The 144,179-nt window shown below is 45.8% G+C and overlaps 7 protein-coding genes across 8 annotated transcripts in view; 2 read left to right on the plus strand and 5 right to left on the minus strand.

Annotated features, from left to right (window-relative positions):
* Positions 1–9,071: 9,071 nt before the first annotated feature.
* tmem230b (transmembrane protein 230b) lies at positions 9,072–11,176 on the minus strand. Of its 2 annotated transcripts, none has more exons than XM_084457175.1 (4): positions 11,066–11,176; positions 10,598–10,720; positions 10,101–10,223; positions 9,072–9,930 (listed from the first exon to the last, which is right to left on the minus strand). In XM_084457175.1, the coding sequence occupies exons 2-4, from the start codon at positions 10,691–10,693 to the stop codon at positions 9,790–9,792; spliced, it is 360 nt and encodes a 119-aa protein (XP_084313301.1). In that variant the 5' UTR covers positions 10,694–10,720; positions 11,066–11,176; the 3' UTR covers positions 9,072–9,789. The 2 variants fall into 2 exon arrangements, with proteins under 2 accessions (XP_084313301.1, XP_084313302.1); XM_084457176.1 differs by having other exon boundaries at positions 11,062–11,165.
* Positions 11,177–27,247: 16,071 nt separating this feature from the next.
* On the plus strand, positions 27,248–32,842 carry adra1aa (adrenoceptor alpha 1Aa; the record flags this gene model as incomplete). The annotated part of the gene is given in 3 exon segments (XM_084457380.1): positions 27,248–27,265; positions 27,268–28,147; positions 32,238–32,842. Coding segments are annotated over 3 exon segments (1,503 nt in total).
* A 7,596-nt stretch (positions 32,843–40,438) lies between these two features.
* Positions 40,439–51,545, minus strand: dpysl2a (dihydropyrimidinase like 2a; the record flags this gene model as incomplete). The annotated part of the gene is made up of 13 exons (XM_084457168.1): positions 40,439–40,530; positions 40,617–40,794; positions 41,174–41,353; positions 43,212–43,524; positions 43,821–43,977; positions 44,577–44,697; positions 45,697–45,765; positions 46,123–46,203; positions 46,976–47,037; positions 47,244–47,408; positions 47,891–48,075; positions 48,376–48,464; positions 51,504–51,545. The coding sequence occupies 13 exons, from the start codon at positions 51,543–51,545 to the stop codon at positions 40,439–40,441; spliced, it is 1,734 nt and encodes a 577-aa protein (XP_084313294.1).
* A 2,688-nt stretch (positions 51,546–54,233) lies between these two features.
* bnip3la (BCL2 interacting protein 3 like a) lies at positions 54,234–59,273 on the minus strand (the record flags this gene model as incomplete). The annotated part of the gene is made up of 6 exons (XM_084457173.1): positions 54,234–56,697; positions 57,157–57,306; positions 57,413–57,519; positions 57,614–57,695; positions 57,810–58,080; positions 59,189–59,273. The coding sequence occupies 6 exons, from the start codon at positions 59,271–59,273 to the stop codon at positions 56,649–56,651; spliced, it is 744 nt and encodes a 247-aa protein (XP_084313299.1). The 3' UTR covers positions 54,234–56,648.
* A 2,682-nt stretch (positions 59,274–61,955) lies between these two features.
* On the minus strand, positions 61,956–70,119 carry ppp2r2aa (protein phosphatase 2, regulatory subunit B, alpha a). Its single transcript, XM_084457170.1, has 10 exons — positions 69,901–70,119; positions 68,598–68,675; positions 66,763–66,860; positions 66,477–66,642; positions 66,075–66,187; positions 65,107–65,284; positions 64,827–64,991; positions 64,160–64,329; positions 63,080–63,171; positions 61,956–62,657 (listed from the first exon to the last, which is right to left on the minus strand). Exons 1-10 carry the CDS (start codon positions 69,905–69,907, stop codon positions 62,378–62,380), a joined length of 1,347 nt encoding a protein of 448 aa, XP_084313296.1. The 5' UTR covers positions 69,908–70,119; the 3' UTR covers positions 61,956–62,377.
* Positions 70,120–135,161: 65,042 nt separating this feature from the next.
* Positions 135,162–137,289, minus strand: LOC311324788 (leucine-rich repeat transmembrane neuronal protein 4; the record flags this gene model as incomplete). Its single annotated transcript, XM_084457381.1, has 2 exons — positions 135,162–136,714; positions 137,286–137,289. 2 exons carry the CDS (start codon positions 137,287–137,289, stop codon positions 135,162–135,164), a joined length of 1,557 nt encoding a protein of 518 aa, XP_084313507.1.
* Positions 137,290–137,349: 60 nt separating this feature from the next.
* Positions 137,350–144,179, plus strand: part of LOC311324789 (leucine-rich repeat transmembrane neuronal protein 4-like) — a gene marked incomplete at both ends in the record, with an annotated part of 9,191 nt that continues 2,361 nt past the window's right edge. Inside the window, one exon of the mRNA XM_084457382.1 lies at positions 137,350–137,479. Coding sequence (XP_084313508.1) covers positions 137,350–137,479 — 130 coding nt within the window. The remainder of the gene's footprint in view (positions 137,480–144,179) is intronic.

Here is a 144,179-nt window from a genome sequence, read left to right on the forward strand (position 1 = left end):
GTCTGTGGTTTTGATCACGGTAAACGGAGTACACTCTTCCAACTCCCATCTGGACACTACAGTATTCTTTGCTGCTGCTGCTGGTGTGTGTGTGTGTGTGTGTGTGTGTGTGTGTGTGTGTGTGTGTGTGTGTGTGTGTGTGTGTGTGTGTGTGTGTGTGATCATAAGACAGACTTGTGTCCGTCTCTGTTTCTTATTCATGTGAAGAGATTAGCCTGCCTGCTGTGGTCGGTCAAGCCCAGAGAGAAGGCCGTATCTCAGGCTGACCACGCCAGCATGGACCGGTCAGACATGGAAGACAACCAGACAGATAAGAACAGACGACTCTGCTTACCTCTCTGTCTGTACCTCTCTACCACTCTCTATCACTCTCTCCCACTCTCTCCCACTCTCTACCACTCTCTACCACTCACTACCACTCTCTCCCACTCTCTCCCACTCTCTACCACTCTCTACCACTCACTACCACTCTCTATCACTCTCTACCACTCTCTCCCACTCTCTCCCACTCTCTCCCACTCTCTACCACTCTCTCCCACTCTCTCCCACTCTTTCCCACTCTCTCCCACTCTCTCCCACTCTCTACCACTCACTACCACTCACTACCACTCTCTACCACTCTCTCCCACTCTCTCCCACTCTCTACCACTCACTACCACTCACTACCACTCTCTATCACTCTCTACCACTCTCTCCCACTCTTTCCCACTCTCTCCCACTCTCTCCCATTCTCTCCCACTCTCTACCACTCTCTACCACTCTCTATACCTCTCTACCACTCTCTACCACTCTCTACCACTCTCTACCACTCACTATCACTCTCTACCACTCTCTATCACTCTCTACCACTCTCTACCACTCTCTACCACTCTCTCCCACTCTCTCCCACTCACTACCACTCACTACCACTCTCTCCCACTCTCTACCACTCACTACCACTCTCTACCACTCTCTACCACTCTCTCCCACTCTCTACCACTCTCTACCACTCTCTCCATGACTTTAATTCCTGCATAAATTGTCCTATTGGAACAAAACAGCATGACATTAAATTGAAGAGTCTAGAGCAGTGACAAAAACAGGACCCAGACACCAGTGAACACACATCAATTAAACTAATGACCTTTCCAGTACCTTTCCAGTTTTACCGACTCCTTCCGTCAAGAGTCATTGATATTGTTCAACAATGTCCCACTGTGTACACCTGGCCATCTGCACCATTTACAGTAAGAGCTAGCTTTTCATCGGTGTAGCTGGTTAGAGTGGCATTCGCAACGCTTGAGACCCAGGTTCAAATCCCCCCTGGGCAAGCAGAAATGTATGAGTTACATAATCACAACAATGTCACCTCTGAGTAGCTGAATTACAAAAGCTAAAAGCAACATCAGTTGTTTGAAAGAAAGAAAGACTGAAAACCAAAGATTAAAACCCATAGAGTGATAGTAATGTGTTGAGGGAATAGCAGTATTAGTAAAACTCTTCCCTTTCATGCCGCCATTATATTGCTGTGTCTCATATACAGTATGTAGATATGGCTCCTGTTATCTCTACAGTGAGATTGATGGAACTGATTGCAGACTAGTGCATCATCGTCTGGGGTGGAAATGGTCATCGTAAATCACAGTTATTATCAACCAGCAAGAAGTAATCTGCCAATCCAGCCATTTCTTAACTCTAGTTTCTGGTTTAGAAGTCTGACTGAACAGACTTGCATGTATCGTATTATTGACTACAGGGATAGATAACACATAATGGCCGACTATGTAGGCAACTCTGTAATTATTTATCTACTCTACTGATAGTCCTGTCTCTCCTATGTAGTATTTATCCCATGTTTATTGCTCTGTAAATGTTCTTAGCCAATAGACAAACATTTTCCAGGAGCTCGATCGTCTCGTTGAGAGAGGTCAGGGAAGAATTTTTACAGCTCACTTTTTCAGCCCCTGGGTGAACCTGATTTTTTTTCCTTCCCTCTGGAATATGTAGGGGTGGGACCTATGCCCACCCTCCCATTGCTCTCTGTAAAGCGCAATGTTGAAACGCGCTATACAAATAAAGTTTGATTAGATTTGATGGTCATATGTATCAATAACCAAAGATACACTGTAGTAAACTTGACCATATTAGTTTGCTGTAGTTGATGCTTTGTAACTGGGTCTATGGAAAACACTCTCAATATTTCCCATAATGCATGATGGGGGAGGGGCCGCCTGTGTGACTATCCCTCACAGGGGCGTGTCCAGACATCACTCCCAAGGCGTGTCCAGACAGCACAGGATGCTGGGTAGGGTCAACGTGCAGGTGGAGGAGGAAATAGGCGTCACCACCCTGAAACAGGTAGCCTCAGGTGATTCCTCTTGGCAACAGAACAAGCCAGGAGAACCTTTAAACTACACGTAAACAGAGATCTGGAACCAGGAGAACCTTTAAACTACATGTAAACAGAGATCTGGAGCCTTTCTAGTTCAAAAGACACACCGAGCCTGTGATGAGGGCTGTTCAAACAGAGACCGTATCACAACCTGCTAAACAGCTCTGCTGGCTTCTGAAGTTCATCTCAGTCTGTCTCATAATCACGTTCATTTCATGATGGAAATCTCCCAAACTGAGGCGAGTATGAGAGTAGACTAGTATGAGAGACTAGTATGAGAGACTCGTATGAGAGACTAGTATGAGAGACTAGTATGAGAGACTAGTATGAGAGGAGACTAGTATGAGAGACTAGTATGAGAGACTAGTATGAGAGACTAGTATGAGAGGAGACTAGTATGAGAGGAGACTAGTATGAGAGACTAGTATGAGAGACTAGTATGAGAGTAGACTAGTATGAGAGACTAGTATGAGAGACTCGTATGAGAGGAGACTAGTATGAGAGACTAGTATGAGAGACTAGTATGAGAGTAGACTAGTATGAGAGTAGACTAGTATGAGAGACTAGTATGAGAGACTAGTATGAAAGACTAGTATGATAGACTAGTATGAGAGACTAGTATGAGAGACTAGTATGAGAGACTAGTATGAAAGACTAGTATGAGAGACTAGTATGAGAGACTAGTATGAGAGGAGACTAGTATGAGAGTAGACTAGTATGAGAGACTAGTATGAGAGACTAGTATGAGAGGAGACTAGTATGAGAGGAGACTAGTATGAGAGACTAGTATGAGAGGGGACTAGTATGAGAGGGGACTAGTATGAGAGACTAGTATGAGAGACTAGTATGAGAGTAGACTAGTATGAGAGGAGACTAGTATGACTGGAGACTAGTATGAGAGGAGACTAGTATGAGAGACTAGTATGAGAGGAGACTAGTATGAGAGGAGACTAGTATGAGAGACTAGTATGAGAGACTAGTATGAGAGGAGACTAGTATGAGAGACTAGTATGAGAGACTAGTATGAGAGACTAGTATGAGAGGGGACTAGTATGAGAGACTAGTATGAGAGACTAGTATGAGAGGAGACTAGTATGAGAGACTAGTATGAGAGACTAGTATGAGAGACTAGTATGAAAGACTAGTATGAGAGACTAGTATGAGAGACTAGTATGAGAGGAGACTAGTATGAGAGACTAGTATGAGAGGGGACTAGTATGAGAGACTAGTATGAGAGACTAGTATGAGAGACTAGTATGAGAGACTAGTATGAAAGACTAGTATGAGAGACTAGTATGAGAGACTAGTATGAAAGACTAGTATGAGAGACTAGTATGAGAGACTAGTATGAGAGACTAGTATGAGAGGAGACTAGTATGAGAGGAGACTAGTATGAGAGACTAGTATGAGAGGAGACTAGTATGAGAGGAGACTAGTATGACTGGAGACTAGTATGAGAGGAGACTAGTATGAGAGACTAGTATGAGAGGAGACTAGTATGAGAGACTAGTATGAGAGGGGACTAGTATGAGAGGGGACTAGTATGAGAGACTAGTATGAGAGACTAGTATGAGAGGACACTAGTATGAGAGGAGACTAGTATGACTGGAGACTAGTATGAGAGACTAGTATGAGAGGAGACTAGTATGAGAGGAGACTAGTATGAGAGGAGACTAGTATGAGAGACTAGTATGAGAGGAGACTAGTATGAGAGGAGACTAGTATGAGAGACTAGTATGAGAGACTAGTATGAGAGACTAGTATGAGAGGAGACTAGTATGAGAGACTAGTATGAGAGGAGACTAGTATGAGAGGAGACTAGTATGAGAGTAGACTAGTATGAGAGACTAGTATGAGAGACTAGTATGAGAGGACTAGTATGAGAGCCACTGGTTAACAGAGAAGTAGAACATGAGTAGAGGTGAGTAGAGGTGAGTAGAGGTGAGTAGAGGTGAGTTGAGGTGAGTTGAGGTGAGTAGAGGTGAGTTGAGTCTATGCACTGATCTTCTCAAGCGGGTATCGGGAAAGAGTCCATTCTCACACAAACACACACAAACACACACAAACACACACAAACACACAAACACAGAAATCCACTGTCAGTGATAAACACACTAACAGGGTGAGACGGGTTCAGAGAATCATTTACGTCAATCATCTCATAAACTTATGAGAAGCACCTCGTAAACGCAGAGCCAACGCCTGGACATTCTTCTGCCTCATTGGACGCAAGTACAGGCTTCTGACCTTCTCATCTGCACTGATCTCCAAGCAGAATTAACTGATCCAAACTGATTTGGACCGACTGTGGGTCTGTCCGTCTTCTGGACCGGCCACTCACGAACCCGTAGCCTAATCCTGCACTCCTGCTCCCAGTCTTAATAGAATAATAAATCATATTTTATTTATAGTGCACTTTACTTTCTGAGAAATCTCAAGACTTGCCCAGGCTGACAATGATCCCCTGACCCAGTGTGTGACCAATGCACAGAAGCACCACACATTTCCCCCTACACACCTTCATGAGTCAAATCAAATCAAACTTTATTTGTATAGCGCATTTCATACACAGAGGCAACACAATGCGCTTTACAGAGAGAAATGGGAGGGTGGGCATACGACCCACCCCTACATATTCCAGAGGGAAGCAAAAAAACAGTTTCAGGAGCAAGCTATTAGAAATACACAACGCATCTACATCCGTAAATGCACCTGTAGACTACTGTACATCCAAATGCATCTGTAATCTGTTGAGACTGTGCTGTATCTGCTGTACATTATTCAGATTATTGATCATATTTTAAACACCAGGGCTTGTTTAACCTATCTAAACATTCCTCTAAACATGAGCATGCATGCCAACACTAGGAGAACATGCAGAGGGAGTGGACAGCGCTGAGCAGGACCTGAGAGCCGCAGGTAGCGTGTGACAGTGTTAAAGCAGGAGCGGTAGGGAGGATATATCAAACGCCCCCAGCAGTAAGCCCACCGAAGGTTGACCTGAAAAACGGGGGTGAAGTTCAAAACAATAATGCTCTCCGATAGACCACAGCTTTGCATCTGAAATCCTCACAAACAAACTGAGAGTGCGTACACACTACACACACACACACTACACACTACACACACTCATATCTGGCGTGTAAATCTGGCCACGTAAGAAAGAGTGAGGTGAGGAAACCTGCTCAGGCTCTTTACACTGACTTCTTTGTTTACATCTACCGCATCTCAAGAATGAAGCATACTTTGTGGAGATTATGTACTGATGTGTGTGTGTGTGTGTGTGTGTGTGTGTGTGTGTGTGTGTGTGTGTGTGTGTGTGTGTGTGTATCTACGGTAGCTCAAAAGGCCCATTAGTGCTGGTGGTGACAGAGACAGGCCTGATTAGCAGCAGTGTAACTTTCTTAGTAATCCAGGTTAATCCAGGCGGGGGCACGGTAATGAGCAACTCTCCTTTTTAATACTTATTTCATTGGAGCCTAAACATTTAAATCGAGGTGTAATCAAAACGATAACGCTTGAGAGAACATTTCACATTTCCTCTGTGGGGAAGCAGATCGGTCCACAGTGATGAAACTGTCTGTGATAGACAGAATCCTCCTTTAGTTCTGGAGCGAGGAGGAGGAGGAGGGGGTTTCTGGAGCGAGGAGGAGGAGGGGGTTTCTCAACCTTACAACCTTACTGACCTCAGGTCAGTTGTGACTGCTGGGAAGACCAAGCTGCTCATAGACATTGCTCTGAGGTGAACTGACTGGGTTTCAAGACAGACAGACTCTCACATGTCACATGGAAGCTTGTGTGAGAAGGCAAGTCGCTAACCAAACACTTCAGTTGATCAAGTCTCATCTGTGTCTCGGCAGGTCAACTACCCCCCAGGACTGAGGAGCCCATTGAGAGCAGCTCAAACTCCAGCCTGGAGCAGCCATGGGCTCACAACGCTGCACACATCCAAGCAAGGCTTTCTGTTCTGCCTCTAATCTGATCTGACCCCCATGAGTTTGAAACAGGGTTTTGTATCCAAACAAGAAACAAAAACTTCAACTATGCTTTTTATTCCACCTCAACGTTAACTGAACGGTCATCATTCGAAAACAGGTCCTCTCTGAAAACAGTTTGTGGAACAGAGAGGGGATGAACTGCTCTTTACAAATGGACTTTGGTCACAATAGTGTAAATCCTGAATAGGCAATTCACATCTACACCATCAGCATGAACAACCATGTTAGTCTGTTACTACGGAGAATTTCAGCTGACTGTACTTGACAGGGAGGAGAAAGGGAGGAAATTAAACAATGTAGCATCAGCTTGTTGTACAGAGTCTGTACATAAGAAGTCAATGTCCAAAATATGACTCCTGTCCTCTTTGGTGAGAATTATGTCAAGAATAAAAAATAAGCTAAACCAATATCTTTGTGAAGAAGGTCCTTGACAATATCCTAGCGTCTGTCTAAAGTTGATCTTATGGACGGTTATGTTTAGCATATGTTTTATGCTTATGTTTCATATTGGACCTAATATACTCAATGTAATATGATATCTAAGCCTCTAGCCTTCTAACAGAAAGACAAACCATATCAAAGAAAAGACACAAATCTTCCTCCACTCAAGTCACCATATTATCCCAGGGGAAAGAGATGCTCTTGGTAGATGCTCTTTCTGTTTATCACATGTGAAACATTAACAAACTGCACACAATGATTCAAATGGCAATGAGCAATGTAACATTTGGTGGTCATGGCCCAGACTGCCAGGCTCGGGGTGATTAGATCAATCATAAATCAAAGACAAATGACCAGTTTAGTTCTTGACCAACACTCAACTGTCTTGTAGCTCATAATGGAACTACTATGTCGACGCAGTGAACCTGGGAGCTGTTTTCAATGAGGACCCATCGCCACCCATAGCATAGCACCTCATTTAATGCAAAGCAGGTCTCCATTGTCTGGCTCATTCACAGGGTGGACAAATACATAGGAAGAACCCTGGATTAAAAATGACCCCTCTGCTGTTGTTGACCATTGTTCTCAGATTGCATTAAAGCAATGGATTGAAAAGCATGGACTCCCGTTTTACTATTGACAAATTATCGAAAATACTGTAGCCTAGGCTATTGACACGTTCACTTGATGCTAAATAATTCACACCTTAACCTGTGATTAACTATTTAAAACACATGAGCAAATATATTAATGGAATTAACTACATTTCCTTAACAAATTTGCTCGTAAGTCCACTTGAAATTCTCCTTGCTTATCAAACAATATTAGAATGATGAAATAAATAATACGGAACCTATATTTGATGGGGAGATACTGTAGATCTATCTCTGTGGCAAGTACTAGAAACGTACACTGTGCTATTGCATGTCAAAATCATTCTCTTGATCACATCATGGATGTTCAATAACCTACTTTTGAGTCTGAAACAGGCCAAGTCATTTTACCTTGCTTGAGGCACTTTCCGTTTAGTTGACCAGAGTTGAATCAGTCCATGGGTGGAAGGGTTCAATGCTTTCGTCCCCCCGTATTCACGCTTCCATTATCATGTTTGTTGTTGTTGTTTTAAATTTAAAAAGTTTAAAATGACAGAATGATGCCTCAGGCTACTTTAAAACGCAGGTGATCCACTAAAAGCAGGTGGTTGCATCTCTCTGCGCTCCTGGCGTGGTGCGTGTGGGTCCCTCAGTGTGGGTCCCTTCAGTGTGCGTGTGGGTCCCTCAGTCCTGCACCCTGAAAATAAACACACTCCTCTATTCCGTTAAGATAACTGTAGCCTGATTATATTCTCACATTCAATCTGTAATTTGGCACTGGATTTAAACAGAACGTGTTCGAAGCAGGGTCGGTTTAAAGCCCGTTTAAAGTTTCAGAGCATGCTGTGGGATCTCTATTGTGTCCTGTTCATCGCGCAGCTTTGTCCAAAGTTCCTGAAAGTGATAGAAAAACAGTCCGTAGGAAACTCTATTGCATTAACTAAGAAAGAAACGCATAAACGCATCGTTAGAGAATATTTCCAAATAAGTCAGCCGGGTGGAAAGAGAACACTGATAGGGAAGCGTTTCGATAGTCCTCTCCGAGGATACTCCTCCGTTCCACGCGATCCTGTCCTCCTCCCACCTCCCCTCCTCCCTCCTACCTCGCCTCCTCCCTCCTCCCACCTCCCCTCCTCCCTCCTCCCCTCCTCCCCTTCTCCCTCCTCGCCTCCTCCCTCCTTGGTTCCCGGTCACACAATTCGAGCTCCTCAAACAAAAGCGCCTATTCGTGGGAATGTGTCGTCTACCACCTCACAATCATAATGGAGAGAGCTGGGAGAACATTTCGGGAACAAGAAAAATGTCACTACAGCGTCACAGTAGCAAACAATGTTTATCCTACTTTTATTTATTATCCCCCAAATTACCCATTACAATTTTATTCCTTTAACATTGCGACAAAAGCTAGGCTTTATTTAGCATTATTTGCAGTGACTATAAAAATCAAAATGTAATGGGTGATAGAAGAAAATTATAGCCTACAAATCGTCTAGACTATCTCACATTATACCAACTGTCATTTATTATCATCCCGTCTACTCAATAGATTATCATAACCTACCACACGGGGGCGTGAGTTCAACATAATTGATATCAGCAAAATGATGGCTACACAGACAGCGCAGGCTACACTTGATAGATGAAGTACACTAACACATGCACACTATAACAAATATGATTATTTAATTGATATAGCACACGTCCAGAATACAATGTCAAATACGTCTGAACTCCGCAAAGGAACATTCGTAATTGCAAGTGATTAGAACAGGTTATCTTAGAACTTTAGTGCAGGTTATTACTTGTCCCTCTTAATGGAATCTACTCTGACACACACATGGAGATCAAAGGATTGATCTTACTGATGGGATAGCTTACATCTAAAGAAACTCTTTAAGAAAGTACCCTATAAGTGACATCTCGACATTTATCTGTATATAAGATAATGAACCAAAACAACCCATTCAATTATTTTGATGTGCATAGTTGTGCATATTGGTTGGCTCTCCACAAGCTGTGAAATGTAAGCAACACATGAATACAATCTTTGCAATGCTGCAGGAGCTTGCTTGTTGTAGATCTTCCCATTAAAAAAAACATTCAGCTCAATTTTAAGCTATTCCACCTCCATCTATCCGCTAAGAAGACATTTTGAATATCCTTCAATCATATTTCACGTCACTTACTGGTGAATTGAGGGAAAAAAACATTTGGCTCAGGAAAACAGATTTGGATCATTAATACAGTATTCTAGGCCTACTGGAGGATGGCTTTAATGCAGAGGACCATGCTCTCTCTGTACGCTGTCTTTTCAACACAAGTAGGCTAACGAGTTGGTGACAGCAGAAGCAGACTGGAATCAGCATTAACACGGGAGGGGAAGAGCTCAGTCATCAAAGTCTGGAATGTCTTCGTATGAGTAACCACGGTAACCTCTCCATGCATAGTAGGCTATCCGCAGATGGTAGAACCCAGGAAGGAAAACCAGTATCCCAATTATCAGGACAGGCACAGTTCTGTCCCGGTCCTGGAGAGCAAGAGAGAGACATCAAATCAAGTCAGACATATTGATCATGTGTCTCATTTATACAATCACAGTGTCATTAGACCTGATTCAGAGCCCAGTGATATTCCATAGTGTCAGGACCTGATTGAGGAGGACATGGTTTAGTTTCAGGAGAACTTTTTCATACTCACAGTGACTTCAAAGTATCCTGCCAGAAGAAGGGCCCCAATGATAATCAACAGGGAGCCGATCAGGAAGAGGGCAGTGGCCAATGCAATGGCTTTGTATGGGACTTTGGGTGGGCTCTTCTTGAACTGTAGGGTAAGGCAAAGCAAGGCTAGTTTATTTGTAGAGCACATTTCAGCAACAAGGCCATTCAAAGTGCTTTACATGAGACATTAAAAGCATCCAAGACAAAGTGCAACACATAAAAGGTCATATAAAACGAAATGCAAAAAAAGGACACTTTTCTTTATCACATACTGAAACCTTCTCTCTCCACTCACGTGGGTAATGGACATAACTGTCAACATTATGCCATCTATGCAGAAAATAGCTTTATTCCATCATCTGCTGGATTACACACTTAATATTTAACCTATGACAATTGGCAATAGATCTGAGAGGATATGGCTTAGGCTACACAAGGCCTAGCTACAGTAGCCCACAGTAACACATTTACTCTTACCTGTAGATCAATATAGCCGTCATCATCATTCGCTAGTTTGGAATACCTGACCTTGGTGGTGGGAATCCCGTTAGTCACGAGGTTACGAGCCGGCATAGCGGGAGGGAGTCGGTATCAACACACCTGCAAGGATACAATGTATCTCACACACCTGCAAGGATACAATGTATCTCACACACCTGCAAGGATACAATGTATCTGACACACCTGCAAGGATACAATGTATCTGACACACCTGCAAGGATACAATGTATCTGACACACCTGCAAGGATACAATGTATCTGACACACCTGCAAGGGAGGGAGCCGGTATCTGACACACCTGCAAGGATACAATGTATCTGACACCTGCAAGACTACAATGTGTCTTTGTCAACCACTCGGTCACTGTTTTCATGTGCAAATCATCATAATCCGATTAAAAGGCTGCAGTGCACTGTACTTTTGGAGAAGGTATAGCCTACCTACGTTTTATTGGAAAGTGAAATGTGAACGCCTTCGTTTCTTATAGTCATCAAATAGGATTATTAGTTGTAAACACAGTTTAAACGACGACTTTCTATTTCCGTCTCTTCTTCCTTGTTTTATATGTGTGGTGTTTGCGCACATGCGCAATGCACAAGTGTTTTATATGTGTGGTGTTTGCGCACATGCGCAATGCACAAGTGTTTTATATGTGTGGTGTTTGCGTAAATGCGCAATGCACAAATGGGATGGACACGTGGATAATCGTCTCTGGTCCATGCCATTACTTCACGGTCCACGGTCAATGCTCATCTCAAAAGAATATTCTAAGCAGGAAACGTTCAATGTTGGATTATACTGAGATTTTAGGTATAATGTGTGGCTCAAATTAAACCGCTGCAGTGCACAGTGCAGTCCCCGCCATAAACTGAATATCCACAGGGTGGCGCTGTGACGCTTCACACCCAGTAGGCCAGTGGCAGGTTCATAAAGTCCAATCTTTAGAATGGATCATGCTTTTTTGCTAGTTTTTTGTTTGCAACAAATCCATTGTGAAATATTAGTCAAAGAAAGAGCATACGCAGTCGTAACGCTTGGAAATCTCACTTTTCCAGACCATCTTCTCTGATTTCTCTATCAGGTTTTACAATAGGCCCACTAGTGACTGTTGGTCATGGCTGTTGGTGCATAACACTGGGGTCCAAGGGGTCACGGCTAGAAAGGACCGCTACCGCCGGTGTAGAAGGACAGTAAAGGCTAGTTCCCATAAACGCAGAGGCTGTTTAGGGTTAAGGTTAGGGTTAAGGTTAGGTTTAGGGTTAAGATTAGGCTTAGGGTTGGGGTTAGGTTTAGGGTTGGGGTTAGGTCTATGCATTTATGGGAACTAGCCCTCTACACAGGCCATAGCTGTACCTCATCCAGCCACAACCAGTGCAAGAACAAGACAGGACAGTGCAGAGACAGGACAATGCAGAGACAGGACAATGCAGAGACAGGACAATGCAGAGACAGGACAGTGCAGAGACACGACAATGCAGAGACAGGACAGTGCAAAGACAGGACAATGCAGAGACAGGACAGTGCAGAGACACGACAATGCAGAGACAGGACAGTGCAAAGACAGGACAGTGCAAAGACAGGACAATGCAGAGACAGGACAGTGCAAAGACAGGACAATGCAGAGACAGGACAGTGCAGAGACAGGACAATGCAGAGACAGGACAGTGCAAAGACAGGACAATGCAGAGACAGGACAGTGCAGAGACAGGACAATGCAGAGACAGGACAATGCAGAGACAGGACAATGCAGAGACAGGACAATGCAGCATATATAGTACTTTAGGAGGCGAAAGTTGAATACAAAAAGATGTACAATGTGTATATGTATGTGCAATGTGTTTCTATACAATATGTACGCATTGTGTTTTAGTAAGATGTAGTTAGTGTTTTATGTAAAATCAATGGTCATGTGCCAGTAGTGCTGGGATAGGGGTCGTCAGAGGGGGTCTTGTTAATGAGGTTGAGAGCAGGTCAGAGGGGGTCTTGTTAATGAGGTTGAGAGCAGTCGGGAAGAAGCTGCTCTTGTGGAGAGACCGCTGCCTCCTGCTGGAGGGGAGGGGTTCAGAGAGAGTGTGTGTGCGAGGGGAGGGGTCGGTCACCGTCTGGCCCCTCCAGGGCCGTGGAGGCGGCGTCGGGTCCTGGAGGAATGGCAGGTTGCGTCGGGTCCTGGAGGAATGGCAGGTTGCAGCCAATCACCCTCTCAGAGTGGATGATGTGCTGAGTAGAAATTCTCATCTATATTCCATCATTCGTCTGCAGAAAATGGATGAAGGCACGCTCATCCAACATGTTTAAAACTAGGTGCTAGACAGAAAAACAAACTCATCAGGAAAAATAGAGTCTGCACACCAGAAATATGCTCCCAGGATTATTTAATTGACACTGAGGTGACTAAAAGCCCGAAATGTCACCTCGGTGTCAATTAAATATTCCCGGGAGCATATTTCTAGTGTGTAGACCTTATAATTTCATGTTTGACACTGACTGCAGAAGTCATGTGGTTAAGGGCTTGTGAGAACATTTTCCATCAACACCCCCTCCTCTGTAACCCCTCCGCCATTAAAGGAAGGGGTTGCTCACATTTGACAACTCTTTGCTTCTTTACCTGTATATTCCCTACCTGTATATTTCGTTGTTACCACTGTGTTTTCATCCTATTCCTCTCCTTTCCCCACTCTGGGGGTCACGCAGACATTGGGTCAACCCCAGACTCCGTAACCCCTCTAACCTCCTCTATCCTACTCTCTGAAGTCACAGAGAGCAAGTGGTGACAGGGGGACTTTGGAATTGCCAGTCGGTGGAGCCCAAAGCTTTTAGAGCTCAAAGAGTTTATCTCAGGCTACACATCCTTGCTCTCCTGAAACTTTCTTGCTCTCTCTGAGTCATGGATCACACCAGAGAACAGTCACACTCGCAGTCCTGTCAGATGTGTACTCCTTCTCACACACTCCCAGAGCTGCGAGGCGAGGTGGCGGTACTGGCCTGCTTATTTCCCCAAAATGGAAATACTCTCTCTTCTCTGTTCCACAATTTTCCTCACCTTTTTTCGAATTTCATGCCGTCTGTCACGTATCCAATCAGGCTCACCATTGCTGTTGTGTATCGTCCACCAGGTCCTCTTGATGAATTCCTGGAGGAGCTCGATACACTCGTCTCGCACTTCCCTGATGATGGGTCCGCACTCATCCTTCTCGGCGACTTCAACATCCAGAGTGAGAAATTGGAACCTCTTCTCTCTTTCCTCTCCTCTTTCAATCTTCCCTTCTCCTCTTCTCCTCCTACTCACAAAGCCACCAGCTGGATCTAATCTTCACTAGACACTGTTCCACCCCTAACCTCTCTGTCACCCCCCTCCATCTCTCTGACCACTATGTCATGTCTACTCCCTCTCCCTCCCCTCTTCCCCCATAATTCCTCCTCCTACTTACATGGTTGCTACCCGTAGCCACCTCCGCTCGCTCTCCCCTACTGACCTTTCCTCTTCTGTCACCTCCGCCCTCCCCGCCCCTAAACCCTTCTCTCTCCTACCCTCTGATACTACCACTGATCTTCTCCTCCTGCACCAACTTCCCCTCTCCACCCTCTCCCTCTCTCCCCTCCCTGCTCCCCCCCTCCTCTCCACCTCCCATCTTACTCTACTTTCCTCCCCTCTCCCCTAACAAGATCCTCAACCTTATAACATCTAACCGCCCCACCACGTGCTCCCTAGACCCTGTCCCCTCCTCTCTCCTTCAGTCTGTTGCGCCCGAACTCCTTCCCTTCCTAACCCACCTCATCAACGCATCTCTTGTATCAGGATGTTTTCCCTCTGCTTTCAAGACTGCCAGAGTCACCCCCCTCCTGAAGAAACCATCTCTCGACCCCTCTGACGTCAAAAAGTACAGACCGGTTTCCCTTCTATTCTTTCTTTCCAAAACACTTGAGTGTGCCATCTTTAACCAACTATTTTTGTATTTCCACAGGAACAACCTCTTGGACCCCCACCAGTCCGGGTTCAAGGCTGACCACTCGACAGAGACCGCCCTATTTGCAGTGATAGAGTCACTCCATGCCTCGAGACCAAATGCTCTCTCTTCCATCCAGATCCTCCTCTCCACCCTCGAGGAGAAAGGCGTCGCTGTCTCTGCACACTCCCTGTTTGCATCCTACCTGACAGGCCGCTCCTACCAGGTGACATGGAGAGGGTCGATGTAGGAACCATGTAGTTTGACTACAGGGGTTCCCCAAGGGTCTGTCCTGGGTCCTCTCCTGTTTTCCCTCTACACCACATCTCTGGGCTCTGTCATTCGCTCGCATGGCTTCTCCTATGTTCAACCACCACAAGTTCTCCCACACCATTCTCTACACTGGCTCCCTGTAGCGGCTCACATCCAGTTTAAAACTCTGGTACTAGCCTACAGGGCAATGAAAGGAACAGCTCCCTCCTACCTCCAGGCCATGGTCAAACCCTACACCCCCTCCTGACCACTACGCTCTGCTACCTCGGGGTTGAATCAGGACAGAAGAGTAGCTGCCCATCTTTTGCCGCAGGCTATTGTTAGTTTGCGATCCTTGCACACTGCCTTCAGATTATGCCTTCAGATTTGCCTATACATTATGCTCTTAGTCACTTGTTTTAGAAAGGAGATGCACTTGTGAGTTCTGGCGAGTAGTAGCGCATTGTCTTTTCCTACGTTAAATGCAATGAATGGAAGTCGCTTTGGATAAAAGCATCAGCTAAATGACTGTAATGTAAATGTAAATGTAATTCTATGGCCAAGCAACCATAAACAATGGCGTGGGGTCTTCACATGCAGGTCAGCTGTTGACCTGTAGAACTGCCCTACCCTCTGGTAACCCTCTCATATAATTAATTGGTGGCGTTTTACTTGTCGTCCACAGTGGATAATGCTGTGTTTGTCTAGCCTATAATTCATTAGATTATATGGAGCTGGTGTGTGTTATCTGCCCAGATCAGAACTGCGGTTGATGAGTCTCCCTAGGTCAGTAAAGAGGTCATTACCGGTCTGAGTCAAGACAATAGATCAGCAAAGAGATCGACTGTGTCCGTTTCCTCAGATTCTAGAGGTACTAAAACCTCACTATCAGTGGCTGCGTTCACACTAGACTTTCCTAATGGGTTTTTATTGCTATAATTAGAATTATAATCTGTTCCATTTGTTGGCTCAGACTAGCACATTTCTGGGACATAATATCTAAAGTTTACTGAGCCTATTACAGACTACACAGGGAACTGTGCCAGCGTGAGAAGGATATCCACGGAAACGCCTGGAGGCGGTTCCCACGGAGACATTTCAAGCGAAGCATCCAAAAGTTTGTGTCTCTGTGAAAGTGCTTGGGCATCTGTCTGTGACCAGGCTGGTATGACGGATGACGGCCTCAGACGGCCATGCCCCTCTGCTCACACACAGCAATAAGCTGCACGGTGAGCAGCAGAACAGGGTAGGGGCGCTCGCCAGCGATACAAACAATAATAACGCCATCACTTCCCCTCAGATGAATTGTTAATGCAGTTGGGGTTGATATTGGTCCTCCTCCAAGTTTATAATTCACGTGGCCCTGCTGGTCCATGGAAAATTGGAAATAGAAAACCTTTACATAGAGGTGTGTGTGTGTGTGTATGTATGTATGTATGTATGTATGTATAGATAGATAGATAGATAGATAGAGAGATAGAGAGATAGAGAGATAGAGAGATAGATAGATAGATAGATAGATAGATAGATAGATAGATAGATAGATAGATAGATAGATAGATAGATAGATAGATAGATAGATAGATAGATAGATAGATAGATAGATAGATGGATAGATAGAGAGATAGATGGATAGATGGATAGATAGATAGATGGATAGATGGATAGATATAGAGAGAGACAGAGACAGAAAGATAGAGAGGAAAATAGAGAGAGAGAGAGAGAGAGGAAAATAGAGAGAGAGAGAGAGAGAGGAAAATAGAGAGAGAGAGAGAGAGAGGAAAAAAGAGAGAGAGAGAAAGAGAGAGAGAGACCCTGTAGGCCAGACTGTCTGATAACCCCAGCTGCAGCAGAGGGGAGCAGTGATGTGAGCAGTATTTCAGGGTCACACTGCAGAGGTTCCCTCTTAAGATTCTGAGCCACCCCGGGTCCGAGCCACCCCAGGGCTAAATGTGAGACGTATCAGAGGAGCATCTCTGGAGAGACCTGAGAGTTGCTGTGCTCCGACGCTCCCCATCCAACCCAATGGAGCTTGAGAGGATCTGAGAGAGACGGCCAGAGAACAGGTGTGCCAAGCTTGTAGCGTCATGCCCAAGAATACTTGAGGCTGGAATCGCTGCCAAAGGTGCTTCAACAAAGTACTAAGTTATGGGTGTGAATACCTATCTAATACTGGATTAACAAGCTTCGACAATTGAATAAATTTGCATATTTTTCTAAAAAGCCTGTTTTCGCTTTGTCATTATGGGTATAGATTAATCTATATGTATAGATTTTTGAGATGAAAAATGAACTCAATCTATTTTAGAATAATTCTGTAACATTAGAAAGACACAGACAGACAGACAGACAGACAGACAGACAGACAGACAGACAGACAGACAGATAGATAGATAGATAGATAGATAGATAGATAGATAGATAGATAGATAGATAGATAGATAGATAGATAGATAGATAGATAGATAGATAGATAGATAGATAGATAGATAGATAGATAGATAGATAGATAGATAGACAACATTAGACAGGGTGCAGGACCAGACAGGACAGTGCAAATGAGCAATTATTGATCACCAGGGGGGAATTGTTAAAGATAAAGGGCATTGTTGATGATTGTGCGTGTGTGTGTGTGTGTGTATATTGTGTGTATGCATAAATTTGTGTGTGTATGATTGTGTGCACGTGTGTGTGTGAGTGTATGTGTGTGTGGGTGTGTGTGTATGTGTGTGTATTTATGTACGTGTGTGCATAACGTTCTGTGTGTATGACTGGGTGTATGTGCGTGTGCGTGTGTGTGTGTGCTATGGGCAGACAGCAGCCATCACCTTGGGGCATGACACTGCAGCAGGAGAGCAGCCATGCGCCATAATTACAGTCTATCCCAGAGTTCCATGGGCTCACGTAGCCGCCTGACTTCATTACAGCAAATCAGCTCCATGACTGCGGCTTGGCTTCTGGCCCGGCCGGGGCATCACTTGACCGGCACGCAGTCTTCCTGTGGCTGGGGCTTCACCTCAAACTCACAGGGTCAACCACACGCTATGATCCATGTGGCAGAAGCTAGCACGTAGCTGGAGGTAAGAGAGGCTGCGGGTTCTGCCTCTGTCTCGCCCCCTTCAACCTGGTGCAGATGCATGGAGGCTACGCTACTTTTCCCCCCCCCTGTAATACCTGTGTCTCTGGAGCAAGTGAAATGTGTTTATATGGGTGGAAAATTGTCTGGTGCTGGAACTCTCTCCACCAGTCTGAGCCTCCGTATGAAGATCTATATCAGACCGGCACCTTCCTCAGTGGCTAGATCGCTCATCTCTCAATTATCAAAATCTATTTAGCAGTATTAATTAAAATCAAGTCATAAGTGGGTCTACAAGAGTTCATTCCAGGTCCAAGTCATTGCTTGATTGGATTCTTGTCACCCATTCTGATAGAATCATAAAATCTGGGATATTACCTGACAGGTTCAGTGATCACTCAGTATTATTTTCTGTCTGGAAGATTAAATTACCTAATCTTCCACCAAAACTCATCATGATGATGTAAAAAATATGAACACTGAATTCTTCACTCACAACGTTACGGCTATAAATTGGGACAGGTTTCAGTTAATACCTTTCGTTGAAGATTCATGGATATTTATTTTTGTACACAGAGCTCATTCATTTTGTTGACAAGCATGCCTCCTGGACGACAAGGAAGGTTAAGCATAAACACTTTCTGTGGATTAATAGTGATCTTATACACCATCTGTAAGTCTGTTCAATCAATCAAAGAGATAAGACCTGGGAGAAATATTGCCTTCAAAGGATTCTGTTGACTTGAATGCATATAAACAATTAAGGAACTTATGTAGAACTAAAACATGAAACGCTAAATCGAATTATTATAAAGACTGTTTAGTAAATTATTTGTTAACGCTTTATAATACAGCCTGTGTTTTACTGATGTCTTACCCGTGTCTTACCTGTCTTACCTGTGTCTTACCTGTGTCTTACCCGTGTCTTACCTGTGTCTTACCCGTGTCTTACCCGTGTCTTACATGTGTCTTACCTGTGTCTTACCTGTCTTACCAGTGTCTTAACTGTCTTACCCGTGTCTTACCCGTGTCTTACCTGTCTTACCTGTGTCTTACCTGTGTCTTACCCGTGTCTTACCCGTGTCTTACCTGTCTTACCCGTGTCTTACCCGTGTCTTACCTGTCTTACCCGTGTCTTACCCGTGTCTTACCTGTGTCTTACCCGTGTCTTACCTGTGTCTTACCTGTGTCTTACCTGTGTCTTACCCGTGTCTTATGGGGTACTTACCCGGTACTTACTGGTACTTACCGGTACTTAGGACACACACAAATGTAAACTAGAGAACAGACTGGACTACTATAGTAGTTAGTGAGGAACTAGAGAACAGACTGAGGACTACTATAGTAGTTATAGGAACTAGAGAACAGACTGGACTACTATAGTAGTTAGTGAGGAACTAGAGAACAGACTGGACTACTATAGTAGTTACTGAAGAACCAATGATTAGTTAATAAGTAGTTACCGATTAACTCCTAATCCTAATGATTAAGTTCTGATGAGGTAGTGAAGTACCACCTAGTAACTTTTCCTTATGATGTCTGACTTTACAATAAGGTACACAAAAGAGTAAGTAATGATTAAGTACTGATGAGGTAGTGAAGAACTAACTACTCTGGATGATATCTGACTTTACAATAAGCTACACAAAATATGAATGATTAAGTCATGATGAGGTAATGAAGGAGTAATTTGTAGCTATTCTGGGTCATGCACCACACTAGCGGACCCAAACTTGTTTACTTGTTACTTCATCATTACTTAATCATTAGTTACTCTTTTGTGTACCTTATTGTAAAGTCATACATAAGGAGGGAACACTTTTCACTGCCGGCCCCCCAAAAAGTTGTGTGTGTTGTGTGCCGTGTCGCCGCTCACTCTGTAATGTGTGTGTTGCTGTGCGGCAAAATAAAGACCCCCTCTCACCCCCCCCCAACCCCCCCCCCACCCCCTCGGGTCCTGTAAATAACACTGTGAGCATTCAAGGTCTTCTTTCTTTTCCTTTAAGAAGACTCGGGGTAAGTAGTTGAAGGCAATAGACATATTTTCGTCTGTGCATCAAATGGTTTATATACTATAGCTGTTTTATTCTTTATATCACTGGGAAGTATTTCTCTTTAAGCTGGTAGAAATAGATATGTCCTGTTAAAATGGCTCAGGTGCACTGATCTCTGTTGTAACAGGGAGACCAGTCAATCCAGAGGTGCTCATTTGTGCTCCGCTTCAACACAGACGGTGTTTCATCAGGAAGTTCTGTCAGGTGTGGCTTTGAGATGTCATGATACAGGAAAATAATTGTTCAGATTTGCCATTATGGTGAGTGTCACTCTATATTTTGACATTTGCGTGAGTGTTTAGACAAGGTATTTCTGTCAATTAGCCTGCGGGAAATGTTTCTGACTTGTGGAATTGATTTCAGCAAACTGTCTTCCCTATTGCATGGATGACTAGGCCAGATAATTGCTATTCTGACAGATAGATCTTAACCACAGGCAGAAAGAAACGTGTGTGAGCGTGTGTGGGAGAGAGAGAGAGAGAGAGAGAGAGAGAGAGAGAGAGAGAGAGAGAGAGAGAGAGAGAGAGAGAGAGAAACTTACAGAGGAATCTGTTTTGGTCCCTGTAATACAGAGTCATCTCAATCACTTTAGGGCGTTAGCTTGGCATCAATGCAAGACTGAACTGTTCCATACGTGTTTATCGCCAACATCAGCTCTACTCATCTGAATCCACACAGCCATGTCGCAGACCAGGAACGGTACATTCATATGTACACTATATCATTTGAGTCTTTTTTTTCAGGACCAAAGAGGTTTTCTTATGAGTTGTCATGGGGATTTAAGCAGGATTAAATCGATTTTCCTGAGGCAGGAGAAGCAGGTAGAGTGAGGCAATTTGCTGTGGTGATCAATTAGGAGGAGGATGCCAGGTTTCTGCTATGATATCCATCTAAAGACGTGCTTTGACATTACAAACTGATTAAGACAATGTCTCTCCAATGATAAAACAAGAATCAGTTTTATTGCCAAGTAAGTTTTCACATGGATTTATTTTGGACTGTTGGTGAATAATAACAATAAACAAAGGATAAGACAGGACAGTGCAAAGTGCAAATACAATTCAATACAGTACAATATAGAATGCAATCTACAATAATGTACAAAATAATACAGTGTCAGTGGGAGTCCAGAGCCTTGATGATGAGACCAGCTGCGGTCGGGAAGAATGTGTTTTTGTGTGGAGAGGTTTTGGTCCTAATGGACCGCAGCCTCCTGCCGGAGGGGAGCGGTTCAGAGAGATTGTGACCAGGGTGGGAGGGGTCGGCCAGTCTTTCTTGCCTGCTTCAGGTTGTGGACGGATGGCAGGTTGCAGCCAATCACCCGGTCAGCAGAGCGGACGACACGCTGCAGTCTGATCTTGTCCTTGGCAATGGCAGCAGCGTACCAGATGGTGATGGAGGAGGTGAGGATGGACTCCATGATGGCGGTGTGTACTAAATGTACCATCATTCAGAGGAGACGGTCAAACTGAGCATTCACACACAAGGGCGTATCTAACCCGGAGCAAACGGCTGTCATAACCTTCTGTGACACACAGATAACACACAATAGGTGTCCAGCTCCCCGTACTGTAAATCCTTTACATAGAACCAGCTGGTAAAACAGATTGGTAAATTGCATGGCATTTATCCACAATAGGAGGTGTGTGTGTGTGTGTGTGTGTGTGTGTGTGTGTGTGTGTGTGTGTGTGTGTGCATGCGTGTGTGTGTGGGGGTGTGTAGGTGTGTTTGGGAGGGAGATTAGATTGATTTGCCTGTCAAAAATCGCTGTCCCTTATCTCTTTGAACTAACTAAAGCAAGCAAAACCTTAAAATAGGAAGTTTAAAAACCTAAGTTCTGCATCAATATCGATGACGTAGCCTATACCCCAATGAACACTGGTAGGACGTCGAGACAGAAGGTGAGGTGGCAGCAATGACTCACTTTGCAGTCATCGTTTCACGGGGGTTAATGCTCCAGAAATGCTGCTCTTATAGCAGGATCTCAGGGCTTTCCATCAGGAGGGCGCTGGGCTATAAAATCCATCTCATCCCGGTAGAGTAGACTCTCTCAGTAGTCCACACAGTCAGCCAGCTGGCCAGTCCAGCGCGTCTTTTTCTTCTCATGCGTTATTACCGGTGGTTCGTTTATTAAAATCTGACGGAATCGACGTGAAATTCAGGTGAGTTACCGGAAAAATTAACGGCTTTGTAGTCAAGTTATATATGGTTTTGTTGTGGAAATGAAATGCTGGGGAGCTATTTAACATAGACAACAAATACCGCTACACCATTCCATGTGAAAGCGGTCAGTCTGATATTCTAGGAAACTTATTTCTTTATCTGAAGTCAATAAAGTATTCATGGAGACGCATTGGTTACTAAATAAATCACTTCGTTGTCAATGAAAGACTATATATGCGCTTTAAAAGTGCATTTCCATCAAATAATAACCTTAACCTTGGATATTTTCCATACCAAGATAGTGGATGTCAGTGTGAAAGTAAAGCATACGTCCTTTGATTGAGTCTAAATTGCTGTTATACTATTACTACTGATGCTACTGTAATAAGCATTCAATTAAAGCCCAACTAATATATGCATGCAATTTTTCAGAGACAACCAGCAACGTGTTATAGCCCACCGTACCGTACGGAGGCTGGTGTCTTAATGTTGTCTCATTATATTGAAATATAATACAATTAGTGGCTACAACATGCTAGAAGAGACCAGCTTAAAAATGAGAAATAAGAGTTGTTGGTTGTTTGGGGAATACCACTGATAACTGATCATTAAATTACCATTAGCACTAGTGATGATGATCTAATCTAGGGCAGAATGCAGGTGCTCCAGCGCCGGTTACCGGCAGCCAGCCAGCCTCTCTGCCTGAGGAACACATAACATCCTTATCCTCACTAAACCACATCAGGCACCAATAAGGGGGCTTAGTCTCTGCAGTGAGCTAAACTAAAATCCATTTAGATTTGGATTTGGATTTAGCTATTTATGGACCTAAATTGGAAATTATGCAGCACTCTCTACATTGATGTTTATTTATTATTGAATTATGTTTCACAGGGCAATACACTTAATGTAACTGGGGCTACAAACTAAATGGGCTGTAGAATCCTAATTACATCCAAACTATATTAACTATGATTAACTAACTAAACTAATATTGACTATATCTCGTTAGGGATAACAACTGGGTGGGACTGGTACTGAAATAATTATCTATCCTACTAATTAATGTGATCGTATACTAAAGGTAATGACTCTAAGTCTACTAATTATATTAACGTCCGAGCCTTCATAACCTCCACCCCCTGATTCATTGTGTTAATCAGCTCTCTTTTTGGCTCAGAGTCAGAGTGTGTCTTGCTTGATAGACCTCACTTCTATTTCCCCAGTCTCACAGACGTGTGGAGCTCAACCTGGAAGTGCACTTGGCTGGGGTCAGGCGGTTCTCTAGCTCTTCAGACATGGCCTCGACGCTCCCCTTCAACTCTGGCTCTCCTCCTGTAAAGGTCGTCCCTTGGTTGGATAGGAGCAGAGGCAGGGATCTATATCCAATAGGGGGGGGGGGGGGGGGGGGGGGGGAGGACATTTACATTGAAATTTTGCAAGAGTATTTTTTTGGGGGGACATCTGCCTATGCAGCTGTATGGTCATTTGAATGCCACTACCCCAATCTAAATATTGGGGGACAATTTTAATGATCTCAAATATTGGGTGGGACAATTTTAATGATCTCAAATATTGGGGGGGTGTCCCCACTGACCCCCCCCAGGATCCCCGCCCCTGGATAGGAGGGTGTGGGGTGTTCCTCTCCTGGACTGGAACCTCCTAAAGGACATCAGGAAGGAATCAGTATTCTACACTTCTACTCTATACGCACCCCTCTGGTCGTCATACATTTGTAGACTATCCCCCATCGTCAGGCCCGCATTAAGGCACCCATGGGCCCCGGGGCTAGGCATTTTCCTAGCCCCCCCCCCACCCACCCCCAGTAACAGTACCCTCACCACAACCAGCAACACCACCCCCGCCACTGCTACCAACCATCGTTCCTCGTACCTCTTCCTCTCTTCACCAAGAGCGGTCTGAAGCAGTCTCCTCCTGTAGAGTGAAACGCCTGCGGTCCAACTTTGAGATGGCAGGGTGGTATATCTGCCATTCTCTGCGTGGCGGGCTGGTCTCTCCACTTTTGACAGTCTATGTAGGTCCTCTGGACTCCACGCACCGCCTCTCTCCCTCGGAGAGTCCAACACCTCCTCCGGATCTCCACGAAGACTCTCTCCGCTCCGGCTTGACACACCGCTTTATCATATTTCTGGATGATCATCTCAGTAACACGGTGCCTGGTTCTGAGCACAATGGGGTGCTTAACCTCCTCTACTAGACCTGTAGCCGTGCGTAGCCTGCTACCTGCTCTTACGAGTGTTTGCCATGTCTCTCCTATGATGTTTTTAGCCTCTCTTACTCTGAAAATGTAATTTAATGTAATGTATTGCTTTATAAATGTTCTTAGCCGGTAGACAAACATACTCCTTGCTCGATTGCCTTGTTGAGAGGGGTCAGGGAAGAATTTTTTACAGCTCACTGATTGGTGGAGTGCTGCACAGAACGTTGTCCTTCTGGAAGGTTCTCCCATCTCCACAGAGGAATGCTGGAGCTCTGTCAGAGAGACCATCTGGTTCTTGGGCACCTCCCTGACCAAGGCCCTTCTCCCCCGACTGCTCAGTTTGGCCGGGCAGCAGCTCCAGGAAGAGTCCTGGTGGTCCCAAACTTCTCCACTGTGCTTGTTGGGACCCTCAATACTGCAGAATTTTTTTGGTACCCTTCCCCAAATCCAATGCAATGTTTCCAATACAATCGTGTCTCAGAGATCTATAGAATTTAAAAAAATATATATCATTGCTTGGTTTGTGCTCTGACATACACTGTGAACTGTGGGGCCTTATATACCTGTAGACCAGTGTGTGCCTTTCCAAATCCTGTCCAATCAATTGAATTACCACAGATGGACTCCAATCAAGTTATAGAACCATCTCAAGGATGATCAGTTGGAACAGGATGCACCTCAGCTCAATTCTGAGTGTCATAATGCAGTGAAAACCCCATTTATTGCACTCAAAAGCAGCTCTCCCTAGAACACAATCCCCATGTAACCCACCCTGGGAGAGCACATGGGTCTGCTCCATTCGAGCCTCGCAGGAGCCCTGGCCAGAGGGAGGAGCTGGTCTGGGGGGTGGATCTGGGGGGCAGCTAAAGGCACAGGCCACACCACACAGACAGAGAGCAAAGCACTGTGGGGCACAGAGGGAAAGGTCAACCTGTGGTTAATAATGTGACGGAGGAGAGAAGGGGAGAGTTCTGGGGGATAGAAGATGAAGCTCCTGACCTGTCCTCACCCCTGTACTGCCTCTGCACCCAGAACACAATTCCCCCAGATCTTTTACATTCTGCGTCCATCTTCTCTGAGACTGACTGGGTGAGCGAGCGAACCACAAGAGAGAGCGTCTCGCTGAATAGAACTGAAACCCCAACACTAATCTAGATGGACTGAGAAGGGGACCAGTAGCTCAGATGAATTTTTAATAAGATAAAGATGAAGCCTTTTATCACAACCTGTGTACTTTAAAGCTACGGTTGTTTCCTTCCACTTAGTAATTCAACGTCACAATTGATGACACTATCACCATTTAATCTATATTCACTGGAGAACAACAGGCCGGTGAACTGCTCAGATCAATTTCACATTCGGTCACACAGTGGGCGTTTACATTTGCATAATATATTGTTTTGTCAATGGAGTCAATGGAGTGACAGAGAAAAAAAAATACTTTTGAATCAAACTGTATGCCAAAGTCACAATAAGATAGTTGAGAATAATCAATCATTGCAAGTCTAAATATATTATTAACTTAAGCAAACAGAAAAAGTAAAAAGAGAACAAATTTAAAAAACAGAAAAAGTAAAAACTGAATTTATTACGCATCGATGTGTTTGATGGCGCATAATATGATATGAGATTGATCACTACTGTGCATGCACATTGGGCCCTTGTCTGGAAGCATTTCCTGTATGTAAGGATAGGACCAGCAAGGTGTACAGATTTATGGGAGTGTTAACAGAATCTATTCCCAGGGTTACTCAGGACCTTGTCATGGAGAGACCAAAATCTAATTAACTTGACTTACTATCTAAAATGTGATTTATTGATTAGTTTACTGTTCTGAGAAGAGCGAGACTGAGACTGGGTCAGAGAGGGCTGATAGATGGATATGAACCAAAGGGATTTTCACGTCAATTTGTGTACAACATGTCACGGGAATTGAAATATGACATTCAAATTCCATAGTCCACCCTGTTCCGATTGGATGTTGTGGTGCTGCTCCTTGCCCTATATGACACACTTCACTGGTCACCCCCGCTTATAGATGAAATTCATTTCAGTACCTTCAACCTCAGTGTGGGCCGATCGATAGTGCTGAGAAGAGGCCAATAACCCATTTATCAGACCCCTCCAACACGCTCTCTCTTCACCTATTGATAGACCGGTGGCGAATTATGCAGGTTGACACGTGCTTTGAAATGCAATGTTGTTTCTATGTGATATCCATGTAACATATCATGTTGTATTATACTAATAGTGATTGCATCTCTTTTGAAAGGGCGTGCCACGACACAGACGCAGTGTGACTGCTAATGTATTCAGCTCACACGCGTCCACCAGGAAACTATCCCTGCAATGCAATAGACAGACCTGGAATTGGTCCATTCACTTTTATTACCTCATACCAATGCAAGAAGCCTGTAGTGCAAATGGATCCTCTGTGTTTGATAACCACCTTTAACTGGACTGGGCTGAATATCCTTCAGCGGATCCAATTTTCAACTGTTTAACGCTTTCCCACTTTGTCTAAATGTTAAGAGAAATAGAGGACACCGGGCTCTTCTTCAGGGATCAACTATAATTCCAGGCCAGACAGTGGTGACACTGCAGCATAATGACCTGTGGCTTAACATCATTGGCGCACTCAAGATGGATTACGTTCGTGCTGCTCGATAACATTCCTCTACAAAAAATGTTCATCTCTGCTTCACTTGCTTACATACACACCAGTGTATCTTTTCTGATGTATCATCATTGTTATGGTTCGTTAGACTGAGGCAGCGTCAGTCAGATTACACGCGACAGATGTAATGCCAGCATTATGCTAATGGCAGGGGGACACTCTGATGTCCTTGTCATCGGTCTGCCGGTCTTGCGTTGCTGTACAGGACAGTGCAGAGTACCGGTGCTGTGAAGGAACAGATGGTTCCAGCAGGAGACTAAATATGACATCGGACCCTCCTCTGACCCAAAACTGCTCCAACTGTAGCCGGCCGTACGTCGAGCTCAACGTCATTAACGCCGTAGCGCTGAGCCTGGTGCTGGGCATCTTCATCGTGTTCGGAGTCGTCGGCAACATCCTGGTCATCCTGTCCGTGGTCTGTCACAGACCCTTGCGCACGGTCACTCACTACTTCATCGTGAACCTGGCGGTGGCGGACCTCCTGCTGAGCTCCACCGTGCTGCCGTTCTCCGCCGCCCTCGAGGTTCTGGGTCGCTGGGTGTTCGGGCGGCCCTTCTGCAACGTGTGGGCGGCGGTGGACGTGCTGTGCTGCACGGCCTCCATCATGAGCCTGTGTGCCATCTCCGTGGACCGCTACATCGGGGTCAGCTACCCGCTGCGCTACCCGGCCATGGTGACGGAGCGCAGGGTGCTGCTGGTGCTGGTCGGCCTGTGGGCGCTGTCCATCACCATCTCCGTCGGACCTCTGTTCGGCTGGAAGGAGCCGGCGCCGGAGGACGAGACCGTCTGTAAGATCACAGAGGAGCCAGGCTACGCCATCTTCTCCGCCGTGGGCTCCTTCTACCTCCCCCTGGCCGTCATACTGGTCATGTACTGCCGGGTGTACGTGGTCGCGCGCCGGGAGAGCCAGAACCTGAGGGAGGGGCACAAGACAGACCGGTGCGACTCGGAGTGCGTGACCCTGAGGATTCACCGCGGCAACACGGCAGTGTCGGAGGACGAGGCCCTGCGCCGGCGTAAACACTTCGCCCTGCGTCTGCTCAAGTTCTCCCGGGAAAAGAAGGCGGCCAAGACCTTGGGCATCGTGGTGGGCTGCTTCGTGCTCTGCTGGCTGCCTTTCTTCCTGGTGATGCCCATAGGTGAGTGTTGCCCACGCCCAGAATGTGCTCCAGACACGCCATTAGTGGAACTGTATCTGCCAGCCAACGCCATGGGAAGAGTAAGTGAGCTGCAATCTGGAGATTGTGTTAGAGGGCGTAGAGGGAGGGTGGGCGGTTCCAAAAATAGACGTTTAATAACTTACAGACTGAGGTACCGTCATTAATCAAACCTGTAGGTCTCAAATGATAGTAGAAAAAGAGGTAAAGCGCACCACTCCTGAGTGAGTAACAGTGACCCGGTGCCCGGTTGGTGAACTTCAAATGAAAAAAGGAAAGACCCGCACTCATGGTAGGCTATATTAAATTGCCATTTTAATGGGCAGAAAGAGAACGTTTCGGCGGTCTTTGCTTTTTTCTTTTCTCAAATGATAGTGACCATCGGGGTTGAATCAAGAGAGTGAAGCAGACGTTACTAGTAGAATAATAAGAGGTTACTTTGTATGTCGAGTACGTAAAAGTATTGTTCACTTTAAATGCATTGACATTTTCATTTAACTCAGTAAGTGCTTGTGACATTAGCTTAAGTGCTTGTGACATTAATAATTCATGATGTTAATTAAATTGGCTTTTCTATGGGGCACAGAAAGGTTATAGCCATTTTGTGAGAGTCTCGTGGCTCATTGAGAAGCTGTTCCAGTCCCAGAAACACCTCATTGGCCAGATTCCCCACCGAGTCATAGCAGGGCGTCAGTGTTAAAGGTGGGGTAGGCCATTTTGGACAAACCAGGAAGAGTAAACTAGATTTTGTAAATCCAACCCCCCCAAAAATATCCACCCCTCCCTTCAGGCCTCCCTCCAATGCCACTCCTCCAAACTGGGGGAAAACAAATGTTACTCGCTAGTAGATAAGTTGACAGGCAAGTAGGCCATCCAATCATTTCAACCAGGCATTTTTTTCAGGTCAGAGCACTAAAGTTTATTGACTGCGGTCGGAATGTATAGAAAATTGCAAAAATATAACAAAGTGCTTCTGAAAAATATACCTACCCTACCTTTAATAGAAATACACTTTCTTTCTCAGCTAGCTGTCGTCTGTCTGTGATCAAAGAGCTGCGGCGCTAAGGTTACTCAATGCCAGACAGACCTGTCACATGATCATATTTTAGACCAGGGCTCCCACTGTGCCAAGCAGTCTCCCGGGCCCTTGACAAGTTAAACGCTTCCTCCGTCTTTCTGTCTGTCTCTCTCTCTTTCTTTCTCTCTCTCTCTCTCTCTCTCCCTCTCTCTCTCTTTCTCTCTCTCTCTCTCTCTCCCTCTCCCTCTCTCTCTCTCTTTCCCTCTCTCTCTCTCTCTCTCTCTCTCTTTCCCTCTCTCTCTTTTCCTCTCTCTCTCTCTCTCTCTCTCTCTCTCTCTCTCTTCCTCTTCCTCTCGGCATCTCCACCCCTCACTTATCACAATGAGGTTCTCTCATCAGTGGCAGTGCTCTGTCAGATAAAGTCATCCTATCCCTGTCAGGGCTTATGAGGTTTTATCTTCCTCTAGTCCAGCGCTGCTCCTGTCTGCCGTTGCTTACAGAAATCCCCTCTGTGCTTTACAGGGCTGAAAGAAAGGGAGAAGAGTAGAGTACGCTATATAACCGCTTGTTATAGAATCATTTACTGTAGGTATGGAGTGAATATAGGATAGAAAAACAAATCAAGTGTTATTTGAGATTCTGGGAAAGCCCTCTCTAACCCATCAGTGCTGAGATGTATACGTTCTCACACTCACATATAGATTTATACGTTCTCACACTCACATATAGATTTATACGTTCTCACAGTCACATATAGATTTATACGTTCTCACAGTCACATATAGATTTATACGTTCTCACACTCACATATAGATTTATACGTTCTCATACTCACATATAGATTTATACGTTCTCACACTCACATATAGGTTTATACGTTCTCACAGTCACATATAGATTTATACGTTCTCACAGTCACATATAGATTTATACGTTCTCACACTCACATATAGATTTATACGTTCTCACACTCACATATAGATTTATACGTTCTCACACTCACATATAGATTTATACGTTCTCACATATAGATTTATACGTTCTCACACTCACATATAGATTTATACGTTCTCACACTCACATATAGATTTATACGTTCTCACACTCACATATAGATTTATACGTTCTCACACTCACATATAGATTTATACGTTCTCACAGTCACATATAGATTTATACGTTCTCACAGTCACATATAGATTTATACGTTCTCACACTCACATATAGATTTAGACGTTCTCACACTCACATATAGCTCACAGATATAGCTACCTCAACAGAACGTATTTTGTTTCCTGATCTTGCTTCTTTACCGTGCCTCTCTACTAACTCAAGAGGCCAGCATGTCATAAAGGTCTACAGTTAAAGTGCTAGACCACCAAATGATTTTCCAGTTAAGATTGATTGTGCTGGGTAATGTGTGGCCATTTTGTTTTGCTTGGTTCACACTTTATTTCCTTGTGGAGCAGAAAACAGTGTGGGAATTTGATCAGGTTAAAAGGGCAAGGAGACCTGTATCCCAGTCTTGGCAGCAGGTTTATCTAGATATTGTTTGCTGTTGTTTTCTTTGACATTTCAGAAATGGTGATTCATAGACATAGCAAAGAGCAAATCAACAGTTTGCTCACATGCTATACAGAGTACTGTAGGCCCTACTCTGAGACATGCCTGCGGCAATCACCTCATGCATAGTTAATATCTTATTCATTCTTATTCCTATTCATATATTTCCAAAACATTTCACATGGATTGCATTATATAGGTATGATGTGGTGATGTTGAATCTGATGATGTGTTCACTATGCACCGGCATACGCAGTGCACTTTACAAAATGTGCCTTTCGCAGACATCTCATGTCTGGTGCAGGGAGAGAGAGAAACAAAATGGAAGACATTTCAATGCCTGTGATGAGAGGTGTTCTGCTGACTCTAGACCAGTTGTTCCTGTTCTTCCGTTATCCCCAGTGCCATGACACATATGGTCTGACTCTAGCAGTAGAGAGAAGACCAGGTGCAAACAGTAAAAGCCAACTAGGGACTGATGCACAGATGTACAGTATAAGGGCTATGTATTAAATCCGGCCACACCATGACTATAAAGATGGCACAAAATCAATGCTATGTTGTCCGAGTTCAGAGTTCACTGTGTCTCTGTGACTGACCCAGGAATTTATCGATTTAACATTTGGATTTAGTTCATCTACCCATTGTCAAATCCTCTCTGTTGCATTTGCGGGCTCCAAAATGTGACAACAACAATAGTTGGAATTATTGCGTTTAGCACAGCGGGGGATTAAATGTCTGAGATCCACCGCCTGGTCAGGAATTATTCCCCCTCAAACTATCCCCTCCTCCTCTATCTGTCCATCGCCACATTGCTCTCTCTCTCTTTTTTTCAAACGCCCCCAGTAAACTGCCTCCAACACCATCTCCAATAAAGACTTTTAACAAGTCAGTTCCCTCCAGTCTTCCATAGAAGATCATGGCCATCAATTTAATGGCCGTCTTCACCAGTTTAATTAACGTATCGGACATCGGGTGTGAGAAGTCCCTCACATTACAATGACAGTGCGTTCTGCATGTAATGTGCACATTAAAGCAGATCCTGTGTGGCTTCCTGAATAGCGCTGCTCACGTTCGCTCCCCCGGGCTCTAATCACAAGCAGGAGGATTTATTGAGGCAATTTCAACAAAACGATTAATCTTGGTCTGTTTGGTACATTGGTATGGAAATCACATAAAAGAGATCCAAGTGGCACTCATTGGATGTGATGGAAAAGTGGTGTTTTCTGTGTCTGCCGAGCTGGTATCTTCTTTCATGTGGATCACCACCACTAGCCATGAAGAGCATTGAGAGGGTGGCACGTAGATCTGGGCCACCCTAATAGAGCGGCCGGCTAGGGATCACAAGGTCCCCTATTTAAATGTGAACCGGAGTGCACAGAATCATATTTTTCCCATTTTACAGTTCTAACCTCATGCTGATAGGTTAACTATCTCTCTGTGGTATTTGATAGGTTAATTATCTCTCTGTGGTATTTGTGCCCTGTGTAGGCGCCATGTTCCCCCAGTACAGACCTTCAGAAACTGTTTTCAAGATCGCCTTCTGGCTGGGCTACTTCAACAGCTGCATCAACCCCATCATCTACCCCTGCTCCAACCCGGAGTTCAGGAAGGCCTTCCAGAGTGTGCTGGGGGCGTGCTGTCTGAGACGAAAAGGACAAAGAACCTTCCAGAGTGTTCTGGAAGGACAAGCAAACAGACCCCCGCATCACCTGGGACCAGGTCAGGTCCTGGGTCAGAGCCTGGGTCAGAGCCAGCTCCATGGTCATCCACTCACCGTGGGCCTGGAGAGCAGAGCTGACTCCTCCCATCTCAGCCCCTCCTCCTCCATAGGCGTGTCCCGGACCCCCTCCTCCAAGGACGGCCGGGAGTGGAGGGTGTTCTCGGGGGGGTCTTCAGCGGGGTCCGGGGGGGTGGAGGCGGGCCGGGCCAAGGTGGCAAAGCTCTGCAGTAAGGGTCTGCGGAAGACCTGCTGTTGCATCAGCACTAGCTCCGCCTCCCAGGCGCCCGGCCACCCCCCGCCCTCGCTCCCCGGGGGCCTGCCCATCATCAAGATCCACCAGCTCTCCCTGCGCCACAACGGAGAGGCGGTGTAGCCGGCGTCAGACCGCTCGAACCCGCAGAACTGCAGGAAACTTAACGATCCATCAGTGACGCCCAGGGCTTAGGAGAACCAGAGGATAGATTCACGCTGTTGTGCCCTGTTGAGTAACCGAGAGGAAACGGCTGGCTGGTGATAAATCAGTTCTTCTTCATGCAGATTGTGAATGTTTCAGATGATGTTAATCCCATGATTTTTTTGTGTTTGAACATTTTTACAGTCAGAAGCAGATTATTTGTACCATGTGTAACGTTTACAAGTTTTATATTTCAAAAGAGTGCTATAAGAGTGTATTGATGCTGTATGTTCGTTTCGATATCTGTGTCCTTCTATTGTTATGCTAGTGTAGTGCGGGTCATAGTTTTATTTTATTTTTTGAAGATCAATCGAGAGGGGAGTCAGGAGGTGTGAGACACCTTTCACCAGCGGCCTAAGCACTCTGGAGGTGAAGAACTCGATCAACACGCCCATGGAGGCGCTCAACTGGCCTCACACTAAGCATTGAGCGGGTTGTTAAAATGGTGACTGAGGCTTCTGCCGAGTACTTCTCACAGGAAGAGAGGGATGGAGGGATCTTAGGAGACCAGCAGGAGGCTGATGTCCAGGAATGAGAGAAAGCAGGACTTGTGCAACCTGGCAAAGTTGAAGAGGCTTTGTAATTGTGTCCAGTGATATACATGCAGTTCACCTGTTAATAAATATGTATTTGATTTGGCTTTGTTCATATAAATGTTTTCCCTTATGTCTTTTAATATCTTACAAAGGTGTTCGAAAGGGTAACATTTTCAATTTAGAAACACAAAATGATATAGGTTAGAGTTATCCTATCAAAATACTAACTCATATTTGAATTCTCCATGAAAAAACACATAAGATAGACACCCCTCATGTTAGGATTCCCTTCAGATTCATTCTGCCACCTGAGTATAACCCGCCCTAATGCACAGAAACAAACGCTCTTCCTGTTGTGAGAACTGTGATACGGAGGTTCTGTGAGTTCTCAGTCTCCCAGGGGAGGAAGGAACAACGCCTGTTCCACCACTCTGTCAACAGTGGGAACCCGGGAGGAACGACCCAGATAGCAAGCGGATCTGGGCCATATACAGGCCAGATCTGGCCCTTGTGGCTTAGTTCCAGCCCATATATGGCCCAGAATTATTACACATCCGCTTGCTATCTGGGAAGTCCCTCCATGTCAGATTCCAATAAAGAGTATGAGATATTCTCACTGTGCCAGTAGCAAGGTCACATTTCCCTTGGTGAATTCACTCACAGTGTTCTCTGAATTAAGCAGCAGCAGGAAAACGGGTCAATCATGGCAAGCTTACAGTTAGATGGAAGAAGACTAGACTGATAAGGCCAACAAAACAGTATTGATTTCCTCGAGGTTCCTTGAGTGTAGTCTACTGCCTTTGGTCGCCTCAGAGGCGATAGATGTGATTGCCATCGCTAATCCAATGCCCGCTCTCCGCAAGCCAAACCTGGAAGTCGAGTGAAGAGCTTGTCCAGGAAACGAGGGGCCAGACATGCTCCAGTGAGTCTGTCTGTCCCCCTTGACATTGACTGTCATGTTTGTATCCCTCACACTGTCACAGTGCTGACGTGACCGCACATGGCTGCTTATCCAACCACAGATGGTATTTTGACCTCAATGCCTCTCTCTCTCTCTCGTGCCCCTCTCTTTCTCTCTCAACTGTCATGCAGGTGGAAACTCATCTTTATCCAACATTACTCCAGCTAAAGACAGCCCTTACATCCTGAAATCCCCGTGCTGTTACTGGTCTGCTGCTTGAAGTATGACTGTATTAAGTAGATAACCAATCTCCAATGAATCCCACTAATAGACATTTGGCTCAGTGGGGTTCAGAAAATAAGCCTATTGATATTCTATTAATTGAAGCTCTCTTTCCATGAGCAAAAAAAAAAGCCTTGACTACCATCTAGTCCTGAAACCACTTCTCTCTATGTTCCATCCTGTCTGTCTATGTTCTATCCTGTCTGTCTATGTTCCATCCTGTCTGTCTATGTTCTATCCTGTCTATGTTCTATCCCGTCTGTCTATGTTCCATCCTGTCTGTCTATGTTCCATCCCGTCTGTCTATGTTCCATCCTGTCTGTCTATGTTCTATCCCGTCTGTCTATGTTCTATCCTGTCTATGTTCTATCCTGTCTGTCTATGTTCTATCCTGTCTGTCTATGTTCTATCCTGTCTGTCTATGTTCTATCCCGTCAGTCTATGTTCTATCCCATCTGTCTATGTTCTATCCTGTCTATGTTCTATCCTGTCTGTCTATGTTCTATCCTGTCTGTCTATGTTCTATCCTGTCTGTCTATGTTCCATCCTGTCTATGTTCTATCCTGTCTATGTTCTATCCTGTCTGTCTATGTTCTATCCTGTCTATGTTCTATCCTGTCTATGTTCTATTCCATCTGTCTATGTTCTATCCCGTCTGTCTATGTTCTATCCCATCTAGATGTTCTATCCCGTCTGTCTATGTTCCATCCTGTCTATGTTCTATCCTGTCTGTCTATGTTCTATCCTGTCTGTCTATGTTCTATCCTGTCTGTCTATGTTCTATCCTGTCTGTCTATGTTCTATCCTGTCTGTCTATGTTCTATCCTGTCTGTCTATGTTCTATCCCGTCTGTCTGTTCTATCCCGTCTGTCTATGTTCTATCCCGTCTGTCTATGTTCTATCCCGTCTGTCTATGTTCCATCCTGTCTGTCTATGTTCTATCCTGTCTGTCTATGTTCCATCCTGTCTGTCTGTGTTCTATCCTGTCTGTCTATGTTCTATCCTGTCTGTCTATGTTCCATCCTGTCTGTCTATGTTCCATCCTGTCTGTCTATGTTCCATCCCGTCTGTCTATGTTCCATCCTGTCTGTCTATGTTCTATCCCGTCTGTCTATGTTCTATCCCGTCTGTCTATGTTCTATCCTGTCTGTCTATGTTCTATCCTGTCTGTCTATGTTCCATCCTGTCTGTCTATGTTCTATCCTGTCTGTCTATGTTCTATCACGTCTGTCTATGTTCTATCCTGTCTGTCTATGTTCTATCCTGTCTATGTTCTATCCTGTCTATGTTTTATCCCGTCTAGATGTTCTATCCTGTCTGTCTATGTTCTATCCCGTCTGTCTATGTTCTATCCTGTCTGTCTATGTTCTATCCCGTCTGTCTATGTTCTATCCTGTCTGTCTATGTTCCATCCTGTCTGTCTATGTTCTATCCCATCTAGATGTTCTATCCCGTTTGTCTATGTTCTATCCTGTCTGTCTATGTTCTATCCTGTCTGTCTATGTTCTATCCTGTCTATCTATGTTCCATCCTGTCTATGTTCCATCCCGTCTGTCTATGTTCCATCCTGTCTGTCTATGTTCTATCCTGTCTATGTTCTTTCCTGTCTGTCTATGTTCTATCCCATCTGTCTATGTTCTATCCTGTCTGTCTATGTTCTATCCCGTCTGTCTATGTTCCATCCTGTCTGTCTATGTTCTATCCTGTCTGTCTATGTTCTATCCTGTCTGTCTATGTTCCATCCTGTCTGTCTATGTTCCATCCTGTCTGTTCTATCCTGTCTATGTTCCATCCTGTCTGTCTATGTTCTATCCTGTCTATGTTCCATCCTGTCTGTCTATGTTCCATCCTGTCTGTCTATGTTCTATCCCATCTAGATGTTCTATCCCACCTGTCTATGTTCTATCCCATCTGTCTATGTTCTATCCCGTCTATGTTCTCTCCTGTCTGTCTATGTTCTATCCTGTCTATGTTCTATCCTGTCTATGTTCTATCCCATCTAGATGTTCTATCCTGACTATGTTTTATCCCGTCTAGATGTTCTATCCCGTCTGTCTACTGTATGTTCTATCCTGTCTGTCTATGTTATATCCCATCTGTCTATGTTCTATCCTGTCTATGTTCTATCCCGTCTAGATGTTCTATCCCGTCTAGATGTTCTATCCTGTCTAGATGTTCTATCCCCTCTAGATGTTCTATCCCCTCTAGATGTTCTATCCCGTTCCTCATCCTGAATGATATCATCGGTTCTCCTGTGAATGAGAATACCCTCCTGTAGATAAACTATTGTTCAGTATCAAAAGCAACCAGATCAATCACTAATTGCCAGAGAAGTTGAATAGATTGTGGCCATATAATGATACCCGATGCCTCCCTGCTTGGCACTCAGCATCAAGGGCTGGATTGGGGGGAAGTCCCTGCAGCATACTAGCTTCATGTCCAGGGGGGGGACCTGTTCATACTAGCCTCATGTCCAGGGGGTGGACCTGTTCATACTAGCTTCATGTCCAGGGGGTGGACAAGCTGCCTCACGCTAAGGAAACAGGAGATAGGCTCCTGCCCTACCCAGCAAACACGCAACGTCAGGAAGACGTTCAGATCATGTCTTAATAACGTCCGTCAGTCCAGAACCCCATTTGTACGTCTGCTGGACCCCTCAATATTCAAGCGTCTGGCTTGGACCCCTCTAAGACGTCTGTGGACGTGCAAAACGGGTCCAATATCTGAACGTAAAAAAAAAACATTCATTCTGGCTCCTAATTGGATGTCTTTGGACGTCCGAAAAAGACAAAGCAGACGTATAAAAGACGTCTTTTAGACGTGTCTTTGCTCAGTGGGTATGGGCCACTAGGCCCAAGAAACATTGGTTCTCAAAAGGCTTACTTATATAAGGACAGTTCCCGTTAAGCTGTTGGAAAATGTATTTTATGTCACATTTCATTTTCGAGGTGGTCCTGACAAAAGAAAAAAACAAAACAACACACAACATGAGATACACTGTAACACAATATGCAACAAATACCACATGGTTACAATTAGAACTGCTAGTTGTTGACATACAGTATAACTACTTGCAGAGAGGTACATATGATTCAACATACTCATACTCCCGTGGGTGCCTTGTCAGTTGATCTGTCTTAACTGTTTGTTAGCTGAGTGGGCGGAATGATCGACCCGCTGCACTCTCCGCTCCACTCCTATCAATTAGGGTGTCCTTACATAAATACACCGACACCACAGGGCAGCGTTTCAAGAAAGCACCAAAGTTTCGGGGGACTAATTAGCCAATGTTGTGGCAAAGATTGACTATACCATGACATAACTCTGACGTTGGTCTCATTGGAGAGACAATTGAGAACGCCTGAGGTTGAGAGGCAAACCACTTAACATAAAATGCCTTCTCTAAGTGTGTCTGCCTCTTTACTGCAGAATTACTTGAGAAACATGTAGGGCTGATATAGTGCATGTTTCTATGAATTAATCTTAAAAAGCAGGTGTCAAACTAAGCTTCAGGAAAAAAAAGGAGTAAATATTACAGATATCTTAATCTTTCAACTCAGATAATTCCTAAGCTTCATCGGTCATATCTATTTCATCATGAGATCACAACCACTCTGTTAACACAGAAAATCAGAGTCAGAGATGCATCACTTAGTTTCATTTAATTTAATCGTTTAAAACCACTGAAGTCAACACGTACAGTATAGGATTCCCCAAGATCCTGGAAACCTACAAAACAAACATGACCGACCACTACACAGGAAGGGGCAGCGAGAGCTGCACGCCAATCGGAACCAATACGAGGAAACTCCCCCATCTGCAATTCCCTTCACATAGTTTGGCATTTCGACCCAACAGAGGAGGGAATAATATATCTTATTGTTATAGTCTGCAGAGGACTGGCTGTGCGTGCTGGCTCCCCAGGGCCTTTCCCCCAGTGCTGCATCATCGACACGCCCCAGCGGTGTTGTGGTGCATCTTGGTCTGGGCGCTAGAGAGCTCAGATAAAGTGTCACTCAAGCAGAGACCCCGGTGAACAGTTCAGTAGGTAAAGGAGGATGGAGTGCCTCTTAAAACTGGCTCACATCAACACTTAAACAGGGCTCGGAGCACGTGCTATTCTAAGAACCACACCACCAGCAACAGAATGTGACCATGTCATCGTAAGCAAACAGTAAATAATATTTATTTTACACTATATAGCACTTGTCATTGGGTCTCAAAGCACTAAGCGTGGTCAGTGACAGAGCTTCACAGGTACTTTTCATTGATACATGATCGGTGTGCTATCAATATCTTATACAACAGGCAGGCAAGTGATATTCAACACTGATATCTTATTCTGATATAAGATAACCAGAATACAAACACATGTTGCATTTTCACATAAGCACCCTTTTTCTTTTTTTTTAACCTTAACAGGTATAAAACAAAAACAGTAAGGTCATAAGACCGTGATGCAGATGCAGTGATATCGAACCTCCCCCCCCTGATGTTGTGTCTGGTCTGCAGCTGGCGAACCCTAACCCCCTTCTGCACAAACACAGCATTGACCGAACAGTAGCACCTGGTGCAAACAGGTTGTTAGGGGCAACCTCCTATCCAACATGGCGGCATGTCAGTGTCACCGACAACAAACAGCTTTGTGATTATCCCAAGCCTGTTGTCCTGGCAACCTTTAACTTTGGAGAGCTAGAGAAAGAAAGTGATGGAGAAAAGAAGCCAAAGGCTTCGTGTCCATTATTTTTTGGTGAAGGTCCCCATGCTGTTGAAATGTATTGTGCATCTGTACTATCAAAGGTGCCCCAGCAACGGGGAGTGAGGAATTAATGGTTTAACCAATAAAACCCTTGGTGAATTCCATCAGGTATACTTCTGAGATTATTTTTATATTTCTAAAAAGTACTTAACAAGATAATAGTAACAACAAATGCATTACAACATAAAAAGGGGGGGGAAAGTGCAGCGATTAGACAAAAGGAAGATTAAAGTGAATTTGTCTCGCTGAGAGTTCAGTGGTAAAAGTGACATAAAAATATCATCCGATAAGCGCAATCCTGACAGATCAAATACTGCAAACGAAACAGTCCTGAAGATTTCCTTCTACAACACTATTCTACAGCCACTAAATATCTACACACACAAAAACATACTGAGTTTACTTTAAGTTGAAACATCATAAAGTGATTACTAGCTCATGCCATTCAAAAATTATGAACGCGGAATTGGACAGCGGGACACTGTAAACATTAAACAAGTTCTGTAGTTAAAAATGTCAAATCTCTGGATCCACAGTCTTAACAACGTGATTTTACCGTGGTTCTGTTCCCAGACTATGAAGGCATTCAAGCAGCACATTATGAAATCATATTGGGCTGCGAGCTTCAGCTCATTCAGTACGCCTGCTAAACAAACCAAATGTAAACAAAGACCAAACTCCATTTTCATTAATATTTTAAACAGCAGACACGATTCACTTCACTCTTCCTTTTAAAAAGTGGAAATGGCGTACGGCAGGTAGGCAGGTAGTACAAAACAAAACAGTGCTTTTTCTTTTATCTTTGTATAATGTGACATTAGTGGTAATGAAGGGAAATGGACGGAATGTTCTAGAAAGAACGCCGCCGTGTCGTCGGTGGGGATGGGGGGCGGGGGGTGGGGTTGGGGGGGTGTAGCTGCAGGGAGCGGCTCAGAAGAGGCTCCAGATGGCGCGCCGGTGCAGGAGGTGCATTCTGGGAGGTGGTGTCCCGCTGGCCTGCCTCTCGGGCTCTGCAGGAGGGGGGGAAGGGGGGGGGTTTAGCCCAGGCTGGTGATATTGGCCCTGCCACCGGGGGGCGCCACAATGCGCTGGGTGGTACGGCGTGGAACGTTGTCGTCGACCTGCGCGCCTAGGAGAGGGACAGAGAGAGCCAGAGTCAGAAACCGGAACCTTCCGTCGGCCGCGGCGGTGAGAAGCGTAACGAGCAGAGCTCACCGGACAGACTGAAGCCGGACTGGTGGAGGTTGCGGACGGGCTGCGGCGCCTGCTGCTGCTGCTGCTTGGCTGGGGAGGTCCTCACCGAGGACACGGGGGTCATGACCTTAGGAGTCACGGTCACCTCGCACACCGGGCCGTCGTACAGGCCCCTGGGGACGCCGCGCAGCTCCGTCAGCTGAGAGGACGCGGCCGGACAAATCACACGTCAACATCGGTTAGCCTCCACTAGCGCCTAGCTAACATCCACAGTGTCTCAGGTCTATGGGAAATGCTATGGTACAAACAAATATACTTCATTTCAAACCTTTATTTCTGTATTCTATTCTATTATCTATTCTATTATCTCTCCATTATCCGTCTCGAGCAGCCATGATAGAAGAGAATCCACAGTAGGGATGTTAACAGTTAATCGACTATCGATTAATCGCCGATAAGAATTTACTCAAGTAAGATTTGGTTACTCGATTAACTGCTTGTTAATGTAACAGAAGGTTATCAGTTATCGATTAATGAAACTCGTTGAAATGTGCAGCCCTAATCGACAGAGCGCTCACCCTGCTGCGAGCCTTTATCCTCTTGTAGACGTGGTCGGGGAAGGGCTTGCGGCTCACGTAGCGCCCGCAGCCCTCGGTGGTGTGGAGGAGGCCGTCCTCCAGCACGATCTTCCCCTGGCTGATCACGACCAGGGGGGCGCCGCGCACCTCCATGCCCTCGAAGATGTTCACCTCCACGGCCTGGGGAAGAACACGTCTGGTGAGACCAGCTCACGGGCAGGGCGGTGTAAATAAAAATCTTACTTATGTTTAGTTTAGATTTCAAAGAACACGCTGAGTGGTCGGTCAAGCTGGTTTCAAACGAACACAATAGTTTTATTCTGTTACGATTCTGCAGAGTCGGACTCTAGCACAGGAAGTGAATCCGGGCTGAGTGAGTTCACTTGAGGACGAGGTAGATAGGTTATACCGTGAAAAGGAAGTGACATAGTTTCAGGATGAAGAGGACAGGGAAGTGATGTCACACAGGAATAATTTGTAGTTTTAACAGACTGATCTATGAGAACGAACTACAAAGTTAGAACAGCAGTCAAGTAGGAAAACAAAACACTTTGGTGAGACTTGAATTTCATTCACAGCGGCCACGCCGCGGACCCCCCCCGGGGGAGTCCGGACTCCAGCCTGCTGCCGTGGCGATGGGGGTCCGTTCACCTGCCGGGGCCCCCGTGGCTCGGCAGCTGACATCATCGTGATAATCTGCTGCTGATGCAAGTCTTCGTAATACGCAGCCAAACCCCGGTGAGTCAAGCAAACAGCGCGGCGTGACACCGGCGGCAACGACAGCACTTCTATTTTAAGACAAGATTAAACCCTGAGGAGCTGCCTGAAGTAATGTTCACCGCTCGCTAAAACAACAGACTAATTAGGTCTAAAAGAGTGAACATTGTGTTGAATAAGGGACACCTACAGATAAGGAGGCGCCTGTATGTCAACTCTGATGCACCTGTGTGTCAACCTTGTCACCATCAAGAGATACAGGCCGGCTATTTTAGACCCGGCTCTCCACACCGCAGATAATCAACAGCATTCAGGATAATACCAACAGAGATATCTGTTTTTGCAAAAGAACCCCTCAGATATGTTGTACAGTAAATCGGGAATCATATTTAACATATAGATATTAATTTGTGTGTCACAAAGACTTAGCTGCTCTACTTGCACGACCAAACTAGACATCCCTCGAGCACGTTGACTATAGACTCGTGATACCAGACAATCGGAGATCACCTTCCGAATGTCGGGGGTTTTCTGTGCTGAAATAGTTGCTAGCCGGCAAAAAGATGCCTGCTGCTTTAGATTGGTTCACACCTGATCAAAGCTACGCCCTAAAGACTTTGGTGGATTGGTTCACACCTGATCAAAACTACGCCCTAAAGACTTTGGATTGGTTCACACCTGATCAAAACTACGCCCTAAAGACTTTGGATTGGTTCACACCTGACCAAAACTACGCCCTAAAGACTGGATTGGTTCACACCTGACCAAAACTACGCCCTAAAGACTGGATTGGTTCACACCTGATCAAAACTACGCCCTAAAGACTTTGGATTGGTTCTGCAATGCAGGTTTTAATTTTTTTATTAACTCTCAAATTCTTTCCATACACTTTAAGCAACGAAATCTGAATGAAAGTCCTACAGTTTCCAAGACTGACGCCTTTCTACTCAGCCACAACACCGGTTCTGCTTCTACCTCCGCTACAAAGACTTCTCTGAGAACCATATCCAGATTCCATACTGGATATCGCTGTCATTGTCATTTTAAAGTCATTATGTCATTGATGAATGAAGAATGGGAGCGTTCACTGACCATCTATAGCCAATAATGGGCGCGCAGAGGACAGGATATGAGGATTGTGCAAATATGCACATTTCCAGGGGGACTGTGATTTATGAAGGGGACTGTGATTTATGAAGGGGAAATTGCATGCAGGTCTGAGTGAACACAGTTTGATCAAATCTGATTCATTTTTTTGCGCACGTACACTTTGAGTAGGGATCCTACGCACTGCTTTATAAACGAGACCGCGGGTTCTCACCAGGTTGTGGTTCTTGGCGGAGATGATCCTGCTGACGTCCGGGTCCCACAGCACCAGGTCTGCGTCAGAGCCCACGGCGATGCGGCCCTTGCGGGGGTACAGGTTGAAGACCTTGGCTGCGTTGGTGCTGGTCACCGCCACAAACTGGTTCTCGTCCATCTTTCCCGAAACGACACACTTGTCCCAGACGAGGGAGAGTCTCTCCTCGGTGCCGTTGGTGCCCTCTGGGATGAGGGTGAAGTTGTCTTTGCCCACGGCGCGCTGGGAGGTGTGGAAGGTGCAGTGGGCGCTGCCGGTTACCTGCAGGTCCCCACTACAGAAGAAGAAGAAGAAGAAGTAGAAGAAGAAGAAGAAGAAGAAGGAGAAGAAGAAGAAGAAAAAGTAGAAGAAGAAGAAGAAGGAGAAGAAGAAGAAGAAAAAGTAGAAGAAGAAGAAGAAGAAGGAGGAGAAGGAGAAGAAGTAGAAGAAGAAGAAGAAGGTGTGGTGAGGTGAGCTCTACATGATTACATGAGCCTGCTGCCCTCTGGTGGTGGCGAGGTGTAAGTGCAGAAACAGACCACTCTCCATCACAGTGTGTTTTTTGAACCGGCCAGAGGAGCGCGCCCCTACCAGGACAGCAGGGAGCTGAGGTAGTCCGGCGTGGTGGGGTCCGGGCTCAGGGGGGGGGAGGTGATGTAGGCGGCCGCCTTGGCCCAGTTCTTGCTCCAGTAGTGGGTTCCGTCTGTGCCCAGGCTGGCGGAGATGGGTTCTCCGTACACCACAGCACCTGGCAGACAGAGGAAGAAAGCAGAAAGGATTGTTCCAGTATTGCACCAGTGATAGCATGTTAAAGTCGCACTGAAATGAAAAAAGCATTCTGTCTCATTTTGGTTCACATAATTGGTCATAGTGTTCACCTATTGAACGATGTACGCCAACATTTTTTACAAAATTCTACTTTTGTTGTAATCTTATATCAAAGTATATAATTTCTTACTTCCTGGAAAATGGTAGGTCACGTGCAATGACGACAACAGGTACCTTAGATTTTAGGCTAATAATCTCACCACATCCACCCGTCAATCAACGCTATCCTTCTATCGAATCTGTCTAAAGTTCTTAAAACCCGTCCACTTGTCAATGTTCCAATCAGATTCCTCTAAACATATGTCCCACCCTCATAGCTTGTTTGCGTCGGAAATACGTCAAACTACAGAAGTTAGATGATCTCAAACGTCCGTTTCAGTGCGACTTTAAGACTGTTCCACTTCTCATTCCCCAGAGCTGATTTACATATTGCTACTAATTAACATTTGGTCCATCTTCTATATATCAACTGTGGTTATGATGTCAGAATAGCTGCATTCAATGCTTCCTTATTTTTACCCTTCTTCCTGGCCAGGGCGATGACATCAGCGGCGCTCTTGCTCATCACCTTGGTGACGTAGAGGGGACAGTTGGTCTGGTTGGCCACGGTGACGGAGCGGTTGACGGCCTCGGCCTCTACCTGCACGGGCAGAGACAGGGCGAGAGATCGGTCCAGATGTTCAGTATCATCAGATCGGTCCAGATGTTCAGACACAGCGCTGTGCGTCTGGGAGCCGGGTTACGTTGCGTTCACATGGACCCGGGCAGACAGCAGACGGACAGAACCTTCTGGACCACGCGGGGGAAAAGCCCCATGGAACGGAAGAGCAATGACGAGGTTGCTATGGTTGTTTACAAAGGATACTAAAATATATTAAATACAATTGTTTAGTGTCTATTATTTTTGGTAATTATTCTAGTAATGCATGTAGCTATAAAATTGAGCTTTCTTTCTCTTTACTCTTTACCGTTTTCTCCTTGTGCGAGGGAGTTAAAACGGTAAATGGACTACACTTAGTGCTTTTATCCAAAGCGCTTTACAATGGCCTCTCATTCACCCATTCACACACGAACAGCGGCTAGCTGCCATGCAAGGTGCTAGCCTGCTCATTGGGAGTGATTTGGAGTTCAGTGTCTTTGCCCGAGGACACTTCGACATGTGGACAGGAGGAGCCGGGGATCGAACCGCCGACCCTGCGGTCAATGGACGACCCGCTCTACCTCCTGAGCCATCCGACATCAGGTTCTACATTCCGGTTCTACATTCCGGTTCTACATTCCGGTTCTGCATTCCGGTTCTGCATTCCGTCTCAGAGAGCGGCAAAAACCTACAATATTTTAACTTTGGACGGCGATGCGGTCTACCGTGGCCGTCGCCGGTCTTCCCTGCCGGCCTCACCTAGTTTTACCATCCTGCTCTCGTCCGCTAAAATGGCGTCCGGTTTGCCGTCACCGCCTGGCGGGTTTATGAGAACGCAGCGTTAATGTCCTCTGCTCCTTAATTCACCTCAACACCGTCCAAGCGTTCTGGAAGCACAGGACTCTCAACGCTACCCTCACATCCACGTTTCGCTTCTGTACAACATTGTCAGCCGATCCCCGGTGAAACCAGTACAGGGTCAGAGGTCAAAGGTCATACCTCCTCAGGGCGGCTCAACACATGCCCCTCGGGCCCGGTGATGCCCAGCTCCAGAATCCTGCGCTGCTCCTGCACACACACACACACACACACACAGAAACACACACACACGCGCGCACACACACACACACACACAAACACACACACACACACATTAAGAGAGCAGCCAGACAGGGGGCGTGGGGATGAGTCTGAGGGGTTGGAGGGGGCGTGGGGATGAGTCTGGGGGGATGGAGGGGGCGTGGGGATGAGTCTGGGGGGGTGGAGGGGGCGTGGGGATGAGTGTGAGGGGTTGGAGGGGGCGTGGGGATGAGTCTGGGGGGGTGGAGGGGGCGTGGGGATGAGTGTGAGGGGGTGGAGGGGGCGTGGGGATGAGTCTGAGGGCGTGGGGATGAGTCTGACTGGATCTGATAGGTGCTCCGTTACCTCGGCGATGATGTCCCCATTCTCAGCGTGCACCTGAGCGACGGCCCCCAGGTCTCTGACGGCACTGAACACCTCGTACATCTGCACATCAAATCAAATCAAACTTTATTTGTAAAGCGCATTTCATACACAGAGGCAACACAATGCGCTTATCTGCAGGGATGTGAACACAGTGGGATGTGAACACAGAGGGATATGAACACAGAGAGATATGAACACAGAGGGATATGAACACAGAGGGATGTGAACACAGAGGGATGTGAACACAGAGGGATGTGAACACAGAGGGATGTGAACACAGAGGGATATGAACACAGAGGGATGTGAACACAGAGATATGAACACAGAGGGATCTGAACACAGAGGGATGTGAACACAGAGGGACGTGGACACAGAGGGATCTGAACACAGAGGGATGTGAACACAGAGGGATGTGAACACAGAGGGATGTGAACACAGCCGAGTCAGAACTCCAGACAGGAAGCAGCCTCATAGCCCCCAACTCACACAGCCCGGCTAGACCACCGTGCGCTAGCAGCGCTAACACTAACACTAGCTAACACTCCCACTGCAATAACACAGTCCTAACATAGACCAACCTGCGCTAGCAGCGCTAACACTAACGCTAGCTAACACTCCCACTGCAATAACACAGTCCTAACATAGACCACCCTGCGCTAGCAGCGCTAACACTAACGCTAGCTAACACTCCCACTGCAATAACACAGTCCTAACATAGACCACCCTGCGCTAGCAGCGCTAACACTAGCGCTAGCTAACACTCCCACTGCAATAACACAGTCCTAGCAGGTCTGTAGGAACAGGAGGGAAACTCAATACTGAGCCATCGTACCTGAGAGTCGGAAAGTTGGAAAACATCCTTATAAGCCAAATAGACCAGGAAAGAGTTGACACCTGAAGATAGAAAACTTATGAGCCCAAGGGCGAATAGACAGAGTAGAGACGGCAGAGTAAAGCTCAGAGTAGAAAGAAGAGTAAAGTCACAGGAAGGAAACAAACCATAGAGCAAGAGTCCTATTACAAGCGAGTGTTTTTTTTTTTAACCCACATCAGATGACAAACGGAGGTGTGTGTGTGTGTTTGCATGTCCATCTGCGTACCGTGGTCCTTCACCAGGCTCTCCATCTCGTCCTGGAGGCCCTGGTGCCAGGCGGTGATGTCCACATGCAGAGAGTAGTCACAGCAGGACTTGCTGTCCGCCCACTCCCTCCACTGGGTGAACGCTGCCACCAGACTCCCCCCAGGCTCCGGGACCACGTGGTCCACTAGCAGAGAAGAAGAAGAAGAAGAAGAAGAAGAGGGGGATATTTTTGGAGGGAATTTCTGCTTTATTATACAGGACAGTATGTAGACGAGAAAGGCGGAACAGAGAGAGAGAGAGAGAGAGAGAGAGAGAGAGAGAGAGAGAGAGAGAGAGAGAGAGAGAGAGAGAGAGAGAGAGAGAGAGAGAGAGAGAGAGAGAGAGAGATAGATAGATAGATAGATAGATAGATAGATAGATAGATAGATAGATAGATAGATAGATAGATAGATAGATAGATAGATAGATAGATAGATAGATAGATAGATAGGAGGACATGCTGTAAAGGGAGTGGCCAGGAATCAAAGCCGGGCTGACGCGGTTGTGGACCAGCCCCCCACCCCCCGAAGGAAGTCTGTTCTTTGCCCGCCTACTACACTAGAGAACAGCAGCATCGGGGGTTCTAACGGGTTCTAAGCGGGGGTTCTGCGGTGCTGTGGAACGTACTGATCATGGTGGTTCCCCCAGCCAGGGCGGCGCGGGTTCCCTGGTAGAAGTCGTCCGCTGACACCATGCCCCGGTCGGGCATCTGGAAGCGGGTGTGCACATCTATACCCCCGGGCATCACCATCCTCCCCTGGGCATCGATGATCTTCACCCCGCCGGGAACGATGAGGTTCTCCCCAATCTGCCTGAGAAAGGAGGACAAGTGGAACAATACGAGACATGAAAACTATATTAAACCCAGCTCCTGTGGTCACATCGCTGATGATCACCTCTAAGCAGGAAATGAGATGACAAATGATCACTTTGAAAAAGACGCAAGTCGAAACGTCGGTGAAATTGCACCAAATAAAGTTTATAATTAAAAGATGATCCGTGTGCTCCAAGACTCCCTTTTCATACTTTTAGTCCTCTCTGTGAGCACCGAACATCTAACAAAAGAAGACTTAGCGCTGAAACTCCTGAGCATTTTGGACAAAATGACTTACTTGATAACACCATCCTCCATGTAGATGTCAGCCAGGAAGGACTGGTCATCGTTCACTATCTTCCCTCCTTTAATAAGGAGCCGGTCACTCTGTGAGCAGAGACAGAATCTCACACCACTGGACAACCAGAGACCGCTGCACTGCCGGTGTCCACCTGCATAAAGCTCCATTCTCTACCGTGATGGGCAGACACAGTGCATAAGGCCTCAAACCAGACTGCTCGAGTCAGAGAGACAGTAAACCATTTGTTGAAAAACAATGAGCAGGGGTTGATGGGAGGATAGAAAATGCCCTATTCCGCACATAGCTGCCATTTCCGTGGGAGGGGAGTGTGCAGTGTGACCTACTTCTCAGCAGGCTGTCCTGGGGGTCTTGTGAGAGTGTGGGGGGCTAATGAGGACCCTGGTGGTTGTTCCCAGACCACTACAGGAAGAGGGACGCTAAGACGTGTCCCCGTGTCCCTGTGTCCCCAGGAGAACACTTCTTCTTCTTCTTCATGCGGGTTAGGTGTTGTGTTCTCCTCTCCCCCCCAGGCTCGGGGCCGAGGGGCTGTCCTTTTACCCCCCCGAGCCTGGGTGAGGGGCTATCCTTTTACCCCCCCGAGCCTGGGTGAGGGGCTATCCTTTTACCCCCCCGAGCCTGGGTGAGGGGCTATCCTTTTACCCCCCCGAGCCTGGGTGAGGGGCTATCCTTTTACCCCCCCGAGCCTGGCCGAGGGGCTGTCCTTTTACCACCCCGAGCCTGGGTGAGGGGTCACCCGGGCTATATATCCGGGCACACCTCCAGGAGCCATGTCACCGTTTCGTCATCCAAAACCGCCAGGCCACGCATTCCGTTGGGTGTCCGGTGTGACGGACAGTCCTGGATGACGTGGTCTACGGTTTGTTCCTCAGCGCCACACTCAGGATAACACTTCTCTGAGTGGATGAGTACATAGATCAGCTAGTAATGGATATAGAGTGGATAATACATAGGAGAAGAAACCAGCGTTCTTGTATCAAGATCTAATGGATAATTCTATTGGGTCAAATAACCTCAGGTTGAACTTCCTGCTGTCGGCATGGAGGTTTGTAACACAGGTTTGTCCAGTGTGCAAGAATACTCTGTCATCGTACTGGTTTCCGTGCGCAAGTCTGATTCTAACACGATGGAGTGATCAGATCATCCTTTTAACTTCAGCCTCAGCATTACGCCGGGCTCAGACTACAGGATTTTTGGGCCGATTTATCCCCGATTCACCCCTCCCGACAATCGGAGGAGAAATCTGGTCTGGAACGTTGGTCGGGGCCGATGATCGGCCCAGATGATCTTGTAATGTGAGGGGTTTACAGATCCAATCTTAAACCTCCCGATCGGCTCGCAGACCCATCGGGGCGGCCCCGATAATATCAAACATGTTTGAAATGTAAGATTATTACGTCCCGACTTTACAAGTGAGACGGCGAGACCAGTGGTTCGTTGCTCCCTCGGGCACGATAAGATCCTGTAGTGTGTGATGAGCAGTTATTTTCAAATCTTGCTGTGTGTGCTTGTTTGAGATGCGCAAGAAGAATATCTGTTAAGATTCTCCTTATGTGCGTGATGTAACCCGATTTAGAAATTGGTCAGGATTTTAAACATCCTGTAGTGTGAGCCCGGCATTATACAGACCCACCATCAGTCACGTGCTGAATAAGGTGGAGTCAGCCCCTGCATGTCTGGGATCAATGAGGATTTGGTGGATCCAATTGCCTATGTTCCATCACAAAGAAGGACAATGTATTCCACCTTTGCTCATCAATTTTGTATTATTCATGGTATAAATAGGCCTTAGATTGCTATTCTTGCACTTTGCCTTCAGCACTAGATTATGCTCTTAGTCACTTGTTTTAGAAAGAAGATGCACTTGTGAGTTCTGGCAAGTAGTAGTATTAGTAGTAGTAGTACATTGGCTCTTCCTACGTTAAATGCAATTATTGTTAGTCGCTTTGGATAAAAGCGTCTGCTAAATGACTGTAATGTAATGCCTTTTGTGAATATCTGGTATTGAGTCTAGCTGCTGTACTTCTTGAGGAGGGTTGCTAGTTAGGATTAGGTTAGGCCCATCAATACCTCCTCTCTTTGGGCAAGGGTGGGAAAGAGAGTGTTTCAAGGCAGAGGCCTTCACTCAGAAACGCTTTCTAAAAAGAACTCTAGAACTAAAACGTGTGCACCATTCCAGAGAGGCTGTTGTAGAGGACAGGGAGAATCAGAGGATATAGTTCTGGGTCTGCCCGGCCTCTTCTAGAACAGAACCAGGCCCCGGGCATCTGGACCTGAGCTGTCCGTGGAGTGCCTGAAATGTCAGTCTCTTAGTTTGACTTCTACCAGCTATGAGCGCCTGACAGCTGCCCAAAGGTAATTACTAAGGTAGTAACTAAAAGCCTACACCTTACAAAACTCACCTGTAGGTGGCTATAGGCCTATATCCTACAGAATGTTAATAAAACATGAAATAACGATAGCTTTTATCTACTAGACTACATGCTTCGGTATCCAGGCTATAAAAGCTGCATGATCAAACAGCTTAGGGCGACCAGGGTAGATTTCATCCCATGACCTACTTTCCCGAAAGAGGTTTTCCTTCTATCAACTAGGATGTTTCCCTAGTGAAAAGCTCTCTCACAGCCATGGGTGTCTTCTGATCACGGCCTGCAGGATTCATCTTGGCAGGGTGAATATTCCCCAAACAATTAGGTCTAAATAATTATAAACAAAGACAAAGACAGTGCATCAATCCAAAGACACGGTTAACTAGCTAACTGATAGCCGCCTAGCAGCATTGATCCTCGGACATATAATAGGATTGGAAGGTGTTGACACACTGGCTCTGTAGATCACACTAGCAAACGGTGGCATTTACTATATTGATACGCAAATGTATATTATCTTAAAGCCCATGAGTGCCAGTAAGTTTTGCATTAATAATCAGTTGCTGTGTCTTTTGTTTAGATGTGTCTGCTGCTTGCTGGTATTGCAGGTGGCAACAACTGTGACATTGGTTGGTAAGAATGTATCCTCCTCCTTCAAGACTGCTGTAATCCCGTCTCTAATCAACTAGCCACATCCTATAATACACAATAAATACACAATTAAAAAGCAATACTTACTGTGATTCGGGGGATGTTTTTCTTGCCCTGGTAGCCGGACATGTTTGTGTGTTTGGTTTGGTTGTGACTTCACTGATATTAGCAAATGCTAGCGAGCAATGGAAGGAATGGATGCTCGTTCAGAGATGCGTTGGGAAAGGGGTCGACGCCCAGAGAGAAATGTCTCGCTACCAATTGCTTCGGGGAATGGAAATAATAACCTCCCAGGTTGGCGGCGTCAAATATATATATATACCTCTGGTTTCTAGGAGAAAACACGTTCAAGCGCTGACGTCCAAGCTTTCCAAACCTGATTACTATTCAGTCAGAACCGGTGAGGACCACAACAGCCTCAGCCTCCTCCGTGCATGCGCAAAGCCCCGCCCCGCTCAGACGCACCGTCGATGCTTTTGATCAGAATCAGGATCCGTTTATTGCCATGCAGTTATACAACGTAGCCAACTAGGAATTTGCTTTCGGTCGTGGTGCATAACATTGAGACAACATTGGACAGGGTGCAGGGACGAGACAGGGAAGTGCAAAGACAGGACAGTACAAAATGCTAGTGCATAAAAAGGATAAGCTAGTAGTGCAATCAGTGGGTATGCAGAGCGTAATGTGTGTGTGTGTGTGTGTGTGTGTGTGTGTGTGTGTGTGTGTGTGTGTGTGTGTGTGTGTGTGTGTGCGTGTATAAGCAGCGTGATGTGTGAGTGCGGTGCGTCCTATACATTCATTCAGGTCATGTGCTAGTTAAGTGTCTTATCGACCGTGTCTCTCAACGGTGGAGGAGTCCATGGTGGGGCGGGGGGGTGGGGTGGGGTGGGGGGGGGTGGTGTGGGGGGGTCAGAGGGGGACACAAGCCTTGTTGATGATGCTGATAGCCGTGGGGAAGAAGCTGCCTCCGTGGCGTGCAGACGTGGTCCTGATGGACCGCAGCCTCCTGCCTGAGGGGAGCGGCATGAAGAGATTATGGCCGGGGTGGGAGGAGTCGGCCACAATCTTCCTGGCCCGCTTCAGGGTCCTGGAGCTGTGCAGGACCAGGAGGGAGGGGCAGGTTGGACCAGGAGGGAGGGCAGGTTGGACCAGGAGGGAGGGGCAGGTTGGACCAGGAGGGAGGAGCAGGTTGGACCAGGAGGGAGGGCAGGTTGGACCAGGAGGGAGGGGCAGGTTGCAGCCGATCACCTTCTCGGCAGATCGGAGGACGCGCTGCAGTCTGGCCCTGTCCTTGGCTGTAGCGGTGGAGAACCAGATGGTGATGGAGGAGGTGAGGATCAATGATGGAGATGTGGAAGAGTTCCATCATTTCCTTTGGTAGTTCGAATTTCTCCATCTGCCTCAGGAAGTACATCCTCTGCTGTGCCTTCTTCACAAGGAAGCTGGTGTCTAGTTCCCATTGGAGGTCCCGGGAGATGGTGGCGCCCAGGAAGTGGAGGGAGTCGACAGTGGACACTGGGGTGTCATTCAGTGTGATGGGGGGGGGGGGGGGGGGGGGCTGGTTTCTTTCCAAAGCCTACAACCATCTCCACTGTCTTGAGGATATTGAGCTCCAAGTACAGGTCCCACCTGTAGGCTACTGCAGGTAGACTGGTCTCCCTCAGAGATGAGTCGATGAGGGTGGCGTCGTCAACAAACTTCAGGATCTTGACATACTGGTGGCTGGAGGTGCAGCTGATCGTGTTCAGGGAGAAGAGTAGGGGGGAAAGGACGCAGCCCTGGGGGGAGCCGGTGCTGATGGACCTGGAGTCGGAGATGTTTTTGACCAGCTTCACGTGCTGTTTCCTGTCAGACAGGAAGTCGGTGATCCACCTGCAGGTAGAGTTGGGCACGTGCAGCTGGGAGAGCTCGTACTCCAGTGTGAACGGGAGGATGGTGTTGAAAGGCAGAGCTGAAATCCACAAACAGGATCCTGGCGTAGGTGCCTGTCTGTTCCAGATGCTGTAGATCGTAGTAAAGGGCCATGTTTACTGCGTCGTCCGCAGACTCGTTTGCTCTGTAGGCAAACTGCAAAGGGTCCAGGAGTGGGGCCATGATGGATTTGAGATACAGCAGAACAAGAACAAATTCTTACAACATGCACACACACACACACACACACACACACACACACACACACACACACACACACACACACACACATACATGCACACACACACACACACACAAGCCTAGACAGACTGGCAGACACACGACTCTGGACAGTAGCTTACTGGTAAATTCCAAATTTTAATGTCAGTTTTCCGGTATGAAGAACATACAGTCTAATTGCACAGCTTCAAAGGTTTAACATGATGGTTGAATGTGACACTTGCCAGTTTTCTTAAGGTAAAGTGTCTGGGTGTGGTAATGACTAAATGAGAACTGTCACCCAGCTATGATTGACAGGCCGTGCCCTCACACTTCATGCATTGTCGTTACCATAGCTTCCTCAAAGATACATGCTCATCTTGGGAGGCTACATTTTCACAAGCTGGCCAGCCAATCAACATGGACAGGGGAGTGGTTATCCTCGTGCGACGCACAAGTAGGAGATCATTCAGTCAATTTAAAGATGCATTAGTTAAGATTTCGATTTTTTTTTTAAATAATGCCGCAACAGAGCTTTTAGAAAGGTGCAGAATTGCTTTTATAATCAAAATTAGGCGATTGATTATAAATTGTATCATAAAAAAAAAAGTTTACCTCTGCGATGTCTGAGGTTTGGTTCCCACCTCTAGCAAAGCTCCTGAGCCAATATTGTTACCATGTTGCAAGTTATTTGTTTGTTTTTAATGATTAGTCTTCGAAGAAATCTTGACTATTGCACCTTCAACACACCCACTTCTCCAAAACTAAAGAATGGACAAAGTGTTTCAATGCCCGTTTGTGCAAATAGCAAATAAAAACGTAGAAAGTGTGACCAACCACCATGCTAAGCCTTTACCTTCTTGCTTATAGAATCATTATCATAGCCTAAATTAAATCATATGTTGAGGGCCCTGCCCTCCAAACTAGCTAAGAAGAGCATTCTAGACTATCAGGAAAAAAACATACACAATAGCTATAATAATGCGCGTACTATTCTTCAACCTTGTATAAAGGGATGAACACTGACTGATGAAAGATATGATAGAATCTTACATCATCTGGATGAAATAAACATTGAAATAGCCGTCAAGCTGCGAGCAAGCATGCAAGGTAGCGTTAGAAAAAGAGAACCCTACTTGTTTATTTACTCATCTAACCCGCTACTCCCCCAAACATCACCAGACCCTAAGTCACCAAGCAGCTCAATAGTGTTGGAGAGTTTTAGACTGTATCACTATTTAAGCTTTCAGTCTCTGTCCATGTGAGAATAATTGCCTGAGTCTCCAGGCTTCTACCACTGTCAACACTTTGATTAGCATCTGATTTCAAAAGGGAATGGTCATGGTTGAACATATCAAATAAAATACAAATATTACTAACACTGTAATAAGGTAGAAACTCTAAACTGTGAATAAAGAACAGAAAAAAATAAATCCCCAAAGGAAATGTCAAAACAAAATAGTGTGCCAGGCATAGGGTCATGTCACAGTTTGAAGTATTTCAGATAATCTAAGACCAGTGTCTGTGGGATAGCTTATACAAGTGAGGAGATGGAAGGAAAGATTTTTGGCACGTTTTGTGTAGTTATTGTGTGCTGATGAAAAAGATATGTGTCCAAGTAGCGGAAATACAACCAGGTGTGGGCAGTTCCATACTGTAGTCATTCTACCTGGCATCTGAATCAGTAAGGGATATCCAAAAGCAACACACTATCACTCATGCCCTCCCTATCAATACACAGGATCTGAAAGAGTAAAACAAATTCACTGAAATCTTTTTTTAAGAAGAGATCTTGGAGAAAATAAATATGCTACAAAGAAAGAAGAAAATGCATGCATTGATAGCTTCTTTCGAACTTCCCCAACCTCGTATCAGAGCGGTGCAATAGCACCCTCTGTATCCAACCTGCCCCTCCTTCATTCATACCTCTTGGCGCTCTACCAACCGGTGAGGACGCCCTACTGCGCCCCATCTCCCAAAAACTGCACAATACGACTTGATTCATAGTAACGTCTATCAAAGCCAATTGAAAGGTGTACAGCAAGGTGATATGGGGCCTATTTTTGGTCCAGTGTTGAGGCTGGAGATACCAGCGGCTGAGGCACCCTCCTGTCTCTTCTCTCTCTGCAAGACTGAAGGGGAAGTACTCCCAGTGGGGGAAACAGTCTCAGTCAACGGATATCTCCAGAACAATCTCTCTTGTCAAAGGCATCACTATGAAGATCTCAAAGATGTAGCCGAACGCTCAGGCCATCTGCGGTTTGTGCAGTTTGTGCAGATAAATAAAGTTCTATGGTTCAAACAGGGCCTGTCTGTCGTGGTCTGCAGACGGTCACAACTGTTAGATGATGTCCCACTGTGACATCCCACCCTGCGTCAGAATGTAAAGGAAATCAAATACATAGCGTAATCACCCCAAAACATCTCTCCAAAAACAGGGTAAGGGTGCGTGTCCACCGGTGAGCTGTGTTTTAGAGCCGTCGGTGTTTTCTCATTGTTTACATGGGTAACTTAATGAGCTCTAGAGTACTATAGAGACGAGGTTTAGAGACGCTTTTTAGCGCTATAGCGCCATGGGCTCTATAAGCTTTTTTTCTTAGTTGAAATAGGTTGAACTTTTTAGGCTAAAGCGCCGGCTGTAAAAGCCTGTTCTGACAACAAAGACGGTGTTTTTTTGGGCAAGACTGCTGAGACAGCAAACCTTAGCACTATCTAGCATTAGCTAGCGATCTTAACTTAGCTAGTTAATAATCTAAAGTGTGCAAAAACACTACACTTGGTGCTAACGTGAGCTGTGGATAGCTTAGCCAGTCAACTAGCTTTCCCAGTGCACTTCAAGCAGCTGTGAGCAGCGGAAAGCTTTTCAGCTACATACCACTCGCCGGTGGACACGCAGCCTAAAACATCAACAACAACAAAAAACATCAACAACAACAAAAGAGAGAGAAACAGAGAGATTATCAGTGTCTGAATGAGGAAGAAGAAGGGAGAAGATGGGAGTGCAATGGAGGAAGAAAGGGGATTTTAGCACATGAGGTTGTTTTATCAACTCGTCGACAGGGGAACTTCGACATGACTTCCAGGCACTGCTTTAGTTTGTGTTTAGAACGAGCTGGTGGGTGGTGTAGTGAGTCTCTTCCCAATGTAGACCCTATGGAGTTAGAGAGGAAGATGGATGAAAACAACCAACTACAGCAATAAAATGTACGTATATCTTTAACAACCTCAATAAGTAGATTATCCTGTGCAGAGCTAGGCGTCTATAGCCATGTTTCCATCCACACGTTTTATGCGAATTAAGTTATATCGAATTAAAAATGCCTTATGAAAACAGTAAAATTCGATTAAAAAACATGACAATCAACAAAAATGTTGTACTGTCGATCTCATCGGATTTTCTCCTGTTCGATAAAAGTCTTTTGTGATAAATGCTTTATCCGATTTAAAGCTCTAGATGGAAACGCACGTTCACCGGCTTTATTCGCATTCATATTTTTAGCGATCCTCACACAATTCGATTGACAAGTGGATGGAAACATGGCTTATGTGGTGTAAGATTACTGTAGGGAAGTCACTTGTAATTGTGCATTGTTTGAAAACGGAAACTCACCCAAGGCCTAGGGCCAGGATGTGTGAGAGGAGCAGGGAAGGGATGAAGACTTTGAGGAACTCAGCAGAGAAGACGCCTCCTTTCTTCATGGCTCCGCTCTTCCTCATGCTGAGAGAAACCGAGCGCCGGGGATGCCTGAAGTGGAACTCCCTGGGAAAAAATAATAAAGCAACTTAGAAAACAACGTGAGATGCGTGATCTCGCCACTAGTTTGCTTCCCAGTGTAAAAGCGGTAAAAGCACTTAGGCCCACATACTTGGGAGGAATGTTTTCCGGCCGACTGGACCAGTCAGCCACCCAGTCTGCTTCCTTTTCCATCAAGATGTCCTCCTCCCGGTCTTTCTCTGAGTCGTCTTCCTCAGACTACCGATTGGGGGAACAGGAAGAACACTCAGGTGAGCTGAGGGAGACTCCAGCAGCAAGTGGGAGGGTGAAAGACTGGGTTATTATAACGTACCTGGCTCTCTCTCCTACTAGACATGTCAACATCAAAGGTGATCTGTCCGTCATCCTGATCTGGACTGGGCGGTCTGTGAGGGCTAAGAAAACAAACAGAACAGGTTATGCAACTCATTACAACTAGAGGAGCGTAGGCAGCCGATTAAAGACATTACCCCTCAATGTCCCTTTTCCTCATTCCTATCTAGACCCACCTATCACATGAGGAGTTACTCTGGCTGGACTCGTGCTGAGCATCCAGCAGGATCTTCTCCATGTCTCCGTTGTGTATGGAGGAGGATGAGGGCACGTGTTCCAGCCCCCCCACCAGACTCTCCTCCCCCTCCTCTGGCACCGCCTCTAGAGGCTGTGGGGCCGGACCCTCCCCCTCGTTTCCGTTCTCGGGGGTTGGGGGCGGCGGCAAAGGGTTTGGCTGCAGCGTCCGAGTTCCTGTGTTTCCATTCATCTCCAGCTCCACCCAAGACCCTGGAAAATCAATAGCCACTGATGAGTTGGCACACTGTTGTAGTTAAAAATATTTTGAATCTCAGAAGATCAGCAAAGTTCTTAATCTTAAAAGGTACCCAATGTAGTTTTTGACCACTAGTATGCCCTGAGTTGCATATGATACTCCAAATTGGTCTAAATTTCATGCTACACAGAAGGGAGAGAACACAAGCCCCTAGCTAGTAGGAGAGGGAGAAAAGCTAGGAGCTCGTATGCCTTCACCCCCATAGGCAGGAAAGGTTCAGGTCTAATAAACAAGTCTGAATATCAAATTTGTGGTTGTACTTGTATGGCTGCCCTATAAACTGCTGCTTTCATGCTGGAGAAGAGGGAGGATGAGCTATCTTCTAAATGTGAATTGCATTCTAAAGCAGTCCACCACTTGATCAATTAACTGTTGATTTTTTTGGCTTTTTGTCATATTGTTTATTTTACAGTGTGTATAATCAGCCCAATTCAGGTGAAACGGGCAGTTTAAAAAAACTCTCCATAAGGAGAAATATTTCTACACAGAGATAGACATGGGTTTATACTAAACTCAAAAAGCTAGTTAGTATTATTGCATAATGAGCTCGCTAAAGCCATCTTGCTAGCAAGCTTTGCCCTGACAGCGACAACATCCAATTTGCCTTTGTTATGACAAAGAAAGTCGACGGGGAAAATACTTAATTAAAACATTAGAATGGTCACTGGATTACCAAAACACGTATAGCATTTAATAATTAATTGCCACCATATTAACCCAGTATGGGCGATTTGATTAAAGGACATTTATGAAAAGGCCATTTTTCTCATTTTGGTCAAAGACTTGTTTTGATATGATTAGGCCCGCCCACAGCCATCCCTGATTGGGTAAACTCCAGTCAGTCGAGAATTCAAAGTAAACCCATTGGAGCATTAAAAGTGACGCATTTCAACAACACACGCCCCCTCTCCGCCCAGAAGAAGGGGAAGAAATTCCAAACCCGAGACAAGTTTTACAAGATCTCATAAAAACTACAACCATAAAAAGCAAGCAAGTTCATTAAATATATATGTAAAACTATTGACTTTAAACAAAAGGGGGAAATTCGACGGTGGTACATACCGTTAAGGCCAGGTTCTTCGTTATTGTTTTGCTGAGCTGCAGCGGTGGACATGTTGCCTGCCCAAATTTTAGCATTCATCAACATGACGCCACGCGCATGCGCATACTGCACTGGCTCCATCCAGAAACTACCCTCCCTTGCCTGGAGGTCATAAATCATTTGACATCAGCCATTCCCAAACTGTACCTGCTGTTTAAAACAAGCCTAAAGACTTTTCTTTTTGCCACTGCTTTCTAAGAGGAGCTGTTTATCAGTATACTGCACTGTAACTTTTATTCCTGTATTCTATTTGTCCTGCTTTTTGTTTAAATGTCTATAATGACTTGCTTTTTGTTTTAATGCTTTTAATTTGTCCTGCCTTTTGTTTTAAATGTCTATAATGTCTTGCTTTTTGTTTTAATGCTTTTAATGTCTCATGTAAAGCACCTTGAATTGCCCTGTTGCTGAAATGTGCTATATAAATAAACTTGCCTTGCCTTGCTGTCTTTTAGATGGCACAGCGGTCTGTGACATCAGACTAATTCCCTGTAGCAAAGTAGCCTACACCCATATGTGACCAATGAATTGAATACCAATGTACCAAAGGCAAAACTTGGTAATTGTTTTATTCGCAGTTTGATATGAAACTCCCATTCATCTAAATCGTACTTTATTTTTATTTGACAAATTGCAAACAGACCTATACAGTGAACAGTTTGTATTGATTTTATAGTTGCTGCAACATATTGCCCAAAATCTCCCACAATCTTTATTCAAGAGCCCCTTTGAAACAAATAAACAAAACACAAATCAATGAAAAAAAAAAGTGCAATCTGTTGTGAGTCTTGTGAATACATCTTTAAGTTCCCCTGAGCATTCTCCAGCCTGGCATGTGGGCGAGTTCAGGAAACATACTTGACTATCTTATTTCCTCTACTACGCTAAGAGAAAGGCAATAAGGCTCTTCACAACATTTGGTGGACTTGCACCATATCCTTGCACAAAGGACTTGAGCAAAGGAGTGTTGGGGCCAAATACTAATTTACAGCAGCGGTGCTATTGATCGAGTGGATAATTGCATATCCTGCAGCTCCTGCAACCAAGCGGAGATTTCCTACAGCTATGAGTGATGGTGGAATGGGGCGAGGGGTAAAACCTGACATTTCCAATGAGGCTATAACAGTGTTACCATCTTTAGCAATTTAGCTCCTTTTGACATAGGGTCACAACAGCCAACAAAGAAACAACCAAACTCTAAATTGTCCTCAAAACAAAATATAACAGACAGTATAAGGAGAACACAGTGCAGAGCCCTGAAGAAGTGACGATGACACCAGCAGATAATGACCTGCAGGCAGCCTGCATCAGTCTTTAATGGTGGCATTCCTAGTGAGTGATAATCAATTATTCAACAAAAAAGTGTTGCAAAAAGCCTGAACCTAAATAACTAGGATCCAGTGACTCAGAAAGCGTGTCATCATTCTAGTAGGTTCCCCAACATTCCCAAAAGAATTACAATAATTCCACTGGAACTTATACAGTACAAATGCAGGTAATGCTATGTTTTAAATACTGTCCAATGCCCTGAAGTGACACTAGTGAGTAATGCTATGATGTCTGCCTCTCTTAGCCTAGTGCTCTCGTCTTGTACCCCTGAACCTGCTCTGCACCAAATGAGCAAAAACATCTCACTTCCTAATTTAACTTGAACCAGTAACCCTGCTTGGTCAATCTATCCTTACAGCTAAATACATGAGTATTACTACCATCTCCAACATACAATGGCCAATCTCATTGATCCTTTTTAACAAAACAAATGTTTCACAAACACAACCATGGCACACATACAAGAGCATACTCAGGAGCCACCCCGGCAGAAACATTAGCACAAATTAGCTTTCAGGTAAAATAACAATCACCCAAGTCCATAGTCAACATCCGTTACAGTAACTCAAAAACAATAGCGCATCTTTAAGTGCTCAGACAGACAACGACCTCTGACCCCAAACTAAGAGGCCCCGATACCTGAGGACACTTCTCTTTGGACGTCCAACATGATAGTGGCACAAATATGCATTTCAATCAACTGCCAACCTAAATGTACAAAATGCTCATTCAAGCCACAAGATCTCCCACCAATCGAAGGAATCCCCCAGTGCACGGATCGGTCCAAGACCAACAGCTAACAGACTACAGTGATCAGACTACACCAAGTAGTGTGAGGGGGGGATTTAACATTATCAGTATTCCTGTTGTCTTAATTCATACAAAAATAAACCAACTATAGGTGATTATACTTTTATCTCAAGTGCAGTACAAAACATCATTAAAAAACACACAAACAAAAACTTGATCCAGAGAAAAAAGAAAAATCAACTCATCAACATTAAACCCAAGTCAAGAAGACATGTATGGAACTTGGCAGCAGAGAGGCTCCGCCCACTATTGAAATGACACAGACCAGCACATTAGGCACAATATGGCCGACACAGGCCGCTGAGGCCTTCCCCGTCTGTGCTTGAGCCCTTGTGCTAAGCTTTACACGATGGCACTAAGTGCAAGACTGCAGACTGGTCACTTCCACACAAGATGGCGCTACAGCACCTCCAATTACTCCATCTATATAAAACCGGCTGGCGTTCATTAGACACTGTGCTTACGAGTGTTATCGCTAGTCTGTCGTCCCAGACTGGATAACGCCTGTTATTAGTTACATAGTAGTCTCAAATTACCCCCAAACCCCAACCCAACCCACCAGCTGAGCTGAGCTCGTATATGTATGCTAGTCTACATATCAATGTGTGTAACTGTATTAACGAGGATGAGGGTGAGCAAACACCTAGGCCAGCGGACAGCTCGCTGTGTGGTCAGCACACCTGGCCAATGCGGACGAGCATGTGTAAAGGATAAAGGGATGAGAAGTCAGATGAAATAACTCCCTATTTCAGCTTAATTAAGCATGCTTGCATACAAACAAATCATCGTGTCATAATGGCACCGAACCTTAAACATGAATAACATAGGAGATAAAGTGTTCAAAAAACAGTGTTCCCTTTGGGGTGTAGTGGACAACAGTTGCAGGGAGAAGAGTGGCAGGAAAAATACGATTAAGAAAGACGCCGACACAGAAGATGTTTTTCTGAGGCGGCGTTTGGGGTCAGAGGGGGTTACAGGAAGTGGGGTGTGGGAAACGAGGGGGTCATTGAGTGCTAGTTCAGTTTGTCCTGAAATATATAGAGGTTGTTGGTGGTGGCCACGGCGATGATGTTGTCCTGGGGGTGCCAGGCGGTGTGCAGGATCTTCTTGTTAAAGTCCAGGCTGTCCACACTGATCTCGTCCTTCTTGCGCTTCCCGCCCGTGGACACTTTCCGGGGCTTGAGCACGGAGCGCGGCTTGCTGCTCTCGCGCGACGCCTCCAGGGTCACATCCTGCCGGTAGCCCCGGTCAAACATCCGGAAGAAGTTGTTGTAGGAGCCGGTCATCACAACGCTGAGAAACGAGATGGACAGAGGGATGAGGTAAGAGCAACGGCCCCGGCGTTGTAATCACAGCTTTGTAAGACTGGGAATCACGCTAAATATTACAAGAATTTAGACGTTGTTAAAGGGAGAACCTCCAAGGGATCCCAGTCAGTCTAGCACTAGTACAAGAAAAGAGAGAGAGAGCCCCCCAAGACAGGACAGAGCCCCAAACTCTGTATGCAGGCGATAAGGGGAGCGTCTGATAAGGCCTGCTACTCAGTTCGGTCAGGTGACGGTAGTTTTGGTGCTTGTAACGCGCTTCCCAAAACATCAATGTGGATCATTGGGCAGAAAATCGACTATAATTTGGAGTCACTTGTTTCGTTGTGATTAATGTGCAAACTAGTTTTGTTGTGATTAATGTGCTAACTAACCATCTTATGACCTTACCTGTCATTCCCATTCCAGCAGCACTCAAACTTGTCGAAGATGCAGTCGTTCTCGTAGAGGGAACACAGTTTGCTCCTGAGGTACTCGTGGACCTGTTTGAGTAAAATCCACGAGACATTGAGGAAAAACTTCAGCCTTGCTTACAACATACATCCAATATACCCCTCAGAAAATATACCCCTCAGAAAATATACCCCTCAGAAAATATACCCCTCAGAAAATAGAACAAAATCACCCTCTAATGGATAATCAATGAACCATCCTAGATAGGTGAAAGTCTAGTTAAATATTATTCTGATACATCATTGACACCTCTTCCTGTATTTAAACTTGTCCCATTCCCCTCCTGGAAAGTGCAGTCGTGTCCCGTCTTAAAAAGCAGGAAAATAAGATGGAAAATAAAACAACACCACAATAAAAGATAAAGATAAAGAAATCAAGTAAAATAAAGTGTAAATGACAATTTAATAAAATATTGTACTGGAGATATTAAACAAGAAAAGTGCAGTTCTAAGAGTATATGCTCAGGTAAAAGTGTGTGCTTCTATTCTAAGCACCTGTGCACATTAGGACATTAGGGGGTAGGAGGGCAGAACATCAGGACATTAGGGGTCAGGAGGGCAGAACATCAGGACATTAGGGGTCAGAGGGGCAGAACATCAGGACATTAGGGGTCAGAGGGGCAGAACATCGGGACATTAGGGGTCAGAGGGGCAGAACATCAGGACATTAGGGGTCAGGGGGGCAGAACATCAGGACATTAGGGGTCAGAGGGGCAGAACATCGGGACATTAGGGGTCAGGGGGGCAGAACATCGGGACATTAGGGGGCAGAGAGAGAGAACATCGGGACATTAGGAGGCAGAGAGAGAGAGAACATCGGGACATTAGGGGTCAGGAGGGCAGAACATCAGGACATTAGGGGGCAGAGAGAGAGAGAGAGTATCAGGTCATTAGGGGGCAGAGAGAGAGAGAGAGAGAGAGAGAGCATCAGGACATTAGGGGGCAGAGAGAGAGAGAGAGAGAGAACATCAGGACATTAGGGGGCAGAGAGAGAGAGAACATCAGGTAAAACACACACCTGATACGTCTCCACTGGCCGGGTCTCCATGTTGAGGTCCCAGATCTTAACAGACAGGTAGTCCCGCGTCATCATGTAGCGCCCGCTGTGGCTGAACTTAACGTCCGAGATGGAGGAGATGATTTCGGAGAAGAACGAGCGATTGCTTGGGTCTTCCGGCTCCTCGAACACTGAGAAAGGAAGCAAACACCTCTGGTTCACTCGCTTGTGTTTCTTTACCTGGATCAGCATGTTGCTCATCATCTCAGATGTACCAATACCAGGGTTCTTCCTGGATCAGAATGGGTCTTTGGGGGGGGATGCGCACACATTTTATTATATTCTTCGCTGTCTGACTGAGCTCACTTTTCACAGGAAATTCACGGGAAATCTCTCGAGATGACACAAAATGGATATGAAGCCAAAATGTTTAAGATACTGATAACCTGTCTATTAATTATCTCGATTATTAGTGGTCCAAACCATGGACAATGCAAGAAAGAGGGATGGGCGGCACTTGAAACAAGCTATCAAACACATTTGGAGAGGATTTGAATTGAAAATCTCAATTTTTATCATTTTGGCACTGATGATTTTCCTTTGGCTCTGACTAAAATCTCTTTAGGGGGCGCAAAAAAAAATCCTCTATGCAGGAGAAACCCTGAATACACCGACCCGAGCCACTTACGTTTGGAGTGCTGGTCGCACAGCGCCGACGCCCTCATGTCACACAGGCGGATGGTGCCTTTGCTGCTGCTGTACACAAAGGTGTTGCACTGGTTTGGGTGGAACTCGGCTGCCGTGATCACCTCCGTCAGCTCCTCCATGTTCACTGGCTTTATGTCAACAATGTCTGAGAGGGTCAGGAGGGTCAAGGGCGAAATCAACAATCTGATACCATGAGTGGCGATGAAGGAGACGCCGAGCAACACGCATGTGACCTCATCTGAACTCTGACTGAAGGATACTAAAGCTGCGGTCGGTGATCTCCAGATTCCAGAGGTTAATCCGAAGGTCGTCGGCAGACAGGTACGTCTCGCAGTCGCTGTTGACGGAGATGGAGTTGATGTGGTAGGTGTGAGCGTTGGCGAACACCCGTCTGGGGCTGGCCTCCACCATGAGGTCCATGGGGCGGAACACCGGCACCTTCAGGGAGGGAGGGAGGAAGGGAGGGAGGGAGGGAGGGAGGGAGGGAGGGAGGGAGGGAGGGAGGGAGGGAGGGAAGGAAGGAAGGAAGGAAGGAAGGAAGGAAGGAAGGAAGGAAGGAAGGAAGGAAGGAAGGAAGGAAGGAAGGAAGGAAGGAAGGAAGGAAGGAAGGAAGGGGCAGAGGGAGAGAGCACAGAAACAGCCATCATTTTACTCACTGGAAATATTAATATCGGAATTCCTGGTGAACTATGCAGCTATGTGTTAAAGGGGTGTGTGTGTGTGTGTGCGTGCGTGTGTGTGTGTGTGTGTGTGTGTGAATGGCTATATAAAGACCTACACACCCGGAGTGTGGTGACAGTGGTGGGGTCTCTGTAGCGTACTAACCCGGAGTGGGGTCTCTGTAGCGTACTAACCCGGAGTGTGGTGACAGTGGTGGGGTCTCTGTAGCGTACTAACCCGGAGTGTGGTGACAGTGGTGGGGTCTCTGTAGCGTACTAACCCGCAGTGTGGTCTCTGTAGCGTACTAACCCGGAGTGTGGTGACAGTGGTGGGGTCTCTGTAGCGTACTAACCCAGAGTGTGGTCTCTGTAGCGTACTAACCCGGAGTGTGGTGACAGTGGTGGGGTCTCTGTAGCGTACTAACCCGGAGTGTGGTGACAGTGGTGGGGTCTCTGTAGCGTACTAACCCGCAGTGTGGTCTCTGTAGCGTACTAACCCGGAGTGTGGTGACAGTGGTGGGGTCTCTGTAGCGTACTAACCCGGAGTGTGGTCTCTGTAGCGTACTAACCCGGAGTGTGGTGACAGTGGTGGGGTCTCTGTAGCGCCCATCCTCCTCCTTTAGGTTGTATCCCTCGGGTCTCTTGTCTCGTTCACTTATTTTCCATAGCTTTATAGTTTTGTCTGTAAAGCGACAATTCATAAACGCTCAGCTCATCTGGTAATCAATAATAACAATAATAATAATAATGCATTTTATTTCAAGGCACCTTTCATAACACCCAAGGTCACCGTTCATGGTTAAAAACAAGTAAACACAGACACAACATTTACAAAGTTACAACAATAACAAAAGTTATAAATATAAATATAAAAATTCCAACATTATAATGAGTGTGCGTGTATGAAGAGGTGTGTTTTAAGACGGAGTCCTTATTTTAACATTAGACAGCTGACCCACTGCTCTACTGACCGTTAGTGGACAGCAGGAACTGGGCGGCGTTCTTCTGAGGTAGCCACCTGATCTTGTTGATCTTCTCTTCGATCTCTAGGCTTTTCAGATAGTCAAAGTCGGGCTCATGGCTCTGGAAGGTGCTGTAAACATTGTACTCTCCTCGGCATTGTAGTTGGTTCTTACTCTACTCAATGACAACAACAACAGTTCCTGGGTCACATCCTGACAACAAATAAAGAAATATAGGGAGCATGATGGTGTCCTGTACTTGATTTGGGCTGAGTTGAGCCCCCGGGGGCGTTACCTCGATCTCCTGCTGGAAGATGACGACGCGGCCTCCCTTGTCTCCCGTGGCTAGCAGCTCTCCGGAGTGGTTGAATTCAACAGTGGATATGATGTCAGCTGAAACAAAAGCACTGTGATTAGTAGGGCCGCCCCCGACGGAAGACTTCCCTGCTCCATTAGTAGCGTTTCAATCAAGCAACTAGTCGACCACGTGGGGCTATAGCTGGTCCTTTATTTATTTCTTTTTTAAGTTTAAATTTTATATTTTACAGGAGCTGCTGCCTCCGCGACCCGACCCCGGATAAGCGGATGAAGATGGATGGATGGAGGAGCTACAGCAGCTGCCTGTAACAGTATACACAGTAGACTAATAATTCTGAATGTGTCGGAACAACCAGCAAGACTAAACATTTTGTTTATTTCAACACAGTAGGCCGATAGCAAGCCCATCTCAGTCTTCTCATATTATGAGAAAGGAACACAAGAGAAGTAAGCTCTGTGTCTCACAGTGAAGCCAGCCTTGGCTATTCAAGGTAATTTAGCTTGCAGGCCCAACGAACACTGTTCAATTAAATTTGTTCATGTTAAATTAGGCCATTCATTATTTAGCATTAGGGAATAATCAAATATGTGATAATAGCCCATAAAAACATCTAGGCTATATAGAACAGTCATGTTAGGTGGTTTGCAGCCATTAGCCACCTAGCATGGTCACTCTATAAAGACTGTCTATAAGTAGCCTACTTCCCCTGCAGTAGGAAGTGTGTGTCGAATTGAAATTGTGTTAAATTGTATTCGGTGAAGTGATAACCTGAACTAGTGGACTTTGTAAAGGGCAATGGGAAATAAATACTGTTGGAACTTTTGAACTAAATCAAGGACTGGACATTCGCTCTTTCTAACAAGGCTAAAGTTAGGCTGCTTACATGTTTTAGATCATGTCATGTTTGAGGTTGTTGAACGATAGGCAAATGTTTGCTTGCAGAGTTTGCATGTCATTCTTGGGGGGTCGTTCTCTACACATTCAAAACGATCCCACACGTTGGATAATTTCCTGCCTGACAGTTTAATAATTGCTCAGCTCCCGAATGGATTTTCAGGTTGTTTTTTCCCTGAGACTCAAAAATAAAAGATTTGCACCTGCAACTATTCAGTAACGCTGCTTGTAGAGGGACGTTCGTATCTGCAGCCCAAAATACAACAATCTATTCCTTATTACAGAGACTCACACAAGGCTGAGTGTGTGGACTAGTATTATCCCTGAGACAATAAGAGCTCCGTGGACAAGTGCACTGCTGCTCCACGCACAGCTGTGAGAGAACAACCATTCAGAAACACACAAAGGGAGAGAATGCAGGTCAAGGGTGACGTACAGACTCCTTGCAGCAGCATGAAAACTGTTGAGAAACGCACAGAACTACAATGTTTGAGTCTGTTTTTCTTCAAATGTGAGAATGGGCACATTAACAGGAAAGAATAGATTCACAGAACTTGGCTCTTTGTTATGTTTGTTCTCAGGCAAATAGTGTGGTGTAAACAGAACAACAGATTCTCTGAAATCTCAATATATCTAGATAAATATACCGTTATGGGCCACTAAGCCCGAGAAACATTGGTTCTCAAAGGCTTACTTACTTACTTTTTACTTACTCAGAAAAAAAACTATTCTCATCTTCTCATGAAAAATAAAAACTCACGTTTCCTAGCACCGTGGTCGATTGTGTCATTGTTCTTAGAGGTGATGATGACTGGGATGTACAGTCGGTTTACTTCCTCGATACACTTATTATAAATCGTTTTGGATAAAAGTGCCTGCTGAAAATTAGAGGGATGAATTCACCAGACATGACTTACCTTCAGCAACATCATCATCGATTGCTCCTTTCACTTGAGAGAAGTACCATTGAACATCATTGCCCCCACCACCGGCTCCTGGACCCACAGAAACAATATGGTTAATTAGGGGTATAATTTTAGCAAGTTACTTTGTAATCCTGATTGCTCATCTGTTTCATCTCCATCTCTAGCTTCTGCAAAAGTCTGGCTAAACGTTGCAAACTAGCTTCTTTCGCACATTCAAACAATGTTTGCATTCATACACAATCAAAACAAACTTCAGCTAGAAGCTAGATAACTTTAGCCTCCTGATAGGATGAAGCTAGTTAGCTCTCTCTGGATAGCAGCTAGTGACTACTATACTATACTACTATACTATACTACTATACTATACTACTATACTATACTGGCATCGCACTTCTGTGGCACAACTGCATCAATCCAAAGAGCATGCAAACCCATGCTAAGTGTGTACAACTACATATATGCACACTGACGTTACATTGGATCTTTAATCATTCTTTAGAAGTTATCTAAGCTCCCGGTTCGCAGAACACCGCAAACATGGACCGTTGGAGAAGGCGTTTAGCCCAGGGAATAGTCCCAACCCAGCAGCCCAGGGAATAGTCCCAACCCATGCCCAGGGAATAGTCCCGACCCAGCAGCCCAGGGAATAGTCCCGACCCAGCAGCCCAGGGAATAGTCCCGACCCATGCCCAGGGAATAGTCCCGACCCAGCAGCCCAGGGAATAGTCCCGACCCAGCAGCCCAGGGGATAGTCCCGACCCAGCAGCCCAGGGAATAGTCCTGACCCAGCAGCCCAGGGAATAGTCCCGACCCAGCAGCCCAGGGAATAGTCCCGACCCATGCCCAGGGAATAGTCCCGACCCAGCAGCATCCGACGATGCGGGTAAACACAGCTGCCCACTGAGCAAGGACACGTCTAAAAGACGTCTTTTAGATGTATTTTTCGTCTTTTTCGGACGTCCAAAGACATCCAATTAGGAGCCAGAATTAATGTTTTTTTTAACATTCAGATATTGAACCCGTTTTGCACGTCCACAGACGTCTTAGAGGGGTCCAAGCCAGACGTGTGAATATTGAGGGGTCCAGCAGACGAACACACGGGGTTCAGGACCCACGGACGTTATTGAGACATGATCTGAACGTCTCCCTGACGTTGTGTGTTTGCTGGGTGTAACGACGTTCGCTTCCAAACCACAGCAAACCTCAATTACGCATGTCTACAAACAAGTCTAGAGGGAGTACGCATTTCTATGCAATATCTATGTACAAGGTTCATTCATCTAGTTCACTTTACCTGCCATGGTGAGAGAAGAGTCCCCGCCTGGGCTTGGGCCGGGTTGCTCAGTCTTGTCTATCCTAGCTTGCTGACTGTAACTAACCTTACCTGATACTTCCCTGGTGATTAAACGCAGTGCACAAGTATCGTGTAGCTGTAGGATGAGTGTGGCTCTTTCGTGCACTATTCCTTAAACTTCTACTGGTACTTCTCTGGGCTAAGCTTCTTCCCGATCACTTTGTGATTCTTCCGAGTGAGCTGTCAACACCGACTAGCTAGGAAAACCCTGTACTTTCAAAATGGCGCAGCCCCCCGGTCGGGGGTGCGTCGCTTTGACGTGTTTGCGTCAGTGCGAAAAATACACGTACGTACGCGTCCCCCTGAGAAAGAAGAGACCTCTTCAGATTAAAGATTAAAGATCCCATTCGCCATGCAGGTTACATGGTTTATACTGTACATATAGGCCCTACTAGAAATGTGACTAGGGTAATGATGACAAAGGCTACTGTACGCTGATAAAGACGACATAGGACAGAGTGCAGGACAGGACAGGACAAATATACAAAAAACAGTGCAAATACAAAAACAGTGCAAATACAAAATACACTATAAACAATAAAAAGAAAGGCACAATGCAAATTACTCAATATAAAGAATACAGTGTGGTGGGTGTACAGTGTATGCAGTGTGGTGTGATAGATGAGCAATGTCGGCAATGTGTGTGCACTTGAGATAGGGTTAGAGTCAAAGTATGTGCACTTGAGATAGGTTTAGAGTCAAAGTGTGTGCACTTGAGATAGGGTTATGGTCAAAGTGTGTGCACTTGAGATAGGGTTAGAGTCAATGTGTGTGTGTGTGTGTGTGTGTGTGTGTGTGTGTGTGTGTGTGTGTGTGTGTGTGTGTGTGTGTGTGTGTATGTATGTGTGTGTGTGTGTGTGTGTGTGTGTGTGTGTGGTGAAGGGTCATCGTGGGGGGACATGAGCCTTGTTAATGAGTCTGATGGCCATGGGAAAGAAGCTGTTTTTGTGGCGCATGGACCTGGTACAGATGGACTGCCAGAGGGAAGTGGTTCAAAGAGACCGTGACCGGGATTGGAGGGTTCGACCACCATCTTTCTGGATAGTTTTAGGGTCCTGGAGGTGTTCAGGTGCTGTAGGGATAGTTCTAGGGCCCTGGAGGTGTGCAGGTTCTGTAGGGATAGTTTTAGGGCCCTGGAGGTGTGCAGGTGCTGTAGGGATAGTTTTAGGGCCCTGGAGGTGTGCAGGTGCTGTAGGGATAGTTTTAGGGACCTGGAGGTGTTCAGGTGCTGTAGGGATAGTTTTAGGGCCCTGGAGGTGTGCAGGTCCAGTAGGGATAGTTTTAGGGCCCTGGAGGTGTGCAGGTGCTGTAGGGATAGTTTTAGGGCCCTGGAGGTGTGCAGGTGCTGTAGGGATAGTTTTAGGGCCCTGGAGGTGTGCAGGTCCTGTAGGGATAGTTTTAGGGCCCTGGAGGTGTTCAGGTCCTGTAGGGATAGTTTTAGGGCCCTGGAGGCGTGCAGGTCCTGTAGGGATAGTTTTAGGGTCCTGGAGGTGTGCAGGTCCTGTAGGGATAGTTTTAGGGCCCCAGAGGTGTTCAGGTGCTGTAGGGATAGTTTTAGGGCCCTGGAGGTGTGCAGGTGCTGTAGGGATAGTTTTAGGGCCCTGGAGGTGTTCAGGTGCTGTAGGGATAGTTTTAGGGTCCTGGAGGTGTGCAGGTGCTGTAGGGATAGTTTTAGGGCCCTGGAGGTGTGCAGGTGCTGTAGGGATAGTTTTAGGGCCCTGGAGGTGTGCAGGTGCTGTAGAGATAGTTTTAGGGCCCTGGAGGTGTTCAGGTGCTGTAGGGATAGTTTTAGGGCCCTGGAGGTGTGCAGGTGCTGTAGGGATAGTTTTAGGGTCCTGGAGGTGTTCAGGTCCTGTAGGGATAGTTCTAGGGCCCTGGAGGTGTGCAGGTGCTGTAGGGATAGTTTTAGGGCCCTGGAGGTGTGCAGGTGCTGTAGGGATAGTTTTAGGGTCCTGGAGGTGTTCAGGTCCTGTAGGGATAGTTCTAGGGCCCTGGAGGTGTGCAGGTGCTGTAGGGATAGTTTTAGGGCCCTGGAGGTGTTCAGGTCCAGTAGGGAGGCACCTTCTCAGTGGAGCAGATGATGCTCTGCAGTAGTAGCCTATCTGATATTTCACCGCTGCTGCTCATTGATGTTGGTATGTGTAAATACCCATTTTCTTCTCATTAACTCATTAATAGCCTACTTGGCTTTGTCCATCATGGTAATCGGAATGACATTATAATTATAATGGCGTTATTGAGTAGCCTCCATCACTTTTGCAAAGCACAATTTCATGTGTTATCTTTAGCCACAAGATGGCAACAGTGTATCGACGTAGAGTGTCCACAAAATTATTATTCTGTGTGACACTGCAGATTTCATAAATCAGGCAGAACTGAAGTGTTTAGGCTCTGTTGGGTTGAAAAGAGGAAGAATAGTGTGTATGGACCCATTGGCTTCTTACACATGTTCCCAGTCCTGTGCCTAAATAGACATAAAACGTGCTCTTCTGCCAATGTTGGGTGCCTTTTGTGCCCTTATAAATTGTTCATGGTGTCACTTTTGTAAATGTGGTGGCTTTGATTGTCACGCTGCAGTGACCATGTGCCTATTAAGACTGTGTGCAGTTCTTCTGCATAATACCCATGATTGATTGTAATACCTGAATTTATCTGTGTTAGCGAGGCTATGCAATCCCTTGATCTCATCATCCCTACAAGCCATTAAAGAGCTGTAAATAGAAGTGCAGATAGGCAGGATGGGATTGAAATGACAGATTAATGTCCAATTGAATTTGATTGAACCTCTGATAACCAATTGAGTAGCATTGATAGATGACTCTGAAGACTTTATGTGACAAATGGAAAGGATTGACGCAGTAGGCATATTCACGGCTGCCCATCAAGGCCCATCTCCTCTGTGTAATGCTGCAACTTGCCCAGCCTTGATATTCTTCTGTGTCACAGCCATTCCAGTGAGCCATGCACAATATCAGGGCCCTGGTCCACTTAAATCTTAAATGGAACAGGGCCATAATTAATGTTATTAAGGAGAAACACTATAGTTGAATAGGATTTTTTTTTTTCCCTTTAAAGATATCCTCATGAATTTTTACCAGTTTTATCTTCACATCAAGAGAAATATTTTTTGTATTACACTTTCTCTAAAAAAATAAGTTAAGGTATGCAAATTAGACAATAACTCATTAAATATGCGTACATTTGCATATATTTCGGTACCTACTATCTAAACAATGGATACAGTCAGGCTTAAAGTTTGCTTTTGTTTTGACAATAACTAAAAACTTAAATATTTATAGCTGGGTTTGTGAATACAAGCTTATTTTCAAGAGATATTGAAAAAATACTGCATACATCCATCCACCCACTTTTTTGGGGCGTATTTTTATACAGGAAATGCAACCTAAAATGAAAAGACAACAAATTATTCACAATTCCAGCTGGAAATATTTGCAGAATACATCTGAGAATCAGTATGTAAAGTTTAGTGAATTCATATGCTTATATGCTCCAGACTTCCATTAGTCATGTAAGGCTGTCTTTTGCATAATTGTGTTTTTCAGCGTATTTAAGTTAAGTGTAGCAACAAGGTATTTAGTGCAGTTAAAAAGAGGAGACCTGAAAAAGTTGTTTTGGCTGAGATTTCCAGTAGAAAAAAAGGTTCTATTCCCAAGGCCATTCGACAGTTTCGCCTCCTGCTCAGACAGGTTCCCTCCACATAGAACCCCAATATGAAAAACGTACAGAAGAACAGATGCTCTTCCGTCCGGTCCCTGACCAGGACCTGGACTGAGCACTTAGACTTGGTCCCTGGGCGTCACCAATGAGGCTGCCCACTGCTCCCGGCTGCCCCTGGAGGAGGACGTATTAGATTCTGATGCTTTTTGTTCCTACTTCTTCTCCCTGTGGTCCATGTGAACCCACATCCCATGATGCTTTGAGGGAGCTGGCATTTCATCTGATGCCTCAACCACTATGATTGAGCAGGTGTAGGAGAGGCCCAAGGTACAAATGAGGAAGAATGAATTTAGTGAGCCAATATGCCTTGTGTGAGATGCTGTAGCTCTGTGCTGGCTGACCCTGCCTCGACTTACTGCTTCACCTCGCTTGGTATCTCTAAATGGATTAGAATGTCAGCTGGACAGCAGAACATCTTAGGTTTTTAATATCCAGCCCGAGGTACCCCAGTGCCTGCCAAAGGTATCACAGGGATAGCTTTATTTCATTTCTTATTTTTTGCACCTTTCTTATTTGGGTGTTTTTTTTTCTCATCAAATACAAAATGAAACCTTCTTTAACACCTTGTGGGATTTTCACCTTTACTTCGTTACTATACTGCATGTTTTATATAAAATTGCAATTTTGCTCCAGCAACATTGTAACATTGTAAGGTATAGTAGGTTTGTAACTTTTGTCTTAATGCGGACTAATTCTGACCATGGGCCGGGGCAGGGTTTGTCCATGGCGCTGAAGTTTCCGATTTTGGTCTTTATACAGTAGGTTGTAAACTAGTTAAACTAAAACAAACATAAGCCACTGTTATGACCAACAGGCCAGGTCCTTTCTTTTTGTATTGGCCTGTTTGTCGGTTGGTCATAGAGGTCCACATTTAGAGAGACACTAGAGAGACGTACTGTATGACTGACTCAATATGCCCTCATCTTCCTCACATTAAACGCCTCAAGGACACCTTTAGCCCACTCCTACCCACAGTTCCTGGCTGCCGCGCTCTCCGTGTCTCACCATACTCAGAATAATTGATTGTACAAATTGCAAGCCATGTATCATTTTAAAGAGTGACAAGAACGAAGCAGCAGAAAAGGCTGCTTTTTTTTTTTTATGGTAATGAAATCTGTCTATGACTGATTAGCGTCCCCAGTCTCGTGGTTAGAAGTGGGAAGCTGCAAATGGAAATAAAAGAGAAACACATCAGGGATTTCAACCATTGCATCCATGGTAACCAGCCGGATGTTCAGTGTTCTATCAAGGACTATTTTTAGACCTTTAACAGCTGTAGGTTGAATAAAGTACATTACACAACTGTCTTCTATCTTAAAGGGGTCCACATTTGCAGCTTCTTCATTGTTTTTGCATGTACATTTGAGTCTCTGATGGGCCTACATTATTAACACACAAAGTATGAAGTGAAACAACCCAGTCATTTTGTTGTGGTCAGCCGAAATGAAAACATTGGGGAAAAAAAGTTAGTCCCTGCAAGCCATTCAAATCTCCCATGTCACTTAACGTCACAGTAGGGGACATATTATAATAATCCCACCCCCATCTGAATACCTCCAATCACCAGTGTTTGTTTACCTGGCTATAGAGACATTATTTGCAGGTCCCACTAGCTAGCATAATGTCTTCGCACGGAAAAATGTATTTTCTTGGATGTACAGTACTAAACAGCACCGATTGTCTCCCAAACTCAAAGGACAGCAGAGCTGAGTGGATAAATTTTATTTTTGATGGCAACGTTCCCGCTGAAATTGACAAAACACTGCCAGTGTTTGCCTGCCAATTTTTGCCAGATTGCTTTTTTAACCTGGGTCAAGGTACAAGGATTTTCAGATAAACTCTTTCTGAATGATCAAGCAATACCAAATGTCTGTGTAAACTATGCAGAAACTGTAAGTAATTATGCTGTGTGTTTGTTTGCTAATGCTAGCCAGCTAACACAAACTCCTCTTTTGATTGTTCGTCTCATCATATGTTAGAGTAACGTTAGTGGAATGAAATTGGTAGACTTAGTTCATCGAGCGGTCATTAAAAATGATCAAATTTTAAGAAGTGGACATCATTGGATTCCCCTCGGCCTACAGAATATCTTTTATTGTTTGTAGTCTAATGGTGTCATATAGCCTGGTGGTGTCTAGCTAGTGAATGTAGCTAGAGGTAACAGCATGCAACCATGGAGATAATAACATAGCACTAAGACTGTCATGTTTAGTCAGAGAGAGAGGACAATAAAATTTGTCACAGTGGCATCGAGTGTGGATGGTCCAGGCTAGCCAGCTATATTTGAGGTAGCATAGCGATGTCAACAGCCCTCGTTCTCTAGCCTGCTGACTTGCTCTTAGCTGAGCTCATTTGCATATGAAAAAGCGCTCAATCCACTCAATCAGATCTCGTGGTCAACAGAGGGGTATAGACGCATGCTAGAACGCTTATTCTAAGTGGTATTTTCAGCAAAAATACTCAAAGACATGTTTTGTTATATTAAATTGTTGAAAATTAGCATAATAGGACTCCTTTAAGCATGTTTAATGTATACCACCAATGGCATACTGTAGAATCATCAAATGAACCCCATTAAATGAACTTGATCTATAGCTCATTTCAGTGTCAGGGACCTGTCAGTTGTCTTATGTAGCCTCTTTCTCTGTCAAATTACATGTATTTCTCTATCGAGGTTAGAGTTACAATACTGTATGCAGCTATGCCATTGACACAATAGATTGTTGTCGCATTCCGCTCGCTCATGCCAGATAACAGTCCTTTGCTGGTCCATTCACTTTGCCGTCAAAATAAATCGGTGTCAGCCTAGTTAGGCGAGGCGCTCATATTTACAAGTGTCAGATAAACATGAAACTTCACTTATCCAAGCAAAAGTGTCTATTTTAACAAATGCTGGGTTGAGGCTTCAAAGCACCGCCACCACCACAGAAGAAGACTACCTCGGAAAAATAATTTCAGTCAGACAGAATGACAGAAGAATAAATTATTTATTGGTAGCACCGAGGCTTCAAAACACAGCATTTGTTAAAATAGGTAAGTGAAGTTTCATGTTTATCTGACACTTGTAAATATGAGCGCCTCTCCTAACTAGGCCAGACTGTTGTCTGGCATGAGCAAGCGGAATGTGACAACAGGACTGAGAAGGGCTAGTTGAAATGTAGAGTACTGTACACTGTACACTCGAACACTCGAACCAACACCTGACAACCCTTGAGCAATTGAACACCTTGTCTATACAATAGACAACTGACTCTGTACTACTGTATACATGTGCATTACATGCCTCTCTTCTTTACAAAGATGGTCACAACCACAACATGTCCTGAGAGCACATGCAAAATAACAACTTATGGCTACTTTTAATGTGCATGTCTGTATGTTTAATAAATCATTTAGGAAAAGTTTCAATCAAGACTTGGGTATTACCTATTCTGTTGAGTACTATGTTTACAATTGTTAATTCATGATATTATTACAATTGACCTTTCAAGTCTGCCTACACTTAGGTTACTTAGCTAATAACCATTTTAATTACAATTTACTTCTAAGGGCAAATACTTTACTTTCATATCTTCATATCAATATAATATCAAGATCCTAGTAGATTTCCAAATAACCCACTGTGTCCTGGGTCTACTTATTCACCACCTAAAGGGAAGTGCAAAACAGCAAGTCATGACCTTTATCCAGAAACAAAAGTTGAACCCATTGCAGCAAAATAGCTAACATTACAGGAATCATCAGTGTAACTGCTTTAGCCACTGACCACTACCATTAATGTTATGGAAGCTGCTGCTAGTTGTTGTGAGCCCAGTAGCTTACTGGCTATCCAGCTCTCATTGTGCTGGATTAGCATCGGAAGCATTGGAACTGATGTGTCCAGGTGACAAGACCCATCTTTATTCCCGCACAGAAACAAGCCAGCCAACACCCAAAAGCCAGGCTTGACCTGGCCTGGTTTTTCCCTTCTTTTTTTCAGTGCAGCATTTCCTACTGTGCCAGCGTCCATAACTGTCATTATGTGGAACAGGGCCATTTGAAATGATCTCTCCATTCTGCTGATGGACTAATTGGGATCGCATGCTGTAATAATGTCGTTAAAAGGTAATACCCAGAGAGTCATCACTGGGCATTCTGTACAGTTTTGCTGTGTTGGCCGAATTACAGTAGCTTAACAAAGCTTCAAATATAGAGCTACAGTAGGCTATTCTCACCAGCAAATTTACAATTAAAATCAGAGTGAGATTCAAACCAATAAGATCCACAAGACTGATTCAATCTTGATAACGGCTCCTTATGGGTGGAGCTGATACTACAGAATCAGACAGCTGAGAATCATTTTGTAAGAACTAAAGATACACATGAATCCTTGGCTCAAACAGAGAAACATACCTTCTGCTGCTCAGAGTGAATCATAAAGCATCATGGGTGTTTTATTTCCCTCCGGTCACTAATACTGTAGGAATGTCAGCAGAGACTTCTACTCAATCAAAAGAAATGATCGCATTATTTCTTCAGGCCCAGGATAATGAAATGAATGCTAATATTATCATTCATTTCTACAGGCGTTCAACTTAAAATTCAACTGACTCATCAAGGCTCGTTCAGAAAATGAAACAGGGATGTTTAAAAAAAGAAGCATGGTGAGTCATTGCAGGCTCCAGACTTCACAGTCTCAACAATCAGTGGAAATATCTCAACGTTTATCTCAAGAGGATGAACATAATTGCTTGGACAATAATGCAATAATGAGTAGTAATGAGTAGATATCTTTGGAAATCGGATGTCTAGGCTTTATCAGTTGAAATCACCCCAAAAGCAGCAAGAAACACCAATGCCTCCGAGCACAATGTCTATCCAGGCTACAGAAGCGTCCCTCCTTGCCAAGCCTTTGATGAACACCAATTTAAAAGGACTCTGATTTCACTTTTCACAAGCATGCTGGATCAAACACCATAAATATCAAACCTGGCATACAAGCGATCAAAGAGCCAATCTAAAGCACACCGGCTCCCCTGCACCCTTGAAAAGAATAAAATTGACCTCCACCAGTTTGAAATGGAGGCTTGGTGCTCTACTTGACATGTAAGAACGTGGACCTGAAGCCAAGCTATCAACATGCTCTCAACACGGGCGCCCCCCAAGGAACAGTCCTGTGTCCTTTCCTGTTCACCCTCTACACCTCCGACTTCAGCCACAACCCTGGAGCGTGCCACCTCCAGAAGTTCTCTGACGACTCCTCTACCGTGGGCTGCATCAGGGCAGACGATGAGGAGGAGTACAGGGATGTGGTCAGGAGATTCGTTGAATGGTCTGAGGAGAACCAGCTCCAACTCAACATCAGCAAAACCAAGGAACTGGTGGTGAACTTCAGAAAGAACAGGAGTCCTCCAACCCCCATCACCACCCAGGTGGACTCATCCAAGTTCCTGGGAGTGCACCTGAACAACAGACTGGACTGGACTGACAACACCGAGGCCTCTACAGGAGAGGACAGAGCAGACTGTTCTTCCTCAGGAGGCTCGGGTCCTTTGATGTGTTTAGCAGGCTGCTGAGGATGTTCTACCAGTTTGTGGGAGCAGAACACTGTTCTTTGCCGTTGCCTGCTGGGGAGGCAACACCAGGTCTGGGGAGTCAAACAAGCTGAACAGGCTGGTGAGGAGGGCCGGCTCTGTTGTGGAGCGACAGCTGGACAGTCTGGAGGCTGTGGTGGAGAGGAGGATGAGGGACAAACTGAAGTCCATCCTGGACGACCCCTCCCACCCCCTCCATGACGAGCTGTAGCAGATGGGGAGCACCTTCAGCCACAGGCTCCTCCCACCCACAGGCTCCTCCCACCCAGGTGCAATACGGAGCGGTTCAGACGTTCCTTTGTGCCAGCAGCCATCAGACTCTATAACAGTGCCTGAGCTTTCGGTGTTATAGAATTGTGCACGTATGTATGTATACATGTGTATTACTAGATATACCCAGACAGCCTGGATGAACTGTATGTATATACACGTATGTATACTCCTTGACTCATATACTTGTATAGTTATTTATATGTATACAGACTGATTGTATGTATATCTTATGATATTATATACTCACAGTTACTTTACATATAGATGTATATATATATAGCCCCTGATATATCTATAACCATTTTGCATGTTCACTGACAACGAACAGTGGAGGTGAAATTCATCTTATCATATGAGAGCCCAGGAATTTCTGACAAATTAGCTGTAGGATGTTTTATCTCACGACCATTAATATTTGTTTATTTCCTAGGAAGGAAAACGATTACTGTCAATGATGACCTTATAAAAGGCCAAAACATAAAGACCCAGCAAGACCAAATTCCACATGAGTCGAATTTATTAAGAGTCTCTTATCTTTCCTGATATGTTATTTTCTATTTGAGGGATCCAGGTGCAATTACAGGAGGGGGGGGGGGGGTGGAATGAATCAGTTTCTTAATGCGTTTATGTAAACTTGGCTTCCCTCCAGTTTGAGCAGATGATTTCATTTGTCTGAGCAGACTGCCTGATTTAATAGGATTACAACCTGACTGGTGGGAAATAAGCGTTGTGTGTGTATCTCTACCTCTCTGATGGTCTGAGCAGATCTGCTAGCCCGTAAGAGAGACCAGACATGTGTGTATCTCTACCTCTCTGATGGCCTGAGCAGATCTGCTAGCCCGTAAGAGAGACCAGCCATGTGTGTATCTCTACCTCTCTGATGGTCTGATCTGCTAGCCCGTAAGAGAGACCAGCCATGTGTGTATCTCTACCTCTCTGATGGTCTGAGCAGATCTGCTAGCCCGTAAGAGAGACCAGCCATGTGTGTATCTCTACCTCTCTGATGGTCTGATCTGCTAGCCCGTAAGAGAGAGCAGACGTGTGTATCTCTACCTCTCTGATGGTCTGATCTGCTAGCCCGTAAGAGAGACCAGCCATGTGTGTATCTCTTCCTCTCCGATGGCCTGAGCAGATCTGCTAGCCCGTAAGAGAGACCAGCCATGTGTGTATCTCTACCTCTCTGATGGTCTGAGCAGATCTGCTAGCCCATAAGAGAGACCAGCCATGTGTGTATCTCTACCTCTCTGATGGTCTGAGCAGATCTGCTAGCCCGTAAGAGAGACCAGCCATGTGTGTATCTCTACCTCTCTGATGGTCTGAGCAGATCTGCTAGCCCGTAAGAGAGACCAGCCATGTGTGTATCTCTACCTCTCTGATGGCCTGAGCAGATCTGCTAGCCCGTAAGAGAGAGCAGACATGGTCTCCCTATTCTGGACCATCAATCTGGCTGCATATATCACCTAGTAAACAAACATAAAGATGCCCAATAAACCTTCAAATCATAAACACAATCCTCAAAGACGATATCTGGGGCTACAAACTATGGTGGCTGTAGAATCCTATTTATACTAAACTAATATTAACTATACTAGAATCCTATTTATACTAAACTAATATTAACTATACTAGAATCCTATTTATACTAAACTAATATTAACTATACTTAACCTCATTCAAATCTAAGGTGCTGGCCACCATCACTTGGCGTCCCTACTATGGCTTTATACTGTAACTAAAGTAAACAATAACTAGAGGAGGCGCAGGGGAACAATAATAACAAACAACTTTAATACAACAAAATAATAAACACAATAAACATCAATAAACACGCCTAAGCTAAATCCAAACTACTGTAAAATATCCTATGTCTAAAACCTGAATCCTATTACTAATTCCTATTCTAAACCTAAGCTAAGACCAGTTATACAGTGGAGTTCTCTATTGGGGGAAGGGAGTCCAATCGCGGGGTGATGACAGGGTGATGACAGGTTGATGACAGGTTGATTGATGCGTCGGCTTTCTGCAGTCTGAGCAGAAGAATGGCGGTTTGATGTCCTCTTCTTGGGGAAAGACGTGGAGTCAGCTGCTCTGTTGAATGATGAAACACGCAACAACATAATAATAACAATATTAATAATAACAATCATATGCTCGTCAAAGCATGACGTCAAAACATCACAGTAGATGAATGTCTCTCAGCTCAAACACATGATGCACACGTGTGCTGGAAATAAGCAGGACCGCTGCAAACCTCTCTATGTGCTCTTACTGTAAGCAACTAACGACTAACTGTATGAACTTTTAGTTAATCAAACAACTGTTAGCTACTTAGTTTCTTGTTGGTAGGCTAATACTGTGTACATGAATCAGTTGACTGCTTCATCTGAAGTCTGTGGAGAAAGTGTCATGGAATTTTACACATAGTCTCAAGACTATTCAGATTCATATCTTTTCTTTCAATACCTATTCATCCAGTCCCCTGCCTTTTGCTATTGTAAACACCTCAACCTTTTGTTTCTCTCTCTCTTTTGTAATTGTAAACACCTCCTCTACCTCGCTCTTCCTCCTCTCTTTGTTTAAGTCAGAAGGGCCACACCTTCTGTCCTTTCCGTCCTGGCTCAGACCTTTTGTTTTTCTTTGTCCATATTCAAAGTGAGTTTTCATCCCCCGACCACTGTGTGATATCCGTCACCTTACGATGACGTATAGACAACTCAGCCAATCAAATCCACATCCTTGCTTTGAGCAGATATAAGGAGGATCCGGCGAGCTCATGTTTACTTCTTCTGTTGGAACCACTCTGTGTTTTACTTTGAGGTCCGTTTGCAATCGTATTGTTTTCTTAATAAATCCGACTGAACCTATTTTTGAGCGAACCTGGGCTTTGGCAAATACTTCATTTTTATCAACTACAAAAGACTTGTAGGCAAATCTCACATAAATGATTTAATTCATTTTGTGGCATCCAAATATGAAAACCACAAGCCAATATGATAAGGGCAGGGGAATATCAAAACTAAGTTAGGGTGATTAAATGACTATCTAAAACTAAGTTAGGGTGATAAAACAACTATGTAAACAAAGTTATGGTGATAAAACGACTCAGCTGGTACTGAAATTATCCTGTTAATCTCATTAACCTAACAGTATACTAAATTTAATCACTCTAAGACTACTATTTATATTTCTTCTGAGTCTTCATAACACTTTATCACCAAGGAAATCCAAACTAGAAAAGCACACTCCACACACACTCACACTACACAAAGAACTGTCGGCTTCATGCAAAACACATACATCATGGGTGAGGGACAATATGTTCACTCAGCACCTGTTATTCTCATGAACAACAGTGAGAAACGCAACTGGAAACAGCACTGCCTTTCTGCAACTCCCCAAAATCTCATTAAAAAACTCAAAAATCAGTGAGACCATTAGTAGAAGGAAGGAAAAAAAACATCTGTTCTCAGCAAAATCATTGTTTATTTATCTTCTGTTTCACTCTTGACTTGATTTGTTGTATATTCTGTATGTATATTGTGTATGTATATTCTGTATCTATTGTACATTTGTATTTAGTCTTGATTTGTAGTCCTTTGTAGTCCTTTATATACTTCTACTGTAACAGATTGCACACTTTTCCCGCCAGGATAAATAAAGTACCCATCTACAGTAGACCTCCCTACAGTAGAATGAGCCTCAGACAGCCTTCTAAGTGTCCCGGGAGTAGAACACTAGCCCAGAGTTAGTATGGATAATAACATGTTTAGGAACGGTAGATCCTTACAACCGTCCACCCATCTCACCTCTGAATGACCACTCCCATGACACAGATTGTGTTTGTGCGCACAACCACCTTATTCCATCTCTTGTCTCATCTATCCATCTCCTGAAGGTGCATTGCAGCGATGCAAACCGCCAGATGGATATATGATATTCAGATCTTGGCCGAGATTTTAGCTATATTCATCTTGATTATGAGAGTTTTCCCTATTTGGATTAGACTGAAACACATTTGTCCATTATAGACATTTACCAAACTACCTCATATGTAGCAGGGAACACTGTCTTTTGAACACTGCCTTTGTGGCCGCTGACTCCGCCCCCCTATCGTCCCCTGGCTCCGCCCACCTAGTCTGCCCCTGGCTCCGCCCAACTAGTCTGCCTCTGACTCCGCCCCCCTAGTCTGCCGCTGACTCCGCCCCCCCTAGTCTGCCGCTGACTCCACCCCCCTAGTCTGTCCCTGGCTCCGCCAAACTAGTCTGCCTCTGACTCCGCCCCCCTAGTCTGCCCCTGACTCCGCCCCCCTAGTCTGCCCCTGACTCCGCCCAACTAGTCTGCCACTGGCTCCGCCCAACTAGTCTGCCCCTGGCTCCACCCCCCTATCTGTAGTGTTCTCTATTTTATCCATGCTCCCATCATTTACTGTAACTTTTTAGAGTTCTCCTTTTTAACCCTTTGCTGGAAGTAGTCACATCAAAAGGAATATATTTGTACTGTAATAAATAATTTACTCTTTACAATTGACTCAGTTTTATTACAGTCCCTTTAGAACATCTTCTTTCCACAGCTCCTTCCAGCTTCTTACATTCAATAAATCACGTTTGCTTTATTTGGAAACACGTCTGTCTTCCCTGGTGGTTCAACCCGTGTGCGTTAGCTTAGCCCTGACGGCCTCACCTCCTGTCGGCCCTGTGGCTAGCAGCCTTGTTGGCACATAGCCACGTTGTGAATGAACAAATACAGACTGGCAAATACTTTTGTTAGGATTAAATGCTGCTGTCATATATGCACTACAGAGCTCCGAGCAGCACAAGAGTAAGTACAGGTTGTACTGAAGCAGACAGGAATTAGCATTTTATTCCGGAGGCTTCCTCAATTGAATATCTTAAGGTGAGAGACTTGAGCTGACCAAGACTGTAGGAGCAAAGAGAATATTTTACAATGATTTGAAAGTGAATTTGAAAGTTTGAAACAAAAATGGGGGAGCAGAAGAACATTTTCACACAAATGAAGTGGTAATTATCTGTTCACTTTCCCTGAACAGATCACTAACACACTGCTAACTAACGTCTGTGCTGTTTGCTTACTGGCAGCTGTTTCCCTTGTTCAAACCGCGCCTGAAAGACAGACACATAAAACGGTAAACTCATCTCTGCAGTGTGACCTGGGGGACATACAAAGATGGACGGCCTGTACTGTGACATTAGGCCGGGCCACCCACACACCAGCCCGCCGCACGACTCCGCTCTGATCTGGAGCGCTGCTAAGAGCTCGCTAACTCCCCGAGCGCTGCTCCATCTAGTATGATGTCAAACATAATGCTGACAGTTAATGTGCTCATTTAGTGCATGGTTGGCAGTGATGGCTTTTCAATTAATACAGCCCAAATGGCAAATATGCTCAATTAGCTTTAATGTGTTCTACCCTCTGATGCATGCGGTGCAAGTAGATGAGGAAGGAAGTCATTTTTCGAACGCGTTGGGTCTAACTCGTCTAACTTATCAAGCCACAATGAGCAGCAGTGTAAGCAGTAGCGTTGTTTACCTCTTGTGTCCGTCTGACGTGGGAATACTTACCTTCCACAGTCGGTGTCAACATTATCCACCGACGCCACGGTGCCGAGTGTTGGGGAGAGATACAGCTAGCTCTGGGACCGGGGTTGTGTTCCAGCACAAAAGACGGAGCTGCCAACAAAGCAGAGCTGGTGAAGAATGGATCAGCAGCCGGCACAAAAAGAGCTTCTACACAAAGTCGTGTACACTGTACAGACGAGGAGGGGGTGGATATTGGAGAGAATATCAAACGTGGACGCCCCCCCCCTCCCCAACAGCCTGGTGAGAATCCAGGCCCCCCGAGTGTAAAATACTGCCTGCTCTATATTGACTTTTTCTCTCACTGTCACTCCACCAGTGCCTTCATAGCTCTTCAAACAATGAATGGTGATTGGAATGTGATTTGTTCTGCTGTGAGATCAATTAAGTGCCATCTAGGCTAATAATTTATGTAATAACATTTCATGTAACAAATTGGTATAACAATTTCACAAGTAATCATAGATTTAATTACTTCGCTCTAAATAGGTTGAGCGTGTAAAGAGCCATATTAGTGATGTCATGCTGGCGTGCCCTTGGTGGCAGAGGAGCTGTGAACAAGTGATAGTGGATGTGACGCAGCAGTAATCCCAGACTGAGACCAATCCAAGTCTACTGCTCTCGGAGTCGGATTAAAGCTAACAGGATTGGCTGGGAAACATTATATTAATTCAAGGCCCTATAAAACAGGACAGCACAAGTACTCCGGCTGCGGGGTGAAGCACATCTCAATTTGACTTCCTCCTCTCTAAAGTGCCCAGTCTAAATAGAGTTGTTCAGCGAAGGCAGATAATTCAATAAAGGGTGAAGACTCTCCTCCCTGGAGTCTGAGCGCCAGGTGGCTGGCAGGTAGTAAAAGTGAGCTCAGGCACCTGATGGGCGTTTGTGTCAGTCCGGGTGATTTATCTACCTGTTCTGTTCACTTGAGCAAAAGCCAACAGCAGGTGTGAGATTATGGCGTGCACTTACTTTAGAGGTGAGCAGATGCTAGCGCTGTAATAGACCGACCCAATACAACACGCTGCTCTTTTGACTCGAGTGAAGTCACCGGATCATCATCATCATCATCATCAAGACTAAGCACACAGCCAATCAGATGCAACCAGTGACCTGTGGCCATATAGCCTACGTAACGAGTATGAAAATACCAACTGTATATCACGACTTTTCGTTTCAGCAAAAACGAAATGTATTTAATCTATTGAACTCTACACAGAGTGAATTTCATAACAATTTTGTTCTGGACTGAATGAAACTAATTTTGCTGTGGACTAGACAAAACTAATTTCTCTCTGGACTGGACGAAACTTGAAACGCCGACTGCCCCACCGGGGAACCGCCCGGGGAAACGACTGCCTCCCGAAAAACAACTGCCCTGCCGGGCCTGGTCCCCGGACGTGTCTGCAAAATTATTTTAGGTGAAATTTGTTCCGGCCTCTTCCTGCTGTGCAACCTTTCTGGGCAGAACCAGACAGGGTCCACAGGTGCCAAGACATTATTTCGGACGTGGATGGATTTTAGACCCTATATTCGATTTATTCCCCCGGAGTAACAGGACTCCATCCTGCAGTGCAGATGGGAAGCTCAGACTCAGTGCAGATGGGAAGCTCAGATTTATCTCCACTCCACAGCAGCAAGACATTCACCCTGATCTGAGACCTGCCATGTTTGATAACAGCTTGGCTCGGTGTTCTGCTCATTAGTTCAACACCATTGGGTTGAGAGTCTCACCTGGGAAGGACAGCCAATGAGTTGTATCCACATAATTATGGCTACCCACAAACAGCAATTTATACTTGTCAGCCACGTGCCCGCTTCATTTGTGTCACTTGTGGCCCATGTGGGTGATGAAAGAGGTCGGACTCAGACTTGAACTACGGTCTGAAAGAAGGGTCAGGTCCACCCTGCAGTGTCTCTGTTCGAATGGGTCATCATACAGTAACATGCCATTTGGGACAATGGGATGTCATGCATCACGATAGAGATGGGTAATCAATTAAGTAGATTAAAATTCAATTTTGCATGGAATTATTTTAATTTGAGCTGAATGGTGAAACATGAAAATGATTAGAATTAATTCACTGCATGTGATAATACAATCCCTACATTACTAAACCCACACAATCATATCCTTTTCTAACATGAGTTAAGGGTTGAAAGATTTGCTTTCCTACTCAGTTTGAGCCTGACTTTTCCACCTCTACAGCTAGAAGGGTTCAGACTTGATATATTTCAAACTTGATCTATCTGTGTTCCCGCTTTCCAACTGCCTCCATCACCTTGGCAGAAACACAACTAGAAAGCTATTGATTTTCCCCCAGAAATCACTTGGAAGTGGATAGACCCTTTGCTCTTACTGTACCAAAAATCTTTTCTTTTCAATGGAATGGTTTGCTATATTCTCCAGTGCACAAAGCCATTTAATTTAAGAGAACATTACAGAAGAAAATGGGACATGGAAGGACTGATACCCTATGAAAGCTTAAAGATACAGTACGGCCACAATTACAATACGTTGAGGCATAGTACAAGTTCAACCAATAAAGATTGGTAAAAATTGGATTGCATTATCTATAGGTATTTAATGAATAATTAGTTTAATTAGTGTAGAAGGCGTGGTCAAATTATATATTATGAAAAAAAAACCTCCATAAAAAGTAGAGTGATCATGTTCTGAATACACCTGCAAGAAGGATAATAGGGTCAGTCAGCAGGGCAGACTCCATGGCAACTTGATATGATCATCTTAAAAGCCCGGCTGTATTTAAGAAATGATTAAGAAACAGCAATCACAAAGAACCGAACGCAATGTGACAATCCCATCAGCTGTATACAGTACTGTTCTGTAGGTTACACCTGTGTTAGTCTCATAGCCAGACCTATCTCCACACTTCGTTTACGCTGTGCCAGCACCGGAGACAGGTCTGGCTGGACATATTACCATTCTGCAATAGGGGGGGAAAAAACGCAGTATTTCTTTAAACCAATCACAGTCGTCTTGGGCGGAGCCCTGACGGTGCTCTTGAGAATCTGGATCGAATCTGATCGGTGCCGAGAGAATCTCTCTGCCCGAATCAGATTAATTTGCGTTGCCAGTCTCGCCACTGATTGGGCAGTGTTACAACGAATGACAAGGTTTATTGCCAAAACCTAGGCTTGATTTACTCTAGGCTGATGGGACAACACAGGTGTTACAGCTGACTGCATTGTCGCATTGCATTGTCTTTATCCTGACTCTGTTCATTGTGATCGCTGTTTCCCTGATGAAGGTTATTTGACTGAAAGCTTGGCAGACAATTACATTCTGAAATTTGCATGTGACCTGTGTACAGAAACATATTGCCGTTTGGCTCTCTAGCACCATAGCATTTTCTGTGGTCGTGACGGCAGTGATAGCAAAAAAACACGTCTGTAAACACTGAGACATTAGTGGTGCTAGATTGTTCAAGGTGTTGACATGAGTATTGGTGACAGGAGTTATGGGAAAATTTGGTTTTGACCTCATTTCCTATTTGGTGGCTTCACTGCCGATTTCGATTGGCTGTGACGGGCGAATGTTTTTGAAGATGAAAAATCCATCTTATAATTTGTGTGATGCTTGGTCTGAAGATCGTCTGTGTCAATTTCGGTGAAGATTCGATAAAAACTGTGGCCTGTGAAGATTTTTTTTTACTTTCATAAAAACCAAGATTGTTGTCTTTACATACTTGCATTATAGCCTTGCCGTTGCTGTTCACAGTTTTATCAACAGTTTTATGAACATGGTGGACAATCCAACATGGTGGTAATGGCATCATGGTTGAACTCGGCTTGAACCAAGGAATCCAAATGTGCCTTGTTTTTGAGAATCAGCTCCAAAATGTTATGGGTTCTAAGGTGGCCCATGATGCACCCCTTCACCAAGTTTCATAAAAATCGGTTTGGTAGTTTTTGTGTAATCATAGTCCAAAAAATGAACAGAGGTGAAAGGCCAGTCTGTCTGTGTTTGGGCGGCCTGTGGACCCGACCTGTGATTCAGATCCAGTCCAAAATTTAAGAGGTTGTATGTTGGTTCATGCTACACCCCTCAACTGAGTTTCTTGAAAATCTGTCAAGTAGTTTTTGCGTAAGCCTGGTTCAAAAAATGAATTGAGGTGAATGGCCGACCGTGTTCGGGCGGCCCGTGGACCCGACCCGTGCTTTGGATCTGCTCCAAAATTGAATGGGTTTTAAGTTGGACCATGCTACGCCCTTCCACCGAATTTTGTGAAAATCGGTCCAGTAGTTTGCATAATCCTGACAACAAACGCATGCCACCGAAAACATGACCTCTGACCCTGTGCTGTCACTGGGGTGGAGGTGGATATGTACAGTAAGGTATCCATACAAATACTAATCTGCTGATGTTGCACTGAAGAGACACTGCTTCCAGATGACACAGGGAACACAAAGAGACCTCAGACCACACATAGCTATACTCGTTGCCTGAAGGTCACCTTTAATGTCACTACTTTATGGAACGCTATTAAGCAAGTATTACACATTTTTAATCTTACTTAATCGCCCCAGAGTCTCAGCCAACCTTCCACTTTCCTGGAGTTAAAACTTAATGAATTGTGATTCACATTTATGATACTCATCTCCTCGTCCATCGTCACTAAAGTGGCATGGAGTGACCTAGAGCAGAGCTTCTCCCAGGCGCTGCAGCAGGTCAGAACAGCGCAAAGCATCATCAACAGGAGGTTTGGAAGATTTTATATTGAGAATAATCCCCTGATTCTTTGCCGTCTCACTTGGCTTAACACAAGGTTGGTGGAAGGAAGACTGGTGAGGTAAATGGTCTGCACTTATATAGCACTTTTGACCTTAGCGGCACTCAAAGCGCTTTACAATGGCCTCTCATTCACGGTAGCTGCCATGCAAGGTGCTAACCTGCTCATTGGGAGCAATTTGGGGTTAGGTGTCTTGCTCAAGGACACTTCGACATGTGGACAGTTCGAGCTGGGATTCGAACCGCTGACCCTTCAATCATTGAACGACCCGCTCTACCAACTGAGCTACAGCCGCCCCAGGTACAGTAGAGGCCTACTGTTGGGCTGAGGGGTGTCAGTGGAACATTAGGGACACATCAGGACATGAGGACAGGAAGTAGAACAAGGGAATGACGCTGCATGTTGACACTAGACTCGTGCTGGTTGTTCCCCAAAAATATTGTTTTAATAGCCGAGTCATTCACACGTAAACCTTTCTCAGGACTGTAGGCTTGAACTGAGAAAATGTTATGACTTGCTGTTACGACTTACCAAACAGAATGAACGTATTGCCGTCATTGATGAGGGATTGCCATCTCACAAGCTGCAGGTTCTTGCAAACAATTTCTCTCGTATCTATTTCTCTCTATCGTATCATGAATGTCATTATGGACACACACAATAGGGTGACCAGCTGTCCCCAGATTCCCAGGAGAGTGTCGGGTTTGGTGTCCCCTCCCTGGCTGGTACCAGCCCAGGATAGGCTGACGTCTCAGAGCAAAAAACTGTAAATGGACTGCCCTTATATAGGGCGCTTTACAATGGCCTCTCATTCACCCATTCACACACCAATGGCGGCAGCTATCATGCAAGGTGCCAGCCTGCTCATTGGGAGAAATTTGGGGTTCAGTGTCTTGCCTGAGGACACTTCGACATGTGGACAGGAGGAGGCGGGATTCGAACTGCCGACCCTACAATCATCGGACGACCTGCTCAACCTCCAGAGCTCCAGCTGCCCCTGATCAACCTCCATAGCTACAGCTGCCCCTGATCAACCTCCATAGCTCCAGCTGCCCCTGATCAACCTCCATAGCTCCAGCTGCCCCTGATCAACCTCCATAGCTACAGCTGCCCCTGAAGTAAAACTGCTCAGCAAAGCTATTTTACTCAACACAGAGTCAGAGCACACAAGTCTATTTTCGGCCACAACCTGGCATATATTCTAATTATGCGGGTTGTTGTTGTGTGCGTTGGGCTTCGGGAACAAACACCAACGCAATTACAATAAACAAATGAAAACAAATTCCTTCATGTCCCCGGTATTCATTGAAAAAATTCTGGCAACCTTAACTCACAGATGTAAATGGGAAAGCACACATATCCACACACACACGCACACACGCACACACACACACACATTCAGAAATGCCACTGCCCCTTTAACAGCTGACTGGTGTATAAAGGCCGTTAATCACTGTTTGTTCCCCTTCATTCATTCCAGATCATATTTCCTTCCTGCTCGCTAAATGGAAGTGGGATTGCAATTAGGTAAATGGAGTCCAGAAAGCCGGAACGAGAAAAAAAATAATTTTGTTAAATCAATAAAACAAGTCATTGTTTCTGTCACACTTAATTCGGCTCAATGCAATTCAATGTCTGCCCCACCTTCACTTTACAACTCCATCTCCTCCTCCCTTTCTTTCTCCAGCCCTACCAACAGATGTTCAGAACGAGACCAAGCAGACCGCTCTTCTGCGCAGTATCCCAGCTAAGAGTCATGGGCTGCGTTCCGAATCGCATACTACCCTACTATATAGTATGCCAAAACAGGATGTAGTATGTCCCAATACATAGTATGCCACATGCAGTATGGCAAAAATACCAGGATGTCCTACTACATCCGGTCGTATTTTGCAGTATGCAAGCCAGCAGGCTTTTCTGGCTATTCTGACCCACAATCCTGTGCGCAGCGGAAATGTGCGTCACATGTGCAAGTCGTGACAGCTGTAGACGAATGTCGTGTTATGGACAGCGACGGATGTGGGCAAATTTCAAGGCGCAATGTTATGACAAGGTAGTATTTCCCAATTGGATGCCTACTGCTTGCAAAGTACGTACTTTCTAAGGGCAGCTGTAGTAGGTACTGGTAGTAAGAAGTAGAAGTATGCGATTCGGAACGCAGCCATGCATGTATTGCCTAGGTCAACCGCAATGCAATCTGGGAAGTGAATGGTCGAACTGGCACACAAGTAGCGTTTGAAGATACTATTGTGGAAAAAGGTCATTTTCATGGTGGTGAGAACCCACAAGAGCTTACATTTAGATAGGCAGGCATGAACGGTTTTAGGCTTACAAAATAGATCTAACTTTATTACAGTATTACTCTATGTTCATGGTCAGCCGTCACAATAAACAACAATAAACTCTCATCCTCCTTGAATTTTTCTGGAGGTGTTGTGCACATGGAAACTGGGGAGATGCGATCCTGCACTTGAGTAAGCAGAGCCATTCAAATTCCTGCTGAGTATAATTGTGATGGATGTGTATGGGTCTAGGTGGCATTGAGGGGGGTTGTGATTGTGTTTGTGTGTGTGCTTGCATGTGTGTGTGTGTGTGTGTGCATATGTGTGTACTGTATGTGTGAGTGCGCGTGTGTGCATGTGTTTGTGCATACAGTTGTTTGTGTGTGTGTGTGTGCATGTGTGTGTACATGTGTGCATACAGTATGTGTTTGTGTGTGTGTGTGTGTGTGTGTGTGTGTGTGTGTGTGTGTGTGTGTGTGTGTGTGTGGATAGTTATCCACAGAGACACCCAGCTGGTAAGCTATTACTCAGAGCTGACAGACATGTAGATTGTCTAAGAGCTCTTTGGAACTGACAGGTGAGCTGATGCCCGCACAGACGGAACACAAAGACATCCTCTTCTGGTAAGACTCTACATTCCGCACAAAACACAAGTGTCCACTCCAGAGTTAGCATGGCTGGGCTGAGAGGGACTTCTCAGCCCCCCAGCCATGTCTCCTCTCTGGGAGGACTGTCCCTCTCTGCTCCCTGGTTGCCTGTCACCACACAGTGACATCCTATCAAAAACAGGCATCCGAACAAAAGCGGCAAATCTTAGGTCAACATGTCTGAGTTGATGTTATGTTTTGTTCCAGGTGGGGGATCATGGGAGATTCCTTCATTACAAAGCAGAAAACAAGAAACCATTTTTATGGGAGGCTGTTGTGTTTACAGAGGATGCGTTTTTGCATAATTATGAATCAAATTAAGTATCTGCTAAAATATTTTCCATGTTTGCTTCTCACTTACCGTTCATATGGAAAAGGAACGAACAGGACACCCCAGTCTTGTAAGACAGTCTATAAAGAGGAACAGGACACCCCAGTCTTGTAAGACAGTCTATAAAGACGAACAGGACACCCCAGTCTTGTAAGACAGTCTATAAAGACGAACAGGACACCCCAGTCTTGTAAGACAGTCTATAAAGACGAACAGGACACCCCAGTCTTGTAAGACAGTCTATAAAGACGAACAGGACACCCCAGTCTTGTAAGACAGTCTATAAAGACGAACAGGACACCCCAGTCTTGTAAGACAGTCTATAAAGACAGATATGAGCAAACCTGTCATCATATTCCTTCCCCTTCCCCCGACTCAACCCCCGTTAGGCGTGTCAGGGCATGACTGGGAGGCCCAGATGCTGGATCGCACCAATTCCTCTGTGAAAACAACTCTGGCCTCCATCTCTCGTGCCCTGCAGGACGGAACACTAGGGAGGAACACCATCACATACTACCCTACTATATAGTACGCCAAAACAGGATGTAGTATGTCCCAATACATAGTATGCCACATGCAGAACTGTTCTAGTGTAATAGACAGATCTGTTCTAGTGTAATAGGCAGATCTGTTCTAGTGTAATAGGCAGATCTGTTCTAGTGTAATAGGCAGAACTGTTCTAGTGTAATAGGCAGAACTGTTCTAGTGTAATAGGCAGAACTGTTCTAGTGTAATAGGCAGAACTGTTCTAGTGTAATAGGCAGAACTGTTCTAGTGTAATAGGCAGAACTGTTCTAGTGTAATAGGCAGAACTGTTCTAGTGTAATAGGCAGAACTGTTCTAGTGTAATAGGCAGAACTGTTCTAGTGCAATGGGCAGAACTGTTCTAGTGTAATAGGCAGAACTGTTCTAGTGTAATAGGCAGATCTGTTCTAGTGTAATAGGCAGAACTATTCTAGTGTAATAGGCAGATCTGTTCTAGTGTAATAGGCAGATCTGTTCTAGGATCTGTTCTAACAGGCAGATCCGGAGGCTTTTGTAAATACGATAGGAATAGAGCTACACTGAAACGCTGTGTTCACTTCACATTAACCCAGTCAAAAAGGTGATTTAGGATTTGAGTTATATAGTAGGCTATCTTAGTGGATATCCTACTATAGTTCAGATACATTTGGGAAATGAAATTATTTGGAAATAAGAATAACAGGAGTCATGCAAAAAAAAACAGCAAGTTGGGGTTTTCAAATCATAACCCAAACAAGAGTAGACACTTCAAATAATAATATTCTCTCTTCAAAAAAAGTAACTGGCAAAAAGTTAAAAAGCCATTATTGAAAACATGCTGGCGCCGCTATACGCGTGGGGAGACTCCCCAGATCCCAGATCAGTCTGTGTTCCTGACCAAACAGCTCCTTCATCACACCTGCCTGAACCTCCCAGCACTCCTGCCCTTTTCTTTATGAATTATATTCTCTATTCAATCATCTAATTCAGTTAAAATGTTCCAATATATAGTCCTTATAATCAGTTTATTTTATATCCTTCATCCTTTCCCTCATGTTACAGATCCCATAATATGAGGAGAGGTACAGTAGGCTATTGAATGGGTTTATGTCAGCAAACCTAATCTGAAATCATTGAACAATAGCCTAGGAATTGGTTTGTTCACGTGTGAGTCATTGATCAACAATCAAAATAGGAATTGGATATGGAGTTTGGATAACTGGAAAAAATGAGAAGAGGAACTTATGAAGATGGGATCCCGTCTGTGGACGACCTGATGATGTGGTGTACCATGTAAAACAGGCTAGCTCAACCTCGTAAATCACCTCACCTGTTTGATATGTTCTTTAAAGCTCAATGAGATCACTTTTTTATGGTTCAATATTCACCTTTACTTGTTATTAGTTTATGAATTGGCCTTAGCACGACCCCAAAAATCATTTTTGTGACATGAGACTACATGAGACCCTGTGAATTTATTATTTTATGTAGAATTCCGGTGTACTGGCTAGTACACTGGCGGGAAATCTTGTAGTGGAAACGGAAGTGACATGTTTTGCGTGTCACAATATCAGGAAGACAACAAACACTTCGCCACACTTCGTCATGTAATTAAGGTTACAGCAAAAAAAAAAGAAAAGTTTTTAGTAACACTAACTGAATCGATATTGAATCGAATCAAATTGAATCGTGATAATCGATTCTGAACCTTGTGCATTGGAATCGAATCAATTCTTGAAATTCGAATCGATACCCAGCCCTACGCACTAGTGTAATCCAGACCTGAGATAGATAGGGTACTATAGATAGATATGTTCATAATAATGAAATTACATCCAGATGGAGATTTTTTTTTTTTTGAGGTAGTAATAACAATAAAACATTATTTGTACAGCACCTTTCATACAGATGAATTCAGCTCAAAGTGCTATACAACAAAGTGTTTAAATAAAAGAATATGAAATGTAATAATGCAATGATCAGGCTTGTCTTCATTGGTAGACTATAGGAGAAATAAACTGTGAGCCCAGCCTGCTAAATCAAAGACGCTACCTGGTGGTGGTGCGTCACTAAAATGAAATAACGGCCGTCTGAAATCCCACGAGATTTCCCACGGGATTTCCCTGTGATATACCGCGATGGTGAAATGCCAGCATTGATATTTCTAGAGGCTTCCAACTGTAGATATTGTGTGTGTGTGTGTGTGTGTGTGTGTGTGTGTGTGTGTGTGTGTGTGTGTGTGTGTGTGTGTGTGTGTGCGTTATAGTATTTGGATGGCTTTGTTACACCTTCTTGATGTAATTTATCGCTAGCTAGCTCCTATTCTCCGGTTGACAGTCTCCGATTCCTTTATAATGCGGGGGGGGGGGGGATTTAGCTTCTGTGAGGGAAACTATTTAATAAATCAGCTCATTGCACAAACACCCGCCGTAAGCCTCACAATCACCCCCCTCACACTCACCCCCCTCACAATCACCCCCCTCACACTCACCCCCCTCACACTCACCCCCCTCACACTACCACCCTCACACTCACCCCCCTCACACTCACCCCCCTCACACTCACCCCCCTCACACTCACCCCCCTCACACAACCACCCTCACACTCACCCCCCTCACACTCACCCCCCTCACAATCACCCCCCTCACACTCACCCCCCTCACACTCACCTCCCTCACACTCACCCCCCTCACACTCACCCCCCTCACAATCACCCCCCTCACACTCACCCCCCTCACACTCCCCACCCTCACACTCACCACCCTCACAATCACCCCCCTCACAATCACCCCCCTCACACTCACCCCCCTCACACTCACCCCCCTCACACTCACCACCCTCACACTCACCCCCCTCACAATCACCCCCTCACACTCACCCCCCTCACACTCACCACCCTCACACTCACCACCCTCATACTCACCCCCCTCACACTCACCCCCCTCACACTCACCCCCTTCACACTCACCCCCCTCACACTCACCCCCCTCACACTCACCACCCTCACACTCACCACCCTCACACTCACCACCCTCACACTCACCCCCCTCACACTCACCCCCCTCACACTCACCCCCCTCACACTCACCCCCCTCACAATCACCCCCTCACACTCACCCCCCTCACACTCACCCCCCTCACACTCACCCCCCTCACACTCACCCCCCTCACAATCACCCCCTCACACTCACCCCCCTCACACTCACCCCCCTCACACTCACCACCCTCACACTCACCACCCTCACACTCACCCCCCTCACACTCACCCCCCTCACACTCACCCCCCTCACACTCACCACCCTCACAATCACCCCCTCACACTCACCCCCCTCACACTCACCACCCTCACACTCACCCCCCTCACACTCACCACCCTCACAATCACCCCCTCACACTCACCCCCCTCACACTCACCACCCTCACACTCACCCCCCTCACAATCACCCCCCTCACCCTCACACTCACCCCCCTCACACTCACCCCCCTCACACTCCCCACCCTCACACTCACCCCCCTCACACTCACCACCCTCATACTCACAATCACCCCCCTCACACTCACCCCCCTCACACTCCCCACCCTCACACTCACCACCCTCACACTCACCCCCCTCACACTCACCACCCTCACAATCACCACCCTCACAATCACCCCCCTCACACTCACCACCCTCACAATCACCCCCTCACACTCACCCCCCTCACACTCACCCCCCTCACACTCACCACCCTCACACTCACCCCCCTCACCCTCACACTCACCCCCCTCACACTCACCCCCCTCACACTCACCCCCCTCACACTCACCACCCTCACACTCACCCCCCTCACCCTCACACTCACCCCCCTCACACTCACCCCCCTCACACTCACCCCCCTCACACTCACCCCCCTCACAATCACCCCCTCACACTCACCCCCCTCACACTCACCCCCCTCACACTCACCACCCTCACACTCACCCCCCTCACACTCACCCCCTTCACACTCACCCCCCTCACACTCACCTCCCTCACACTCACCCCCCTCACACTCACCCCCCTCACACTCACCCCCCTCACACTCACCACCCTCACACTCACCACCCTCACACTCACCCCCCTCACACTCACCCCCCTCACACTCCCCACCCTCACACTCACCCCCCTCACACTCACCCCCCTCACACTCACCACCCTCACACTCACCACCCTCACACTCACCCCCTCACACTCACCCCCCTCACACTCCCCACCCTCACACTCACCCCCCTCACACTCACCCCCCTCACACTCACCACCCTCACACTCACCTCCCTCACACTCACCACCCTCACACTCACCCCCCTCACACTACCACCCTCACATTCACCCCCCTCACACTCACCACCCTCACACTCACCCCCCTCACACTCACCCCCCTCACACTCACCACCCTCACACTCACCCCCCTCACCCTCACACTCACCCCCCTCACACTCACCCCCCTCACACTCACCCCCCTCACACTCACCCCCCTCACACTCACCACCCTCACACTCACCCCCCTCACACTCACCCCCCTCACACTCACCCCCCTCACACTCCCCACCCTCACACTCACCCCCCTCACACTCACCCCCCTCACACTCACCCCCCTCACACTCACCACCCTCACACTCACCCCCCTCACACTCACCCCCCTCACACTCACCCCCCTCACACTACCACCCTCACACTCACCCCCCTCACACTCACCCCCCTCACACTCACCCCCCTCACACTACCACCCTCACCCTCACCCCCCTCACACTCACCCCCCTCACACTCACCACCCTCACACTACCACCCTCACACTCACCCCCCTCACACTCACCCCCCTCACACTCACCCCCCTCACAATCACCCCCCTCATACTCACCCCCCTCACACTCACCCCCCTCATACTCACCCCCCTCACACTCACCCCCCTCACACTCACCCCCCTCATACTCACCCCCCTCACACTCGCCTCCCTCACACTCACCCCCCTCATACTCACCCCCCTCACACTCACCCCCCTCACACTCACCCCCCTCACAATCACCCCCCTCATACTCACCCCCCTCACACTCACCCCCCTCATACTCACCCCCCTCACACTCACCCCCCTCACACTCACCCCCCTCATACTCACCCCCCTCACACTCACCCCCCTCACAATCACCCCCCTCATACTCACCCCCCTCACACTCACCCCCCTCATACTCACCCCCCTCACACTCGCCTCCCTCACACTCCCCCCCCTCACACTCACCTCCCTCACACTCACCCCCTCATACTCACAATCACCCCCCTCACACTCACCCCCCTCACACTCACCCCCCTCACACTCACCCCCCTCACACTCACCCCCCTCACAATCACCCCCCTCACATTCACCCCCCTCACACTCACCCCCCTCACACTCACCCCCCTCACACTCACCACCCTCACACTCACCCCCCTCACACTCCCCACCCTCACACTCACCCCCCTCACACTCACCACCCTCACACTCACCCCCCTCACACTCACCCCCCTCACACTCACCACCCTCACACTCACCCCCCTCACACTCACCCCCCTCACACTCACCCCCCTCACACTCACCCCCCTCACACTCACCCCCCTCACACTCACCCCCCTCACACTCCCCACCCTCACACTCACCCCCCTCACACTCACCACCCTCACACTCACCACCCTCACACTCACCCCCCTCACACTCACCCCCCTCACACTCACCACCCTCACACTCACCCCCCTCACACTCACCCCCCTCACACTCACCCCCCTCACACTCACCACCCTCACAATCACCCCCTTCACACTCACCCCCCTCACACTCACCACCCTCACACTACCACCCTCACACTCACCCCCCTCACACTCACCACCCTCACACTCACCCCCCTCACACTCACCCCCCTCACACTCACCCCCCTCACACTCACCCCCCTCACACTCCCCACCCTCACACTCACCCCCCTCACACTCACCCCCCTCACACTCACCACCCTCACAATCACCCCCCTCACACTCACCACCCTCACAATCACCCCCCTCACACTCACCAACCTCACACTCACCCCCCTCACACTCACCCCCCTCACACTCACCTCCCTCACACTCACCCCCCTCACACTCCCCACCCTCACACTCACCACCCTCACACTCACCCCCCTCACACTCACCCCCCTAACCCTCACACTCACCCTCACCCTCACCCCCCTCACACTCACCACCCTCACACTCACCCCCCTCACACTCACCCCCCTCACACTACCACCCTCACACTCACCCCCCTCACACTCACCCCCCTCACACTCACCCCCCTCACACTCACCCCCCTCACACTCACCTCCCTCACACTCACCTCCCTCACACTCACCCCCCTCACACTCACCACCCTCACACTCACCCCCCTCACACTCACCCCCCTCACAATCACCACCCTCACACTACCACCCTCACAATCACCCCCTCATACTCACCCCCCTCACACTCACCCCCCTCACAATCACCACCCTCACACTCACCCCCCTCACACTCACCACCCTCACACTCACCCCCCTCACACTCACCCCCCTCACACTCACCACCCTCACAATCACCCCCCTCACACTCACCTCCCTCACAATCACCCCCCTCACACTCACCCCCCTCACACTCACCCCCCTCACACTCACCCCCCTCACACTCCCCACCCTCACACTCACCCCCCTCACACTCACCCCCCTCACACTCACCCCCCTCACACTCACCCCCCTCACACTCCCCACCCTCACACTCACCCCCCTCACACTCACCCCCCTCACACTCACCCCCCTCACACTCACCCCCCTCACACTTACCCCCCTCACACTCACCCCCCTCACACTCACCCCCCTCACACTCACCCCCCTCACACTCACCTCCCTCACAATCACCCCCTTCACACTCACCCCCCTCACACTCACCCCCCTCACACAACCACCCTCACACTCACCCCCCTCACACTCACCCCCCTCACACTCACCTCCCTCACACTCACCCCCCTCACACTCACCCCCCTCACAATCACCCCCTTCACACTCACCCCCCTCACACTCACCCCCCTCACACTACCACCCTCACACTCACCCCCCTCACACTCACCCCCCTCACACTCACCCCCCTCACACTCACCTCCCTCACACTCACCCCCCTCACACTCACCCCCCTCACACAACCACCCTCACACTCACCCCCCTCACACTCACCCCCCTCACACTCACCCCCCTCACAATCACCCCCTTCACACTCACCCCCCTCACACTCACCCCCCTCACACAACCACCCTCACACTCACCCCCCTCACACTCACCCCCCTCACACTCACCTCCCTCACACTCACCCCCCTCACACTCACCCCCCTCACAATCACCCCCTTCACACTCACCCCCCTCACACTCACCCCCCTCACACTACCACCCTCACACTCACCCCCCTCACACTCACCCCCCTCACACTCACCTCCCTCACACTCACCCCCCTCACACTCACCCCCCTCACACAACCACCCTCACACTCACCCCCCTCACACTCCCCACCCTCACAATCACCACCCTCACACTCACCCCCCTCACACTCACCACCCTCACACTCACCCCCCTCACAATCACCACCCATAAGCCTCACACTCACCTCCCTCACACTCACCTCCCTCACACTCACCTCCCTCACACTCACCTCCCTCACACTCACCACCCATAAGCCTCAAACAAACAACATGTTGCTGCATCGGAACTATCCCAAAGACAGACGACACCAACATTACTGAGCAACTGCCTTATAGAGAAAGCCTCATCCATGATTGCTTCTCTACTCTTTAAATAAACGCGTCAACAACAGTTGCTTCTGAGCCCCCTTGGCTTCCACGCTCGATAGATACATGAGGATAATTTTCGGGCCCCTCCTGCCAATTTCCAATCCACCTGCTGTCACTAATTAGACTCATTTCATCAAAGAAATTAAATGAGATTTTTTTTTTTTTTAATTAGATACAAAATGCAACAAGAAGCATGAGAACCCAGTATGAGGTGTGTGACAGTGTATTACTTTTTTGGGCAGTGAGTGCTGTGATCTGCGGGTCTAAGCCTCACCATGGCTACATTCACTAATGGGTTTTCACCATGGCTACATTCACTAATGGGTTTTCACCATGGCTATATTCACTAATGGGTTTTCACCATGGCTATATTCACTAATGGGTTTTCACCATGGCTATATTCACTAATGGGTTTTCACCATGGCTACATTCACTAATGGGTTTTCACCATGGCTACATTCACTAATGGGTTTTCACCATGGCTATATTCACTAATGGGTTTTCACCATGGCTATATTCACTAATGGGTTTTCACCATGCTATATTCACTAATGGGTTTTCACCATGCTACATTCACTAATGGGTTTTCACCATGGCTACATTCACTAATGGGTTTTCACCATGGCTACATTCACTAATGGGTTTTCACCATGGCTACATTCACTAATGGGTTTTCACCATGGCTATATTCACTAATGGGTTTTCACCATGCCTGGTGTTCTGTGGTGAAAGCGCACGAGAAACAGGCCCCAGAAATGCATCTCAACCTGTCAGTCACCAACAGGCTCTTTCATTTATTGTTTTCTCCAGGTCTCATTCAATTAGCCGTGGACACCGACATGCCTTCCCCTCAGACAGGCTCTCATCACTCACCCTCTACCCAACCACTGCTGGGAGAAGAGGTGTGTGTGTTTGCAGCTACCTGTGTGTGTGTGTGTGTGTGTGTGTGTGTGTGTGTGTGTATGGGGGGAGGGGGGGGCGTGCGTGTGGTGTGTGTGCGTGTGTTTGTATGTTTGTGTGTGTGTGTCTGTGTGTGTCAGTGTGCATGTGTGTGCATGTGTGTGTGCATGCGTGTGTGTGTGGTGTGTGTCCGTGTGTGTCCGTGTATGTGTGTTCGTGTGGTGTCCGCGTGCGTGCGTGTGGTGTCTGTGTGCGTGCTTGTACAAGTGCGTGCATGTGTGTGTGCGTGTGTGTGTGTGTGCACATGCTCGTGTGTGTGTGTCTGTGTGTGTGCGTGTGTGCGCGTGTGTGTGCGAGTGTTTGTGTGTGTGTGCACATGCTTGTGTGTGCGACCTTATGTGTGTCTGCACACTCAACAACCAGCATTAGCATTCTATTCCATTCCTTAATGAAGATGAAAAGTGTTCAGGGAGGCTGGCAAATGATCAGATGATCAATGGATGCGCTGCCTCTTGCTTCCCTCTATTGTGACTGATTAGATGACCAATGATACATTCTGAGCTATGAAAAAAGAAGGGCAAATATCCTGGATTTCCACAAGTCATAAATTGCCCTCTGTCAGGGAAATGTAAATCAATGTTGCGAGCTTAAATTGATGGGGCATTTTCTGGCTGAGCTCACTTTATTTCAGGCTCTGGAAATTGCCTGCAAAGCTACAGGTAAAGCATATGGATGGAGAGTTTGGATGAAAAACAGGTTGAGCATAACAATAACTTAGCATTTTCACACATATAGGCCTGTGAATCCACATACGATAATGTCACTGATAGTTTTACTGATAATCAAGACATTTTTATCCAAAGACCGTTAAGGAATCTGATCTCGTGGTGTCTAGATCCACATTGACAGTGTTTATGTCGAGTTAATTGCGCCCTCGTCCCAAACCGTCTGGTGAGAAGTGAAAATATTAGCGGCTTCCTGCATGCGACTCATTACCATTCTGGAGTCGTCCTGGCTGGATATGCCAGGCCTTGGCAGAGAGGCAGAGGGCTGGAGCTGCTGCTGCTGAAGCGACCTGACAGCTCCCGTCTCCCCCGCCATAAATCCCCCAGACTCCACAGGCCTCACAGCCACACCTGTGTATTATGTTGAGAGACAGCAGAATCCTATCTGCTCCATCCTGCCAAGAACCTGGGTGAACTTGGACAAGCGCTGAACCCCAGAGCTTTAGTCATCATCAACAAACCCACGATATGTTATGATGTGCTGTGTTCTACGGAGAATAACTGCATGTAGGTCGTGCATCATGGTTTGCAAATGGCATGCAAACACTTGCTTTTGTCACTATTGTAAAGGTGGATGAATCGTGTTGATGTTCAAGCACTTGTTTCGGCGTCTCTCTGCTGTTCATCTTGTTGAGGCGAGACTGAGTTCTACTGAGTTCTATTGGGTTCTACTGAGTTCTATTGAGTTCTACTGAGTTCTTCTGAGTTCTACTGGCATCTCAGGTCCCCGTCACCCTCACGACTCGACCACTCGTTGACCCAGCGCTTCCTTTTCCTGTTAGAGAATGTATTTTCTTAGAGACCACAAGCCAGTCTCTCTCTGTTCATTCCATATCAGCTATCCATCCTTCCAGTCTTTTGAAATAAATTCCGTTTTAAATGCATAGCCTGCACATTAACAGTATAATATGCATACTGGCACCATGAGTGGATCTGTCATGCTACCGACTAATGAGAGAACAAAAATAACACCATGATTATCATTAGTCCATTCTAATTACATAATTCCCTTTACATAAGAGACTGTAGTAAGAGGACAGGTGGATAATACCCACAATTCCCAGTTTTAGAACACATTCTAACCAGTTGCTGGGTGCTTTGCACAGGGTTAACTGCTAGGCAGTATATCAGTAATGTGAAATGTAAACCGCCAAAGTGATCCACTATTTTGCTTTTCAATCCCCTCAGGTGCAGTTAAGTGCAAAATTGGATTACACACATTTATAGGGGGTGGAAATGTCTGGGGAGAATATATTGAGGGAGGATTTTAACACATTCTGCATCTTTAATCCTGAAGTCAGCATGTGTTCCTAAAGATTAATGCGCTAACCAAACTGCACAATATAACAGATTTAACAAAGAGCAGTTTACCATAACTGATATATGTATTTTCAGAACTAAACTGAGCATTGATGAAGATTAATTCCGAAATAATGTAAGTAGCAGCATTAAATACGCATTATGCTGGCTTTTCAAGTGTCGTTTCCTAGTTACAAGTACAGCCTTACAGTAAATAACATTTTCTTCACAATTACTGCCATATTTCAATGAAGTATTGACTCTCATTTTCTTCCAAGGCTCATTGTTAATTGTGGAGAATATGTGCCAATTTTCCTCAGTCATTCATTTCTTTTGGAACTGTCCTGAGCTTATAAGATCTGCCAAATCAAGGCCAAGAAATCTTGGTGTAATATTAGATTTAGAGATGAATATTCATCATTATGCAAAATACGATAAGGGTTATCGCAGTCGGCTCACTGTTAACTCGCCCCGGCGCCATCTGTGAGTCGGTGCCACCGCTCTCTCCTTCTTGTCTTCCCTCAAGGCCCCTCCCTCCAGACTGCTCCTGGGTTGAGGGTCTTCTGGTCCTGGGTTGAAAGGCCTCTAGTCCTGGGTTGAAGGGCCTCTGGTCCTGGGTTGAAGGGCTTCTGGTCCTGGGTTGACGGGCCTCTGGTCCTGGGTTGACGGGCCTCTGGTCCTGGGTTGAACAGCCTCTGGTCCTGGGTTGAAAGGCCTCTGGTCCTGGGTTGAGGGGCCTCTGGTCCTGGGTTGAAGGGCCTCTGGTCCTGGGTTAAAGGGCCTCTGGTCCTGGGTTGAAGGGCCTCTGGTCCTGGGTTAAAGGGCCTCTGGTCCTGGGTTGACAGGCCTCTGCTCCTGGGTTGAGGGGCCTCTGGAGGTTTTCAAATATGCACCCCCCCTCCATGTTTTGTCAATTCCAGCCCATGACATCTTTGGGGGGTTCGACGGTAGCGCCAACATCCTGGTACTACCCCCGCTGTCTACCACTCTACTCTGTGATGTTTGTTAGCCTGTCACCAGGTTGGCTCTTTCACCACTTATTCCTCTTTATCCAGATCCACCGGATCCACCAGATCCATCGGATTCACCAGATCCACCAGATCCACCAGATCCACCAGATCCACCAGATCCACCAGATCCACGACGCAGAGCGAAGCGGCGCGACGTTTTAACTGCCCTTTTGACGCTCACCCTGTTCATATTTTCCTCCTGTCGCTCGCATTGACAGGCGTTCGTTCTTTAACTGTCTTCAGTTGGGAATATAGACAAATGACGTAACAGAACAAGACATTTAACGGTTTCAGTTAGGACAGCAAGCATGCGATGTCGCGTTCTGTTGCTCACGTCGCAAGCAGTTAGGACACGGTGTAATAGTGCTCCAATTTGGAGGCATTTACCGCCATAAATCTGTCCAGTGCACTAAAAAAAAGAATTGGTGGCAATTCTGCCACTTGACTTTGATGATATGTTTGATATCTCTCTTCTCAAAAGAGGATCAAATGAGACCTCAGAGCATCTCTCCCAACAGCCACAGTGGAGGACCTTATTAGAGTTGAAGAGCCTATTTCGGAGCACTTCAATTCCATGGAAAGTGTAAACACCTACCTGGTTCACTTAGGGACAAAGGACAAAAAGGTCAAATTGTAGGGGTTGGCCGTCTACAGACCCTGGGGCTTAATTATGTCTTGATCTTAATTTAGGTCCACAAATGTTTTGGTAGGACATCCTTGCGACTTGCGTCCACGGCATGGAGATGGCTCCCATAACACCAGCTTGCTGGCCAGAAGCTCACGGTGTCTGTAGCAGTGCCCAGCCAGCCTCATTCTCCTCGCTGCCATCTTCCCACTCACCCTTGACCTCTCTCTGTACAGAACTTCAATACTGATGTGCGCGTTATGACTTATGTCCAGTGCTGCACGTAGCATTCTGGTGTAGCGTCCGTCCAGTGACCTCTGCAGGGAGGCTCAGGGTCCAGCACTCACAGCCCCACAGGAGATCTGCCTCCACAGTGGCGTCGAAGAAGTGGAGCTTGGTTTCACAGGGGAGGTTGATTTCCACATGTTGCTCATGCAGTTTAGAGCTCTCCACATGAGTGCCTTCCCCAGATAGCAAGCGGATCTGGGCCATATACAGGCCAGATCTGGCCCTTGTGGCTTAGTTCCGGCCCATATATGGCCCAGAATCATTACACATCCGCTTGCTATCTGAGTCCTCACTTTGAGGTCCTGCTCTGTTGAGTTGACCCAAGAGCCCAGGTATTTGAAGCCCGCAACCTCCTTCAGAGCAGTACCTTCAGCTGTCACTAGGGGCAGATGTTCAGATGTTAACATAGGAAACATAATGTACAGTACTAGTACTTACCAGAACTCACAAGTGCATCTCCTTTCTATAGCAAATGACGAAGAACATAATCTAGTCCACCAGTTAGGGTTAGGGTGCACAGTGACTCTAGTAAAAAAAAAAAAAAAAAAAAGTTATTTGTAAGATCTCAAATTGTTACCCTCTTATGACATCTTGTTCCCCAGTAGCTACATATAAGTATTGGTACATATTGTATTGGTACACCATAACTTCACTGTAATTATGTCCGTAATTACAACTTAATTACGATGTAGTTGTGGGCTGAAAAGACACCAGAAAGATACCAGCAGAGTTTCTTCTGGTATCTGTATTCTTGTTAAACCACTATAACCAGAAAAAAATATCCTCATTCTGAGCAATTAAAAATGAAGAGCCTTCCATCAGGCCCACAGAGAAGCTTAAAGGCTTTACCCTTGACCCCGAAAAACCACGGCCAAAGCCAATAGGACTGCCCTCGGAGCCTGTTGTGAAGTGAGATTGGTTTAAAAATAAACGGGTGCACGACCAGTGCCACGCTGGGTCTGTTACACGGTGAAGGTAATCTGGAAGTGTAGGCATAGCGCTGCAAGAGGTCTCCTGGGAAATCAAAAGCTTTCACAGCTGCCCAGTCTGCCTGAAGACCCAACCTGACTCCGAGGGCCCAGTGCACAAGGACTACAGTGGAGGACAGAGAAAGGCTTCAGACATAAACGGCTCACACATACAGTACAGTATTTCTTCAACCGCCACACGTAGTTATTACATTACAGTCATTTAGCTGACGCTTTTATCCAAAGCGACATACAATCATTGCATTTAACGGCGGAAAAGCCAATGTACTACCAGTTGCCAGAACTCACAAGTTCATCTTCTTTCTAAAACAAGTGACTAAGAGGATAATCTAGTGCTGAAGGCAAAGTGCAAGAATAGCTAATACTACATATATTTATATATATATATATATATATATATATATATATATATATATATATATATATATATATACAATATAAAATATAATAGGTGCTTAAGAGGGAGGGTGCTTCGATCGACCGCATTGGCCTTGGAGTGATGGGGCCCGAGGTAGCAGAGCGTAGCGGTCGGGAGGGGGTGTAGGGTTTGACCATGGCCTGGAGGTAGGAGGGGGCTGTTCCTTTCATTGCCCTGTAGGCTCGTACCAGAGTTTTAAACTGGATGCGAGCCACCACAGGGAGCCAGTGTAGGGAACGGAGAAGGGAAGTTGTGTGGGAGAACTTGGGGTGGTTGAACACCAGGTGAGCAGCAGCTTTCTGGACAAGTTCCAGAGGTTTAATGGCTGACACCGGGGCCCCAGCGAGGAGGGAGTTGCAGTAGTCCAGACGGGAGATGACCAGGGCCTGGATGAGCACCTGCGCCGTTTCATCAGTGAGGAAAGGGCGAGTCCTCCTGATGGTGTAGAGCAGGAATCTGCAGGAGTGTGTGATGGATGTGATTCTGTATGTGCGGAGAATGACAGTAACTACATTAAACATGTAGATGGCATGAGAATATTTCCTCTAGCTTCTTTAGCGAGGGTCATTACCTACGTAACTTGGTGTACAGTAACTACACATTTTGAACTCCGAACTCTTCTTGTCTTACTGTATTGTGTCTGTGGCTTTGTAAATGGGAAGTTACCTTGGAATAAAGCCAGGCTTCTCAGAGATGCATCTCAGACCACGTCGCCGATAGCAGAATGAGAGCAGAAAAGTTCTGCAGTAGATATGATAGAAAGTGTTGTATTGCCTGGCTTGCTTTGACAGTGCCAACATTAAAGTAGAAAACTAGCTTCTGTTTTCAAGTGCCAGGTGAGTGTCAGCAGGGCCAATATTGTAAAAAATAGATCTGAAGTCTGCAGGGAAAACTAACAACTTTGTTTTCAGGAAACTTTGCACTCCCCAAAATGAGGTCCACCGTTAGAAATAGGAGGAAATTCAACCCAATCAAACCTTCAGGCAGAGAAAATACCGTGTGATTCAAGAGGGAAGAGAAGATAGGATATTGACAACCAAGATATCTGCTGAGTTCAAAGTGAATAGAATCTCATTCTTCTCTCATTTCAGACGTCAATTCAGGAACATTTCAGACGTCAACACATCATGCGTACTATTAGCAGAATGACACCAGTTCTGTTATTTCTCATTCTCATTCATCATGTGCTATGGCCGTAAATATCAATCTTGTTCTGACTTTGAGTGACTAGCATCATTAGTATAAAGAACAAACATATCAGTAAAATCATTTAAAAGTAATTTTAATGTTCACAATCATTGTTGGTAAAATAATGTATACAGTGCCTGAAAAGTATTCACCCCTCTTGGACTTTTTTCAGATAAATTACGTTTTTACCTAGACCCCCCCCCCCCTAGTATACCGAATAAATACACCTGTCCTTAGGTGATCCCACGGTTGGTTAGTGCGTTCCCAAACTAAGACTACACCTAGTAGGAACATTCCAAAGATCTGGGACACGGTTCTTGAAAAGCACCAATCAGGAAGGATAAGAACATTTCCAAGGCATTGAATAACCCCTGGAGCACAGTTATATCCGTCATTTAAAAAACATGGAGAGAATATGTCTCAACTGTGAATCTGCATATAGAACAGGCCATCCTAAGTAACTGGGAGAGGCAGGTCATATGAGAGGCCCCCAAGAGGCCTATGCCCCCCCCCCCACCCCCATTTCTCTCTGTAAAGCGCATTGTGTTGCCTCTGTGTATGAAATGTGCTATACAAATAAAGTTTGATTTGATTTGTTAAATCTGTAGGAGTTACCGTCTTCCAAGGCTGAGATGGGAGAAACTGTGCATGAGACAGCAATAGCCTGGACACCCGGGCTTTATGGGAGAGGGGCAACAAGAAAGCCCTTGTTGAAAACAACTCACGTAAAATCTTGGCTGGAGTTTTCCCAAAGGACACGTCCAAGGGGAAGAAGATTCTATGGCCTGATGAGACTAAAATCAAGCTTTTTGGCCTCAACACTATGTACTTTGTTTAGGGCAAGACTAAAACTATGCATCAGCAAGAACCCCATACCTACCAGGAAGCAGGTGGTGGCAGCATCGTGAAATGTGGATGCTTCTCTGCAGTAGGGACTGGAAAGCTTATAAAGATAGAGGGCAAAACGAATGGAGCAAAGCCCAGAGAAATTCTGGACGGAATCCTGCTGCAGACTGAAGAGATCTGGGACTTGGGAAGAGATTCATCTCCACACTGGTGTGGCTTAGAAACTAAAAAAGTCAATATCCTGGAATGGCCCAGTCGAAGCCCAGACCTCAATCCAATTGAGAATCTGTGGCAATACTTTAAAATTGCTGTTCACCAACACCACCCCTCCAATTTGATGGAGCTTGAGCAATTTTGCACAGAAGAATAGGAGACAATTGCTTCATCCAGATGTGCAAAACTGAGATTAGGGGCTGGGGGGGGGTACTTTTTTTCAATTCCTTTTTCAATTATTTGTAAGTAACCTAGTTGTAAGTAACCTAGGAAAACATTTGTTTACTTTGACATTATCTACTTTGTGTCTTCTTTCAGGGACAAACTTATTAAATCCACACACACACACACACTCACACACACATATACATATATATATATTTAAACATTGGTTGAAAACTTAACAAAATATAACCTACAGCATTTCAAAGGGATATTATATGTTCATTCATATAATATACATATGTATATTGTCGTTAGAAAGAAAAATAAGTACTCTTGAAGTATGAACCATGTCCAAAGAGGCTAGTTTATTGTGTTGTCTTGGGTAACAGTCACACAAGGAGTAGGATGAATGTAAAGGAATGGATCTACATGGACGAGGAGGTCAGACAGGCAGTAATATTGGAAAGTCTGGCCAAAGCTGTTATCTACAGCACTCAGTTAGCTAGTGTCCATCAGTTACAACCACTCTGAGTCCAGTCTGACTGTCTGGACTTCCTGCTGATCTCGGTAAACGACCATAAATCATAATTTCCCACAAGCTGTGAGTAAAATCCTGTCAATAGGAACACAGGTGTGTAAATGACACTGGAGATCATACAATCATATTGATCATTCAAATGTTGTTTTAAACATAAAACATAAATTTGTTGTCTTTTTAAGAAATACAATAAGTTGGACATGAATGTGTCAACATAAAAAGGTAATGCACTGTAGCTACCTCTGGCGAGAAATGTCAAAATTGCACTTCACAGGAAAACAACACGTCAATATTTACCTCGCATCTTTAAGTCAATTATATTGTATTGTACTGAGATCAAAAAACATCAAAGATCTTTAACACATAGCCTAAACGTTTTCATAAAAAAAGATGTACTTCTGGTACGTATACTGGTAAGTATTGTCAACTGTACACTTCACATGACAATTACTGTCTACCACTCACCAACGTTTTGTTTCTCATCCTTGGTTCCTTTAATTGAAGCGGCTCACTGTTCGCAATTAAATCGCAACGGGGACTTGAATATGAGAAAACCCTCTGGCAGCAGGATTAGACAAAGCAGCACAAACCCTTTCAGCTTTGTGGGTCTTTAATTTGTTCTGCCATTCCTTTGCTCATCCCAGTGTTTCCCCGGGTCTGTTTATTGCATTTTGTATTTAATTACTTACCTGGCACGGGGGAAGTGCCAACACTATAACAGCTGAGGTAATATGTTCAAAAAGTAACATGGATCATTACACTATTCTCATTTTCCTCATATGAGTCTCCACATCATTTCTCTGGCAAATGGACAGTAATACTGTAATCATACTTGTGATAATAGAGGTCAAGTAGAACACTCACATCTCATAAACATAAATTGACGTTTTCATTTTTCATTAACCTAGGTTTCCTGTGCCTTGAGTGAATTCCTGGCTTCTGTCAGCAGGTTGTCCAGTCCCAGTCCCAGAACCAGTCCCAGAACCAGAACCAGACCCAGTCCCAGTCCCAGTCCCAGTCCCAGTCCCAGTCCCAGACCCAGAACCAGAACCAGAACCAGAACCAGAACCATTCCCAGACCCAGTCCCAGACCCAGTCCCAGACCCAGACCCAGAACCAGAACCAGAACCAGAACCAGAACCAGAACCAGAACCAGTCCCAGTCCCAGTCCCAGTCCCAGTCCCAGTCCCAGTCCCAGCGTCCCTCAGAGCAGAAGTGTGGCCCGGTTCTGTCCAGGTCTCTCCGGAGCAGCCCAGTGGACAGCAGCAGCAGCAGCAGGTGATGGAGCAGCAGCAGGCCCAGTGATGGAGCAGCAGGCCCAGTGATAGAGCAGCAGGCCCAGTGATAGAGCAGCAGGCCCTGTGATAGAGCAGCAGGCCCAGTGATGGAGCAGCAGGCCCAGTGATGGAGCAGCAGGCCCAGTGATAGAGCAGCAGGCCCTGTGATAGAGCAGCAGGCTCAGTGATAGAGCAGCAGGCCCAGTGATGGAGCAGCAGGCCCAGTGATAGAGCAGCAGGTGATGGAGCAGCAGGCCCAGTGATGGAGCAGCAGGCTCAGTGGTAGAGCAGCAGGCCCAGTGATAGAGCAGCAGGCCCAGTGATGGAGCAGCAGGCCCAGTGATGGAGCAGCAGGCCCAGTGATGGAGCAGCAGGCCCAGTGATGGAGCAGCAGGTGATGGAGCAGCAGGCTCAGTGATAGAGCAGCAGGTGATGGAGCAGCAGGCCCAGTGATAGATCAGCAGGTGATAGAGCAGCCGGCTCAGTGATAGAGCAGCAGGCCCAGTGATGGAGCAGCAGGCCCAGTGATGGAGCAGCAGGCCCAGTGATGGAGCAGCAGGCCCAGTGATGGAGCAGCAGGCTCAGTGATGGAGCAGCAGGCCCAGTGATAGAGCAGCAGGCTCAGTGATGGAGCAGCAGGTGATGGAGCAGCAGGCTCAGTGATGGAGCAGCAGCACCGGCCCGTCCGCCTCCGGGTCCCAGTCAGAGGGGCTGGGGGTCTGTGAGGGGGGCCCCGGCCCCAGGGGGGAGCCCGGTCGGGTGGTCTGAGCTGCAGCCCGGAGGCCCCGGCGGTCCCAGAGCCTGGGAGAAAGGCTGTCCGTCTCCACAGAGGTGCGGGGACGACCGCTGGGCTTGGCAGTAGTTCACAACAGACTGCTCATACCTGTACAACATCACCGCGTTCAGCTTCTGTGGGGTCTGCTAGAGAAGGAGGGAGGGAAGGAGGGAGGGAAAGATGGAGTGAGTGACTGAGGTCATTCTGAAGGACACCCTCAATGTCACAGTCAGGAAGAAAAGTTACCCGATTGTCTATGCCAACATTTTGATGTCAAGAAATGTCTGAGAAACTAACCTTTAAAGGGAAAAGACAATCTTTGTGTGTACTTGGAGGCTACATTATACTGTACTGTAAGAAGAAGCCATTGGTCAGTAACACTACTGAGGATTTTGCATTTAAAACACAACAGTAGCAGCCAACAGCTTGAGCAGTGGAAACATTATCTGGGCAAAGACTCAACTAATTTATATGCAAGAAGTGCATGCGTGTGTACTTGCTTGCTGTTATGTACCTACATTTGTGTGCGTGTGGGTTCTGCCCTTTTAAATGGTGTCTTGACTCCATTAGCAGAGAACACTCATTTTATCACAAGCACTTTGCTGATTCAAAGACCTCTATCGGTCACTGCACTGCGCTGAATTATATTAAATTAAGAGATATCAAACGGTAAATATGGTATCAAATATATTGTTACTGATACTGATACCTCAATCAATCATTTCAGATACACAGATACACAAAACATGACATGCAAAGCACACATTCACATTTACAGCAACAGCACATGATGGGAACATTTATACTTTCTTCTCAAAAAAAAAAAAACTTTGATCTACATTCATTATTACTGAATTTAAAATCTCTTTCATAATGAGCTCCTCAAATTACCTCCATGAACTATTTTGAGTGCTTAAATTGGATGATGTGTTTGAGGCTGCCTGCTGCTCATGACCTTTACCGAGAGCTGGTTGATTGAGTCAACTCGACGCCGCAGTACAACTCCACGGATTCGCCCTGTTCACAACTGATTGCAACCCAGGACTCTCCGGCAGGAAAGAAGGAGTTGGGACTTGTTTTTACGTGTAACTTGTGGTGTCGGGATGTGACAGTGATACAGCAGCACTGCTCTCCTGTCCTGGAAGCCCTTCTTATAAACCGTTCTACTCTTTCCATGAGGGAACCTCCTTGCTTTGGCCAGTGTGTATATTCCTGGTTGGGAAACTCTTTTCTAGGTGACTTCAAAACAGCTAATCGGAGCCACGAACTCCCCAAATACCGCCAGCAAATAAAAAGAGGCTGAAAATTCACTCAAAATTCAGTTTTTTTAGATAAAATTCTGAAAAATGTCACACTACATCTACAATGTCATGAAAATGTTGTCACTTTTCATGAACATTGGAGATTTATTGAGTGAGTATTTGCAGTAGCTGCATACAGTACTGTTTACATTAAAACATTTTGATGCGCTGTGGGCTCAAATTTTGATATTTCACAAATCTGTGAAGATCGTTTGTGGAGGACAGTCTGAAGATGTAGTGTAACAATTGAGATGTCAATTGACCAAAACACGAGGAGTAGGGTTTGATAGGTTTTACAATTTTGAGAAAAACAGAGTGATGGGCTTCATAATTCCTGCCAGCTCAAAGCATATGGAGGTTTCTGCTCATCTGGGCCTACAGGTTGCTGGTGGTTGCAAAGTGATAGCACACATGGCTGATTTGATATGATTTTTTTTTACGTTTTAAACTTTAGACAGTTGCTGTAGCGCCACCATCAGGACTATTGCCCCCCGATGCCAGTTGAGGACTTCTGGCACAGGACTGGACCTGTGTGCAAAGTTTGGTGATTTTTCATGCATGGGAAGTCAGGTTTCCTAGGAAGATTCAGAATATTGGCAATACAAGAGGGTTCCGGCAGCTGAGACTGTCCGACCCCTAACAACAACACAACAACAATACAACAACAAGCCCTGATTCACCGCCAGACTCAGGAAGTCGGGGCTGGAGAAAGAGGAAGTATGCAGGGGTGGGGATGAGGACCAGTTCAAAGAGACCAAGTACAGGTTTAGCAACGCTGCTCTGAGAATCTCCAGCACCAATCCTCCGATGGAAATGCATCCTCTGTCTGGAAAGGCCTCAGACAGATTACACACTACAAACCCAGATCCCCCCGGCCTCCGATGACTCACGCCTCGCCAACAACTTGAATGAGTTCTGCTGCAGGTTTGAAAAACAATGCCCCATCAGCCACATCAACCCAGCCCCCCCCCCCCCCCCCCCCCCAACAGGGACCGGGACCTTTCCATAGCTGCCCCCCCCCCCCCCCCACACACACACACACACACACACTCTGTAACACAGCCTGGAGAAGGATGTGAGCCGCCTGTTCAAGAGACAGAACCCCCAGAAAGCGGCTGGACCAGACTCAGTGTCCCTCCTGTGCTGATCAGCTGTGCCCGGTGTACACTGACATTTCCAAGGATCAAGGATCACTGGCCTCAATAACTCCAGCCCCGTTTCCCTGACCCCTGTGGTAATGAAGGTTTTTTGAGCGCCCTGTTCTGCGGCATCTCAAATCCATCACAGACCCTCTAATGGATCCCCTGCAGTTCACCAACAGAGCCAACAGGTCAGTGGGCAACTCTGTTAAACATGGTCCTCCACTTCATTCTCCACTTCATTCTCCAGCACCTGGAGTCTCCAGGCTCCTATGCCGGGATCCTGTTTGTGGACTTCAGCTCTGCTTTCAACACCATCCTCCCGCTCTCTCTGGAGGGCGTGCTCTCCCAGCTGTCCTTGCTTGACCCCACCTGCAGGTGGATCACGGACTTCCTGTCTGACAGGAAGCAGCACGTGAAACTGGGCAAGCACGTCTCTGACTCCAGGACCATCAGCACAGGCTCCGCCCCCCCAGGGCTGCGTTCTTTCCCCCCTACTCTTCTCCCTGAACACCAACAGCTGCACCTCCAGCCGCAAGTCTGTCAAGATCCTGAAGTCTGAACACCACCCTCATCTGACTCATCTCTGAGGGAGTCTGCCTACAGGTGGGAGATCGACCAGCTGCTGTCCTGGTGACGGCAAAACAACCTGGAGCTCAACGCTTTGAAGACAGTGGAGATGGTTGTAGACTTTAGAAAGAAACCAGCGCCCCCCCCTCCCCCCCCATCACACTGAATGACACCCCATCGACCACTGTGGACTCTTTCCACTTCCTGGGCGCCACCATCTCCCGGGACCTCAAGTGGGACCGGTACATCAACCTCCTCGCCACAGCAGGGGATGTGCTTCCTGAGGCAGCTGAAGAAATTCAACCTGCCAAAGGCAATGATGGTTCTCTTCTACACCTCCATCATGGAGTCCATCCTCACCTCCTCCATCACCATCTGGTTCTCCACCGCCACAGACAAAGACAAGGCCAGACTGCAGCGCGTCATCCGCTCTGCTGAGAGGGTGACCGGCTGTAGACTGTCCTCCCTACAGGACCTGCACGCCTCCAGGACCCTAAAACAGGCCAGAAAGATGGTGGCCGACCCCTCCCATCCCCGTCACGGTCTCTTTGACCCACTTCCCTCTGGCAGGAGACTGCGGTCCATCAGCGAGTCCACAAAAACAACTTCTTTCCCATGGCTATCAGACTCATAAATAAGGCTTGCCCCCCCCCCCCCCCCCCCCCACGATACCCCCCACCCACTGACTCTGCCCTTGCACCTGACCTCTGTTTGTTCCACATACTTCAACGGCACACACACACACACACACACACACACACACACACACACACACACTGTATATATAAAACATCACTCATCTACCACACTACACTCTGCACACACACACACACACATACACTTACCACACTCCGTTCTGTATTTATTACATAAATTGCATTTGCGCCTCCCTTTTTAACAGTATAATGTCATATGTTGTATATTGCACTGTATTTTGCATTTCCACTGTTTTTTGTATCGCATTTGCACTGTCAAGTCTTTGCACTGTCCTGTCCTGTCTTGCACCCTGTCCTATTTCGTCTACGACAGCGAATGCCATTACCCTTGCCTTGTCAAATTCCCAGTATGTGTGTACCATATACATGGCCAATAAAACGGATCTTAAATCTTATGAACTTTGAGTTTTATCTTTGGGGAATTGAATTATTAGGCCACAGTATGCATGAACAACAATGCCCTGAACACACATATGCTCAGGAGAGGGTCTATTGATCTGGAAATGCTTTTTTCCATCTAGTCTATACATGGTTTTCCTAATTAGTGAAAAAAGGCGAGGCACATGTCTAGTTGGAAGCATTTAAGTGGGCTTGTTGCTCTCTTGTGTTCAGCTAACAACCCTCTTTCTGCTTGTGCAGCGGCATGGGACAGGGGGGGCGGGGGGGGGGGGCTTCTATAGCTTTCAAAGGCCTTGTTCATTTCCGAATTGTGCCGATCCCAGAAAGTGATGGTTTCATTATAATAAAGTAGCAATTCAGCAACCTGAGCCTTGAAAGATCTTCAAAAGACCTGCATTGGAAAATGTCAGCTTGATGATTTTTGTGTTAAATACTGTTTACACTGAGACAATGAACAATCTCTATAGTTTGAGAATCTGAGTCCTCAATATTGCTCCGGTAATAGTTGGAAGGGAAGAGTTGCAGATGGGCATGAATCTTCTCTTGATGAGGTCGGAGTTCAGTGTCAACTCAACATTTACAATCATAATGGGTTTCCTCTGCTGTAATATATTTTAATTTATTGAGTAAAATTGGAATTTGGGTTTAATCAAGTTAAATCCTCAAGCACCTAAACTCACTGTCGATTCATCCAGAGGCCGTAATAATGGCTATCGGGGACAGCGCTCTGCAGAGGGCTACTCCGTTTGAGTATCTCCTTTTCTTACACCCTCTCGAGAAATAGGATTAAATTCATGTCTGAGTGAGGAATATTTCAAGAATAAAAGGCTTTTTGGCTCGCCAGTCAGAACGAGCCTCCAGGTTTAATCATGAATATTGGGAAGGAGCTGGCTATTATGGTTGGGGCTTTTAACGGCGTGACTCATGTGCTAGCGTTGGTACCCTGGGTGGGAGCCAGCCTTGCGCGTTAAGGGACCAACTCCGCAGAAGAGGGGGGGTTGCTTTGGGCAACCTCAACATCTTCCCTCAACAGAGCGTGGCGGGGGAATCTTCACTGAACAATCCAAAGAATCCAAGCAAATGGAAAAACAAACTCATATGAATACAGTTCTACCCAGTAACAAGCCTGCAGAACTGTTTCAATGAATAACAACAGTGCAACACTGACATCACTACTGTATGTAGCTAAATCTCAATTGAATGGTTGGTATTGTAGCACTTGGTGGGAATTTAGCTGGTTTCCCATCAGTCTATGTCTGTTCACCCTGCGTTCGACTCAACCGATTGTAGATGATAGAAGACCGACTTCCCCTTGGGGGATTAATACAGCGTAACAAAACAAAATATTAATTGTTGTTGCTATATTAGGCTACTGTAGATTCAGTAAAGGCTTGCTAAAGCAACAGTTCTCCTGACTGGCTATACTCCTACAGCGGTCTCCCTACAATGACCCTGCCTACCTCTACCACTAATTAAGTCCTTGCAATCCCACATTCTGTCGTTTCTATGTGAAGGTGATTGAATTAGAAACCTGAGAGCATGGGGAAGAGTCCTGGGTGGTTCAGCGCTCAGGCTAAACAGCTGCGCTAATAATCACCACAAGCAGTGAAGATTGAGTTCCTTTAATAAGGTTTCCCAAAACCTGAAGAGTGAATTTCCCCGTCTGTCTCTCTCTCTCAATCTCTATTAGAGAGACCGGCTGAGAAGACCTCTTCCTGAGGTGCTGAAGACACCGAACAGCACAAGGCTATAGACACTCTGTCACCACACACCGCAATTAATTCCATTTTCAGAGCTATTAACTTTGGATTGCTTATCTAAGCATTCATTCAAGTTGTGCTCCTTTACGCTGTTCTGAATTGGGGTCAGGCTGCAACCGAATGATTTCCCATTAGGACACCGACAGCTGCAGCGTGCCGGCGTGTCTCCGGCTGCCGTGAGTAGCATGAGCCCACAGCGGCATATTAACAGCATCCTCCGGCCGCGCTAGGCTCGTCCGCGTCAGCTGGATAATTCACTCAGCGGTCTACGGCACGGACAGGCCACTATTATCATCTCTGTCCATTGCACACTCATAGGCCCTGAATGGAATGCTAATGAGCACTGGGCTCCCATGCTGTACTTCACAGATAAAACTCCTAATGAATTGAAGGAGGGATTAGAGAGTCGTGATGAAGCTGGACTATCGATGTTGAACCTCCATTTTCAGAGAATGTAAAGTTTAGATACAGACAGATAAGAAATAGATGAGCATAATTTGGAGCCACACTGTATTTAACTAGCATGTGTACATTTCTTTTTGATGTGCCTGACATTTAGGTCTTGGATACATCTGGCTTTATATGCTTATAAAAACTAAAATGTCATGATTCTTTATCTTAATGATGCAGTTCCTCTTGTCTGACCCCGTCAGAGAGCTGTTATGTTATCCAGCCTTCTAATTCCGAGAGAGAAGGCAGAAGCAAGTTTTATATGGTAGTACTACTGCAGCTCTGTAGTCTTATTATCATCCTTTTCAGACTTTAATATTCACTGTGTGATTACTTTTTATTTATTTGAAAAGCATTTTACTTTTGTCAAAATACCCATAATCAATCAATCAATCAATCAAAGCTTTATTTATATAGCCCATTTCATACCCAGAGGCAACACAATGCGCTTTACAGAGAACAAGGGAGGTGGGCAGACATCCCACCCCTACATATTCCAGAGGGAAGCAAAAAAACAGTAATCACCCGGGGGCCAGATAAGTGAGCTGTAAAAATTATTCCCTGACCCCTCTCAACGAGGCGATCGAGCAAGCTCCTGGAGTATGTTTGTCTACCGGCTAAGAACATTTTCTTCAGATGTGGAGATTTATCTCTGCCTACTAATGCTGTTCATCCCATGTTCTGCTCGTCAATGTTGGCAAAGCATGCTGGGATTTACTGCTGTTTACCGGATGGCCATCTTTGCGTTGTCACAGGGTCAGCTCTTATGTCTATAGATGTCTATACATGTAGATGCCATGCAAAGAAAGAGGAATTTAGACTGAACCATGTATAACTCACATGTGCTAGTATGTTCCATGACCGCTCATGTTTTAGCACACCAATGCTGACTTGCAGCAAACACCTTTTAAGATCTAGTAAACTGTTCGCGACCCACAAAACACTTAGGAGGCAGAATTATAGCTGTTGCTATAGTATAACAAAACATAGGTCTCACGGATATAATTAGATGTGAGGGTATTTACTGTACTTGGTAGTGGCAAGGCATTTTAAAACCAGCTGCATTCATGGGGAGTACCAGGGGTCAAGGCTTTACATTACTGAACACACACTGAACGTGTTCCAACGCTTCCAACGCTGCCAAAGGTTATTTTAAATCATTCACTAAACAAAATACAAAGATGGAACTTCTCCATGGACAATCGTTTAGTACATTTAATATTTAGCATCACAGTTAAATTACATCATGAAAAACAACATGGCGCACCATGAATTGTATAATTAACTATCGACGATGACGTTTACAGGAGATATACATTACAGCACTAAGGAGTACACACAGAAGCTTCGGGCTATCCTGGATTACATCTATCCTGTATGACATATTGCGTCTCTGTCATTAATTTCCCTTTGGAGAAGAGATGGCTAATCCAATAGGATAGCAGCCCACATGCTACATTATGCTTATATTGCCCATCACTGTTTGAAATGGAGCTGGAACAGAATGTGTAAGACATCCAAGAGCTACAATTTATGTAAGCTCATGCTGTCCATTTTCCTCTTGCTCATTGCTTTAACAGTATGAGCCAAAAAGCCCGGAGTTCAGTGTTAATAACACGTAGCGGAAAGAGCAACATTGTGAAAAGCAAGGGAACCACTGAAACATACTGTATACACACACATACTGAGCTGTCTGAACCGAAGAAGAGCATTTGTAATGAAAGTTTTTATTTTATTTTAAATCTCACATCTGATTCTCGTTAACTAGTAGGGCGTATCCAGATATCATTAATAGACTAATGAATCCCAAACCCCCCTTAAACGGTAGGCAGCTAGCAGCAGCTAGCAGCAAGAACATATTCATGTCTTTACTGTCTGTATTTAAGATCATCAAAAGTCTCTGTCTCACACCTGCGTCAGAACATAGTTCAGCTCTGGGCTGAGTTTCCCAGAGGTATCGTAGCGCTACGCTCATCGTAGCGCGATGATGAACGCCATAGCTTACGATGAACGTAGCGCTACGATGCCTCTGGGAAACTCAGCCCTGGTCACACTTTACAATAAGGGTCACAAAAAACATGAGTTAACTGTTAACTAATGCTTCTTTAGGGGTAGGTTAGGTTACTAATGTTAATTAATACATTAGTTAAGGTTAGGGTTAGTGTTAGGGTAAGGTGAGTTAACCTTAGTTAACATAAATAACATTAGTAAATGGTTAATAGAGACATTAGTTAACTGTTACTTAATGCTTAATAATGCATTAACTAATACTTATTAATGTACCCTTATTGTAAAGTGTTACCGCAGCTCTGTAGGTGGAGCAGACGTTCTCTCGGAGACACACTGTCATTCACTCGCTCAACATGATTTATCGCTGTAACATTTTCCTCTACTTAAGCCATTTAAAACTTAAATGAGTGTTTACAAATCAATAACCTGATTTAACTCTCTGCAATCTCAGTTTCCCGCCAATACATAGATTGAAAGGGAGAGACGAGCGCTGAGGGTCTGAGGAGAGGCAGATATGAAGAGACCGACAGGCTGAAGGCTCGTCATGTCGGCGTGCCAGAAACAGACCATTTCATTCCCTAATGGCTTTCTTAGGTTTATCAGCCTTGCTGTCTATGGATGGGAAATCAAGCTAATGTTGCAAAACACAGACACTTTAGTAAGCGCAAAAAGATGATTGACATTGATATTAAGTGAAAAGTAATAGTAATAATAGTAATAATACCTCAGCTTTGCCTGTGCTTGCACTGCATCAGAGATACTCTATGTGACAACAGGTCTATCAGTCTACAGACTGTGAGGAATGAACCGTCACTATGGGGAAGTGTACGGACCCAGAGCCCCAGACTAGGTCCTCATCGTGAGCGCCCGCAGACTCAGGATGTCCTACATGTTCACTACATCTCCAAATCCCCCCCAAATATCCTTTCAAAGGACGGAGGAGGACAGATAAACGGCTCAGCCCTCCGGGTCAGCTGTTGGTCCACAGGGAGGTCGGACAGATTTGTGGATCGGTGTATAACTGAAAAGCGGTGCTGGGAAATGTTCTCTCCCCTCTCCCCTACAGAGAACATGTGATTGTCAGTCTTGAAAAACAACATGGCCGTTTCCAGGAGTCGACACGCCATACAACTAATACAAGAAGTTCTATTTAGAGGGAGTTGGATGAGGGTGTGTGTGTGGGGGGGGGGGGGTTGTGTCGTCTGCATGTCACACTCCTGGTCGAGTCCCAATAATGTTGCGAATGCCATCGCCACAACCCATTTTACCAGGCCTTTCTGTCCAGTTTCCATGGTGATAACAGCAGAGAAAGGAGTGTACAGTACTGTTTCCACTCAACGCTGTGGACGATTGTTGGTGACAGCAGATGAAGGTTAGGTGAAGCTGTCCATCAGTCTCTTAACACTCCCCTCGGATCCTGAACACACACGAGCTGATCCTCGGCACGCGGCGTACCTGAACGATTCAGGGGTGAACGGTCGCTCGCAGAAAAAGACGCTGTCTTTTGTGTCGGTCGTCCCGTCGTCATCACATGACCTGACTGACACTCGGGCACATCTTAGGCACGTATTCTAGCACAATCCCGGCATCCTAAGTTATCTATTTTGACTCAGATGGGTGAGCTGTTTTTGTGCTTCCCTCTGGAAAATTAGGGGTAGGATTAGGATTCACCCCCCCCCCCCTTCTCTCTGTAAAGCACATTGTGTTGCCTTGTCCTTTTTTTGCATTTCGTACACATGCCTTGCCTTTGTGCATGTGCATGTGCTATACAAATGAAGTTTGATTTGATCTATTTCTTCTTGGTAGAAAACTATTTCCAACACTGATTATTGATTTGTTTCCTTGTAAGACATTGGCTTTGTGTTAACGTCATAGGAGACGGAGTGGGACTCTGACCAGCTGTGTACAGGCTGCCAGATAGCCTCTAGACTGCAGCAGACTTGCCCGATATTGATGTCAGGGAAAATGCGAGGTGACAGGAGATGAGCTGGAGCCAGCTGTTGGCCTGGTGTGATATTACCACAGAAGAAGGGTCTAAACAGGGTGATATAGGGAGGTGACTGTCAAGAAGATTCTGCTCCAAACAGAAGTGAAAATCGGGTAGCTTCAGCAGTAACGTAGTCTCGGAGACAGACTCTCTACGGAGGAGAGAGTCTGGACTTGAAACGCTTAGAATTTGTAAAAGGAAGTTCTTAAAAAAACGCATCGCTTCCGTTCCGGACTGTCTACTACTCTCTACGGGATTGTGACGGGATATCCGCCCGTTTTTTCTCAACTTCCTTCAACAACATTTCAGCGCCTGAATACCAGACGTAGTTGACAATCCGGACTGGAAGTCGACTGGTCTGACCCACGAGACTAGCAGTAAGGTAACTCTAGTAAAACATTATGGGGACGACAACACCTATACGAGATGCGACCGAAAAGTCCCCGGATTGTGTCAGCCACGCTCATGCCTCTATTTGAAATGAAAAAACAATGATATCCCTGTGTTGCCCGATATCTCACGACTATTCTGGTATAATATTGTTCACCTCACTCAATCGGTGCTTCTGTGACAGGCTGTTTTGTAAAGTGTCGCAGGGGTAGCTTGTCACAGTTGTGGCACTTTTCTCTACCAACTCCCAAAACTCAACAATTATATTACAATAAAGAAAGTACACTCTCAAAACATTTTGATTACAGAATCTGCAGAGATTGTACTACTACTTTGTCTCCCTCAAAGTACACCCCCGCAGAGTTAATGCACTCCTGCATTCGCTTTTGCCACCCATGGAAGCACTTGGCAAAGTCCTCCTCTTTGAGCCCCCTTAGTTCCCCACTCACGGTGGCTTTGATCTCTTCCACGGAGGTGAAGTGCATTAACTCTGGGGGGGACTACTTTGACGGGGGGGGGGGGCGGGCAATGTGTAATTTCTCTGCAGATTCTGTAATCAAAATGTTTTGAGAGTGTACTTTCTTTATTGTAATATAATTGTTGAGTTTTGGGAGTTGGTAGAGAAAAGTGCCACAACTGTGACAAGCTACCCCTGTGACACTCTACAAAACAGCCGGTCACAGAAGCACCGATTGAGTGAGGTGAACAATATTATACCAGAATAGTCGTGAGATATCGGGCAACACAGGGATATCATTGTTTTTTCATTTCAAATAGAGGCATGAGCGTGGCTGACACAATCCGAGGACTTTTCGGTCGCACCTCGTATAACTGTTGCACCAAATATCTGTTTCAGACAGATAAACGGTCAAACAAACCTTTGATGTTCAATCTGTGACAAATAGTTTGCAGACTAAAATAAATGTACTGTATGTACTTCCAAGCAGAGGGGGTTGCAATACGCTTTTACTCTGAAGGTTAAGCGTTGCTCAATGAAGCCACTGCTACGTGTGGTCAAGAGGTCGATTGAAAAGGGTTTGGTGGTGGTTTTTGCATCTGCATCTCTCACTTTAACTCTCTCTCTCTCTCTTATTTCTCTCACTTTACCTTTCCTTCTCTCTCCACCTCTGATCTCTCTCTCTCTCCACCTCTACCAGCGTTGGGCCTCTGTGCCATAACAGTACGACATGGAAGCCACAACCATCAGGGTGAATTCACCTGGTCCAGTCAGTCCCTACTCAACAACACAGTCAGTCCCTACTCAACACAGTCAGTCCCTACTCAACAACACAGTCAGTCCCTACTCAACAACACAGTCAGTCCCTACTCAACACAGTCAGTCCCTACTCAACACAGTCAGTCCCTACTCAACAACACAGTCAGTCCCTACTCAACACAGTCAGTCCCTACTCAACACAGTCAGTTCCTACTCAACAACACAGTCAGTCCCTACTCAACACCGTCAGTCCCTACTCAACACCGTCAGTCCCTACTCAACACAGTCAGTCCCTACTCAACACAGTCAGTCCCTACTCAACACAGTCAGTCCTTGCTCAACACAGTCAGTCCCTACTCAACAACACAGTCAGTCCCTACTCAACACAGTCAGTCCCTACTCAACACAGTCAGTTCCTACTCAACACAGTCAGTCCCTACTCAACACAGTCAGTCCCTACTCAACACAGTTAGTCCCTACTCAACACAGTCAGTCCCTACTCAACAACACAGTCAGTTCCTACTCAACAACACAGTCAGTCCCTACTCAACACAGTCAGTCCCTACTCAACACAGTTAGTCCCTACTCAACACAGTCAGTCCCTACTCAACACAGTCAGTTCCTACTCAACACAGTCAGTCCCTACTCAACACAGTCAGTCCCTACTCAACACAGTCAGTCCCTACTCAACACAGTCAGTCCCTACTCAACAACACAGTCAGTTCAGGTCTTAGGTTCTTCTTCTGATCTTACTTCCTGATCAGTGCAAACCTCTCGTTTATGTAACCTTCATACAACTGCCGGCTGTGGCACACACTGTATTCCAGGCTACTTCAGCAAACTGCACAGGGAAATGAGAAAACGAGAGCTGTAATTGCGTTAGCAGGAGCACGATGCTGCAGTGTTCTGTGATATGCCAGCATTTTCAAATTTTAAGCACACTGACAATTTACCACAGTCACCACAATCACGTCTATTCACACACACCCCTTCAGATGTACTAAATTATTATTGTTAAAAGAGGAGTAGGAGCGAGAACAAAAGGGAACAACGGAAATTGTGCCATTTGCGCCGTACCTTTGTGTGAAAAAATCAGCTGGTCATTCTCTGAATAAAAGGTCTCACATGCAGTAGTGTTATTAATAATAATGACTGGATCTGAGCTGGGCCTTTATTTGCCACACGGTGAGGCGCACACAAACACATTCACACACACTCACTCACTCACTCACTCACTCACTCACTCACTCACTCACTCACTCACTCACTCACTCACTCACTCACTCACTCACACACTCACTCACACACTCACTCACTCACTCACTCACTCACTCACTCACTCACTCACTCACTCACTCACTCACTCACACATCTTCAGCGGTCACTGGTAGAATTTGTCCTCTGTGTTTTCCCATCCAAGCCGTCCTCCTCCAGGGGCAGCCAGGAGCAGTGGGCAGCCATCGTTCATGGTGCCGGTGACCAAGTCCAAGTGCTCAGTCTGAGTCCTGGTCAGGGACCGGACTAAAGAGCATCTGTCCTTCTGCATGTTTTTCCTATTGGGTTCTTGGGAGGAAAGCCTAGCGAACATGCAAATTCCACACAGAAAGGCCCACAACCTTCTTGCTGTGAGGCGACAGTGCTAAGTACTGCGCCACCGTGACGCTCGTGATCGATTCGGGTTTCAGTGTCTTGCTCAAGGACACTTCAACACACTGTCGGGAGCCGGGATTGAACCGGGGACCTTCCCATCCCCAGCAGGACTCTCATACTCAATTTCTATTTCGTCTAACTTCATTATTCAGTCTGAAAGTTCTCCCATTGCAGACATTTTCTGAGATCGGCGTTCCCGAAGAGGGAGTCCTCAGCGAGGAGTTGATCCCCTAACCAATCAAAATCATCATCATTGCATTCAAAGGACACTGATTGGCCTGGTTGGAAATCCAACCGAGAAATCACTCTGGACGAGAGCAAAACCAGACCCTGAGCAACCCCGCAAAATAAATTGCTACTGTCAAGCTACTGATGAACTGAATTGTGGGTAAACTGTATCTATCAAATAGACAAGGACTAAAGAACACATCATATAAAACATCAGATAACATAAAACGGGAAATTGTGCCAGACGGTGAAGGGGTCACAGGGGTCAAGCGTCTGGCTATCATTCTAAACAGGATCCACTCCACATGCTGATAACGGCATGGTGGTAATCCCCATAATCTGGCACAGCGTGGGTGTGCGGTGTGGAGAGACCGGCTGCCTTTGGGGCGAACGCTGACCCACATCTGTTCTTTCAACCATGCGGGATCGGGGACACTAAATGTAATTGATTACACGGTTCAATGGATCAATTCCACCTGGAAAATAAATAACACCAGCAGATTAGGGTTTAACGATCAATGTACTTGGACCATTCAACAACTACTTTCACATATAATCCTCTGTGAAAAGATACTGGGGGTTTAGCCTCATCATCCTCACTGAATAGGAAATATCCGCTGTTACTACAGTATGTAATATATTTATAAATATACCGTAAAGCCTCTCTACAAGACAAATGACATGTAGTTCCTACTGTGAGATTATTCCCTCATTTTCTGTTCTAGACAAAGATTACTCTAAACACAGAAGATTTTTTTTTTCCAAAGAGTGAGTGTGATGAATGTTACTGAACAGCAGATACAGTACAGCCGAACTGTTGACCCACAAAACAACAAATAATTATTTTTAGAAAAACACATCCTCTCAGACGAGGAAAAAGGCAATAGGCTTAGGCCTGGATTATGGTTTATGTTTTCACAACAGATGAAAAAGTGATTTTGACTGAGAACCACGGGATTTAGAAAACATCCCTCCTCTACTAAAATAAGGCCGGCTTGTCCATTGATGCCAGACCTGTAGCTTTCCTCCCCCCTCCCTCCCCCCCTCCTCCCCTAGCTTCAGACAGGCCTGACATTAGTATTCTGATGCAGCTTCCCCCAAGCAGTAGCCAGTGCCAGACACTTAATTTGTCATTTATTGGTCCATGACAACTAAAGTAATTGAACCTCTTGCCCACAGAACATCTCTGCCAGCCTAGCGGCCTATTCCTTCTTTGTGTGAGGGGCGGAGCTTGGGCAGCGCCCGAGGACCTTGGTGGTAACAAGGAGCATACATCTAATTTTGGGTGGGCGATGAGATGGTTAGCAGGCAGGCACCCCTGACACTTTCACTTGCTGCATGGCCCCAGACCTCCAATGAAGGCAGGCAGCCGGGAGAGGAGGTAGACAGCGTGGGGAGGGGAGAGGAGGAAGAGAGGGGGGTGAGGGGAGAGGAGGAAGAGAGGGGGGTGAGGGGAGAGGGAGACAGCGTGGGGAGGGGAGAGGTAGACAGCGTGGGGAGGGGAGAGGAGGAAGAGAGGGGGGTGAGGGGAGAGGGAGACAGCGTGGGGAGGGGAGAGGTAGACAGCGTGGGGAGGGGAGAGGAGGAAGAGAGGGGGGTGAGGGGAGAGGGAGACAGCGTGGGGAGGGGAGAGGTAGACAGCGTGGGGAGGGGAGAGGAGGAAGAGAGGGGGGTGAGGGGAGAGGGAGACAGCGTGGGGAGGGGAGAGGAGGAAGAGAGGGGGGTGAGGGGAGAGGTAGACAGCGTGGGGAGGGGAGAGGGAGACAGCGTGGGGAGGGGAGGGGAGGGGAGGGGAGGGGAGGGGAGGGAGGGGAGGGGAGGGGAGGGGAGGGGAGGGGAGGGGAGGGGAGGGGAGAGTTTGCAATTCGTCTCTAAAGTCCATATCATTTTGTAAATGCAGATTAGAAGACAATAAATGCAAGTGCAATCAATAAATGTAAATACAAACCCATTCCAGCTGAAGAAAAGTGTAAACAACAAGAAGAGGTCTGTACAGCAAATGACATCAACCTGGAGTGTATTCAACTGCAAATGCATTGAGTTTTCTTGTGTGAGACATTAACTGCTACTTACTTAAGATACTAAAGCATTATGGAACGAGAAGCCGTGGGATGTCACGGATATCGCCACGGCTAGCGGGAGCGGTTAGGCACGATGCGCAGCGGAGTGCCGTTACACCCCGCTAGCTGTGACGATATCCGTGACATCCCACTGCTTCTCGTTCCATAATGCTTTTATACACCGGTTGCCACATTTATCCGTCAATATTTCAGAAAGAAAGACAATACGAACTTTAAAATGTGTTTTTAATGGAAGTATTTGTTAATCATTTGCGGATACTTCTGCTGAAAAAGGGAACGTTGCCAGGCAACGACAATGCTACAGCACATCTTTGTAAACATTGATCTGGATGTTGCCACGGCTACTAATAAGAGGTGGATTGATATTTAAAGATGTGTGAACATCCCATTTTAGCGTGGGGATATCGTGGTTATCAGCACGGCTGGAATGCAAACCGACCAATAGAGACAATGGACCGGATCTATACCGTTGTATTATTAAGAATAAAGGACATAACCAGTCAGCAAAGGGTATTTCAGGCGCAATTCAACATCCCAGTGCAACAGCAGCTCTCTCTGGTTAGAGCCTGTTCGGACCCTTTCTGCTTGTCTGACATGTTGTAGAGTATTTATGAGCAACAGAGTAGGCCATGAACTCAGCATCTCTCCTGAGCTGCACACACCCGTATCCAGGACCTGCTCTCTGGCTCCCGATTCACAAGACATGACCTTCAGGAGGACCAGGCCACGGCGCCAGGTCCGTGTCAAGAACACATGATTTATGACCCGTAGAAAGAGAGGGGGGAGAGAGAGAGAGAGAGCGGGGGAATGAAAGAAAGATAGAAGAGAGAGAGGAGGGGAACTGAGAGAGAAAGATAAAGGGAGAGAGAAAGAGAGAGGGGGAGCTATAAGTCAGCGACTTCGTCCAAAGGAAGTTTCTAAATTACACTGATACACTGGCTGGGTGTCAATTCTGATGGTGGTTTCAACTCGGTCGGCTGGTTTCATTAGGCCCTGATGTCTGTGACTGACGTTAAATCTGACACTTTCCATCAATTTCAGACCTTATTTTCACTTTATATTGCACACTGCAAGCTACAGATTTTCAGAAGAAGTTTCTTATTGCTAATGGGTGCTGCTCTTATTGATGTGTATTAAGTAGGATGGCTTTTCGCATGCCTTTAGGAATGACACCAAATAATATTTAAATTTTCCAATAATATACTGAAATTCTGTATGATTTTTCCGTTTCCGTCAGAATCAAATGTCTTTAGCTTGTTTTCATGGAGCTTTATGAGGGCACAGCCACCATGGACATCTGCTTGATTGTAAGATTAACTTATTATACTTAGTATACAAGGACTGCATACCCAAAAGTCACACAATGATCCATAAATCAATGCCATAGCTGATAGTGTTCTGAGAGGTGTCCTGGTTCTCCCAAAGCACTTCTACAAGCTCCAAGGCCCCCCCTGTCTCATGGGCCATTACCCCCCCCCCTACCCCCCCCCATCTCACCTCCAGCCCTGCTAATTTGGCATGTCCAGACAACCTTGACATCAATCACCAGAGAACGACCAATTAGCCTCTTAGCCTTGGCCCACGCTAGCTCCCATTAAGTCTCTGTAGCCCATTCTGCCAATGGGCAAAAATTCATTTAACATATTTTAATACAATGAATAATAAATATATTTAAAGTATGTTAAGAGATGCCCCTGCATATTATGTAATTAATATGTTAATATCATTCAAATTGCCTTTTCCATAGACATTACAACAGTGAAATTATGCTTTTGCTTTCTCTGTCTCCCTTAAGCCGACAGACAGCCATGGGAACTCTATGTTTGATTACACCCTTCAGTCTGCGTGACAGGATTTCTTTCAAAAAACTAACTAATGCTTTCAGGGACAATGTATAAAAAAAAGTATAACTATTATCTATGCCCTGCCCCCCTCCCCCCCCCCCCCCTCCCCCTCCCCCTGCCCCCCCCCCCTCCAAACCCCTTCGTAGTCTGTGAGCTTCAATCATGACAGAATGAGGTGGGAATTGACAAAGAGCCAAGAGAATTACCAGAAAAGGAGAGAATTCAATAATGTCAAACATGCATTGGCTGGGAGATCGATACAAACTCCTGATCTACAATTGATGAAATGCTTCTGTTCTCGGCTCCAAGGATAATCCCATCCTCTGATTTATCTGTGGTGAGAATGCTTAACAGAACATGCAATATTGATCTCTCTCCGTGTCCCCTCCACTCCATCACCAGTCTATCTCGCTTTTTGTGAGTCATGTAAGGCAACAACAATGTTGGAATGGAAGACATGAAAACCACATTAATGCCATATTGAGTCAGTATCTTAAAATGTCAGATAAATTGTTACTAACAAGAACTGGGTGGCATTACAGATTAGATAAATGAAAATGTGGCTCTGTTATTGAACATTGGTTCACTGTTGCTCATTATTTTCCTTTATGTTAGAGGAAATCATTTTTGGCGCAGTGGCAGTAATTTCAAGGACCCAATTTACAATAGAAAATATCCAATTGAAAGTCACAAAGAGAGATAGAGATTCATAAAATACAAAAAGACCAGTATATAAACAGTAGAAAGAAGACATCCTGTAGAGTATATCAACCCTACTGCACTGAGTCACTCATTATTAGAGACTTTGCAACATAAATTGCCAGTTCTAAAGTTACAAAGACAAAGGAAGGTCAAGAACAAAGCTTCAGGGGCAGGAAATGTTTCCACCTGGAATAGAAACGGGCTCAAATGGTCATTGAATCTCTTATTTCAATAGAATTATGTCTCCTATGAGCTTACAAGCATTTGGCATTAAAGATAACACAAAATCCTATTACATTCTTAACAGCCTGGCTGCCCCTTGAGCCACAGAGTACAGGGAGTAACAACGATGAGGAAAACCTCAACTCTTCTTCTCTGACGGATCATTAGTTATTCCAGCCAGCAGAAAGCCCATTAGCTCTGCCATTTAGTGCACCCACACCACAATCTCAAATGAACGATAGATTGAGAATAAACAGACTCCCTAACTTGTTACCTCAGCTTTCCCTTACAGATTGTGCTTGAGTAACGTTCTGCTACGGAGATCTGACCGAAAACTGGCATGGCCACCTGTACACTTAATAATAGATGGCAGCAGAGAACATCTTAAACACATTTGTGCTTTGACCTTCAGTTACTTGTGGCTGGTTTATGATATGATGGGAAAATTCAGTCACAAGGCACAAAACTGATTTTTTATTTCAGCGAATAAACAGTGACCTTTTCGTCTCAACTACACATTGTTTCGAAAGAAAAAATCTAGATCCTCAGTAGAGGGATGCGCTGTGGCTTATGGGGCCGGGGTACATTGTACCATGTAAAGGCTAGTCCTTATCCTACCTGGCCCTGGCCCTTTGCTGCATGCCCCCCCCCCTCTCTCTCTCTCTCTCTCTCTCTCTCACTCTCTCTCTCTCTCTCTTCTCTCTCTCTCCCTCTCTCTCTCTCTCACTCTCTCTCTCTCTCTCTCTCTCCCTCTCTCTCTCTCTTTCCCTGTCTCTCTCTCTCTCTCTCTCTCTCTCTCCCTCTCTCACTCACTCTCTCTCTCTCTCTCACTCTTCTCTCTCTCTCCCTCTCTCTCTCTCTCTCTCCCACCTTTCCTGACTGTCCTTGCACTGTCCTATACAAATGAATCAGAAATGCCCTAAAAATATATCTCAAATATTTATATATATATATATATAAAAAACGATCCTCATAGGACTTCAACATACTACAGTATGCAGAAAAAAATGTTTCAAGTTTGATCTACACAGTAGGTACTACATGTGTGGCCAAATACAGATACGGTTTTGGGATTTTTTTTTCTGTTGACAGACATTTGGCGTACAACACTTTTCGACTGAGTATAAATTAAGATTTATCCTGATATCAGACAGAATGGTCAACTCCACTGCACTCCATTGAGAACTTTAATTCAGAATCTATAAACTTTTAGTGGGTGGACTCGAAGGTGGAAATATTTCAGAACTAATTATATACCATTATCCAACGGGTAGTTCCGACCTCGCAATCTGATTGGTTAAGAGCCATTGTATATGCCACGATATACCACAGGCAACGTAGCCTCGCGTCACCAGTCTTTCCTCGGGGATTCTGACCAATCCAAGGGGGGGGGTTCTGCTTTTTGACCAACCACAGGAGGGGGGGCTCTGCTTTTTGACCAACCACAGGAGGGGGGGGGTCTGCTTTTTGACCAACCACAGGAGGGGGGGTCTGCTTTTTGACCAACCACAGGAGGGGGGGGGGCTGCTTTTTGACCAACCAAAGGGGGGGGGGGGGGTTCTGCCTTTTGACCAACCACAGGAGGGGGGGCTCTGCTTTTTGACCAACCACAGGAGGGGGGGGGTCTGCTTTTGACCAACCACAGGAGGGGGGGCTCTGCTTTTTGACCAACCACAGGAGGGGGGGGGGCTGCTTTTTGACCAACCAAAGGGGGGGGGGGGGTTCTGCTTTTTGACCAACCAAAGGGGGGGAGGGGGGGGGTCTCTGCATTTTGACCAACCACAGGAAGGGGGGGGCTCTGCTTTTTGACCAACCACAGGAGGGGGGGCTGAGAGGGACAAAGACGCACCGCGGACTCTAGTGACGCCACGTCTTCCCAAGCGTAGCGTGTCGTGTTAATCACAGTCTGCCACCCCGCTGGGAGACGACGAGCAACCAGCAGGGGAAGACGGATACATGGTGTTGGAGAAACAGAGTGCACAAGCAAAAAGAGCCTAATTAACCACCAGCAAATGAATTAGCCGTTCTGCCCGACTTCCTCTCTCGCTCCTTGGGTGCCTTGAGGCTAGTTTCTATACATAATAATAATAACACATTTCCGTCCACAGTCGTCAAAAATATGCAAGGTGCAAGAATCCGATGCCATACAGTAGAACCACAACCCTTCAATTTGCACTAATTACTAGTAGAATGTATTGTAAGTCACTTTGGATAAAACCATCAGCTAAATGATTGTAGTGTAATGACAGTAAAAACCGATAGATCTTTCATATTTCAATGCAGGCAGGCGTTGATAAATGTGGGGGAAGTGCTGCAATAGAAGCAGAGCCCACTGAGAGTTCCTTTCAGGACCGTTAACTTTCCCACCTTGCTTGTCCCCGCGACCTTTTCACTTCCCCTGCACGGTGCGCTCCTCAATGCCTCCATTCTGATGCGTTCAGAGTAGCACACAACTCAGGGAAATCCACACTGTCGACCTTTCGCTCAGTCTCAGAGATCTCAGACTCGCTCAGTCTCAGAGATCTCTCAGACTCACTTCCAATTCCCCGTGATAAAATCACGCTTCTTCCTGCTATGAGAAAGTGTGTCTGCCTCCGGCGTGGAGCGCTTCGATCATCCCGGCCTCCTGTCTGGGCTGCCTGGCGTTCTGTCTGATCCACAGAAACCTGTGGTACCTGCTCCACTTCGTGCTGTATACCATGGGTTCCCAAACTCCATCAATGTGGGCCTCCCCTCTGAAAACAGTGACACACCCGCGCCCCCCCAACCCCCCAAATTTGTCCATTTTGCAAGGCAGCGTTAGCTAGCCCATAACGTTACACAGCTAAGTTAGCTCGGTGGCACCTGTTGCTAGTTAACGTTATGACGTTTTCGCACAATACATTCATGCCTGCGGGGGAGGGGCTCTCTCTGCACTATCCACAAATTTAGTATTCATCTCTCCCATTATTTATTTAGATATCCTGACCTTTAAAAATATGTTTCATTCATAAAAACCATAGAAAATTATTATTATTATTTTTGATTTAAAAAAACATGTTTCCCTTTTCTATTTGTATTTTTATCACTCCGCACCTCCCCTGAATTTCTTTCGGACCCCCCAGGGGAGGCCCGCCTCACAGTTTGGGAACCCATGCTGTATACTAACTAGAATTTTATTTACTTTCTATATGTCACAAGGGAGATACACTGTATGTATGATGTACTATACTGTGTACATCATACATTATTTTAGAAAACAATGTTAATAACTCATGAACAAGTCATCATCCACATTGTTTACCTACATGATGTTTACCACAACCACATGACGTTTACCACAAACAAAGCCTTTGGCAATGTATGCGTTTGTAGCAAATACACAGGACAGGAAAAGAGTCACTGCACAGTGATTTGACCGGCAAAGTCTAATACATTTTTGAGCCCACCCTTCGCTTTCATCTTTTAAAGCAAACATCAATTTGACAGTTTGAATGAATGGTAGTTTCTATGGTGAGTTCCTGAAAGTCTGAAGGAGGGTTATAATCATGGTTCATACATCTGGCAAACCAAGTCACCATGCAGTAAACCTTATTTCCCATCTACAGACACACACAACACAGAACAACGGGAGAAAAGATTCAAAATATCTTTTCCCCGCACATTATAGAAATTTACCTCTCGTGCCCCGCAGTGGAAATGGATTTTAGTAGGGCGATGGGTCATACCTCACATTCCCTGGAGCCTGAGATGGTGTATGTGTAGGGTCCGGTCCCATTGACCAGCATATCCATAGTTTCAGAGTTTGTAGGTTTGTAGTCCACATAGTACTCTTGCAGAGGCGAGCTAATGGTACGTTCCGTCTCTCGTACCTTTTTCCGTCGCTTTTTGCTCACAGAGCGCTGCTGGAGCTGCTTGAGGCTGCTGGGATAGCGCCGCCATGACACGTAGATGACCAACAGGATCACCGCCACCGACAGGAGGAGCGCCACGCTGCCGGCGATGATCTTGTGGAACGAAACGTATTCGGTATCTGGGAGAGGGAGGTTTGGGGAGACGCCTGAGGGAGGGGGGGGTGTGGCTGTGGCATTCCAGGTCAGCTCCTCGTCCGTTCTACCCAGGGTGGGATGGGGGTGGGGGTGGGGGTGGGAGGTGGAGGTGTGGGGGGATGTGGTTGAGATAGACGAGGTGGACGTTACTTTACAGATATCAAGTGTCTCTACCACGTCGATAACTTTCTCCCCCTGAGCTTCTTTGGGGGCAGCACAGATCATACTTGACTCCTTGTTGCCCTTGAAGCTCCTAAGCCAGGCGACGAGGGGGCAAATGCTGGGACTGCAGTACCACACGTTACCAGCCAGACTGATGGTGATGAGGGAGATCCAGGCGTTCACTGTCTTCTGGGACATGTTGCTGAGCTTGTTGGAGTCCAGGTTTAGGGTCTGTAGATTGGGGAGGCACTGGAACGTACTGGCGTCTAACTCTTGTAGTTCGTTTCCAGAGAGGTCCAGTTTTTGCAAAGAGGTCCACATCCAGGTAAGACCCTGACTTAATAACTTGATCCGGTTCCACTGTAAATAGAGCGCCCGCAGGTTGCCGAGTCGAGGGAAGTGAGAGAAGTTTATCTTGGAGAATTGGTTGTGTTCCAAGTGAAGCTCGATGAGTTTGAGAAGCCCGGCGAAGGCATTTCGAGTGAGACTTCGCAGTCGGTTATAGCCGAGATCAAGAAACTCCAGATTGCGACAGTCCTGGAAAACTCGCACGGGAACAGTTTTCAAGGAATTCGAGCGGAGGTGAAGACTAAGTAGCTTCCGTAAGCCCTGAAACTGACCGGGAAGGAGGACCTGCATCTTATTATAAGAGAGGTCAAGATTCCGTAAGTTCGGCACAGTGTGAAAAGTGACGTTTCTCAGATGCGTGATCTTGTTGGAGCTGAGAATCAGCTCTTTGAGCCTCCGTGCGCCCTGGAAGGCGTGGCTGTCCACTTCGCTGATGTAGTTGTGGTCGAGATAGAGCCACACCAGCTGGCTGAGGGCGGAGAACTGACTGGCTCGGAGACTGACCAGGCTGTTGTATCTCAGGGAGAGGCCTTGGCAGCCGCCGGACACGTTGTTGGGCACGTCACGGAACGCGTTAGACTCACAATACACTATTTTCCCATCGCATCGGCAGCTCTGGGGACAGGGGCGTTCGCGGACAGGGCCCGGGGCCGCCACCGGCCTGGTCTGCACCACCACGGTTATGATGATGAGACATCGACACCACACCAGAGATCCTGCAGACACACAGGGACACACGAAAGAGTAGAAGCTTAATTCTCCCTACAGGTTTGAGACTCAGTTTTAACCCTTTTTTTTCTTTTTAAACCTAGAACATGATGGCTCGATGAAAGTTACTGTTCATCCCCTGGAACCGACTTTGACAGAGTGCTGAATTCCCACACTACTGCAATAATCTACAACAAACGCAATATCTATTTTGGTGTGACCGTCAACAGGTTTGAAGTTGAAATGTCGAGATACCGGTAGGCTACTTGGTTTTGTCAGTCTAACCCTAACCACCCCCCTAACCTACACACGCAATCCAAACAGTAGGCTACTATACATTATACACTATTCAATTCATACTATTCAAGTAGGCTAATACAAAGACGGTGATGCGAACTGTGGAATTTCATTGAGGACGTCTAGTTCATTTATTTAGGTCTTATGTATTTATTTTTATTAGCAGTGATGCGGAAGGCATAAGCCACTACTTGAACTATATCATGATCCTTTAGAAATATGTGTGCAGTGGTGGTAGCGTAGCCTACACACTACAGTAAAACAAAATATGTGTTTACATACCCATGTCTGCGCGCATCTCTTGTCCTAAGGTTAGAGTCCCCGCTTTATTGATCCTAAATCGTGCATGTCGCGGTCAGTCGGCATCGGGTCTGAATATCCCCAGAAAGGAGCCGCGCGGCTCCGGATAGAAACGTCGCTTCTGGGCACCGCGCACCTGTCCTTCCCTCACAAGTCCGGAAATTATTTGAAAAGAAGTACAAGCTTATCCCTGTTAGTCCTAAGTCTCAAAAGACAAAGACAGACTCCGTATGCAAAGAAAAACACTCGGAGAGCATATACTTGGCACTGACAATTCCTTTGAGGGGAGATTAAGGCGAAATTCTTGGCGAGATTTGTGAATTCTATTAATTAGTTCAATCAAGACGTAATGTAACAAACAGGACATGCGGAAACCGTGGGGAATGTATTCCGACGGAGATGGGCTTATAGCCTGTAGATTTATAATCCAATGTAAATCATTGCTGGGATGAAGACTATAGGCTACTGTTGATCGATTATAATGCTGCAGACTGTAGGCAGCTGCATTCTCCCTTCTCGCTGTAGTCTTAATGCAGCCTGTTTTCCCCCTGGCTCCGCCGCCCATGTGGACTCTCTTTGGGTGCCCTCTCCTGGCCGCGGCGCGCCCTGGTAGCCTAAAGGATCACACCTTACTGTTCCCATGGGGACACGGGGGACTTGTGCTGCTGCATACAATAAAACACTTACTAGGACTATAAACATTGTGACACACATTTGGACATTTTCTACAATTTGCCCTAGTGAGTGCTCATATTTCCCAGATTTCGGGCAAATTACAGTCTCCTGGGTGTCTTTCCATTAAAAACACATAATGCACAATAAGATTAGGCTACATATCATGAATTAGTATAGCCTAGACAAAGACAAGGCCTATAGACTTTTTAAATGGTTATCTAGGACTTGTTTTGTGGTAGGCTAGAATATCTCTGTTTTGGTGTTGTCCCCAACCCAGAGTTTTCAAATACATTATAAGGCCATATCTCAAACATTATTTATTATAAATGAATGTGTTTTTTTATTATTATTTTTTTTATAAAAAAAAAAAAGTATATTAGGCTACTTCATTTTTACTTAAACTAATATATTACATGCACACATTAAGCTTTTTTTTTTTTTTTTATTACTTTATTTTGTTAACATCTACCTGTCCCTTGATATCGCTGTCATCACCATCACACTGTGCATAATGTACAGTAGGTCTACTTTTTTTTTTTCCAAGAAAGTTTATTTGGTAGCCATAGTAATCTGAGGTCATAGTTTAGCACATGGCTTTCAAGTTCCTGTCCTGTTATCAAGAAAAGTAGGAAACTCTACTCTATTCTTTGTGTTTGGCGTGTACACTTATCACGTGTAATATGAGTTGTATTTTTGTACATTTAAATAATTAGAATGATTTGTGTATCACTTTTATATATTTAGTTTGGTATACATTACATGTAGCCTAGCTAGCTACAGCATGCTAGTCATCCATGAGGCTAGTTGTTTTGCAAATGGCAAAAAATGTCATCACCAACATAGTCATCACCAGCACATCACATTGTGATGATGATGACGCCAGATCCATTTAGTACATGATTTAGTATCAATCAATCAATCAATCAAAGCTTTATTTGTATATACCCAGAGGCAACCCAGTGCGCTTTACAGAGAACAAGGGAGGTGAGCATACGTCCCACCCCTACATATTCCAGAGGGAAGCACAAAAACAGTAATCACCCGGGGGCCAGATAAGTGAGCTGTAAAAATTCTTCCCTAACCCCTCTCAACAAGGCGATCGAGCAAGCTCCAGGAGTATGTTTGTCTACCGGCTAAGAACATTTATAAAGCAATAAATAACATTAAATTACATTTTCAGAGTAAGAGAGGCTAAAAACATCATAGGAGAGACATGGCAAACAGTGGTGTATGTCTGTGTGTGCGTGAGTGTGCCTGGGCCCAGATAGAGGCAGGGGTCAGGGGTAGGGAGGGGGTAGGAAAAGGATACGGACCCAGGTTAGGGTGAGGGGAAGGGGGACTGGGCCGGGGGTATGACAAGGGGGTATCTGACTCAGGGTGGTCTGCTGGTGACAGTGGGGCATCCACTGGACCTGGTTAGAAGATAGGAGGGAGAGAGAGAGGCACTAGGGAGAAGGGAGGCAGAAAAGGGTTAGTAGCACACAGATTCATAAAAGCAACTCAGCTATTAAAACAAGCAACCTTGAGCAAGCTCCTGGAATATATTTGTCTAAGGCTAAGAACATTTATAGAGCAATAAATAACATTAAATTACATTTCAGAGCATCATGGGAGAAGTATGGCAAACACTGGTGTATGTCTGTGTGTGCATGAGTGTGCCTGGGCCCAGTTAGAGGCAGGGGTCGGGGGTAGGGTGGGGGTAGGAAAAGGATACGGACCCGGGTTAGGGTGAGGGGAAGGGGGACTGGGCCCAGGTCCAGGCCTAAGCCAGATGTGGACTGATGTATGTTTGTGCGCGTGTGTGTGTGTTAACTAAATACTACGACATCCACAACTGACACGGGAGTATCGGACTCAGGGTGGTCTGCGGGCGACAGTGGGGCATCCACTGGACCTGGTTAGAAGGTAGGAGGGAGAGAGAGAGGCAGTAGAGAGAGGGGAGGCAGGATACGGATAGTAGCACGCTGAGCCATAGAAACAACACAGATATTACAACAGAACATGCCTGTTTCAGGGCAACCAGCTTCTGTACACATCTAGATATACATACAGTGCATAGCAGGATATACACCAATGTATACAGAAGATTCACAGGTAGGTTTGAGGCTGCCTTTCTGCGTCTCAAGGTCCTGGCTAGTGATTGTAGGCTAGGCCGAAAAGGTACGTCTTGAGATCTCGCTTGAAGACCTCCGTTGTTTCGACCCTTCTTAGGCACTCCGGCAGGGTGTTCCAGAGGTTGGGGGCATAAAAACTAAAAGCAGAAAAATTAACAAAAATGTATAAATTCCCTCAATTTATCATCTCAACCAAGTTAATGAAGTTATTGCTCTCAAAAGGACAGATGAGTTGATTCATATCAATTAGTTATATTCAAAACTATTTGAAACATCATGCAAAGCTTAGTGACTGATTGTCACTCAAGTTCTTGACCTTCTTGGCATCTGAGCGAGGGACCCAGTCATCGTTTCTGATTCAAGGCTCTGTACATTTAGCGCATATTGCTAATACACTGCAGTTGTTGTGTGATAACAGGGAGCTGAAACCGATCAAACCAAGTCAAGCAGCACAGCAACACCTATTGTAATGAGAACATAGACCGAAGATCCCACATCAGGATGGAAGATTACACCAGGCCTACTACAGAGGAAAATGCAATGATTAAAGCAAACATTTAAAACTAAACATTGTTTTCCCCAGCATTATTTCCCGAGGAGCCCCAGAGATCTTTGTTAATTACTATAATTACACACCATGGTGAGACTGTGCAATGTGGATTGATTTCCTTTTTCTCATCCAAGCTCTTAAAGGTTCTTCTAATCACTTCTTTCTCCCTATAGAACTCCTCAGCAAAAACAAGGTGTTCCACAGTAACCTACTGTAGGCCGGGGCGAGCTAGCTCGTTCATCTTCCCTTTCTGTAACAGAGGGTTTTCTACACAATTCAAAGTGTATTTATTTTGTGAAATGAGCTGGAAATAAAGTGGATTTAATTTTTGTGACTTGTATTTAGTATCTGAAAACACATTGTCTGTAATTCTTACAGTAAGAAGGAGATTTCGATATGTCTTGCTGTCATCTTTATCAAAATAGTACGGTATAGTGTTTATTTATTATCCCATGTTAAGCCACATGGACTCAAAGTTTCACTTTCATCTCTGGTGTGTAGAGTACCAGTATGTGGGCTCTTATTTATCATGTATAAATGTTCACCTAACCCATATTTACTTATTGAGTAGATTAAGCCTGCTTGTGTGTTCATAACATATACTTGTGCACTACATCCCAATATTCAACATTCTCTTTCTACTTAACTCCTCTCAGCAAGAACTCAATTCATGACAAAGATTTTGCCATGGGATCAAACGCAGGCTTTCTTTTGTTCCCCAAACACATTATTGATTGTCAGTTTCGAAAACAAGGTCTCTTAAGCTCCTTACCTTGAGAAGCACTACAGCCCAAAGCAATAGTGCCTGCTCATCTCACCCCAGCAAACCAAATTGCCTTCTATGAAACTTTGATTACTATCTGTGACTGAGCCCTGAATTATAGAACAAGGGATAGGCCTGCTCGTTCCTGGATAATGAATCCCACAGTAACGCATTATGTAAAAATATCAAATGCAATTAGAGAGGAAACGTACAGGTCTGAGTTACTGAAGAGTGTCTGAAACTTTAACATGGTTGTGATTTCCTCTCTTGATACCTTGGCTGGTTCTGCCTAAACTATTTAACTTTAATTAAAGGGAGAACTTCACAGACAACATGATGCTGTGAAGCCTGGTCCGCTGTCCACAGCACTGTACCAACTGTACCCAGATAGCAAGCGGATGTGTAATGATTCTGGGCCATATATGGGCCAGAACTAAGCCACAAGGGCCAGATCTGGCCTGTATATGGCCCAGATCCGGCCTGTATATGGCCCAGATCCGCTTGCTATCTGGGTATCTTTTAACAGGTAATGATGTTCAAATTTGACTTATCATTTTGTTTACCTCTGTACTCCCTTAGTTTAGCTATGTTTGCTAAAAAATAAAAAAAAATAAAAGAAGCAATAAAGCAGTATGAGAATCAGAATCAGAATTAGTTTTATTGCCATTGTAGTTTTACAACAGAACTAGGAATTTGTTCTCGGGCATGGTGTCCTTGAATGAAGTAGCGTAGCACGAAAAAAAAGAGGCCTATTTCTAAAAAGAGGAGCCAGGAAATGTTTCATTGGTCTGTTCATCTGCTTCTCCATTTTGAGGTACGATAATATGTTGACATTTTTGTGGATTAACATCATCCATCTCTCCTCCCAGGTTAACATCATCCATCTCTCCTCCCAGGTTAACATCATCCACCTCTCATCCCAGGTTCGAGGGCTTGATGGATGGTTCCTTTCATCGATGGATGACACCGCAGCCCATGTGTCTCTGAGGCCACAGCCTCACGCGCTTAATGGGAAACCCTGTAGGAACATAAAGAAGGATGTGATCCTGTCTGGTGTTAAGGTCACACTGTACCAGCGCTCTGCTAGCTTTAACTTACTTATGGTATTAGTAATCATTTTGTCATTAAACATCTCCATCTTGGATCATATTTGAATTTGAATTTTGAATTTATTGAGGATAGCCCCTTGAGATGTATCATCTCATTTTCGAATACAATAAGGTACAGACATAAGACACAAAGTTACAGACTATACAAAACAACATAGACACATTTTGTTTGGATGATATAATGCACTCAACTCAGTCAGTGAAGCTACTAAGATGTTTGAAAGCATTTGATATGACACTTTCATTTGGCGGCCCAAGAAATGCAGGACACATACAGGCATGATCCTATCATACCATTCTAGGATGATAATACATAGTAGTGACTGTCCAGACCAACCTGTGACAGGTGTCACTTTTTAACGGGGATTTTAGGAGGGATGTAATGGTGCAAGACTGCCACCTGCTGGCCCAATATCTAAACTGAGCAGATCTGAGATCTGATCTGAGTTTTATTCAAACTATCATTTTTGGCATGGATTATATTTATAGCTCACTTTTATGTCATAGATGATTGACTCTTAGATTATCAGATATTTGTGGTGATTTAAAAAGCACTGCAGACAGTTCAAGAGTGCTATTCTTAACATAATTAATAATTTGAGATCAATCAAAGTGGTCCAGGTAGTTTTTTGTTTATTTGATGTATTCATGTGTTGCACAGTTTGTTCACCTCTGATTCTGAACAGAATTGAATCATTAGATTCGATTAGTTTTAGACAAAGAAGACTATTTTCTTTGAGATGTTCAATTTTTCAACGAAAATGCCAGTGCAAAACAGCACAATGTGTTTCCCTCTGCGCACATAAGATGCTGCTACTCCCCAATATGTTTCATATAGGCCTACTGTAACTATAGGCAACATGTTTTGGCGTGTCTATTACTAAACTCCTGCATGACATCATCAGCAGGCATTCATTAAATAAATAAAAGAAAAAAAGAAATAGCGTGGTCATTCTGGAAAAAATAAAAATTCCATGCAGAGCTAACATCTAGCAGCCTGTAATGACAATGTTTAATCCTGACAAATTATGTCGAATTATACCATCGTTTCCCTAAACGAAAATCAAAAATCTAATTTGATGTTAGTGCGATTAAATAGAGGACAGTTCGTTTAATCCTTCCATCTGCTCTGATTTCTCAAATGTATTGGTGTATTAGGGCAAAGTAGGGCCTCCGTTCGATGAACAAAAGTGCACATACAGTATAACCTACACCCCCCCCCCCCCCCACACACCCTCCGCCCCCCCTCCCTCAAGCACACGCACACAAACACTCACACACACACACACACACACACACACACACACACACACACACACACACACACACACACTCTCTCTCTCTCTACCCTCTCTCTCTCTCTTTCTCACGCGCACACGCAGATGGAGATGGAGAGAGAGAGAGAGAGAGAGAGAGAGAGAGAGAGAGAGAAAGAGAGACTTGAGTGGAGAACAGAGAAGGAGAGCAGCAGAGTGCGAGAGAAACCTTACAAGCGATTGCAATACGTGTGTCGCTAAAATCCGTGCTGGAACTGATTTGTATTTTGTATATCCTATATAGAGCCTGCTAGCTGGCGTGTCGTTAAAGTAACCTACAGTGATGATGAGTGCTCTACGTCTTTCCACCGCAGATTTCTGATACCCAGTAGTTCGAAGACCATGCTCC

The sequence above is a fragment of the Borostomias antarcticus genome (assembly GCF_949987555.1).
Source record: "Borostomias antarcticus genome assembly, chromosome: 23".
Classification (NCBI taxonomy): Eukaryota; Metazoa; Chordata; class Actinopteri; order Stomiiformes; family Stomiidae; genus Borostomias; species Borostomias antarcticus.

Excerpts from the sequence above, each read along its gene's own strand:
- tmem230b (XM_084457175.1), bottom strand. The coding sequence starts at position 10,693 with ATGCCGGCTCGTAACCTCGTGACTAACGGGATTCCCACCACCAAGGTC. Across the intron at positions 10,224-10,597 it reads ACGGCTATATTGATCTACAG|TTCAAGAAGAGCCCACCCAA; the intron begins GTAAGAGTAAAT and ends CTTACCCTACAG. Across the intron at positions 9,931-10,100 it reads CAGGATACTTTGAAGTCACT|GACCGGGACAGAACTGTGCC; the intron begins GTGAGTATGAAA and ends CTTGCTCTCCAG.
- ppp2r2aa (XM_084457170.1), bottom strand. Across the intron at positions 66,861-68,597 it reads CGATGATGATGTTGCTGAAG|CTGACATCATATCCACTGTT; the intron begins GTAAGTCATGTC and ends CTTTTGTTTCAG. Across the intron at positions 66,188-66,476 it reads GTTCCTGCTGTCCACTAACG|ACAAAACTATAAAGCTATGG; the intron begins GTCAGTAGAGCA and ends GTCGCTTTACAG.